Source organism: Oncorhynchus keta, chromosome 33, assembly GCF_023373465.1.
Source record: "Oncorhynchus keta strain PuntledgeMale-10-30-2019 chromosome 33, Oket_V2, whole genome shotgun sequence".
In the NCBI taxonomy this organism is placed as follows: Eukaryota; Metazoa; Chordata; class Actinopteri; order Salmoniformes; family Salmonidae; genus Oncorhynchus; species Oncorhynchus keta.
In genome coordinates, this window is record NC_068453.1 from 21,881,718 (window position 1) to 22,023,740 (window position 142,023).

General features: G+C 43.8%; 2 protein-coding genes across 4 annotated transcripts in view; one reads left to right on the plus strand and one right to left on the minus strand.

Annotated features, from left to right (window-relative positions):
• The first annotated feature begins 39,415 nt into the window (after positions 1–39,415).
• LOC118365991 (muscarinic acetylcholine receptor M2-like) lies at positions 39,416–116,981 on the plus strand. 2 transcript variants are annotated; one of them, XM_035748277.2, is made up of 3 exons: positions 39,416–39,612; positions 43,768–43,918; positions 115,327–116,981. In XM_035748277.2, the coding sequence occupies exon 3, from the start codon at positions 115,391–115,393 to the stop codon at positions 116,906–116,908; it is 1,518 nt and encodes a 505-aa protein (XP_035604170.2). In that variant the 5' UTR covers positions 39,416–39,612; positions 43,768–43,918; positions 115,327–115,390; the 3' UTR covers positions 116,909–116,981. The 2 variants fall into 2 exon arrangements, with proteins under 2 accessions (XP_035604170.2, XP_052348406.1); XM_052492446.1 differs by lacking the exons at positions 39,416–39,612; positions 43,768–43,918 and adding an exon at positions 106,446–106,662.
• Positions 116,982–124,145: 7,164 nt separating this feature from the next.
• The window catches only part of LOC118366386 (pleiotrophin-A), a 68,048-nt gene continuing 50,170 nt past the window's right edge, over positions 124,146–142,023 (minus strand). For both annotated transcript variants that reach the window (XM_052492448.1, XM_052492447.1), the window contains exons 2-5: positions 134,785–134,879; positions 134,286–134,459; positions 131,769–131,930; positions 124,146–124,980 (exon numbers count right to left, since the gene is read on the minus strand). In XM_052492448.1, coding sequence (XP_052348408.1) covers positions 124,925–124,980; positions 131,769–131,930; positions 134,286–134,459; positions 134,785–134,878 — 486 coding nt within the window. In that variant the 5' untranslated portion in view covers position 134,879 and the 3' untranslated portion in view covers positions 124,146–124,924. The remainder of the gene's footprint in view (positions 124,981–131,768; positions 131,931–134,285; positions 134,460–134,784; positions 134,880–142,023) is intronic.

Here is a 142,023-nt window from a genome sequence, read left to right on the forward strand (position 1 = left end):
AGCTACTATTCCAGAAAGAAGCTACTGTTCTAGAAACAAGCTTCTACTTTAGCAACAAGCTTCTACCCTAAAAACAAGCTACTCTAGAAACAAGCTACTACTCTAGAAACAAGCTGCTACTCTAAAAACAAGTTTCTACTTTAGAAACAAGCTACTACCCTAAAAACAAGATACTACTCTAGAAACAAGCTACTATTCTAGAAACAAGGAACCAATCACGTTCACGTTGTCGCATGGTTGGGATCACCCGCAAACACCTCTCGCTCATGGCTTCTTGCATTTCTTAATGAGCAAGCTAAATAGCCAGGCCAAGTCAGTGAGTTCAGCACCTCCTTGATATAATTTCTGTCTCTAACAGCCATCATAGGATTAATTCATCAAATGTATGCTGAAAGCCATCTAATGCTCAGGGGACTACTATTGGCTTTGCTTTGGTAGTGTCATAATAAGAACCTTTTCATGAGTGTTGTGCTGAAGTGAGTAATGCACCTGTAGCTACTCCATCGAGTTGGTGCTGGAGAGCATGACACAATGAAGAGGCTGACCCTGTCATTTAAACCCAGCCACTGCACAACACTCTGTTTGTTTACCTTTCATCTCTGTCCCCTTTCTTTTCCATATTCAGCATCAATGGTGGCTGTTATGGCTGATAGTTGTCGATCATTATCTTTGAACGAGATTAATAGAATTGGCAGTGTGGCCTGCTTTCATGCGGGAAATCGGAGATGTGGACTGCCATCAATTTCATTAGGGGCTGACATGCTTACTCTCAGTTTTTTCAGATTTTTCTTCAGAACTCGCCGCACTCTAAGCTTTGCTTGTCATCATCGCTTTTGACATTTGTCTTGTTTTATATTAATTTGTCTGCAGTAAATAGGAACATCTCTCAATGTTTTCCTTCAATTCCAGAGGTGTCTGATTGTATTATGTCATTTGGCATTTATTTTCTCCCACACTGCTCTCTTAATAGATATTTAGCCCTTGCTGTGGTTTTATTCACAGTATCCAGTGGCGTTGATTGACCGTATGATGTCTTTCCTTCTTAATGTGTTTGAGCCAATCAGGTGTGTTGTGACAAGGTGTGTGTGTGTTGGGGGGGGGGTATATATACAGAAGATAGCCCTATTTGGTAAAAGACCAAGTTAATATTATCGCAAGAACAGCTCAAATAAGCAAAGAGAAACGACAGTCTATCATTACTTTAAGACATGAAAGTCAGTCAAAAACCATGAAGTGCTATGATGAAACTCATGAGGACCACCACAGGAATGGAAGACTCAGAGTTTCCTCTGCTGCAGAACATGTATTCATTTCACTTACCAGCCCCAGAAATTGCAGCCCAAATAAATGCTTCACAGAGTTCAAGTAACAGACACATCTCAACATCAACTGTTCAGAGGAGACTGTGTGAATCAGGCCTTCATGGTTGAATTGCTTCAAAGAAACCACTACTAAAGGACACCAAAAAGAAGAAGAAACTTGCTTGGGCCAAGAAACATGAGCAATGGACATGAGACCAGTGGGAATTTGTCATTGGATCTGGAGTCCAAATTGGAGATGTTTGGTTCCAATCGCTGTGTCTTTGTGAGACGTGGTGTGGGTGAACGGATGATCTCCGCATGTGTATTTCCCACTGTAAAGCATGGAGGAGGAGATGTTATGGTGTGGGGGTGCTTTGCTGGTGACACTGTCTGTGATTTATTTAAAATTCAAGGCACACGTAACCAGCATGACTACCACAGCATTCTGCAGCGTTACGCCATCCCTTCTGGTTTTGGCTTAGTGGAACTATTGTTTGTTTTTCAACAGGACAATGACCCAATACACCTACGCCCGGATTTAATTACTTGTCATGAGAGGGCCATGACAATCTCACCTTTCTGGTAATTTTTAAAAATATATTGATGAGATGTACTGAGGTTTGAAGACACAAGCTAGATATTACAAATATGATGAAAATATGAAATATCACATATGATTAACTTCCTATTCATGAACAATGGGTGAATAGGGCTTGAGTTTTGAGGGGGATAATCTACATACAGTGTCACGCCTTGGTCTTAGTATTTTGTGTTTTCTTTATTTATTTGGTCAGGCCAGGGTGTGACATGGGTTATTGTGGTGTGTTTTTGTCTTAGGGGTTTTGTGGGGTGTCTACGTAGTCTATGGCTGCCTGAGGCGGTTCTCAATCAGAGTCAGGTGATTATCGTTGTCTCTGATTGGGAACCATATTTAGGCAGCCATATTCTGTGAGTGTTTCGTGGGTGATTGTTCCTGTCTCTGTGTTTGTTGTCACAAGATAGGCTGTATAGGTTTTCATGTTCCGTTTGTTGTTTTGTATATTTAGTTATTTCATGTATCGTTTAAATTTTCATTAAAGAACATGAGTAACCACCACTCTGCATTTTGATCCGCTCCTCTTTCAACAGACGAACGCCGTTACATAATCACCCACCACACATGGACCAAGCAACGTGGTAACAGGCAACAGCAGCAGCAGGAGCAGCGCGACAAGAATTTTTGGACTTGGGAGGAAATCCTCGATGGGAGAGGACCCTGGGCTAAACCAGGGGAGTGTAGCCGCACTAAGGTGCAGCGAGAGAAGGACTGGACATGGGAGGTCGAACTGGACGGTGAAGGACCTTGGGCTCAGCCTGGAGAATATCGCCGCCCCAAGGAAGAACTGGAGGCGGCGAAAGCGGAGAGGCGCTGGTATGAGGAGGCAGCACGGCGACGCGGATGGAAGCCTGAGAGTCAGCCCCAAAAATGTCTTGGGGGGGCTCACAGGGAGTATGGCTATGCCAGGTAGGAGACCTGCGCAAACTCCCTGTGCTTACCGGGGGGCTAGAGAGACCGGGCAGGCACCGTGTTATGCTATGGAGCGCACAGTGTTTCCAGTGCGGGTGCATAGCCCGGTGCGGTTCATACCAGCTCTTCGTATTGGCCGGGCTAGAGTGGGCATCGAGCCAGGTAAGGTTGGGCAGGCTTGGTGCTCAAGAGCTCCAGTGCGCCTGCACGGTCCGGTCTATCCAGAGCCACCTCCACACACCAGTCCTCCGGTGGCAGCTCCCCGCACCAGGCTTCTTGTGCGTGTTCTCTATCCAGTTCCACCAGTGCCAGCACCACGCATCAGGCCTACAGTGCGCCTCGCCTCTCAAGCGCTGCCGGAGTCTCCCGCCTGTTCAGCGCTGTCGGAGCCTTTCTCCTCTCCTGCGCTGCCGGAGTCTCCCGCCTGTTTAGCGCAGCCAGAGCCTTCCTTCTCTCCAGCGCTGCCGGAGTCTCCTGCCTGTTCAGCGCAGCCTGAGCTGCCAGTCTGTATGGAGCAGCCTGAGCTGTCAGACTGCATGGAGCAGCCAGAGCTGCCAGTCTGCATGGAGCAGCCAGAGCTGTCTGTCTGCATGGAGCAGCCAGAGCTGCCAGGTTGCATAGAGCAGCCAGAGCTGTCAGTCTGCATGGAGCAGCCAGAGCTGCCAGGTTGCATGGAGCAGCCAGAGCTGCCAGTCTGCATGGAGCAGCCAGAGCAGCTAGATCCGCCAGTCAGTCAGACTCTTCCAGATCTGCCAGTCAGCCAGACTCTTCCAGATCTGCCAGTCAGCCAGACTCTTCCAGATCTGCCAGTCAACCAGACTCTTCCAGATCTGCCAGTAAACCAGACTCTTCCAGATCTGCCAGTCAACCAGATCTGCCAGTCAACCAGACTCTTCCAGATCTGCCAGTCAACCAGACTCTTCCAGATCTGCCAGTCAACCAGACTCTTCCAGATCCGCCAGCCAGCCAGGATCTGCCAGAGCCAACTACCTGCCTGAGCTTCCTCTCAGTGCTGAGCTTCCTCTCAGTGCTGGGCTTTCCCTCAGTGCTGGGCTTTCCCTCAGTGCTGGGCTTCCCCTCAGTGCTGGGCTTCCCCTCAGTGCTGAGCTGCCCCTCAGTCCCGAGCTTCCCCTCAGTCCCGAGCTACCCCTCAGTCCCGAGCTGCCTAAGTCCCGAGCTGCCCCTCAGTCCCGAGCTGCCCCTCAGTGGTCCTTCTGTAGCACAGTTGGTAGAGCATGGCGCTTGTAACGCCAGGGTAGTGGGTTCGATTCCCGGGACCACCCATACGTAGAATGTATGCACACATGACTGTAAGTCGCTTTGGATAAAAGTGTCTGCTAAATGGCATATATATATATATAGTCCCGAGCTGCCCCTCAGTCACGAGCTGCCCCTCAGTCACGAGCTGCCCCTCAGTCCAGTGGGGTTCTGGGTGAGGACTATTAGGCCATGGTCGGCGGCGAGGGTGGATTATCCCAGGACGCGAGGGGGAGGAACTATGACATTAATGGAGTGGGGTCCACGTCCCGAGCCGGAGTCGCCACCATGGACAGACGCCCACCCGGACCCTCCCTATGGTTTTGAGGTGTGTCCGGGAGTCCGCACCTTAGGGGGGGGGGGGGTTCTGTCACGCCTTGGTCTTAGTATTTTGTGTTTTCTTTATGTATTTGGTCAGGCCAGGGTGTGACATGGGTTATTGTGGTGTGTTTTTGTCTAATGGGTTTTGTGGGGTGTCTACGTAGTCTATGGCTGCCTGAGGCAGTTCTCAATCAGAGTCAGGTGATTATCATTGTCTCTGATTGGGAACCATATTTAGGCAGCCATATTCTGTGAGTGTTTCGTGGGTGATTGTTCCTGTCTTTATGTTTGCACCAGATAGGGCTGTTTCGGTTTTTCACTTTTCATTATTTTGTAGTTTCCGCTTGTATTGTTTTTTCCTTCATTAAAATTATATCATGAATCATCATCACGCTGCATTTTGGTCCGATCCTTGTTCTACCTCTTCATCAGAGGAGGAGATAGAAGAGAGCCGTTACATACAGTGCATTTACGATCAACTTTACAAATGACATCCTATAAGATTTCAGCTGCCTTATTACTGTGATAATTCATCATAAAACTAGTAGGTAGGGGAAATGTTCCTTATTTTTGTGGCACAGGTTTCAGTCATTCCTCTTCCTCCCCTTGTGAAACCCACCGTGAGTTGGCTAGCGACTCACAAATTCGTTACGATCTCAGCTTTCATGTCTCATAAAAGTTATACATCTTAAATGAAGATAAAGTTGTTTTATTTCACATCTACAACTAATGTTTTATTTAAAAATAATCTAATGCAATATAAAAACATGTGTGTTTGTTAGGGGCACAACTTTCACTTGCACTAGCATTTTTGTCCCACCCAGTTTTATCATTGGAATGTGATACAAAACGAGGCAACTGTATGCTTTAGGACCATGCGGACGCCTCCAACCAGTCGGGTAGGCTGTTTGGAGTATTTATTGTGTCGCCCACACTTCTAAAAACCAAAGTTGCACCCCTGGTGATTGTCATAGAACGATAGGACTACTTCCTATCGATGTGTGAGACTCGCAGCTTCCCAATGCTATGCAGCTTGTGATTTACCCTTCCACCACAAATTGACAGACAGTCGGACGAGCTAATGAAAATGTAGGCGGGACTTCCTAGCCTCCAATGGCTGTGGATATGTAACCTTAGAGTCTTCAGAACTCAATTGAAACTGGGAAGCGGGGCTATCAGTCAAAACTGTCACAGAGTGAAGTCCTTATGGCCTGTTGCCTCCTAAGTGACCTTTCTGTTACAGTAAATGTAAGGACCGATGCCGGAGATGAGAAGCAGATACGGGGAGTCAACATTTAATAAGGAACAGACATGAAACAGGACAAGCACAGCGTCAGCACACGGGCAAAACAACGACATTCGACAAACAATGCTGAAGCGGGGAACAGACAGATATAGGGGAGGTAATGATACAGGTGATTGAGTCCAGGTGAGTCCAATAATCGCTGATGTGCGTGATGGGGGAAGGAAGGTGTTGGCAAGAGTGTGTAATGCTGGGGAGCCTAGCGCCCTTGAGCACCAGGGGGGAAGAGCGGGAGCAGGCGTGACAGTAAATTTGTTCAATTAGCTACCAAATAAGACCTGTGGAAAAACTGCTACCTCATTCTATACGTGTTATAGTCAAAGCCGATTGAATTGAGTAAGGCACTGCATAAAGAAACTGCATTAAATATGCACTAAACCATCTGTACATGGTGGCATACGAGGAAACACCAGCTGAAAACCAGATCAACTGATTGATATGCAATGAGAACAATACCACTATTTGAAGGCCTAGTTATGTAGAAGCAACAAGTGTAAGTGCAGGGCGCCAAATTCAAAACAACAAATCTCATAATGAAAATTCCTTAAACATACATGTATCTTATATCGTTTTTAAAGGTAATCTTGTTGTTAATCCCACCACAGTGTCCGATTTCAAATAGGCTACAGCGAAAGCACCACAAACCATTTTTCCAGCCAAAGATAGGAGTCACAAAAGGAGTCACAAAAAGCACAAATAGAGATAAAATGAATCACTAACCTTTGATGATCGTCATCAGATGACACTCATAGGACTTCATGTTACACAATACATGTATGTTTTGTTTGATAAAGTTCATATTGATATTTAAAAAATCTGAGTTTACATTGGCGCGTTACGTTCACTAGTTCCAAAAACATCCGGTGATATTGCAGAGAGCCACATCCTTTTACAGAAATACTCATTATAAATTTAGATTAAAATTCAAGTGTTAGACATGGAAATATAGATATACCTCTCCTTAATGCAACTGCTGTGTCAGATTTTAAAAAAATGTAACAGAAAAAGCAAACCATGCAATAATCTGAGACGGCGCTCAGAAAACAAATACAATTTTCCGCCATGTTGGAGTCAACAGAAATCAGAAATGACATTATAAATATTCCCTTACCTTTGATCATCTTCATCAGAATGCACTCCCAGGAATCGCAGTTCCTCAATAAATGCTTGATTTGTTCGATAATGTCCATTATTTATGTCCAAGTAGCTACTTTTGTTAGGGCGGAAGGTACACATGCCTGACCTGCACAAGCGTTTGGATAACGTCGGACAAAAACTTCAAAAAGTTATATTACAGGTCATAGAAAATTTTCAAACTAAGTATAGAATCAATCTTCAGGATGTTTTTATCATAAATCTTCAATAAAGTTCCAACCGGAGAATTGCTTTGTGTGTAGAGAAGCCATGGAAAGCAGGTCGCTATCATGTGAAATGCACGTGACCAGGAAATGGCTCTCGGCCAGTAACCTGACTCATTCAGCTCTTAATCAAAGACGGTTGACATCTAGTGGAAGCCCTAGGAAGTGCAACTTCATCCATATCCCACTGTGAATTCAATAGGGGATGGGTTGAAAATCGACCAACCTCAGATTTCTCACTTCCTGTTTGGATTTCTTCTCAGGTTTCTGCCTGCCATATGAGTTATGTTATACTCACAGACATCATTCCAACAGTTTTAGAAACGTCAGAGTGTTTTCTATCCAATACTAATAATAATATGCATATATTAGCAACTGGGACTGAGGAGCAGGCCGTTTACTCTGGGCACCTCTGGGCACCTTTCATCCAAGCTACTCAATACTGCCCCTGCAGCCATAAGAAGTTAAATATGCACTAAACCCTCTGTACATGGTGGCATATGAGGAAACACCATCTGAAAACCAGATCACCTGATTGATATGCAATGAGAACAATATCACTATTTGAAGGCCTAGTTATGTAAAAGCAACAATATTGCTATTTATGGCCCTAGCATGTTATGTATTTTTCTGACCTACTGACAGCTGCTGAATTACATGACCTTAAAGCTTATAATTTTTGAGACTATGACAATTCTACTTCCTGGTGCGAGAGTGATAGAGACCACCCACAATCCTGTTTCATAATACATGCTTAAATGAGTGAGCTAACCTGGAAGCCTGCCATCCATCTAATGTAGCATGTGGTGCCCTTGTGGGCCACCAAGCTTCAGAGCTACTCTGCCTTGAGCTGATGGAGGTGACTTGTAGTGAGCAGGAATTTCCCTGTGTTCATTCAGGCTTCTTGTATAAATCTAGGCCTACATGACTGGAGCCAGGCCAGGCCTCTAAGTCAACCTCCACTCCGATGCACAGGTAAACACAAGACCATTATGTCTCCATCGAAAATTCATCAGGACATCTGAGTAGTGCTCCCATGTTGCCCCCATTGAATCGGGCGCTTGCATTATTTGATACTCAGCCTGAGTCCCAGACCTATCGAGTGGACCTGGGTGTTCCTGCCGGAGCGATTACAAGTAATCCTGGTGCAGCATTTTCACAGATCAATTTGAGGCGCTTCATATTCTCATACATAATTTGCCACCGAAGTGATCAAGTGAAGTGATCGGAGACGTTATCAGGGACTGAAATTTGAAATCGATCACCTGTATAGGACACACACAAGTAGGTGCGTGGGAGAGTGCACACACACACACACAGACACACACACGCACACACATACACATCAATACAAATTCATACAGAGATGAACACACCCTAACATCATTTACTTCATGAGGACATAATTGAGTATAAAGTGTTTAATTGTCATCAAACATCAACGGGGCAAGATTAGGCCGATCGGTTAAACATTACAATGGACATTACCACATGGCTGTTAGATTAGACGGTCCATTACTGTAAGGTCCTGGGTGTCGTGAGGGTGAAATCAGGCGCAGGAAAGCAGAGAGTTCAATAAAGTGCTTCTTTAATGCACACACGGTGAACCACGGCCACCCCACTTTTGGGTGCTCAAACAAAATGCCCCAGACACAGGAGTTGTGACAATTACAACAATGATATTGCATGTATTCCACATACAGTACTGTGCGAAAACAACACATGCCATCTTTTCCCTCTAAAGCAATCAATAATATTATTGTCTTGCCTTGTGCTCATTTGTTTTCATTATTCTCAACTAATGAGACAAGCATATTCTTTGAGACAAGCATATTCTCCTCTGCAAGGCACCAAGATTACACACCATTAACAGCTATGCTTTAACTGTGTGCGGCTGCCGTCTGGGTTTGTCTGCTACTGTGATAGCAGCTGTCACAATGGAACAATGTTCTTTGGTGCTTTTCCATCAACTCAGACCTCAAACCACACTCTAGTCATGGGGAAGGACCCCTTCCTACTTCAGCATCTTCAATCAGCTTGTCGCTGAGGTCAATACATTAGGCTGCTGAATAAAACTCTGATGTGGAGAGTCATGATTTATGAAATTAGACTGAGGTCAGTGCTTCCCTGAATTTTGTGAGAATAAAGGGGCTCTTAAAAGTCTTAATTGACTGCAGTGCTCTCTGTCTACCCACAAGCCCTTGCTTCTGAAGACGCTGCAGGAAGCCGGTTAGGTTGAGGGCGGCGGGGCCACGGGGGACCCAGTCACAGCTCATTGGTATGCAAACGTACAGTATGTTCCCTCCATTATTTATTGTCCTTCACGGAGAGTTGCCGTGGAACAATTAAATGTGAGACTGCATTAATCTGCTCTTTATTATCCGTCCTCCGACAGGAAACGGAGGAGGGAGAGACACAAACCTGATATTACCATATCGTAATCCAACCGAATGGGTTTAGAGTCATTTGATAATGTATTACACCGTGTGTACACAGGGTTGACTTGGACGCTTGTAAAAAATCCCTGTAATGCTTTGGATCAATGTCAATGCATTCAATGCAGGCAGATTGGTGACCCATTGGATGCTATTGGACAAGGTGAAACTGCACAGGCAAAACAGCAGGAACTGGATCAGCAGCACGACTGGAGACGGGGACAGCCAGGAGTCATCAGGCCAGGTAGTCCTGAGGCATCATTCTAGGGCTCAGAGAGAGATAAGAGAGAGATCAATAAGAGCAAATATTTGCCATTTCCTGACTGTGTGATGTGCCCTGTGTTATCACTTAACCTTAAGGTAGGGAAGCTCTCGAGTGGTCACTTCCTCTTGCATAATAAATACAGCCACGGCAATCGAAGAATGTGTTGTATTAAAAGCCTGGAAAGTGAAGACCAAAGGATTTTTTTATCTGTTCGGGAACACGCTGTCGTTTTCCCATTTTATTCAGCCAAAGAAGCGTTATTGATGTAAAACCAGTAACCCTGGGCTGTAATTACTCCGTGCATTCTTATCGCCGGAAACTAGGAGGGAGGAAAAGACGGGCGAGAATGAGAAAAAAAGTCTTTGGCTGAGGTACTTTTCATCTGGCCTGTCATTCAGGTGGATTGATGCTTCCGGACCACTGTAGTTAACACGTTTTTTACAAGATTAGCTTAAAGAAAAACATATTTCTATGTTTCTTTTTTCATTCATGAGTTAGACAGTTGTTTTGCATCATCTCTTGTTTTGTTGCTTTTCTTTTGTTTGTTTTAAAAGTATCTTAATTCCATATTTAATAGTATACGTATATGTTAGTATTATATATTGTTATTATATATTATTATATACCACCTAACCACTATCAGAAACAACGTTGGTGGGTTTTGACTAGATACAGCTTTTGTCAGATTTGACTTGTTGTAGCAGGTTAGGAGAACTTACGCAGCAGGTTAGGAGAATTAACATAGGAGGTCAGGGGAATTAGGTTAATGTTAGGAAAAGGGTTAGGGTTAGGTAAAATGCAGAAATTTGACAAAATCTGTTATCCTTCTACCCATGAACATGTTGGTGGGGGCAGACAAGTAGTGGTATTCTGCATTAGCAATAATAGCCCAGTTGTCTCATAAAGGATAATGTTCTGTACCAGCAGCAAGAGCTACTGTTGTAGGTTACTATATTTCCTTGATCCCTCTTTCCCTTCAATCCCCAAACAAGTCTAAATGCTACAGTTCTGTAGTGCAGGTCAAATAGAGATCAGAGTGCAAAGCCAGGAGCATTGTAGTGTCATGCTAATGGCTAACTGTTGATCATACAGATAGTCTGCTACAGCAGGAAAATAACCCTGCAGCAACAGGACATTTGAATAGTTATACAGTTTATAATTAATGGAAATCTTTATAGGTGATGATACATTTTTCAAGTTGTACATTTCTAAGTGGAAAATACAAACTTTCAGAAGCCTTTTGAAACCTCAATTACACAACAAGTTTTACATTTCTGGCATTGCAGGGTCAAATCAAATCAAATGTATTTATAAAGCCCTTTTTACATCAGCAGATGTCACAAAGTGCTACACAGAAACCCAGCCTAAAACCTCAAACAGCAAGCAATGCAGGTGTAGAAGCACGGTGGCTAGGAAATACTCCCTAGAAAGGCAGGAACTCAGAGAGAGAGAGAGAGAGAGAGAGAGAGAGAGAGAGAGAGAGAGAGAGAGAGAGAGAGAGAGAGCAAGGTAACACTTCTGGTGAATAGGGCAGGGTTCCATAGCCACAGGCAGAAAAGTTGACGCTGGAGCTACACTACAACAAGGTAGCACGTCTGCAGAACAGGTCAGGGTTCCATAGCCACAGGCAGAAAAGTTGACGCTGGAGCTACACTACAACAAGGTAGCACGTCTGCAGAACAGGTCAGGGTTCCATAGCCACAGGCAGAAAAGTTGACGCTGGAGCTACACTACAACAAGGTAGCACGTCTGCAGAACAGGTCAGGGTTCCATAGCCACAGGCAAAACAGCAGGAACTGGATCAGCAGCACGACTGGGGACGGGGACAGCCAGGAGTCATCTGGCCAGGTAGTCCTGAGTCATCATCCTAGGGCTCAGAGAGAGAATTAGATTTATAGGGAGCATATTTAAGTTCACACAGGACACCAGATAAGACAGGGGAATTTCACTAGATACAACAGACTGACCCTAGCCCCCCGGCAAATAGACTATTTAATCAGGAAAGTTCTCAGGAAATAGGCTGATCAAATTATGATCCTACATCTGTAGCCATTTACTCATTCTGCAATTACATTTACAGACTGTCTTCTATGAGGGCAGAGGGGGATATGGAGAGTGAGTAGACAGAGATGGAGTTCAGATAAGACCTGAAGTTGACTCATGATTTTCCTCACATTCTTATTTTAAGTTTTCTGTTGTCTCTCTATCTCTCTCCTGTTACAGATAGACCTGGTGCAAGCCAAACCAAGCATACTCTAGCCATTACCTAAGCATGCCACAGGAAGAGAACCATAATAAACTAACTGGGTTAATCAGGTAATTGCTCAGAAGACTGGAGGTAGGAGAATGGATCAATGTTCACCATAAGATGTTTATCTTATCTGGTGAAGAGCAGGCTGGGTATTCTCTGCTGTAGCTACATCAACTACCCAGAATCAACGTAAGTGGGGACAATACATTTGTTGACTTCATTTAAATATCCAATATTTGCGTTCATGCAGCAGATTATGAGACTGCAAAAAGGCTCCACTGCATACTGAGCATGATTAGTACCAACTCCTAGTGCTGCTAAGAACTTTATGTTCTGTTCACAAAACAGGATAGAGGAGTTTGCTAGCTAACTTTGGTCAACTCGGGATAACCGTTGACACAAAGGTGGCTCATGTTTTAGCCAGGTACATTTCTATGGCAACAAATCCTAAACTCTAACATGCTTCAGGGAAGGCTAAAGCCATTCAATCCTGAATGAAGTGTCTGAACTGTGAGTTGAGGACCAATGAAATCATATTCCCTCCCCCTAGCAAAGACTGAGTCATCATACGGCAGGGGGCGGCAAGGGTAGCCTAGTGGTTAGAACGTTGGACTAGTAACCGAAAGGTTGCAAGTTCATATCCCTGAGCTGACAAGGTACAAATCTGTCGTTCTACCCCTGAACAGGCAGTTAACCCACTGTTCCTAGGCCGTCATTGAAAATAAGAAATTGTTGCGTAGTTAATTAAAATAAAATGAAACTTTCATTTTATGATTCAAATATTTTATGTGTTAAAAAGAATAATATTAAAATATGTATCACACTGCACACATTTAGTAATAGCGGGACACATTTGCAACTTCACGCGCAGTAACTTCATTTTGACTATAAACAAGGATTTTATCGATAGTAGTGGAAAAAAGGTACATTTCCTTCATTGATAAAACACGCCAAAGACGGCATTAATGATACGCTTAAAGAAAAATATCTCCCACCATAGATTCAATTACTTCTATTTCATTTATTTATTCAAAAATTAAAATGTGTCACTGACTCGCCCATTGATAGCTGTTTCAACATTGTCTCAATGAAGAGTTTGACTTTCCGCTCGTTGGGTAATCCATGTGTGACATGCAACCGCAGTTACAAGCCTGGCTTGAGTTGGCAGCAGGTGCAGGATCAATATCCACCTTCGTAACACAGATGAAGCCTGAGTTAGACAAACAGAGACACACACACAATACACACATGCAGACACACACACACATTTGCACATCCATACACACACGCATGCACACACAGAGTCAGGTTGGGCCATCATTTCTTGGGAGGAATTGAAAGAGTGTAAACTAAACAACAAAGGTGTACATGGAAATCCATACATATGATTTATGACAATCCCACCTTCTCACGTCCCATTCTTTATCTGCTTTCTCAGTTTTCCTATACATCCTTTTACAACATGATGTATACAGTGGGTTTTTCATATTAGTCAACAAACAGTGGTCTAAGGTGTGTTCTGTGTCTACAGTAAACCACAAAAATAGCAATATCTCTTGCACAAATTGGTTGATATTCAGCACTGCGTAGGACAGAAATAGATACCTAAACTGAAGTGCTTCCAACAATTTACTGCCAAACAATTTGTCAGACTCAAATTGTAGATAATACATATTTTGTCAATGCAGTTGACTTAGGTGACAAAACATGCAGTTACGGTCAGCGCATTCAGAGGAGAAAAATGGAAAAGGAATTATATCCTTTGAACCTGAAGGTGAGAAATAGATGTATCAGACTGAGCAGACAGTCTAGACAGTGGTCTACAAGTCAGCTACATTATTTACACCTTTCAGTGTTGACTAATGTACAATGCGAAACCCGACCAGGATTCACACAGTAATATTGATCCAACAGCTCGACGTCCCACATCATTCATAAAATAAAAAACAGTTTCAGATCCTCTCTCTTACCATTGCATCTTCTTCTCACCAAGCGTGAAATTGTTCGTCTTCCGATAGTTGTTCAACTACTCAAAGAATCTCACCGACTTTACTTGTTCATATACACATTTCCTGAAGGAGGTGGGTTTATTCAAGGCTCTGTTATCTGCTCAGGGCCGAGAGCAAACACAGGCCTTATATAACGTTTACGGCCATCTTAAACATTGATGTTAGGGGTCCCCTCATGCCAGTGACTGTCACTATACAAGGACATTAAGAGGCACTGTTGCTGTTTGCGTTTTGCGTTACTGCAGAGTGATTGTTTCCCCCGTCTATAGCCTGCTTCACTACTCCTTTCTCTGTACTGTCGCATCACACATCTACAAGTTATTCTCAAAGTCCAACGGTGAGGTTATACTGTTGTGCCAATCTGAAGGGATCCGCTTCACTCTCAAGCACTCTATCTGAATGTCCTGAGTGCTGGCCAAACTAGTGGGCTAAAGATATTCCTAAACTTGTTGGACGGGGCGGGGGGCAGGGAGGAACCTGGCTGGCTTCCCTTTTTTTCTTTCTTTTTTGTTCACCTTTATGTAACCAGGTAGGCCAGTTGAGAACAAGTTCTCATTTACTGCAACCTGGCCAAGATAAAGCAAAGCAGTGCGACAAAAAACAACAACAGAGTTACACATGGGATAAACAAAAGTCAGTAACACTATAGAACAATCTATATACAGTGTGTGCAAATGGGGAAAGGAGGTAAGGCAATAAATAGGCCATAGTAGCGAAGTAATTACAATTTAGCAAATTAACACTGGAGTGATAGATGTGCAGATGATGATGTGCCAGTAGAAATACTGCTGTGCAAAATAGCAAAAAAATAAATAAAAACAATATGGGGATGAGATATGTAGTTGGATGGGCTATTTACAGATGGGCTATGTACAGCTGCAGTGACCAGTAAGCTGCTCAGATAGCTGATGCTTAAAGTTAGTGAGGGAGATATAAGACTCCAACTTCAGCGATTTCTGCAATTCGTTCTAGTCATTGCAAGGAAAGGCAGCCAAAGGAGGTGTTGGCTTTGGGGATGAACAGTGAGATATACCTGCTGGAGTGCATGCTCCAGGTGGGTGGCGTTATGGTGACCAGTGAGCTGAAATAAGGCGGAGCTTCACCTAGCAAAGACTGATAGATGACCTGGAGCCAGTGGGTCTTGCGACGAATATGTAGCGAGGGCCAGCAGACGAGAGCATACAGGTCGCAGTGGTGGGTAGTATATGGGGCTTTGGTGACAAAACGGATAGCACTGTGATAGACTGCATCCAGTTTGCTGCAGTAGAGTGTTGGAGACTATTTTGAAAATGACATTGCCGGAGTCGAGGATCGGTAGGATAGTCAGTTTTACAATGGTATGTTTGACAGCGTGAGTGAAGGAGGCTTTGTTGCGAAGTAGGAAGCCAATTCTAGATTTAATTTTGGATGGGAGATGCCTAATGTGAGTCTGGAAGGAGACTTTACAGTCTAGCCAGACACCTAGGTGTTTGTAGTTGTCCACGTATCTAAGTCAGAAACGTCCAGAGTAGTGATGCTAGTCAGATGGGTGGGTGCGGGCAGCGATCAGTTGAAGAGCATGCATTTAGTTTTACTAACATTTAAGAGCAGTCCCTTCAGACAGCCCAGAGATCCACCCAATTAGCTGTCAGGAACGGAGGGATCCTGGGACTCATTGGGAATGAGCAATCAGCTATTCACCATGGCCACTATTTGAGATTGTAACGGAGAGAGAGAGAGAGAGAGAGAGAGAGAGAGAGAGAGGGCTCTGTTCACAAACACAAACAGTCCCCACAGAGACCCAGGACAGCAACACAATTAGACCCAACCAAGAGAAAACAAAAAGATAATTACTTGAAACATTGGAAAGAATTTACCAAAAAACAGAGCAGACTGGAATACTATTTGGCCCTAAACGGAGAGTACACAGTGGCAGAATACCTGACCACTTTGACTATGTACAGAATCAGTGAGCATAGCCTTGGTATTGAGAAAGGCCGCTGAAGGCAGACCTGGCTCTTAAGAGAAGACAGGCTAAGTGCACACTACCCACAAAATGAGGTGGAAACTGAGCTGCAATTCCTAACCTCCTGCCAAATGTAGGACCATATTAGAGACACAAATTTCCCTCAGATTACACAGACCCACAACGAATTAAAAAACAAATCCAATTTTGATAAACTCCCACATATATGGGGTGAAATACCACAGTGTACAATCACAGCAGCAAGATTTGTGACCTGTTGCCACAAGAAAAGGGCAACCAGTGAAGAACATACACCATTATAAATAGAACCTATATTTATGCTTATTTACTTTCCCTTTCATACTTTAACTATTTGCATGTCATTACATCACTGTATATATACAGAATATGACATTTGAAATGTCTTTATTATTTTGGAACATTTGGAAGTGTAATGTTTACTGTACATTTTTTATTGTTTATTTCACTTTTGTTTATTATCTATTTCACTTATGTTTCTCATGCCAATAAAGCCCTTAAATTGAATTGAGAGAGAGAGAGAGAACGAGAGAGAGAGGAAGAAGTGTGAAGGAGAGAGAGAAGGAAGAAGTGAAGGAGAGAGGGGAGGGAAAGAGGATGAAAGGGGAGAGAAGATAGGGTGGGGAAGGAGAGGCACGAAGAGATACTGCAGGGACTAGAAATAGTGGTGAAGAAACGGAATCTGGAAATGGGAACTGTACATAAATGTACATAAATCAACAGGTCTAATGTCTGTCTGGTGTACTAAAAGCCTGCATGACGTAATACAATCCTGCATTGTTTGTCTTGTGTCTGGCTATGTCTATGTCTGTGTGTGCATTTCTGCAGTATACACATCTAGCAGCAACTACAGCACGTCTGTCACTCACAATAACATTAAGATGTCATCTGTGTAAAAAAAGAAATACTTTTGAACATATCTTGAGGGATATTGTATGAACCAAGAATGGATGCCGTACATTTACATTTACATTTAAGTCATTTAGCAGACGCTCTTATCCAGAGCGACTTACAAATTGGTGCATTCACCTTATTACATCCAGTGGAACAGCCACTTTACAATAGTGCATCTAAATCTTTTAAGGGGGGTGAGAAGGATTACTTTATCCTATCCTAGGTATTCCTTAAAGAGGTGGGGTTTCAGGTGTCTCCGGAAGGTGGTGATTGACTCCGCTGTCCTGGCGTCGTGAGGGAGTTTGTTCCACCATTGGGGAGCCAGAGCAGCGAACAGTTTTGACTGGGCTGAGCGGGAACTGTACTTCCTCAGTGGTAGGGAGGCGAGCAGGCCAGAGGTGGATGAACGCAGTGCCCTTGTTTGGGTGTAGGGCCTGATCAGAGCCTGGAGGTACTGAGGTGCCGTTCCCCTCACAGCTCCGTAGGCAAGCACCATGGTCTTGTATGCAAGCTTCAACTGGAAGCCAGTGGAGAGAGCGGAGGAGCGGGGTGACGTGAGAGAACTTGGGAAGGTTGAACACCAGACGGGCTGCGGCGTTCTGGATGAGTTGTAGGGGTTTAATGGCACAGGCAGGGAGCCCAGCCAACAGCGAGTTGCAGTAATCCAGACGGGAGATGACAAGTGCATGGATTAGGACCTGCGCCGCTTCCTGTGTGAGGCAGGGTCGTACTCTGCGGATGTTGTAGAGCATGAACCTACAGGAACGGGCCACCGCCTTGATGTTAGTTGAGAACGACAGGGTGTTGTCCAGGATCACGCCAAGGTTCTTAGCGCTCTGGGAGGAGGACACAATGGAGTTGTCAACCGTGATGGCGAGATCATGGAACGGGCAGTCCTTCCCGGGAGGAAGAGCAGCTCCGTCTTGCCGAGGTTCAGCTTGAGGTGGTGATCCGTCATCCACACTGATATGTCTGCCAGACATGCAGAGATGCGATTCGCCACCTGGTCATCAGAAGGGGGAAAGGAGAAGATTAATTGTGTGTCATCTGCATAGCAATGATAGGAGAGACCATGTGAGGTTATGACAGAGCCAAGTGACTTGGTGTATAGCGAGAATAGGAGAGGGCCTAGAACAGAGCCCTGGGGGACACCAGTGGTGAGAGCGCGTGGTGAGGAGACAGATTCTCGCCACGCCACCTGGTAGGAGCGACCTGTCAGGTAGGACGCAACCAAGCGTGGGCCGCGCCGGAGATGCCCAACTCGGAGAGGGTGGAGAGGAGAATCTGATGGTTCACAGTATCGAAGGCAGCCGATAGGTCTAGAAGGATGAGAGCAGAGGAGAGAGAGTTAGCTTTAGCAGTGCGGAGCGCCTCCGTGATACAGAGAAGAGCAGTCTCAGTTGAATGACTAGTCTTGAAACCTGACTGATTTGGATCAAGAAGGTCATTCTGAGAGAGATAGCGGGAGAGCTGGCCAAGGACGGCACGTTCAAGAGTTTTGGAGAGAAAAGAAAGAAGGGATACTGGTCTGTAGTTGTTGACATCGGAGGGATCGAGTGTAGGTTTTTTCAGAAGGGGTGCAACTCTCGCTCTCTTGAAGACGGAAGGGACGTAGCCAGCGGTCAGGGATGAGTTGATGAGCGAGGTGAGGTAAGGGAGAAGGTCTCCGGAAATGGTCTGGAAAAGAGAGGAGGGGATAGGGTCGAGCGGGCAGGTTGTTGGGCGGCCGGCCGTCACAAGACGCGAGATTTCATCTGGAGAGAGAGTATGATGAGTAATGATGGAATTTGTCAGCCTGTGGCAGAAGGATTGAAAGCATTACCATACTTATGAGATTCATGTGAGATGACACCAGAAAACGGTTTGACAAAATGCAGTGCAGTCTCATGACTTTCTGCTGCACAAACGTAGGCTACTTTATACCCAAATGTGACTGATATCTGGCTTTGATTTAAAGTAAACAGACAAGGTACAAATCTAACTGCTCCTAAATGCCAAATTAGATACAGTCCAGACCATGGGAGGCTGGTGACACCCTTAATGGGGGAGGATGGGCTCGTGGTAATGGCTGGAGCGGAATAAGTGGAATGGTATCAAACACATCAAACATGTTTCAATGCCTTTCCATTTACTCCATTCCAGCCATTATTATTGTCACGACTTCTGCCGAAGTCGATGCCTCTCCTTGTTCGGGTGGGGCTCTGTGGTCGACATCACCGGTCTTCTAGCCGTGATGTGAGTTTTCCTCATTAGATCTCCATCCCTCCTCACCCTTGAGATAGCCTGGCCTAGGGCTTGTCAGGACTGCCTAGGAAACTCCTCTGTTCTCCAAGAAGAGGAGAATGGACTGCTAACCTCCGTGATCGTAAACCAAGGGGGTAATAAACGGATGCAAGGGCTGTAGCTAAAAACCTGACCATGAGTAGAAAATGGCAAACTCGACCAACTCCCTGATTTCCAATTAATTGTGATGCATGATTTCCCTTTAGATTCTCTAGACGTGCTTAACATGCTTAATTCTACCACCACTCAAATGTACTGCATCATTAGTGGAATATAAAGGGCCCGGCCGTCCCTCTTGCCTTCTCCAGTGGTTTGTTATTGCCATCATGCCAAGTGATTTAAACTCATGGCCAAGAGCACCATCTCTTTTACACCTCCACGTCCATATGGCTAAACTTTAACAATGGCTGTACACATGCAACACACTTCCCTGTACACGAGCAGTGAGGCACATCATAAAAGGAAATCTCTTTTTTTTTTGCATTGGTGTTGATGTGGTGGCGACAGAAAAAGCCTATTACAGCAATGATTTAGTTTTTTGCTTAATTGATCATGGAAGAATGACAAACCACATCATAAATGGAACACATTACGGAATATTTTGTTCTTTCTAAATTGAGAAATGATCTGTATTGAGTTAGTGAGTATAGATTATAGTCATCCATATTGTTTGTGATGGGAAGCCTGGTTTTGTATTTCAAGCCAGAGAAAGGTGGATAACAATGGGTTTCTAAGGAGATGGTTCCATGGCTCCTGTTCAGTCATGCCTACTGTCAAGACCAGAGCTGGCTGATGAATGTGTCTCTGCCTGTCTGGGAACGACTGCTACATGCACAGGGACTCATTTTTTATTTCCTTATACCGGACTTGCTCCACTTGGCACGATTGATTGTTACTTCTCATTTAGTTTTCAGACAAAGGGACCCCAAGTTGGGCTGAAAGTATTTCATCTATCCCCGCCCGCCTCAGAAATTAAATAAAATTGTATTTGTCACATGCACCGAATATAACAGGTGTAGACGTGTATATACAAGGAGGGTCACGTCCTGACCTTAGTTATCTTTGTTTTCTTTATTATTTTGGTTAGGTCAGGGTGTGACGAGGGTGGTATGTGTAGTTTGTATTGTCTAGTGGTTTTTGTATGTCTAGGGGTTTTTGTATATCTGGGTGTTTATATGTCTATGGTTGCCTAGATTGATTCCCAATCAGAGGCAGCTGTTTATCGTTGTCTCTGATTGGGGACCCATATTTAGTTAGCCATATTCCTTGGGTATTTTGTGGGTTATTTTCTATGTGTAGTTGCATGTCAGCACTAGTTGTTTATTCCTTCACGTTCGTTTTGTTAGTTTATTTAAGTGGTCTTCGTTTGAATAAAATAATAATGTTTTCCAATCACGCTGCGCCTTGGTCTCCTCGTTATGACAAACGTGACAGAATAACCCACCAATCCAGGACCAAGCATCGTGAAAAGGAGGAACAGCGCTTAATGGGGAAATGGACCGTGGAGGAGATATTAGATGGAGCAGGTTCCTGGGGTATCGCCAGGAGTATCGCCGTCCTAAGGAGGAGTTAGAGGCAGTGAAAGTGGAACAGTGATACTACAAGGATAAATACTGGAGAATAGAGGAACAGCGACAATATGAGGGTACACAGCTAGCACGGAAGGAAGCCCGAGAGGCACATGAGGAGATTGGCTGAGTCAGGTAGGAGCCCTGAGCCAACTCCTCGTGCTTACCGTGGGGAGCGTGTAACTGGTCAGGCACCGTGTTATGCAGAGATGCACATGGTGTCTCCAGCGTGCTATTCTAGCCCCGGTGCGCTCTATTCCAGCTCCTCGCATTTGCCGGGCTAGAATGGGCATGTGCTTCGTGTTCCTAGGAAACTATGCAGTTTTTTGTTTTTTTACGTGTTATTTCTTACATTAGTACCCCAGGTCATCTTAGGTTTCATTACATACAGTCGAGAAGAACTACTGAATAAAAGATCAGCGTCAACTCACCATCAGTACGACCAAGAATATGTTTTCCGCGACGCGGATCCTGTGTTCTGCCTTACAAACAGGACAACGGAATGGATCGCATGCAGCGACCCAAGAAAACGACTCCGAAAAAGAGGGAAACGAGGCGGTATTCTGGTCAGACTCCGAAAAAGGGCACATCGCGCACCACTCCCCAGCATTCTTCTTGCCAATGTCCAGTCTCTTGACAACAAGGTTGACGAAATCCGAGCAAGGGTGGCATTCCAGAGGGACATCAGAGACTGCAACGTTCTCTGCTTCACGGAAACATGGCTTACTGGGAAGACGCTATCCGATGCGGTGCAGCCAACGGGTTTCTCCACGCATCGCGCCGACAGAAACAAACATCTTTCTGGTAAGAAGAGTGGCGGGGCGTATGCCTCATGACTAACGAGACATGGTGTGATGAAGGAAACATACAGGAACTCAAATCCTTCTGTTCACCTGATTTAGAATTCCTCACAATCAAATGTAGACCGCATTATCTTCCAAGAGAATTCTCTTCGATTATAATCACAGCCGTATATATTCATTTACATTTACATTTAAGTCATTTAGCAGACGCTCTTATCCAGAGCCCCCAAGCAGACACATTGATGGCTCTGAACGAACTTTATTTAAATCTTTGCAAACTGGAAACCATTTATCCGGAGGCTGCATTCATTGTAGCTGGGGATTTTAACAAAGCTAATCTGAAAACAAGACTCCCTAAATTTTATCAGCATATCGATTGCGCAACCATGGGTGGTAAAACCTTGGATCATTGTTACTCTAACTTCCGCGACGCATATAAGGCCCTGCCCTGCCCCCTTTCGGAAAAGCTGACCACGACTCCATTTTGCTGATCCCTGCCTACAGGCAGAAACTAAAACAAGAGGCTCCCACGCTGAGGTCTGTCCAACGCTGGTCCGACCAAGCTGACTCCACACTCCAAGACTGCTTCCATCACGTGGACTGGGACATGTTTCGTATTGCGTCAGATAAAAATATTGACGAATACGCTGATTCGGTGTGCGAGTTCATTAGAACGTGCGTCGAAGATGTCGTTCCCATAGCAACGATAAAAACATTCCCTAACCAGAAACCGTGGATTGATGGCAGCATCCGCGTGAAACTGAAAGCGCGAACCACTGCTTTTAATCAGGGCAAGGTGTCTGGTAAACATGTCCGAATATAAACAATGCAGCTATTCCCTCCGCAAGGCTATTAAACAAGCTAAGCGTCAGCTAAGCGTCAGTACAGAGACAAAGTGGAATCTCAATTCAATGGCTCAGACACAAGAGGCATGTGGCAGGGTCTACAGTCAATCACGGACTACAAGAAGAAACCCAGCCCAGTCACGGACCAGGATGTCTTGCTCCCAGGCAGACTAAATAACTTTTTTGCCCGCTTTGAGGACAATACAGTGCCACTGACACGGCCTGCAACGAAAACATGCGGTCTCTCCTTCCCTGCAGCCGAGGTGAGTAAGACATTTAAATGTGTTAACCCTCGCAAGGCTGCAGGCCCAGACGGCATCCCCAGCCGCGCCCTCAGAGCATGACATATTCAATCAATCCCTATACCAGTCTGCTGTTCCCACATGCTTCAAGAGGGCCACCATTGTTCCTGTTCCCAAGAAAGCTAAGGTAACTGAGCTAAACGACTACCGCCCCGTAGCACTCACTTCCGTCATCATGAAGTGCTTTGAGAGACTAGTCAAGGACCATATCACCTCCACCCTACCTGACACCCTAGACCCACTCCAATTTGCTTACCGCCCAAATAGGTCCACAGACGATGCAATCTCAACCACACTGCACACTGCCCTAACCCACCTGGACAAGAGGAATACCTATGTGAGAATGCTGTTCATCGACTACAGCTCGGCATTCAACACCATAGTACCCTCCAAGCTCGTCATCAAGCTCGAGACCCTGGGTCTCGACCCCGCCCTGTGCAACTGGGTACTGGACTTCCTGACGGGCCGCCCCAGGTGGTGAGGGTAGGCAACAACATCTCCTCCCCGCTGATCCTCAACACGGGGCCCCACAAGGGTGCGTTCTGAGCCCTCTCCTGTACTCCCTGTTCACCCACGACTGCGTGGCCACGCACGCCTCCAACTCAATCATCAAGTTTGCGGACGACACAACAGTGGTAGGCTTGATTACCAACAACGACGAGACGGCCTACAGGGAGGAGGTGAGGGCCCTCGGAGTGTGGTGTCAGGAAAATAACCTCACACTCAACGTCAACAAAACTAAGGAGATGATTGTGGACTTCAGGAAACAGCAGAGGGAACACCCCCTATCCACATCGATGGAACAGTAGTGGAGAGGGTAGCAAGTTTTAAGTTCCTCGGCATACACATCACAGACAAACTGAATTGGTCCACTCACACTGACAGCGTCGTGAAGAAGGCGCAGCAGCGCCTCTTCAACCTCAAGAGGCTGTAGAAATTCGGCTTGTCACCAAAAGCACTCACAAACTTCTACAGATGCACAATCGAGAGCATCCTGGCGGGCTGTATCACCGCCTGGTACGGCAACTGCTCCGCCCTCAACCGTAAGGCTCTCCAGAGGGTAGTGAGGTCTGCACAACGCATCACCGGGGGCAAACTACCTGCCCTCCAGGACACCTACACCACCCGATGTTACAGGAAGGCCATAAAGATCATCAAGGACATCAACCACCCGAACCACTGCCTGTTCACCCCGCTATCATCCAGAAGGCGAGGTCAGTACAGGTGCATCAAAGCTGGGACCGAGAGACTGAAAAACAGCTTCTATCTCAAGGCCATCAGACTGTTAAACAGCCACCACTAACATTGAGTGGCTGCTGCCAACACACTGTCATTGACACTGACCCAACTCCAGCCACTTTAATAATGGGAATTGATGGGAAATGATGTAAATATATCACTAGCCACTTTAAACAATGCTACCTTATATAATGTTACTTACCCTACATTATTCATCTCATATGCATACGTATATACTGTACTCTACATCATCGACTGCATCCTTATGTAATACATGTATCACTAGCCACTTTAACTATGCCACTTTGTTTACTTTGTCTACATACTCATCTCATATGTATATACTGTACTCGATACCATCTACTGTATGCTGCTCTGTACCATCACTCATTCATATATCCTTATGTACATATTCTTTATCCCCTTACACTGTGTATAAGACAGTAGTTTTGGAATTGTTAGTTAGATTACTTGTTGGTTATCACTGCATTGTCGGAACTAGAAGCACAAGCATTTCGCTACACTCGCATTAACATCTGATAAACATGTGTATGTGACAAATAAAATTGGATTTGATTTGATTTGATCCAGCCAGCTCTATGTTCTGGATCTCCAATGCGACTCCACAGTCCAGTGTATCCTGTGCCTCCTCCCCGCACTCGCCCTGAGGTGCATGTTACCAGCCCAGTACCACCAGTGCCAACACCATGCACCAGGCTTCCTGTGTGCCTCCAGAGCCTAGTACCACGCAACAGGCCTACAGTGTGCCTCGGCAGTCCAGAGCGTCCAGCGAGGGTACCCAGTCCGGGGCCTACGGCGAGGATCCGCAGTCCAGAGCCTCCAACGATGATCCATGGGTCAGTGCTACAAGAGTGGAGTCAGTGTAAAGAAGGGGGGCGGTGTCCAGAACCAGAGCCGCCACCAAGGTTAGATGCCCACCCAGACCCTCCCATATAGGTTTAGGTACGCGGCCGGGAGTCCGCACCTTTGGGGGGGGAGGTTACTGTCATGCCCTGACCTTAGTAATCTTTGTTTTCGTTTATTATTTTGGTTAGGTCAGGGTGTGACGAGGGTGGTATGTGTAGTTTTTGTATTGTCTAGTGGTATTTGTATATCTAGGTGTTTATATGTCTATGGTTGCCTAGATTGGTTCCCAATCAGAGGCAGCTGTTTATTGTTGTCTCTGATTGGGGACCATATTTAGGTAGCCATATTCCTTGGGTATTTTGTGGGTAATTGTCTATGTGTAGTTGCAAGTCAGCACTAGTTGTTTATAGCTTCACGGTCGTTTTGTTGTTTTGTTAGTTTGTTTAAGTGGTCTTCGTTTTAATAAAAGAAGAATGTATTCCAATCACGCTACGCCTTGGTCTCCTCGTTATGACGAACGTGACAAGGAGTACCGATAGCGAGTTATAGTGCAGGGGTAATTGAGGTAATATTCTAGGAAGGGGTAAAAGTGACTATGCAATCAGGATAGATAATAAACAGACTAGCAGAAGAACACTTAGAGAGTGTGACAGTGTGTCTGTGTGTGAGTGTGTGGCGTCAATATGCGTGTGTGTGTTTTGTGTGTGTAGGAGTGTCCGTGTAGTATGTGTGAGTGAGTGGGTAGAGTCCAGTGTGTGCATAGAGCCAGTGCAAGAATGTTCGTGCAAAAAAAAGGGGGTCAATGCAAATAGTCTGGGTAGCCATTTAAAAATACACATCCATCGGATAGGTGATCAACTGTTCAGCAGTCTTATAGAGTGGGGGTAGAATCTGTTCGGGAGCCTTTTGGTCCAAGTCCGTTACCGCTTGCCGACTTGGGTGGCAGGAGTCTTTTTTTAGGTCCTTCCTCTGACAATGTCTGGTATAGAGGTCATCGATGGCAGGGAGCTCGGCCCAAGTGATGTACTGGGCCGTACGCACTACCCTCTGTAGCCCCTTGCGGTCAGATACCAAACACATGCCATAACAAGCGGTGCAGCAGCCTGTCAAGATGCTCTCAATGGTGCAGCTTTAGAACATTTTGAGGATCTGAGGACCCATGACACAACTTTTCAGCCTCCTGAGGGTAAAGAGGCATATTGTCGTGTCTTCTTCACGACTGTGTTGGTGTGTTTGCTCAGTGTGGATGTTGCCTGTAATCCATGGCTTCTAGTTGGCATATGTACAACGTCGTCAATGCACTTATTAATGAAGCCAGTGACAGATGTGATAAATTCCTCAATATCATTGGATGAATCCCAGAACATATTCCAGTCTGTGCAAGCGAAACAGTCCTGTAGCTTAGCATCCACTTCATGTAACCACTTCCGTATTGAGCGCGTCACTGGTACTTCCTGTTTGAGTTTTTGCTTGTAAGCAGGAATCAGGAGGATAAGGTTATGGTCAGATTTGCCAAATGGAGGGCGAGGGAGAGCTTTTTATGAGTCTCTGTGTGTACCAAATGAGATCTAGAGCTTTGTATGAGTCTCTCTGTGTGTAGTAAAGGAGATCTTGAGTTTTGTATTAGTCTCTGTGTGTGTAGTAAAGTAGCTCTAGAGATTTGTATGAGTCTTTGTGTGAGTAGTGAAGGAAATCTTTACTTTTAAGAGTTTTTTCGCCTCTAGTTTCACAGGTGACATGCTGGTAGAAATTAGGTAAAACTGATTTAAGTTTTCCTGCATTAAAATCACTGGCAACTAGGAGAGACGCCGCTGGGTGAGCATTTTGTGGTTTGTTTATGGCCCCATACAGCTTGTTCAGTGCCGTCTTAGTGCCAGCATCGGTTTGTGGAGGTAATTAGACAGCTATATATAGCTGGTTGCCAGGCCTGACAGAGCTCCTTATAGTTTGGGGTTGATTACAACAATATGAACGTTGGTTCCAAATTAAATCCCATCTTCCTAACACTGATATGCACAATTTGGTACAACGGGATAGTGCCCATTCCCATTTCCTGTGAGTTGTTGTCCAAGTGACAATATGAGCGGATGCAGGACAGCATTTCTCATAACAGAACATTTGCATTTTTATGAGTCTGTTATGTGTGTCTGCCGTTTCCTATGAAGTCGGTCAGAGAGAATGTCATCACTGAATGATACATAATCTGTAGCGAGAAACACATGTTTATGAAGCCACTGTCCTTTTGCTGACAGGTACTACTGGCAGATAGTTGTTAACCCCTATCAGTCCTGAGACCCCATTTCTGACACTTGTATTTATCTGCATGTCCAGCCCTCATATTTAGCCTCACAATGAAGTGTTTTACCATTTTCTTTTTAGGACCACCAGGGCTACAAGCAGAATGTAATTTGACATGAACAGTTGCATTTCTAAGTTTTATTGACAAAATTCAAAAACAGAAAATATCAGCCAAAGCAAAAACCTGATAAAAATGCATTTAGATGAATGCTGTAAGAAAATGAAGTGTTTGCTTAGTGGGAAATGAATAACTAGTCAGTGACAACTGTGTGGAGTTTGTGACAGCAACTATGTGAGCTTATTACAGTGTTATAGACACTATGTGCAGGGATTTCCTATGATCTTCTATGTAGAAGAACCTCTTACCTTCTCACAACTCTTGTAAAGCTTGTGAGCATCATAAAGCAAAATAGCTTTTCATAGATAGTTTGCAGCACAAACTATTCTGACTCTACCGACGTTTTTGTAAAAAAGACCTGGCCCCGGGCCCCTTCGGGATCCGCCCTTCTCTCACAAACACGTCTCTAGCTCAGCCACTGTTAATCACACAATGGTTGGTGCAAAATAAATAGTCAAATCCAATGGCACAACCCAGAAGGCTGTAGCTCAAACACACAATGTTTAAAAACGGTAGAAGTCTAGAATCATTTTAATAAGGATATGCTGTGGAGTAAGGAGGTAAGGCAATAAATATGCCATAGTAGCGAAGTAATTACAATTTAGCAAATGAACACTGAAGTGATAGATGTGAAGATGATGATGTGCAAGCAGAAATACTGCTGTGCAAAAGAGCAAAAAAACAAATAAAAACAAAATGGGGATGAGGTAGGTAGTTGGGTGGGCTGTTTACAGATAGGCTATGTACAGCTGCAGCGATCGGAAAGCTGCTCAGATAGCTGATGCTTAAAGTTAGTGAAGGAGATATCAGTCTCCAACTTCAGTGATTTTTGCAGTTCGTTCCAGTCATTGGCAGCAGAGAACTGGAAGGAAAGGCGGAAAAAGTGGGTGTTAGCTTTGGGGATGACCAGTGAAATATACCTGCTGGAACGCGTGCTACGGGTGGGTGTTGTTATGGTGACCAGTGAGCTGAGATAAGGCGGAGCTTTACCTAGCAAAGCATTATAGATGACCTGGATCCAGTGGGTCTAGAGACGAATATGTAGCAAGGGCCAGCCGACTAGAGCATACAGGTCGCAGTGGTGGGTGGCATATGGGGCTTTGATAAAACGGATGGCACTGTGATAGACTGTGATAGAGTGTTGGAGGCAATTTTTTAAATGACATGGCCAAAGTCGGGGATCAGCAGGATAGTCAGTTTTACGAGGGTATGTTTGGCATCGTGAGTGAAGAAGGCTTTGTTGCGAAAGAGGAAGCTGATTCTAGATTTCATTTTGGATGGGAGGTGCTTAATGTGAGTCGGGAAGGAGAGTTTACAGTCTAGCCAGACACCTAGGTATTTGTAGTTGTCCACATATTCTAAGTCAGAACCGTCCAGAGTAGTAATGCCATTAGGATGGGCGGGTGCAGGCAGCAATCGGTTGAAGAGCATGCATTTAGTTTTACTAGCATTTAAGAACAGTTGGAGGCCACGGACGGAGTGTTATGGCATTGAAGCTCGTTTGCAGGTTTGTTAACAGTGTCCAAAGAAGGGCCAGATGTATACAGAATGGTGTCGTCTGCGTAGAAGTGGATCAAGGAATCACCTGCAGCAAGAGCGACATCATTCATTATATACAGAGAAAAGGGTCGGCCCGAGAATTGAACCCTGTGGTACCTCCATATGACAGTCATATGAGGTGAACAGTGACAATAAACAGGCTGATGGTTGTCAATTCTTCTATTCGTCTCACTGACTGCAAGACACCCATTTGTCTCTATTGTGAAAACGAGCCATTTAATAATCGATACAGTAGCTTTGGTATACAGTAAAATGTTCCAGATATGTAGATCTTCCTGACCTCTAGCAATCTCAAACAATAGAATAAATATTTGAAGGCTTCTTTCCTGAGCGGTCACCATTAGCGACAGATCCATGGTTCATCTACTCAGGCAGATTTCAGGGCTTTGTCCAACCTACCATCGCTATCACTTCAATTAATTACTCTCAATTAAGACGCTATAAACCAGCCCTCCATCTAAAGAATTGCTAATAAGCTAATTTAGGGACATTGAAGAATGAAACAGAGATTGTGAATGCAGGATAATGAACCCTAAGCTTGATGTCAGCCCTGTCTGCCGCTCGTCTCCTCACTATGCGACGGGAGGGATTCAATGATTCCACCTGCCCATTACTCTCGGGGTGAAACCCTGAAGTAAGACTGATCGAGACCCCCAGATGTTCCATAAACGCCTTCCAGACCCTAGACGTGAACTGGGGACCTCGATCAGACACTATATCCTCAGGCACCCTGTAGTGCTGGAAGACATGTGTAAACAGGGCCTCCACAGTTTGTAAGGCCGTAGAGAGACCGGGCAAAGGGAGGAGACGACAGGACTTAGAAAAACGATCCACAACGACCAGGATTGTGGGGCTACCCTGTGAGAGTGGAAGATCGGTCAGAAAATGAACCGACAGGTGCGACCAAGGCCGTTGTGGAACGGGTAAGGGGTGTAGCTTACCTTTGAGCAGGTGCCTAGGAGCCCTACACTGGGCACACACTGAGCAGGAGGAAACATAAACCCTCACGTCCTTAGCCAAGATAGGCCAGCAGTACCTCCCGCTCAAACAGCGCACTATCTGACCGATCCCAGGATGACCCGAGGAGGGTGACGTGTGGGCCCAATAGATCAACCGGTCACGAACAGCAGACGGGACGTACAGACGCCCAGCGGGACACTGGACGGGAGCGGGCTCTGCACGTAACGCCTGCTCAATGTCCGTGTCCCGCCCCCCTACTCTACCGGCGCCACTAGGCAGGGAGTATGGGAGTGGGATCCATGGGCCGCTCCTCTGTGTCATACAGCCGAGACAATGCGTCTGCCTTCACGTTCTGGGAGCCTGGTCTGTAGGAAAGGGTAAACACAAAACGAGGGAAAAACATGGCCCACCTTGCCTGGCGAGGGTTCAGTCTCCTCGCCGCCCGGATGTACTCCAGATTATGGTGGTAATCCCCTCAAGCCAATGTCTCCACGCCTTCAATGCCTTGACGACAGCCAACAGCTCCCGGTCCCCCATGTCATAGTTTCGCTCCACCGGGCTGAGCTTCTTTGAGAAGAAGGAGACGGACTGCTGGAAGAACAGGCATTTCTCAGCCTTGACGTACAGGTCATGCTCCAACAGGCGACCAAGCACCCTGCGCACCAGGGACACATGCTTGGCACATGTAGCGGAGTATATCAGAATGTCATCAATATACACCACTACACCCTGCCCGTGCAGGTCCCTGAAAATCTCGTCTACAAAGGCTTGGAAGACTGATGACGCATTCATCAACCCGTATGGCATGAAGAGGTACTCATAGTACCTTGAGGTGGTACTGAAAGCCGTCTTCAACTCCTCTCCCTCCCGGATATGCACCAGGTTGTAAGCGCTCCTGAGATCTAGTTTGGTGAAGAAGCTTGCACCGTGCATTGACTCAATCGCTGTGGCTATGAGTGGTAGAGGGTAGCTATACCTCACCGTGATCTGGTTCAGACCTCGATAGCCAATACATGGGTGCAGACCTCCATCCTTCTTCTTCACAAAAAATAAACTCGAGGAGGAGGGTAAAGTGGAGGACCAAATGTACCCCTGACACAGGGATTAGGAGACATATGTTTCCATAGCCACCGTCTCCACCAGTGACAGAGTGTACACATGACTCCTGGGAAATGCAGCGTCTACCAGGAGATTTATCGCACAATCTTTTGAGTCGCCTTCTTTCTGGAGAAGGTGAGCCAAATCTGCATATTCAGGGGGAATACGCATGGTGGAGACCTGGTCTGGACTCTTCATCATAGTAGCACCAACAGAAACCCCTAAACACCTCCCCGAGCACTCTCGTGACCACCCCGTGAGAGCCCTCTGTGGCCAAGAAAAAGTGGGGTTATGACTAACCAGGGTAGACCTAGCACCACGGGAAACGCAGGAGAGTCAATAAGGAAGAGACTAATTCTCTCCTTGTGACCCTCTTGCGTCACCATGCCCAGAGGAACAGTGACTTCCCTAATCAACCCTGACCCTAATGGTCGACTATCTAAAGCGTGAACGGGGAAGGGCACAGCCACGGGAACAGTGAGGATCCCTAAACTATGGGTGAATGCTCTATCAATAAAATTCCCAGCCACGCCTGAATCGATGAGCGTCTTATGCAGGGAATGTGGGGAAAACTCAGGGAAAGTGACATACACAAACATATGTGCAACATAGGGCTCTGGGTGAGAATGGTGGCGGCTCACCTGGGGTGATGCCAGAGTGCCCTGCCTGCTGCCTCGATACCTAGCGAAACCAACCCGGCACCGACCCGGCAGTGTGACCACAGATGGTGCATGAGCTGGATCCCCCTCCGGACTCCCTGCACCCTGCCCCTCCCAGCTCCATGGGTATTGGAGAGGGGGTGTGTGGGGATGGAACCAACAGACCCTGATCTGAACGCCCATGGGTAGCCAGCAGGTTGTCCAGCCGGTCTGTACGGGGTGCGTACTGGCGGCAGAGAAGTCAGACGCAGGAGAGCAAAAACTGTCTTTCCAACGGCGCAGTTTAATAACAAAACCCACCGGAAAATATAACAATCAACAAATGGGTACAAAACCCGAGGCACACCAGGACAGACGTGCACAAGCACTTACAATAAACAATCACCCACACGGACATGAGGGGGAACAGAGGGTTAAATACACAACATGTAATTGATGGTATTGAAACCAGGTGTGAGGGAAGACAAGACAAAACCAATGGAAAATGAAAGGTGGATCAGCGATGGCTAGAAGGTCGGTGACGTCGACCGCCGAACGCCGCCCGAACTAGGAGAGGGACCGACTTCGGCGGAAGTTGTGACAGATACGAATATGTACAGTATTATTTACTGTAAACACACTATACACTATAGGCATATGCGTCTTATTGCTGTAGCTGAGAGCATGTTAATGGGGCCGTGGGCCCTGGGTGGGAAACCAGACAAAGAACACAAAGGCTGATCAGACAAACATAGCGCAAAGAGTGGCTACCAGGTCACTTGACTGACACCAAAATACACCTATTATGGGTTGATGCTAACGAAACGTTACATACACTCATTACTGTCACCCACCAGTCAGAAATCTGAGTGAGACCATTAGGGAATGGGGGAACTAAAGAACATTGCACCTTATTTCTGAAGAAAGCAATGTTCGCCCATGTTGCAACAGCAATACGTTCATGCTAATATGTGTTGTAATTGCATGATAGTCAGGCCCCATGTGTCAACAAGCTCTGTTCAGCAGAGTGCTTATTAGCTGGCGGGAGACTTCGGGAAATGTGATTGGTCATGCTTCAAGCAGCAAGAGCTGTATAACCAATGGAATTGGATGAATAATTTCAACATCTCATCCCCTTCGCTTTATGCGATGTTTTGCACTTAACTATGTTATATTACATGTTTCATTTGGTTATAAACCAAAACAAATGTCCTTCCTTTTCACTGGTGGGTAAAACCAATGAGTAACCTAACAGAACAAATTGTGTCAGATGCTTGTCCCTGACTTCCATGTAAATGTCTTCCACCTGCCTCTTCATTGATTTGTGCATATTTTGTGAGATGTAGCGTTTCACTCTCTCTCTCTCTTTCTCCCTTCACACCTCTCGTCGCCATGGTCCCAGGTGGATTCAGAGCAGCTCAATTTGTCATTGACTTGTCAGGCCTGAATAAGACAAACTACTCTATGCTCATTTATCTGTTATAACACCATACCCTGAGGATTCTGGGTCAGGGGCTCACTGAGGGGATATGTACGTTACAATGTATTGCTGATGTTACAGGTTCATGTAAAAAGATATGATAGTACCATAATATCATGTGTACTCTCTAGGATGCACTGCCCAACAATAGTGTAGTGCTCTTCACCCCTGCCCCCGATGGTCCACGGTGTGTGTATGGTTATAACACCTGCTTTAGCTGGTCATGGTCTGGATGATCCGTTGAAAAGTAGAAATAGGTGTTTTGGCACTAGGTTGGGTCAAATGGCTGCATACATCGCAGGCCTCCAGGATATGTATTGACACTGGAGCAGGGAAAAGGGAAATCATATGTTACTCTCCTTCCCCAAAGGGATACAGGACTGTGACTCTGACTGAACAGCCCAAGGGCATGGTGTCCAGCGGAAGAGAAAATGACAACATATTCCATATTTCCAGTGACATTCTTGAAACCTTGCTAGAATGTTGCCTACAGCGTTAGTTGAGATGAATCACATTTAGGCCATTATTACTGTCGTTTTTAACTGGTCAATGTGAGACTACAAAGACACATTCGTTAAGTTTTATTTAATTGTGATGAATGATAAAGAAGGCCCAAAGAGTTCCACCTGACATGTAAGTTACACTGCTGTTAAGAAATTGAACTGATTTGTATTGCCTCTCATCTCCTTGAGAGAGCATTGCTTTGGGGTCTCCTGTAAGTGCAACTCCCTCCATTCTCTCTGGGGACATTTATTGACGGCTACATACATATATATATCTTACAGTTTGTTTTACAATCGCTAAGATCCATTTCTCAATACGTAGGTCACTTTTTTAAAACTCTTCACACAGTTCTCCTAACCAACTTTCAGTTTGGCACAGCAGTTAATTTCACATCCAAAATGCACTAAAACTACCATCCTGGGCACTTCATACATGTCGCCTCTGGGAAAACTGGGCTGAGGGCTTCACATGTCTGAGGCTCCGGCAAATGCTCCGGCAGCGGCGCCGGACAACTAATTCTTCATTAACACTAGCAAAGGTTGTCACCCCAACACTTTGTCACTCATAAAACAATAACCTGGGGAGCACTGGAGCTCTGGTGCGCAACCTTGGCAAAAACACTAAGAACCGGTAGCATTACACAATGTTTTCTTTTGTAAAATGTCTTTACAAAACAAGAATGACACCTGCCTCTACTGTTTAGTCATCCAGCATTCATTTGGGGCTGCCTCTCGTACCTGTCGCACTGCCGTGCTGGCTCCTCATATTGCCGGTAGCCTCCAGCTCTGCTTTGGGGTGGTTAGAGTGCTGGACCAGTGATGGTGGCCTCTGTTGTTGACTGTCCTTTACCAATTGTGGTGGGTGATTCTGTTGCTTAGACGGATCAGAGGACCAATACGCGGCGTGGTAATTTTCCATGGTACTTTTTAATGAGGCATGAATAAACTAACAAAACAAGAAAAGGAAAACTCAAAAAATCTACACAGAGACAGGAAACAATCACCCACAAACACACAGTTGTTGATTCTTCAGAGACCTAATGACACTGATTGAGGCCGAAACATAGAATTTCCCAAAACCTAGTTAGAACCCACGCCTGTAACTAAACACAAAACACAGAAAATAAAGGTAGTGCGACGGGTAGCCTAGTGGTTAGAGTGCTGGACCAGTAACTGAAAGGTTGCTAGAGAATAGGTAAAAATCTGTTGTTCTTTCTTAACTGGCTGTCATTGTAAATAAGAATATGTTCTTAACTGACTTGTCTAGTTAAATAAATAAAATATATATAACATTTAAAAACGTGAAAAATTGTGTCCATGTGGGACATTTGATCATGTGGATGGTGGTCATAAACCTTCCACCTCCATGAGGTAAACAATTCCTCTATGGGGTTGAGGAATGGAGAGTAAGGAAGGAGGAAAATAATTCCTCTATGGGGTTGAGGAATGGAGAGTAAGGAAGGAGGAAAATAATTCCTCTATGGGGTTGAGGAATGGAGAGTAAGGAAGGAGGAAAATAATTCCTCTATGGGGTTGAGGAATGGAGAGTAAGGAAGGAGGAAAATAATTCCTCTATGGGGTTGAGGAATGGAGAGTAAGGAAGGAGGAAAATAATTCCTCTATGGGGTTGAGGAATGGAGAGTAAGGTGGAAGGAAAAGTGACACCATCCTGGGATGGGCTGCAAACCACTCTGTGACTGCACCGGAGTGGTGAAATGCCACATTGTCCCATACAATTACAAACGTTGGCTGATTTCGCCTCACTGCAACCCTTTCCTCACCTGGCACAACCTTCCATAGAGGTCATCCAGGAATGAAATGAGATGCTCTGTGTTGTTTGGCCCAATTAGTGGTTTGTGTAACCGCAATTCATCCGAGAATATTGCTGCACACATTGTGATGTTGGCACCCCTCTGGCCCAGGATATCCACTGTGGCTCTTTTCCCAATCACATTCCTTCCTCGCCTCCGTGTTTTGGCCAAGTTAAAACCTCATCCACAAAGATGAATATGTAGAATGTTTGCCTGGCTTCAATCTCCATGACTCTCTAAAATGAATCCACAAGGCAACATAAGAGTTAGGCTATTACAGTAGCTTTCATTATAACTAAAAACATGCCATTGTGTTCTCAAAGGAAGGGGTGTACAACTGCTTCATCCTGACTTGATGTTGTTTCAGGAAACTAGAAATAGTTGTTATTGTTACATTGTGAATATTTCCAAATGTAATGTTGTCTGCCAACACTCTGTCCCGAATCTCTGTGAGTTTCATGCCATTGTTTCTAATGACCATATCAATGATTGCAGTTTCCTGCACAACAGTGAAAATCCTACCTCTCCTGCCTGCGGGAGGCAACCGTTGGGTCCTAAGCAGAAATACAAAAACAATTACACACAAGTGGGTTTGGAGGCTTTGCTCAATTTACTTCTGTAATGTGCAGTTCAGTCAGATGCCCTTGCAGAATGCACATCTTACCTGTTGTTTTGCTGGAAATTTCCCACAATGATTTAAAATAAATTAGCTGCAAATCCACACTAACACAAGGTTATATTAACAGTATTGCACTTTTCATGTAGCCTACTGTCGGCCAGCTAATAGCCTAACTACCGATCAAGCAACATTATAGACAAAAAATGACAATAGTATTGCTGCAGAATTATTTGGCTATCACAATATAGGTCAAATGAAGATCCTCTGAGCCCCAGGATTAATGAGTGTCCAGTAACTCCAACACACTGTGTCAACCAGGGGAGCACTTGAACACGAGTATTTGAAGAGGGCCATGTTGATATCCTGATGTCAATCATGACACGGCTGCAGACAGGGCTCTAGGGTTCCATTGGGACTCCCCACTATACTCCACCTCCCCAAGGCCTGCTCATGGGAGAGAAGAGCATTACTGGGTTATTACACTGGACTGGATTGATGGAAGAAAGTTTTCACTCACATGATCCTCTGTATTTTGCAACACTGTGCTTGAGAACGTACAGTAGGGCTCTGAATACATACATAGTGGAAGAATAGCCCCGTAATTAATCTTTGGGTTCACGTGCGTGTCTTTAACACATCTTAATTTGATGAAAGACAGTCCATTAACAGAAGACACTCTCTCCATCTACCCTCTACTTGAGGCCAACCTTTCAGCTGTCTCTAGTGTGCCACTTCAATATGCTGTTCTTGATCATTCTCTCCTCTTTTAATCCACCTGTTTGAGGTGACACTCTTTACGCACGCGTGTAAGACACTGTGTGTGTGTGTGTGTGTGTGTGTGTGTGTGTGTGTGTGTGTGTGTGTGTGTGTGTGTGTGTGTGTGTGTGTGTGTGTGTGTGTGTGTGTGTGTGTGTGTGTGTGTGTGTGTGTGTGTGTGTGTGTGTGTGTGTGTGTGTGTGTGTGTGTGCAGCATGCATCAGACTGTTGTCCTATGTTTCCTGGTTCTTGTCAGACTTGATTAATAACAAATCTCCCGTTTAACAAGAGCATTACTAACACCGGCTTTTCAGGGTCGTCGTGCACCCCATAAATATGAGGTGGCACAAAGTACAGTGCTTTGGGAAAGTATTCAGGCCCCTTCCTTTTCTCCACATTTTGTTACGTTACAGACTTATTCTAAAATGTATTAAATCTTTTTTTATATAATCAATCTACACACAATACCCCATAATGAGAAAGCTAAAAGTATTTTTTAGAAATGTTTGAAAATGTATTACAAATAAAAAAACAGAAATACCATATTTACATAAGTATTCAGACCCTTTGCTATGAGACTCGAAATTGAGCTCAAGTGCATCCTATTTCCATTGATCATCCTTGAGATGTTTCTACAACTTGATTGGAGTCCACCTGTGGTAAATTCAATTGATTGGTCATGATTTGGAAGGGCATACAGTACACCTGTCTATATAAGGTCCCACAGTTGACAGTGCATGTCAGCAAAAACCAAGCCATGAAGTTGAATGCATTGTCAGTAGAACTCCAAGCCAGGATTGTGTCGAGATACAGATCTGGAGAAGGGCCTTAGTCTGGGAGGTGACCAAGAACCCGATGTTCACTCTGACAGAGCTCTAGAGTTCCTTTGTGGGGATGGGAGAACCTTCCAGAAGGGCAACCATCTCTGCAGCACGCCACCAATCAGGCCTTTATGGTGGAGTGGCCAGACAGAAACAAGATTCTCTGGTCTGATGAAACCAACATTTTATTATTTTGCCTGAATGCCAAGCGTCACGTCTGGAGGAAACCTGGGACCATCCCTACAGTGAAGCATGGTGGTGGCAGCATCATACTGTGGAGATGTTTTTTAGCGGCAGGGACTAGGAGACTAGTGGTCCTTCTGTAGCTCAGTTGGTAGAGCATGGCGCTTGTAACGCCAGGGTAGTGGGTTCGATTCCCGGGACCACCCATACGTAGAATGTATGCACACATGACTGTAAGTCGCTTTGGATAAAAGCGTCCGCTAAATGGCATATATTATTATTATTTATTATTAGTCAGGATCGAGGGAAAGATGAATGGAGCAAAGTACAGAGAGATCCTTGAAGAAAACCTGCTCGAGAGCACTCAGGACCTCAGACTGGGACGAAGGTTCACCTTCCAACAGGACAACGACCCTAAGCACACAGCCAAGACAAACAAAGGAGTGGCATCGGGACAAGTTTTGAATGTCCTTGAGTGACCTAGCCAGAGCCTGAACTTGAACCCGATCTAACATCTCTGGAGAGACCTGAAAATATTTGTGCAGCAACACTCCCCATCCAACCTGACAGAGCTTGAGAGGATCTGCAGAGAAGAATGGGAGAAACTCCCCAAATAAAGGTTTGCTAAGCTTGTAGCGTCATACCTAAAGGTACTGAGTAAAGGCTCTGAATACATCTAAAAACCTGTTTTTGCTTTGTCATTATGGGGTATTATGTGAAGATTGATGAGGGTCGAAAAACAATTTCATACATTTTAGAAAAGGCTGTAACATAACAAAATGTGGAACAATTCAAGGGGTCTGAATACACTCCGAATGCACTGTACATGAGGGTGGCTGGGTGCTGGTTGGAGCATTTAGCATTTTTCAAACACCTGAAACACCTGACCCATAATCATTATGTTTCAGTATATGCATGTCTAAACATACCTCTTGAGCTGTCTGTATATGCTTCTAATATGCTTCTCTGCTAAAATCTGGGTAAAAGATTTATATGAATGTGAGTCTTGTTCAGTACATTTTGTAATTGCTTGCATTTCTAAAGTGTACCAACCCTGTCAGAAATCATGCCAGTTAAGATAGTTAGAGACAAGCTAGCTACTCTAACTTGATTGATGGCCTGTAAGCCATCAAAATGGCTTGGTAGCTAGTAGTATGAAACAGGACAAATCTGAGGACGCCCATGTGCTCCCTATGGTCTTGACGGCTCTGTGCGCAGTCAATGCTGCGCTCATAGAGCATGAGGAGGCATTGTTCTGGGGTAGGTTAAATCGTTATAACCAGCGGCTAAACAAGTCTCATATCACTGAGAGTGCTGTGCAGTTCAGCACGTACGGGCAAATGGCTAAACTCCTTTAAATCCTCCTCTGCAGAGGTGTGTTTTGAAGACGATCAGCCAGCAGCTTTGCCTTTTTATTGACTTTCTCCACCAGTTTTCTTGCTCAGGCGTCGTGTGCGCTCTCCATGGTGCTGAAAGGCATTCACGTAATCCGCTCAAACGAACAGCCTTGGCTACCCAGACGACATTTCACAAGTAATTCAAATCAAGTTTTGGAACATACAGTGCACAAACAATGCAACCATGATAGGACATATATCATTTGTGTAGTATACAATATAATTATCACGCAGTTTGCAACTCTGCATACAATCAGTGTATAACATCACCGTCGGTTTTGTTCGTCAAAAAGCAAGACAGGTACGCAGTGGATTTCACCCGCAACAAACATTCTATGAAATTCTGCACTGTGCACCGCCCCCCTCTAACTCTCCCGCTCTCTCTATCTGTCTCTCACATACGCCACTCTCCTCCCTCGCCACTTTCTCCATCCAAGAAGCTATCTTTGCCTCCCCAGCTTTACTCTACAAGCATGTCCTCAGACTTGCAGCCGTGTGATGAAGCGAACCAACTGACTTCCAGAGAGCACCGGATGAAGGAAACCCGCTGCACGAGTAGCAGAAAAGCCTGAGAGCAGGTAATTAACTCAACAACATATGTCCCGCAAAACTTAATGATGTTTGGTTAGAGAATGGAGAGAAATGCACACGATAAAAATTCGCTCAGTCAGTGTACCGGCGCATAACATTCGTGTGTAATGTAATTGTGCAATCTTTATAGTAGTCTGTACCTTTGGAAGTTTTTATATCAATTTACTTGGGATACATGCATAATGTATCAGCATCAGTCGTGGCAGGATAGTGACAGAACTTTGTGCGCAACAAGCAAAGTTCGACTTGACCTATGGTATATGAGGGTCTTTCTTGGGCATTCACCACATTATACTGAATCAACCGATGCTGTACAATAGACAATGTCGTATAGGAGTCATATTTCCTATCGGGGGATGTAATAAACGTGTTTATCAGTGACATGGGAGTGGAGATGGTTTGCGCTTTAGACGTGGGTATCTGTATATTGTGCCATGCCATGATGCGGAATGGAATTGTCACATTGCGCAATGAAATTCAGTTTAGCAAATAAATACATGATCATAGTGCTATGGATATTGTTTTCTATTACCTGCTGTTGTCGTCAATATTGGAATGATTCTCTTTTATTTTGGAGAAGTAAAAACTATTTTATTCTTATATGATCCATATCTTCTTTTCAGTGGATTGTTTCTGCATCCAACACAAATGAAACGATATATACAAAGGTGGTATACAATGTTACGATAATACATATTTAATTAGTTGCCTTAATAATTACAATGATCATAAATGGAATATTACATTTTCCACCATTTGTATGTCTGTTGCCGATCCATCCATGGAGCGGTTCCTTTCTCTATAGGAATGGTATTGCGCATCCCGGTGCCAGGCACTTCTCCAGCAAGACAGAAAGCATTTCGTGAGAGTTGGCAAATTGTTTTTCTAAGCAAGTTCAACAGTATCGAATTTCCCGCTTGGGCTAGTACAACCGTATTGCGTTACGATGTTATTCTATTGTGCGACACAAAGAGGGTATACCATTTAAATATGCCATTGATTTGTGTTTTGTATATGTTAATGTGTTTATATATTTAAATACAAAATATAAAATAATCGTAGTCATTTTGCAGTGAAGTATGAAGCATCCGGAAGTTGACGCATGATTTTGACTCGATGTCCTTGATTTGGAGACCTTCATACCTCGTGCAAATACGATTCTGTCCATACAGAATGGTATTGCTGTGTCCCCTACCCCACAAAGGAAGACAGGGAATAGTTTGTCGATTTCGTCGTCAGACTACATTAATGTATGCATCCCACCATCATAACGATAAATGGACAGCACGCTGCATGAACATACATGCTGGGATATGTTCAAGAGAGGATTTTCAATTATTTCACCCAATGCGCAATGAGTTTACTCACGGTTGTTTTGCAGTGGTGATGGGAGAAGGGGATCGATTTAATGACAAACAACAGGGTTTGTTCGACTGTGATGAAGCTCACGTCTCACTGAATGTGCGCGTAAAAGCGCGCTTGGCACTGCGCGAGCAAACCCCAAAGGATGAGTTTGGAATATGGCTGGTGCGTTTTGACACAGATTAGCAGATTGTATGATTGTACAACTGACAGCATTAACAGGAATGAAATCAGTGAGCGATTCCAGATTTCTCAACAGATCAAATAAGGGGTCTTGCCCCATTATCTAGGTTGCATGACGTGTTCCGAAATTGCGTCAAAATCAAGTTTTGAAATGAGCCACTGCTTTTGTGTTTTGAGGTCGCTGGAAGCTGGTGCAATTCTTCACGATAACGTCACAGTCGTGTCAAGCCTTTTGAGGTTGGAAAATAAAACATGTGCTTTGCATCGATTACCATCCCCATGTGAAGTATGGGTTCCTGTGATCTCCAATAAAACTCTGGTCACACTGCGGGAGAATAAATGTGCCTGGCTATTCATAAATAGCCCCATAGACTCACATAAGGATATGCATTTATCAGATCGGGTTAAAGACACACTGTCTCGACTGTCCCACCTGTAACCTGTGAGATATGATTGTTTTTGATCGAGTTGATAGGTGATGAGAAAAAAAAACATTTATTTCATAGGTGAAGAATCTGTTCTTGCATTACTTATTGGTCTCCCAATTCTAAATGACGTTGGCCATTTAACAGATTGGATAGGGGGCGAACCCTTTGAAGGCGGATGCAAATGTACCTCTTGTTAATGTGTCTGGTGTGTTTTATTAATTAGTGCACTTGATGCATTTGAGGTCCAGGTGCAGGTTGAAAAGCGTGGTCATCATTTATAACATAAAGGCACGGACTCTGCACTCTCTCTTTTACTTGCGTAAGTGCACTGGTAATTATTAGGAACAATGTTACCCTGAATTCATTGTTGAAATTAATTGGTTTTGTGAGATAAAGACTGGGCAGACAACACTAGACCAATTGAATACTGAATAATTGTTGGTAGTGGTTTGGTTCTTGCAAAGTGTATTTAGTTCTGGTACAGCTTGGCTGATAGGGTGCATTCTGGCGCTCACAATTAAGAGCCTTTAACAGAATGGTTATTTGTATTGCCTTTGAGCAATATTCGCAAAATACCATGCACGAGTAACCTAAATTCAGCAAAAAAAAGAAACGTGCCTTTTTCAGGACCCTGTCTTTCAAAGATAATTCGTAAAAATACAAATAACTTCACAGATCTTCATTGTAAAGGGTGTAAACACTGTTTTCCATGCTTGTTCAATGTCCCATAAACAATGAATGAACATGTACCTGTGGAATGGTCATTAAGACACTAATAGCTTACAGATGGTAGGCAATTAAGGTCACAGTTATAAAAACTTAGGACACTAAAGAGGCCTTTCTACTGACTCTGAAAAACACCAAAAGAAAGATGCCCAGGGTCCCGGCTCATCTGCATGAACGTGCCTTAGGCATACTGCAAGGAGGTATAAGGACTGCAGATGTGGCCAGGCCAATAAATTGCAATGTCCGTACTGTGAGACGCCTAAGACAGCGCTATAGGGAGACAGGATGGAAAGCTGTCCTCGCAGTAGCAGACCACGTGTAACAACACCTGCACAGGATCGTACATCTGAACATCACACCTGCGGGACAGGAACAGAATGGCACCAACAACTGCCCGAGTTACACCAGGAAAGCACAATCCATCAGTGCTCAGACGGTCCGCAATAGGCTGAGAGAGGCTGGACTGAGGGCTTGTAGGCCTGTTGTAAGGCAGACATCACCGGCAACAACATTGCCTATGGGCACAAACCCACCGTCGCTGGACCAGACAGGACTAGCCAAAGTGTTCTTCACTGACGAGTCACGGTTTTGTCTCACCAGGGGTAATGGTCAGATTCACGTTTATCGTCAAAGGAATGAGAGTTACACAGAGACCTGTACTCTGGAGCGGGGTCGATTTGGAGGTGGAGGGTCAGTCATGGTCTGGGGCGATGTGTCATAGCATCGTCGGACTGAGCTTGTTGTCATTCTAGGCAATCTCAATGCTGTGCATTACAGAGAAGACATTCTCCTCCCTCATGTGGTATCCTTCCTACAGGCTCATCTTGACATGACTCTCCAGCATGACAATGCCACCAGCCATACCAGCGAAGAGCCCGGATCTCAATCCCATTGAGCACATCTGGGACCTGTTGGATCAGACTGTCAATATATTCCCATCATTATACATGATCAATATCACATTAGAGACGCAACCACTAAGAGTAAGCATCATTTCCCTGTGCCATTGTGGTTTATGACCATGATTATCTCATACTGTACTGTAAAGGCATATACTAACCCTTAGGGTAAGACGCTGTATAGGGCTCATAACCTATATTCTATAGACTTGGAGATTTGTATCAGTGTGAATATGTTATGTTGCATATTGGCTGCTCTGCATAACATGCTTGCTTACTAACCATGTGAGTAAAGAGGAAGAATGGGATTTGAGTTTGTGTGTAGGGAGCTATTGATTTATTCATTTTTACCTATGAGGTCGTTTTTTATACTTGTTCATTTTTGTTTTACACTCATTCTCCAACGTATCTACACCAACCATGAGATAGATGTGGAGTTTGTTCAAAGTCATCCCCCTAAAGGTGGGACATATTGATGGGCTATGTTTATTTGGCAGAGAGAGTTACCATTCAGTGAGATGCTATTTGTGTGTTTTCTCTATAGGGGCACCCCAAGTTGACCCCATCCGGAGACTTCTTCCTGGGCTGAACACAATGGAGACTGTTTGACAGTGGAAGTGGAGGTTTACTGTACAGTAGCTCAGCTGGAGTTCCTCACCCCTTCATGACATGCAGTGAGCCGATGCCACCAGCAGGTATGGTGGACAATTGTAATTAAGATTAATGACCTACTGTGATTTTTAAGTTGTTGCTGCTCCAGAACCTATTAGGTAGTTTAACTTTTCATAAATAGATTTAATGTTTTGCATATTAGCCATCTATAGAGTTATGGTCTGTTAGGAGAGCAGCAAGTATCTGCTTGAGAGGGGCCACTTGAACAGCTCTTGAAGTCCTACAGGTTTCCTGCCTCACTTGATAGAGCAGCTGTTAAGGAGCAGAGCAAACTAAGGTAGCAGGCATAAAATAAACACCTGAGCGGGGTCGCCACATTCTGTTTTCAGGGGGAAAGCAAGCTAGTTTGAAAATACTGTATCCCTGAAAATAGGATGTCACTTGATTAGTCACTTGTTTAATACAATTGCAAAGTTAACACATAATGCACTCCGAGCTTTGCCTATACATTTCCACCATGTACGCACCATGTATGCTCACTTTTAAATGAACCCAGGCTCTAATGGAAAGTTCGAGAGGCTGGCACCAGGGGTGCATTTGATATAGCAGCGAGGAGCAAAGGTGTATTTTTAAAAGTTGACATTTAGTCGGTTATGTGTTTGAATCAACGGACATAGGCCTTTAGAGCAGTAACCCAGCGGTGGTGATCGAGCAGTGGTGCAGTGGTGATCGAGCAGTTTGATCGAGCAGTGGTGCGGTGGACATCAGTGGAGCTGAGAGATGGCACCAGTTGAAAAATGCCTGATTATCACGCTTTCAATCACAGCAGGCTGTCACATTTACACTGAGCTGCTGGTCTTAAATCACACTTTTTTATTATATTGTTATGCAATTAAAATGTTATTTCTTGCTTTGTATGGATAATCTGAGGCAGCAGCGATGGAGGCTTGTTAAGGAAGAGGATGTAATTAAGCTAAAATGGGAGAATGGAATAAGAGCATGTGCAAACCTTCCACTCTAACGTGTTGAGCACAATGGAGTGGTAAGGAAGTCCTCTCCAGACGGTTTCTTGAGCAGCTACATTGACCATGCTAGTCACCACCACTCAGAACACGGAGATGTGTCGAGATACAGCATGCCCATCTCCGCTCCAAATGAGTACTTACGTTGCACGTTGCATGATTTCCTGATACAACTCTGTAGCCTATATCCTGTAACAATAGGGTTCTCGCAAGCCTGCGATTCAGCTCAAGCAACATCGAAAAAATCGGACAATCAAACCTGTCACGGCAAATACAATCCAGCTGAATTGTGCTGTCATAACAGCAGTCATTACACCTGGTGCATGTGATGGGTTATTTATCTGACGTTGAAGGAGTCAGAACTTATATGGGGTGTACCGGAGGAACTCCACAGCACTGAGTGATGCTCCTCCAGATCTTTGTCTAGCACTGTGAAGTATGGATCAAATAAAATAGTGTCATTGCATTTCCTACAAAGACTATAGGAGGTCGTTGAACTAAGCGGTATGTCGTATTTCTTATTCTGTGCATAACAAATGCTGAAGAGATGTAGTGACCCTGTAATTGGTTGTAAAACCCAAGCTTGCCGTTTAGTATTTCAGGGCTCTCTAGTTAATACGGTGGTGAATTACACTACCTCAGATGAACCCAGTGATGATTGTAGTGTAAAAGCTTGATAGAATACATCAGAAGCCATTACTCTTCAAAATTGGTTCTAGGTAATCTGTTTAGTGTCCCACAGGGGGAGACCTGAATACTTTAAATCATGCAGGTTGGCATTTATTGGGATGACTCATGTACTGGAGGAAGCACTGCAGGGTAGTCACTAGCTGGCACTGCCACAAAGTCATACAATCAGATTTTAAACGCAACGATAACCGTAATCTTAACCCTTACCGAAACTCTAACCTGTACTACACTGCTAACCTTATGCCTAACCCTAACCTTAAATTCAGACCAAAAAGCACATTTTGGTTTTCATGGTTTCTTAACAATATATAGCCAATTTTGACTTTGCCGCTGGCCCGTCTAGTGGAAATCGCTCAGCTCCACCTCCAGGACAAGATTCATTCCAATAAATGTCAACATGCTTTAATCATGGCCGGAGAAACTGTAAGATCTGTTGATATCATTGTAATGAATCATCCACAATGTATCTCTCTCTCTCTCTAAGTCTCTTTCCTGGTCCCCTCCCTCTGAAATAGGCAGGCCTCTAAAAGGTTGCAGTGTTTTTGTGGTGCGCCGTGACGCTGTTCCATTCTAATCAAGAGGGTTCACTGCATTTACCCTTGGGCTAGCAGCTAGCCTATAAACTATTGTTGGGACACAGCTTAGAGATGGAAGAAAGAGCTTCCCCGCCCGCTGCTGTCTGTAAACAGTGCCGAATCCTTTGTTGTACCATAACAGAGAACCAAGACTGCTTAGTAATAGTAGACTACTAAGTAGTAGTACCATCGATATCACAAGATATTTCTCTGCCTGTTTTCGGTTCTCAGACACAGCTGAGGAAGCCTCAGGTGTTCCTAAGTCCTGCCACTCATCCAGTAATAATTCCGGCTGCCATTCCCGGTGCTTAATTGCACTAAGCCTCGGCACCGGATAAATCCGTCCATGCTCTTCTAGCTCCATTATTATTGGCTCCATAAAACATTCAGCAGTCCCCGCTCCCGTTGGAACCATGGCGGAGCAGTGACATTGTAATTTTCCAGCCAGATCTAATTCCTCCATGATGTAGGATTGGAAGATTGGATGACAGAACGACATGGAGAGATGGAGAGATGGTTTTCCCTCCCTGATTTCTGACCTCTCACACACAGGTTGGCTATTGGAGTTACATTTCATGGCGAGGGTCACAGAGAATGAGTGCAAGAGAGGAAAGTACTGTATTAAGGGGTGATTATTTTTCCCAATCCCCCCCTAGACTCAGTAGGTAGATAATGATACAGCCAGCCTGGCTCATCTGGCTGTTATTGTTATCAACTCTGCCCAGACAGAATATACTGCTCTATAGGGACGTTTTCCACTACAGTGCTACTGCTGTTGCTGCTGCTGACCCTGTGGATGTTTGTGAGTGAGCCATGTAACAATTTCTCCTCTTTCGGGTCATGAACACTAACGAGCAATTAGACAGGAAGAGGGACGATGATACGAGGCTGAAAAATGTCTCCCTAAAGTCCTGGTGAGTTTGAGCTCTTTCAGGCAGAGTCTGACAGGACTGGGCCTTTAATCATTCACAGTCACTAACAGGACCAGTGAGACTGTCTGAATGGGTTTGTGTTATGTCAGAAAGAACTATAGCATCTCAAACATTTGACATACACACTCCAGGAAGCACGGACAGATACACACACACTTACACTCATAGTCACACCACACACACACACACACACACACACACACACACACACACACACACACACACACACACACACACACACACACACACACACACACACACACACACACACACACACTCGCGCGCACACGCACACACACACACACACACACACACACACACACACACACACACACACACACACACACACACACACACACACACACACACACACACACACACACACACACACACACACACACACCCGTCCTTTGCCGGTCCTTTTCTCTTCATTCACCATTCCCTGGATCACCGTCATCATCTGGTGCTATCTAGAACCTAATAGTGTTCTTCAGCTGTGCCCATAGGAGAACCCTTTGAAGAACCCTTGTTGGTTCCAGGTATAACCCGTTTGGGTTCCATGTGAAAACTTTTCCATAGAGGGCTCTACATGGAACCCAAAAGAGTTCCACCTGCAACCAAAAAGGGTTCTCCTATGGGGACTGCTGAAGACTCCTTTTAGAACCCTTTTTTCTAAGAGTGTACCTTACAATGATGACATTTTTATCCTGGATACTGGGCTCCCCACAAAGGTTGACATGTCTACCAAGGTGATAGGTTAATCATGTGTATTTCTTGAATTAATTCTGCATTTCCCCTGCCCTAGTGGATCTGTTGTTTTCCCATCCTCAGCCATTCACTTTCAAGAACTAAGTGTTTTCAGCCCCTATGTAAAGGACTAACATGGTTTTAAAGGTCATTCTCACACTTTAAATTCATTTGTCTTCCTAAAAGGCCTAAACATCTTAATTACAAATCCTATCATTGTAAACCTCTGTGATTCTGTCACCTTTGCCCTGGTCCTGTCATCCGTCCATTAAGGAACCCTAAATGCCCCCCACTCTCGTCAAAACTAGAACGCTTTATTTAGTTCTCTGTTCAGTAGATACTGCCAAAACGTACCATTGAAAGGAAGTGGCACGAAATTACAGCATCAATCCATGTTTCCATTTAGTCCTGTTGCGAGCCTCTTGCAACATAAATACTGTACTTTTTTTTAGGGAATATTCAGAACTGCAGAATGTGCCAAAGAAGCAAGTCTGTAAATTGCCCATGCAATTTTACAAAGCAATTGTGCTTCTCCTATCCCAGTGTCAGAGGAGAAAAAAAGGCAATCTGTGAAATTAAACTTCAATTAGAGTAGTGGAGAGACTACTGCTTCACACAAAAGCTCCATTTTGTACAGGCCCACAAGCTCTCACCAGCTAAACACAGGCTCTGAAGATAATGATGGAATCATAGCAGAGAGAAATGCTCCTGTCCAAGACGCTGGCTAAATTTAAGGAGCAGAAAGGGAAAGGGGGATACCTAGTCAGTTGTACAACTGAATGCATTCAATTGAAATGTGTCGTCTGCATTTTCTGTTGTTGTCAGCTCTGGGATTCGATCCAGCAACCTTTCGGTTACTGGCCCAACATTCCTACCCCAGAAGTGGTGGATCATGTTGAACACGTGTTAAAACCGAGTAATACTAATGATGCAGGCAATGATCATTTGAGGTTACAGATTCAGCAGTGCCTCGGTTGATTCTTGTGCATTTGTGAGTGCAGACCTGTTTATACTGTAGCTTCAGGTATAACTCATCTCACCTTTTGTTTCTTTATCCACTATGTTGTGTAGTAAAGCCCAGTTCTTTTATGTGCTCAGCTGGTTAGATTTACTGCGGCTGTCCATTCTGTCTAACTATACGTAAATGCAAGACAAAGTCCAGATAATGGTTGTAAAAACGTCTGTTTTGTTCGTCCTGGGTGGCATTTCGTAGATGTCTGTTATTTTCTTGTTATTTCACAGAAAGAGGAAAGATGTGTGTCTAGCTGTACCCGGGGGGACAGTGGAGAGAAATCACTGGAGGATGTAGATATATCCCAAGGAGGAAGCGAGACTGGGACGAAGAGGAAACAGGGTCATGATATACTTCCACGATCAAAACAAGACCAGGACGACTCCAGGCATGAGATTTCAGAGACTAAGCCATAAGCACAACATGTCCGGATCATCCAATACCTAGATATCTAGCTAACTTTCTCAACCTCAGGCTGTCAGTGAGAGAAACAACCAGCCATTTGGCCTATAGACCTGCTGCACCCAGATCCATGACTCGACCCGACATTCATGAAGAAACCATTGTGGACAAAACTCTTTCCAGGTGGCTGAATTGACATTTGGAATAAATGCCATGGAGAAAGAGTGTATTTCAGCCATTTGTGTGCATTTTAGGAACTGTGCACGGGCTTACCCCCGCTGATTCAATGTGGCATTTATATGCGAGTTCTGTGGGTTTATGAAAGGATTTATTATGTCCGTTATTATCTTTAGACTCCCCGTTGAGTCAGCTGGCCGTGTCAAACTGAACGGCCCCGTCTGATATGCTGTTACTTGAGTTGACAGAGACAAGGTTGCCGAGGGAGCCCAGAGAATACAGTGTGTCAGGAATATATTCTCGGTGTCGTTCCGCACCCCGTAATTCACACCCTCTGACAGACCTCTCCAGAAAGAGTCAGTACGCTGAAGAAAAAGAACAAGCACAACCAGAGAGAAACTCTGGGCTTGTCAGGCCAGGTGATACGAAGACGAGTAGAGAACAGTGAACAGGCAAGCGAGCGATAAAAAAGGAATTCAAGGACAAATTCAGAGGGGCTTCAGCTCAGAGTCAAGAGATAAATGGGAGCTGTAAGAATGCAGGAGACCATTTTAATGTGTTCCGTGAACGTGGAGGCAGAACGTATTTGGGTATTGTCCTACTGGTCTACCTCATCAGTCAGGATGGTATATCATCCTAGATATATCAGACCAGATGCCGTGTGAGGAGTGTGTCTGTGACGTATTGGCGTACTGAGGTGGCGGTAGGTACAGACAAAATCCAATGTCCTTTTTAGAAAATCATGTTTTGCAGTTTTTACTAGTCAGTTCCCATCCTTAAATACCCCTGGCTTTCATTAGAGAAAAGCCTGCAGCTCGTTTCAAAAAGCAAATCCCGCTGTGAGAATAAACAGCAGCCTGCAATGCTGTCTTTGTTGTAGTTAAACGGCACTCCAGGGAAAAGGGAGGGATTGGTTGCCAAAGAGTAACTACTTTCTTCTGTAAATAACAGAAAGTCCGTGGATATATAGCAATAGGCTTGTATAAAGATTAATACATGCAGAAAAAAGTTGAATGCGAAATCTGCTCTTCTTTATTCCATCAGACAAACACTGTGTAGATGTAGTAGGCTAAACGTAAGTGCATTCAATGCATTCTTTACTCCACAGACAAACACTGTGTAGATGTAGTAGGCTAAACGTAAGTGCATTCAATGCATTCTTTACTCCACAGACAAACACTGTGTAGATGTAGTAGGCTAAACGTAAGTGCATTCAATGCATTCTTTACTCCACAGACGTTGGTTCTGAATTGGCTGGTGTTGGCTGAGTGGTGCTGTTGACCCAACTGCCTCATTTTGCCTTTAAGGTCACTCAGATCCTTCTCATTATTATGTGCATGGTGAGGGAACATTTCTGCGAGCCAGTGGTGACTCACCATGGTCTTGCTTATTGACTGAAGTCTGGAGGCGTGTGACAGCTTCCACAGTTTTGAGCAGTGGAATGACAAACTGCACTCAAACTCTGCTCAGAGATAATGTCAGGAGAGAGCATTAAGCCTAGGTGGCATGAATGAGAATCATTTATTTATTAAACAATGAATAACATTTGAACCTGTGTGAACAGGATGACAGTGGCTTAAACTTTGAGGATCAAACACAACCACTTTTTGTCTATGATGGAAAGGTCTCCAGAGTACAGTAGTAACACTATTACTCTGCAACAGCCTTCCTAGTTGACTTATACCTTATTTGGAATACATCTCCATAGATCCAAACCAATATGGCCTCCTGTCTCCTAGTGTGTTGACAGTGACTCCCCGGTGGGCGGTATCAACCTGTGAGCAAAATGATGTTAAACAGGCTGGATAGAATCATTATGTCTCCCATCACATCAGGCATCACATACCTTGGTTAATCCCAAGGGAACCGGATTCTTAACCCGAGTTAATTGAGAATTAAGCTGTGTAGTTTCGTGGCTCTGGAAAGAGATCCCTAGGGGACGTCTTTCCGGTGATCTATTAACTTGTGATTTATTGGTTCAGTTGTTCTCCTTTCCATTTCAATCTGACTTCTTTCCTCCTCTGTTTCTGTTCATTATTCTCCCTCTCCTCTCCTCACAGTCGCCTCATATTTCATGTCTGTCTCTATCTCCCTCCCTCCCCTCGTGTGTTCTCTCTAGCTCTGCTTCTCGCCTTAGCGCAGTGATGGGCTTTTCCCATGCAGCTGGTTCTTAATGGAGGCCCTGCTCCAGAAAGCTGATGTTAATGTTGACTGGGATCACCGACTCTCCTCCGAGGCACAGAGTGGTGAGAAATGACTGTGCTACCTCCAGCCGGCCTGGCCCAATAACTTCTCATATATGGATCCGGAGGCCTGAACGGGGGAAAAGCTTACTGTTAGGGTTTAGAGGAGGGGGAGTGGGGAGGGGGTGAGGAGGGGGCGAGGAGTAGGGTGTTTATGATAGGATGTGTATACTGATGTCTTAAGATGTCTTAAGAAATGAAGGTGGATGATAGCACGTCATGAAGGATGATGAAGGAGGGTTAGTACATTTGGGAGACATCCATGCCTAACAGGACAGTGTGTTAACGAAACAGGGAAAGTGGGCCCGTTGCTCCCTCAAGTATTGGTTCGTCCATCTTGCTGTCAACAGCATTGACAGTCAGCCTGCTCTGCCGCGCCAACCTCCCTTAACCTCACAACCCTGTCTGACAGCCCTGGAGATGTGCTCTGTTCTGAGAAAGAGGTGTGTGTGTGTGTGTGTGTGTGTGTGTGTGTGTGTGTGTGTGTGTGTGTGTGTGTGTGTGTGTGTGTGTGTGTGTGTGTGTGTGTGTGTGTGTGTGTGTGTGTGTGTGTGTGTGTGTGTGTCCAGACGGTGCGGTTAGCCTCATTTACATCAGAGGATTGGTCATGACAGTGACCCTCGCTGACGAACGTAAGCAGACAGAGATTCCCCCGTCTGTTTTCTTCACGTTCTGCCATCAGTCCCCGGCTCAGAGTCTGTAAAGCAGCCATCCATGCCACAGCCTCGGTGACAGCACAGGGAAAAGCACGTCATCACTCCACACACCGTCTCCTCACATTCCCCCGGATGCGTATCCTGCCAGCCTTGCTATGATCTCCACAAACCAGACCAGGCATCCATTTTACATTGAACGGGGGTGGGGGCTGGTTCCATCCTGATTGGGTGACGTTCTAGTGTCTGTGTTATTTGTGACTGCTGGAATGCCATGGTGTGCGAGACCCAGATACGCATAGCGACTCATTCCCCAGTGCTTAGAGCCAGGAAAGCCCCATCCGTCATGCAAAGATCACCCTTGTCCTGTCTCTTTGAAGTGATGGTTGGATTTGGTGAGGCAGGACACAGTGCCTCCGGTGTGAAAACTTTCTACTACCGTGGGGCGACTCGTTCAAAACGTATGTATGAGACCAGGTGTGTAGCCAGGAACCCAGCCAAGTCAATCAACGTCCAATTCACCCGTGGTTGGGAGTAATCCAGTATGTAAGTGGCTTTTTAAATATTTTCTTAGGAAGGTGTGGTAACCCTTGCTCTCATATAAACCCACAGGGAGCAACATTAATCAAAAGAACACAGAAGGGGTTTGATGATTTGAATTTCCCCTTAAATATGACGTTTTTATTCATTTCATCTGTGGGTTTAAATCAGGGGAACGTCCGTTCCAACGGTGCCCGGCCCTCTAAATTGCATTCAGGACTCAAAACGGGAGATTTATCGTCTTCCTCCACTGGCCTGCATGAATGATTTATTAGTCAATGTCTCTCACACAAACCCCAACAGCTCTTTAATCCACACTGATATTAGCCTGCCTGACTGTATATTGGTGGACTGAGAGACATATAAAACCAAACTGCTGCGACAACACCTCTCTCTCTCTCTCTCTCTCTCTTTCTCTCTTTCTCTTTCTTTCTCTCTCTCTCTCTCTTTCTCTCTTCTCTCTCTCTCTCTCTCTCTCTATCTCTCTCTCTCTCTATCTCTCTCTATCTCTCTCTATCTCTCTCTCTCTCTCTCTTTCTCTCTCTCTTTGTCTCTCTCCAGTTTATCATGCAACTTTGAAAAACTTTTTATCTCAATGCTTTGCCCGGTTGATCCAATCAGGCGTTGTGCAGGCAGTGTGAAGAATGAAGAGGTACATGGTCTTAGATTGTCCTTTGAATTACCTGTTTCTGTGAATGTAAGATTGGGAAGGAGAAAGAGAGGCTGGCAGACTGGGGGGATTAGGAGGGGCTGATACCCAGAGTAAAGGCTGTCAATTTGTTCACTGTGAGGAGATGTGTTTGAGCATGTCTCTGGCTACTTGGACCACAGCCCTGCGTCTCCCCAGTACAGGGATTGATTGAGTCGTACCTGCATAGGGTTCCGTTGGCCCTGCACCCGTCCACGGGCCACGTTCCCTCTCCCTGCCCAGTCTGTCAGCCCCTGAAGTTATGACATCATGAGCCCCCTCATAAGGCACCTCCATTGTTTTGAAATGAAGGGACATCAATTTCCCAGACTCCACTGCCCAGCGGATGATTTGTGAGTGCTATTATCCTCAGAAATCATCCCGGAAAATGGAGAGAGTTTGGGAGGGGTGGTTTGATGCATGGAAATGGTGTCTAAGCCACCTGTTTTGGCCAGTTCCAATAGTGGTATTTCACACTTTTGGGGTCAAAACCCCACCTACACATAGACCTACTCAGATTACAGAGTTCATGATTATTAAGCTATTATTTTTGCCCTGAAAGTGGCATTTATAGAAAAATATGACTTTGTAGATAGGATTGCCAGCTAAGAGAGTGAGAGATGGAAATAAATAGCGAGACAGAGGCAAAAAATTACCAATCACCGGGATGTCAATGGAGCATTTACAGAACTTTCTCTCTTGCCGCTTGCAAAAGCAGCAGACCTGGGTGCCATCCAGTTGACAGCCAAGGTTTTCATATCGAGGCTTGACTAATTCATTAGAAAGCCACCTGAGTCCCAGAACTTTCCATTTTTAGAACCTGAGTCTGAGAAATAAACTGCTGACTATTCGAAACATGCCGTCCAAACTTGATCACAATGGATAGGTAATGCATTATGCATTCCGATTTCATTATGAATTCATTTTTTTTGTACGGAAAGCGTGTGTGAAATTGTTTTTATTTCCTTGAAGAGTACCTAAACATGGCAACAAAATATGGAAATTTAAAGATAAAATCGCATTGAAATCACATTTCAAGTCTGCCCTAATTCAATCTCATCTGTTTCCTTTTCAAAACTTTTGTCCGCATTTGAATCTATTTAGCGTCCTTTCGGGAAGAAGCAACTTACAGTACTTTTGCTTTCAGGAGCCACTCGGCTCGACACAATACGTGGTCAAATGCAGAAAGTTATCAGTGCCGTGCAGGAGCGTAACGTCCTCTTCACCACTCACCGAAGAATTCAATTCTCCCACATGGACATGACAGCAGAGGGCTATTCTGCACGGGCAAGATAAACATTACAGTGGAAAACAGTGAAATAAGAAATGCTGAAGGAATATGTTGGGATATTTATCTGAAGGGCCTGAAGATAGGGCCGAGGTGGGGAGAGGACTGAGGACAAATTTGTTTTTGCCATTGGCAGATTGTGACCAGACCTTCTGAATACTAAACATTCTAGTTCCTTTTGTTTTCTGATAATCCATCCCAGTGCGTTGTTCACTGCAGATGACAACACAATGTCCTGGTCTTAGCCCGTGGGAGTGTCACTGATGTTGGAGATGGGATGTCCTGACCTCATTAATTAACAAGCTAAATACATTTACTAGGTTCAGTAGTTATTCCCATACTTTCTCTCGTAGACAACAGCATTTGCATTTAGTATGGCCATTGCTATGGCAGGAAATTAGAAAACAAAAAGTCCATTTTAAAATAAGTGTTTTATCCATTAAACACAAACCAATTCTCAATGGAAACGGAACCAAACAATGCAAAATAGCAATATCTAATAAGAGCCAATGAGATGCCATCGGTATTGCAGCAATTGCAACGTCAAACATACAAACTGTACATGTTCTCACAGAGTACAAATCGACAGCATAAACAATGCATTCATTCACACAAAAAAGCTGTATATTCCTATATGTTCCTGCCAGGAGTTCTCAGGAAAGCTATGAGAATTGCATCGTGTAAACTTCAAAGGGAACAGAATAGCCTAAATCTCTGTCACTGTAGTAACCTCTGACCTCAGATAGTATTACATCAGAGTTGAGAGAGAAGATGTCCTCTCCATCCTGTAAACTTTGTTTAACCCAGATATCCTCGCCTGCTTTTCCAGGAATATCCCCTGCTATTCCTCTTGCAGAGGGAAATTTAATTTTAAAAGGACTCCCCGCCGGAATTCTTTCTAGTTGTGAATGTAATTCTATTATCTCAGAGAAAACCCCTCCTCCGTTCTTTTCCCATCAGCTACTAAACCTCTGGGAGTGCCACCGTTGATTCACTCTACTGCCTGATGATGAGTTCATACAGCGCTTCACACGCACCGTTCCTATTTCTCACAGCCTTCAGATGTTTAGGTCTGATTTACATAGATTTAATAATGGTAGGTTTGAAAGGAAAGTCCAGTATTGCCATCAAGATTAGCCTTATCAAAGAGGGGTCGTAGTTCAATCAAACCTCACTGTGCTGGATTGTGAAAGACAGTGGTTGGCCATAATGTGTGAGCTAACCTTTATGACTTGGATTGAATATTTATTTACTTCTTATAAGCCCTCCTGTGGCTGGCTAACCCTCGCACCATTCAGGCTCTCCCCTGAACTTAAGGCAGAAATCTTTTTATCCCAGTGTAAAGTCAGAGCTCAGCAGAATAGACTGCTTTCCTCCAAACGATGATGAACACTGTAAAAGCCCACTTTTCAATAGCAGGGATTTCTAGGGGGATGAGATGAGGTTGAATAAATATGCAGAGGCTGCATGGTTTTGTCCGAGAGCACAGAGTGAACAGACCTGCTTATCAAGTTTTAGATAATATGTGGGGGAAAAAAACAAATCCCCTGACCTCCGAATGTCATTATCGGGGCGGTTTACTAGCCTGTAGTATTCACTGCCTGCTTCCTTTAGCCATTAACATGGGGGGTCCATTCTCCAACTGGCTGTTTTAGTAGTCAGACGGCAGCCAGGGGGGACAACTCATATCTTTGATATTCATCTGGCATTGAGCTAATTGTCCAGTTGTTGGGCTGTTTACGCATAAATCTGAAATTGCCTCATAAACAGATTACATGGGAAACGTACAAAAGCGTTTGAAACGTTGCAATAGAAGACTGGTTGAATGGAGGTTTTATGACTGTGAACAATTATATACGCTAGAGAAAGATTCAGAAAGCAATCACCCTTCTTGTCAATGTCTTCCACCAACATAAATGAATCCTTCAGTCCATTTGGCTAGTTTCTGTATGGATGTCATGCTTGATGATTGCCAGTCATCTCCAGTGTTATGTACAGAGCCAAATTCGTTGTTGTTCAGTTGATGAGAGAAGAGTCTCGAAATCAAATCAAGAATATTAGAAGTCCAAAATAGAACACAATGCATTTTCCAAACAGCACAACGCAAGATCAACAGCTGTTTCAACATAATCTTCCTCCCGCATGCTAAATTAATCACACACAAAAAAAAGAGTTGATGTAGTCAGTCAGGAAAACATGGAATACCATTCTGTAATTCATGGTATCCGTGTAGGGACTGCTCACTTGGCCAGCTTCATCTGAACCTGTATTAGTCACAGGTATGACAACTCTATGAGTGACAAGGTCTAGGACAACAAGTGCCAGCCACGTTTTCTACCTGCGACAGGGTCAACTACTAAGATGTTTGCATTGTCATTCTCTGTCATTCTCTAAATCACCTCGCTGGCGTCGTGACGGGAAAGGCCTTCCGCCTCCTCGTTCTCCTTAATGAGCGCAGTTAACACTAAGCAGGAATATACTGGGACATACTGAGTGGGAGAGAAAAACAGAAAGCAATGCTAATGGCTAAGTAAACAAACTAATAACTGGAGCGCTCAGCCCTGGGGTTAAACAACAGACCCCTCTAATCACTCTCTTTGATTCAGTTGCATTGGTATTCATACAGGGAGCAGCCAAGAAGATGTGTTGTCTGAACACAGTCTACTCCAGCCCCCGGTGTCTGAGCCGGTACGTCGGAATAAACAAGCTGCTGCAGACATATTCACCCATGGAGAAAAACACAAAAACACATGTGTACGGTATGTGCCTGTAAAATAGCATGCACCACTTTCTTAGACAACAGCAAGCAACTCATCTGTGATGGATGAAAGGTTGCCGAGAGCATTTGAGGTTGATCAATATCTAGGGAAGGCAGTCTGAGAATAACAATTCAAGTAAACACAAAGATATCCATCATTTTAACAAACATACAGAGATGTGGAATAGAGAGCAGTGAGAGCTCTGCATTGCAGAGATGTAGCCTATCGTCACACACCAGCAGAGGCTGATTGACTAGCAGCTTTTCCAAATGGTATAATCAAGACGTTATAGAAGGCAGTGAGCAGAGACAAGCACTACAGCTGGGAGGAAGGAACAAAGTAGACAACAGGGAGAGCTGGTTAAGACGTCTGCTAAATCGGTGATGCTCATTGACGAACATTTAAGAATAGACCCTAAGATCTATAACAGCCCCAGAACCCTGAGAGGCAAGCCTCATCATACTGAACCGTGATAGAGCAGCAGCCCATTCTTGGAACAGGCCCTGGCAGTTGGCGCTGAGGGACGCCAAATACTAGAACATTGCATTGTGGGTGCTCCATCCCGAGAATTTCAAAATGGAAACACTGGCAGGTCTGTTTAATGGGTTATGCTTTCTATGAGGTATTTTCAAAGCACTTAACATAGTTCATAGCGGTGCAAGCATATTTTTCTGTAACAGGAGAATTAAACTAGTCTCTAAGGGGTATCAAATGGAAATGCTAGAGTCTTTGGACATAAAACATCAATTTCACCAGGGAGTGTGTGAGGGGAAATTGCAATGACTCTAAAAACATAATATAAATGGGTTCAATCCCCCATTGTTCATGATGCAAACTATTCTACCTGGGGGGTTTCCAACGCACCACCTGGGTAGAATAGCAATGAAACCATTTGCATGGTTATACCGGAGACAATTTGAAGTATAACATCATGTCTCCTATTTGCCGCGTATTAACATCTCTCTTGAGTTTATTGTTCTCTGCACAATGTCATAGCAAGCTGTTGTACAACGTTAACTCACAGTAAGCCAGTGCATATGGAAACAGCCTATTTAGACACCCATGGAGGTCTGCTATACTGTGTGAGCATGCTCCGCACCTATCTGCAGTCTGCACCCCTCTTCAGGGAGGACTGAGCTGATTTCCCAGATAAATGGTTCTGTCACCCAGTCAGGACGCAGTAGAGGCATGTCAGAGAGACAGAGGGCCTCATTAAGACGTCTTATAGCCAGCGCAGCATCGCAGCTCCCCTGGCCCTTCTGGAGCTGTACTGACCCAGGAGGGGTGATGATGGCAGGCATCCTCTCAGTACAGAGAGCCCTCTGGGCCTTCCTACTTCACCACCTGTACTCTACCTACCGGCAGGGGAGAGAGAGGAGCCGCTGCCATATTTATAAGGGTGATTCTGAGAGAGTAAAGGAGTAGGGTGTAGTTTCTCCGTTATATCTGCTACCCGAAAGCAGCTTTTTTACAAGGTTGAATGGGGTAACTTAAACTAACAGATTAAATTTACAGGCACTGGTGGTAGAAATAGCATAAGCTTACTTTTATGTAATATCTTAAATCTGCCTAATCAGAATCAATTTATTTACTGTTTACCTCAAAAGCTTCTGTTTGCCACTAAAATCACAGGGGGGTAAAGTCTAGATTGTAATTAGTTTCAGATGTTTTGCAGCTAAACCCTAGTAGATTCAATTCAATCTTGAGTTGCGTATTCTCAGCTACAAAGTGTAATAGAGTATATACAAGTGATAGCCTATAATCTAAACCTTGCCTCAACCACCAGATGACCTCTAACCTACTACAGTAGTTCAGATCATTATGTTCAACACCCAACACAAGGACACCAGCTCTGACCTCACAAACCCACTCAGTCACATAATCGTACACACACTTTCATTTTTACACATGACCCTCCTGTACACACACACACACACACACACACACACACACACACACACACACACACACACACACACACACACACACACACACACACACACACACACACACACACACACACACACACACACACACACACACACACAAAGGCGATGTACCAGCCAGGCCCAGAGTAAATCAGCGATCACACTCTGTAGGGACAGGCAGGCAGCTTTATTAAATCGAAGCCCCCTCCCCAGAGGGCAGGGTAATTTATGAGGGAAGATTAAGGTGATGGAGTATGGACAAAGACAGCAGCCACAGCCAGACAGGATCCAGGGAGAACCAAAGACCACACTTCACAGCCCTGATGGGCATTCTCACTGACACACAGATAACTCTCCAACCAGGACAGATACAGCTTGCGCCACAGACAGAGAAGAAGAACTCAACTTTATTGGAACTCAGCAGAAGCTGCCTCCTTATGTCTTTCATCACCATATCTGTACTTTACAAGCTGCCTCACTTGTATGTTTAGTCAGCTAGCAATCTGCATCAGGAACTAACCAGATGTTGAGAAATATAGCTTGTGTTCAAAATAGCGAGGATGTGCAAAACACTAATGTAAGGCCTTGAATGGTTTCTAATATTCCCATCAGCAAAATGGGCAAAATGTAAAAATGTCATGTAATCTCAATGAATTTCCAGTATCGTCATCATGTGACCGTCACTGTCAGAATTGAGGTGTTCCCTGAAGAGCCAGAAAGACCTTAACCAGAGGAATAAGAACTTCTCACAGTGATGCAAATTCCTCCAACCCGTTCCACATGATCAGCTCCCACCAGAGTGTACTTTCCTTTATGTGTGTCTGATCGAACTAACAACGTCTCCTATTAGACTATTTTAATGAATTATAGCCACAGAAACAAAGATCATTAAGCACATTTTCACCAGGGGACAAATCATTTGGACAATGTGAAGTGAAACGATCTGGTTCTACATATGGACTCTACGTTATCTGCATTGAAGAGAAAATGACGTCCATCACTCCTACCACGCCTCAAATGTGCCATTTCATCTCTGACGCACACACCCGCGTCCCATAAACAGAACACGATATCATATTTGAATCTGCTCTGGGATGACAGTGTACAAAACACGACCGTAGCCACAGGACTTATGTCTCATCTAATAACTGTTGTCTTTTTTATTCCTTATTTGAATACCTTGTGTTCTTTAGAAGCCTGCGGTTCGGTTCACAAGCAGGTGTTACATTCATTCTCCACTTAAGGTAGAGTCCCAGGAGTGTTTTTAACAGGCATGTGGCGGCTGGTGAAGAGCTTTCAGAAGTCTTCTGATTTCTGCAAGGTGCTGCGACACAAAATTAGCATTTAAACATCAGGCTGCCTGTTAGCGCCACATAGGGAAGTATGGGTAACGGAGTGCTCGGGGGAAATGCTCTCAAAGTGGCACGGTTTTTATAGATGTGGCATGTTGAACTTATACCGTGCTCATTTACATGTGAGACGGCCAAAGCCACTTTTGCGTATCATAATTAGCTTAGTCTAGTGGAGTGTATGTATTATGTAAATCATGGTTGACAGGTGCTTTAGGGTCGGAGAAGGAGACTATAATTCAAGCAGTAGGGCTGAGAGAGCAAATCCCATGGCAGTTACATGTTCCACCCTTGAACAAAGTCCCTGGCCTTCATACACAACCATTATCAGTACTACTATTTCAGCAACAATCACCTCCCTTTCACCACTCCTTCTCTCTTAAAATATCTTGAAACTCTTCACAACTAATGTTTGGTATGTGAAGTTGGCTCTACTGTTAGCATTGGCCCCTGCTCCATTAATCTCACTTGTGCTTTATATAACAAGGACACCCAGAACGTGACGACAAACAAAGTGCTGGATCATGACTGCACGCTAATGGCTCCTCACTCCAAATGGACTTTCACATCTGACCCAAGGAAACCTGTCCATTTTGTCTTCGAATGAGAAAGACTTTTGGTCAAATATATTGGAAATGGAGCTTCAAAAGTGTGCATGCTCGCATTTGAAGTTCTTTGTCAAGCAAAGTTACATATTGCCTATGATCCAGTTTTTATTCATCGCAAATAGAGAAGATTATCTGTTTGCCAAAGCTCACACCCTCAAGCTTGAGCCATTAACATCCGTCCTGTATCTGAGCTAAGCAGATATTTAATGCATGAGCTCTGTGTATTTTCATGTGTGAAATTGCGCAGCCTTAGGTTGGCTTAAAAATGTGCACAGCCACGGGTCGTATTTAAATCTCAACCAATGAGTTACAGCAACTTAAGGGAGACCCTAAATCCTAAGTCCTTTATTTGGCTACACAGAACTAGTTAACTTCTAACTGACAGTGAGGCATACACCCTGCTGTGTCGTTATGGATTTGAAATGTACATACCTTAATGTTTATTTGAAAAGTCATATGTCTGGCCTGGTATATTGCATGTCGTTTACTTAGATCGTCTTTATTAATTTTTATCGGAAATAAAATCTTATAGACTTCACGGTTGGTAGATCATTATCGTCCTCCTCAACAGGCTGGCAGGTTGTATTTCATTATCTGAAATATGTGTGTGATATACAGTGGGGAGAACAAGTATTTGAAACACTGCCGATTTTTGCAGGTTTTCCTACTTACAAAGCAGGTCTGTAATTTTTATCATAGGTACACTTCAACTGTGAGAGACGGAATCTAAAACAAAAATCCAGAAAATCACATTGTATGATTTTTAAGTAATTAATTTGACATAAGTATTTGAATACCTACCAACCAGAATTCCGGCTCTCACAGACCTGTTAGTTTTTCTTTAAGAATTCCTCCTGTTCTCCACTCATTACCTGTATTAACAAATACATTTATAGTCAGTTTTTTACAATTCCTGACATTTAATGAGAGCAAAAATTCCCTGTCTTAGGCCAGTTAGTCACTACTTTATTTTAAGAATGTGAAATATCAGAATAATAATAGAGAGAATGATTTATTTCAGCTTTCATTTCTTTCATCACATTCCCAGTGGGTCAGAAGTTTACATACACTCAATTAGTTTTTGGTAGCATTGCCTTTAAATTGTTTAACTTTGGTCAAACGTTTCGGGTAGCCTCCCACAAGCTTCCCACAATAAGTTGGGTGAATTTTGGCCCATTCCTCCTGACAGAGCTGGTGTAACTGAGTCAGGTTTGTAGGATTCCTTGCTTATACAAGCTTTTTCAGTTCTGCCCACAAATGTTCTATGGGATTGAGGTCAGGGCGTTGTGATGGCCACTCCAATACCTTGACTTTGTTGTCCTTAAGCCATTTTGCCACAACATTGGAAGTATGTTTGGGGTCATAGCCCATTTGGAAGAGCCATTTGCGACTCATCTTTAACTTCCTGACTGATGTCTTGAGATGTTGCATCAATATATCCACATAAATTTCCTCCACATGATGCCATCTATTTTGTGAAGTGCACCAGTCCCTCCTGCAGCAAAGCACCCCACAATATGATGCTGCCACCCCCGTGCTTCACGGTTGGAATGGTGTTCTTCGGCTTGCAAGCCACCCCCTTTCTCCTCCAAACATAACAATGATCATTATGGCCAAACAGTTCTATTTTTGTTTCATCAGACCAGTGAACATTTTGCAAACTGTAGTCTGGCTTTTTTATGGCGGTTTTGAAGCCGTGGCTTCTTCCTTGCTGAGCGGCCTTTCAGGTTATGTCGATAAAGGACACGTTTTACTGTGGATATAGATACGTTGTACCTGTTTCCTCCAGCATCTTTACAAGGACATTTGCTGTTGTTCTGGGATTGCACTTTCGCACCAAAGTACATTCATCTCTAGAAGACAGAACGCGTCTGCTTCCTAAGCGGTATGACGGCTGCGTGGTCCCATGGTGTTTATACTTGCGTACTATTGTTTGTACAGATGAACGTGGTGCCTTCAGGTGTTTGGAAATGTATTTTGAATATCCCATGATGTCAAGCAAAGAGGCACTGAGTTTGAAGGTAGCCTTGAAATACATCCACAGGTTACACCTCCAATTGACTCAAATGATGTCAATTTGCCTATCAGAAGCTTCTAAAGCCATGACATCATTTTCTGGAATTTTCCAAGCTGTTTAAAGCCACAGTCAACTTAGTGTATGTAAACGTCTTACCCAATGGAATTGTGATTCAGTGAATTCTAAGTGAAATAATCAGTCTGTAAACAATTGTTGGAAAAATGACTTGTGCCATGCACAAAGTAGATGTCTTAACCGACATGCCAAAACTATAGTTTGTTAACAAGAAATTTTTGGGGTGGTTGAAAAATGAGTTTTAATGACTCCAACCTAGTGTATGTAAACTTCCAACTTCAGCTGTAAATGGATGCTCTCCAATTTTCAGAGAGCAGTTCTCATAACACTAAAAAATTACCTTTGAAACAAAAGAGTGAATGTGTGAAGCAATTAGTTAGGCTAGTGCTTCATATAAATAACAGCAATGTGTTAGCGTAGTGCTCCATATGAACGACACTGATATGTTAACGTAGTGCTTCATATCAACAACAGCAATGTGTTAGCATAGTGCTTCATATCAGCAACAGCAATGTGTTAGCGTAGTGCTCCATATGAACGACACTGATATGTTAGCATAGTGCTTCATATCAGCAACAGCAATGTGTTAGCGTAGTGCTCCATATGAACGACACTGATATGTTAATGTAGTGCTTCATATTAACAACAGCAATGTGTTAACGTAGTGCTTCATATCAGCAACAGCAATGTGTTAGCATAGTGCTCCATATGAACGACAGCAATGTGTTAGCATAGTGCTCCATATGAACGACACTGATATGTTAACGTAGTGCTTCATATTAATAAGAGCAATGTGTTAGCATAGTGCTTCATATCAACAACAGCAATGTGTTAGCATAGTGCTTCATATCAACAACAGCAATGTGTTAGCGTAGTGCTCCATATGAACAACACTGATATGTTAATGTAGTGCTTCATATCAACAACAGCAATGTGTTAGCATAGTGCTCCATATCAGCAACAGCAATGTGTTAGCATAGTGCTTCATATCAGCAACAGCAATGTGTTAGCATAGTGCTCCATATGAACGACACTGATATATTAGCATAGTGCTTCATATTAACAAGAGCAATGTGTTAGCATAGTGCTTCATATCAGCAACAGCAATGTGTTTGCATAGTGATTCATAAAAACAAGAGCAATGTGTTAGCATAGTGCTTCATATCAGCAACAGCAATGTGTTAGCGTAGTGCTTCATATCAACAACAGCAATGTGTTAGCATAGTGCTTCATATCAGCAACAGCAATGTGTTAGCGTAGTGCTTCATATCAACAACAGCAATGTGTTAGCATAGTGCTTCATATCAGCAACAGCAATGTGTTAGCATAGTGCTCCATATGAACGACACTGATATATTAGCATGGTGCTTCATATTAACAAGAGCAATGTGTTAGCATAGTGCTTCATATCAGCAACAGCAATGTGTTTGCATAGTGATTCATAAAAACAAGAGCAATGTGTTAGCATAGTGCTTCATATCAGCAACAGCAATGTGTTAGCGTAGTGATTCATAATAACAAGAGCAATGTGTTAGCATAGTGCTTCATATCAACAACAGCAATGTGTTAGCATAGTGCTTCATATCAGCAACAGCAATGTGTTTGCATAGTGATTCATAATCACAAGAGCAATGTGTTAGCATAGTGCTTCATATCAGCAACAGCAATGTGTTAGCGTAGTGATTCATAATAACAACAGCAATGTGTTAGCATAGTGCTTCATATTAACAAGAGCAATGTGTTAGCATAGTGCTTCATATCAACAGAGGACACAGTATCAGTCCACCCTGCCAGTCACACATTCCCTCTCAGTTCAAAGCTCTTCTGCATCTCTGATGGAGATAGAGGTCTATGTGTAAATGGTGCTGCAGTGGCAGTGTTTTCCTCTCGACAGTTGTGTTGTCGGTGGAGCTGCAGCATCAAAGCGGTGGTTTGTTTGCCGTGTGAGATGGAGCACTTCCCAGAGGACTGTCAGGTCAGTGTGGTGCTGTGCTCGTCGGCTCCCTGGCAGGGATTGACAGGAGAGGGCAGCGCAAGTGCTGACTGAGAGCTCAGTGGGAGTGCCCTTCCAATTAGCAACCAGTAGCCTTCCAACCCTGCCCTGCTTTCAGCCCGGCTCCAAGGCAAGACAGGGATGCACACGTAAACCGGGCACACACACACAGACACACAGATCTATTTACAGTGTTGATGAAAACTCATTCCAAGGATCAGGCAGAGCTCATGATCAAGTTAATACAAGTTTATTCAAGCAATTGCAAGGGAGATCACACTCAGGATAAACCGGGGAGGAAATGAAAAGTTACAGAATCACATAGTCATGATTTACTTCTTCTACACGAAGAGCTGCTTGCCTCTCCTAGGGGAAGGCAAGTTTACATGAGAGATAAGGGGGACTTGGCTCCACTTCGTTAATGCATTGAACAAACAAGAACAGGTTCTCACAGCCTGCGTGTCTTAGAGAGGGGAGTGATGAGTTCTGTAAAGCCTATTCAGATAGAAGAAGAATTTGGCCTCTAGTATCTGAAGCGATAAGGAGCCAGCAGCAACTCACTCCTTTGTGCGGTGTGTGAAGAGGGTACTGGACAGTTACCAGTTGATACAGTACATATAGTACTATTCAACTCAAGTGTTTACATAGCAGGACCATTTTCCCCCAACACCATCCACACATGTGGAATCCTTAAGGCAAACAACGAACACTAATCTGTAGACCCAAAAACCCTGCACCTATACCTCTCCCCCAACAGGAGGCTGAACTGTTCATGAAGATGAATCTCCATTACTGGTCCAAGGCTCACTTCATTCCATCTCATTGGAGTGGAGCACTCTACAACCCACTGACCGCTCATTGATCAACACCACGAAGATGTGTCATAAGACTATTCACCTATTAGGAAGAGGGGTGACCCATAAAACTAATTGTTCAAATTATGTGATGTCCCTCCCAAAAAAGTAGTCGTTTCCCACTCTATATAAAACTCTTTGGCCATTTTGTGTTATTCGTAAGGCAGTGTTTTGTAGCGTTATGTGAATTATGCAATATGCTGCACTTTTTAGATGGCCACTCTTGTATGTCATTTCTATGGGCAAAGATATATATTTTTTTACAAAAAGGCTTTGACAATGAAAAATATAACATTTTCAAGACTAGGCTTGCAAGTATGCTATTTACAGTTATTTACTGAATTAATTTCATTACATTCTAATGCTGAAGAGGAACCTCTACGGTGTCCAAAGGCTAGTTGGTAAACGCCAGCATTTTATTTGTTGTCAAGCTCAACCTTCATGAAGCATTTCATTCAGCCAAGGCATTCTTAGTTTGTTTTTGCTGTGTTTCTCCCTCAGCAGACTGTATTGATTGTTATGTTGTATCCACTGGGAGAGAAGCAGAGGAGAGCTGGTGTCCAATTGCATTCAGTCGGAGGGAAAGTCGCATTGATCGCGCTTAAAGTGACAAGATTGAGGAGGCCCATATTGATGCGTTATTGTCCCTGTAGAAATAGAGCGTTGGACAAAGGGACACGGTGCGGATGGTTCCCCGAATGTGAATGGGTTGAAAGCAATTAATCAATCCTGGTATGACTTATAGTAAATCTAACAGTACATCACACCTTCATACTTCTGGACTAGTGTATCCAATGACAGGCAGACATGGTGATTTAAAGAGACAAGAAAACACCATGGAAATAAATAAGGCCTGTGCACATGCAGGGTGAGAGGTCCTCCGTGCTTCTTGTAATAACATACTGTTGAGCACATGCACTGACTGAAAGGGTATTTCTTCTCAAAGGCAGGTGTTGGAGAGGCTGGGTTTTCATGGGATTTGCTCTGCATAATTCAACACTGAGTAATTTCGGGGATTCCGCCTCTTCTCGTCCTATGATCATCCATCAGGTGAAATTGCTTTCTCCCAACTAAAGCTGTCAGGCTGAAAATAACAGATGAAGACTGGCAGAGAAACACATGATTACTGGGTAAAACTGCTCTGCCGTGCAGGGGCCTGTGACCTCCTTCAGAGGGGCTCAGTGGAGGGAGAGAGTATTCCAGGACTAGCCCATTTGTACATGGTTATACGGCAACGTCGCCTTTGTATTACTCCTTATAAGTGTGTTTTTAAAATGGATTCCTGTGTCATTTGGCCCCGGTAATCTTAAGGGCCACACTTTGCTGAAATGAGCAAGCCTACTCAGTGAAGGTCCAAGTCTATATGTGCATGATTGAAGCCGCTTGTTGCTGCATAATCCAGGTCTCTGGAAGTCTCCATGAGAGGCATCCAACGCCTCTCCCACCTAGCTACCCCCTCCCCTTATGTTCAGCTGATGCCTAGGCTGGCTGTCCATCGCTGGAATCTTAATGACACAATGAGAAAATTCTCAGCTGGCTAATTGTGCCATGACGTAAAGAGGTTGAGTATGGGGTCTGGAATCTGAGACAGAATCAGGATGGGGGAGTGGCAGATGTGGACATGTCTCAAGAGGGATATTTTGACTTATGTGAAATAGACGGACGGAGGGGGCAGAATTAAGATGTGAGGTGAGAGGAAGATGGAGAGTTGAGTGTTTAGAAGTAGAAGAAACAGGTAGAAGGAAAAGAGAGCAGCACCTTTAAATAACTGTCTGCCAGGAGCCGGAGATCCTTGCTTCAGTGATTCCTGTTTAGTTTAATCCCGCTTTAGCCTCTCATCTACAGTGTCCACAGGTTTCTGCTTCTGTCAATGTGTGTGCCGCATAGCCAATTAGGCATGAAAATGGGAGAATTAAAGCAGGTTGCATACTTAAACGCTGATGTTAAACGCAGATTTGGCATATTTCAATGTGCAAGGTTAGAATGCTGTGGAATTGTACGCCACCATATATCTCAGCAGCCTGAGATAACAATGGCTGGAATTCAGTTTGGATTCCGGACCTGGCAACGTCTGTATGTCACCTACCTTTCTATCAATGGAAAATAACTAAATGACGAAATTGCTGCTTTTCAATATGAGGACACCAGAAGCATGCTGAAAGCGCGAACCACTGCTTTTAATCAGGGCAAGGTGTCTGGCAACATGACCGAATACAAACAGTGCAGCTATTCCCTCCGCAAGGCTATTAAACAAGCTAAGCTTCAGTACAGCGACAAAGTGGAATCTCAATTCAATGGCTCAGACACAAGAGGCATGTGGCAGGGTCTACAGTCAATCACGGACTACAAGAAGAAACCCAGCCCAGTCACGGACCAGGATGTCTTGCTCCCAGGCAGACTAAATAACTTTTTTGCCCGCTTTGAGGACAATACAGTGCCACTGACACGGCCTGCAACGAAAACATGCGGTCTCTCCTTCACTGCAGCCGAGGTGAGTAGGACATTTAAACGTGTTAACCCTCGCAAGGCTGCAGGCCCAGACGGCATCCCCAGCCGCGCCCTCAGAGCGCAGACCAGCTGGCCGGTGTGTTTACGGACATATTCAATCAATCCCTATACCAGTCTGCTGTTCCCACATGCTTCAAGAGGGCCACCATTGTTCCTGTTCCCAAGAAAGCTAAGGTAACTGAGCTAAACGACTACCGCCCCGTAGCACTCACTTCCGTCATCATGAAGTGCTTTGAGAGACTAGTCAAGGACCATATCACCTCCACCCTACCTGACACCCTAGACCCACTCCAATTTGCTTACCGCCCAAATAGGTCCACAGACGATGCAATCTCAACCACACTGCACACTGCCCTAACCCACCTGGACAAGAGGAATACCTATGTGAGAATGCTGTTCATCGACTACAGCTCGGCATTCAACACCATAGTACCCTCCAAGCTCGTCATCAAGCTCGAGACCCTGGGTCTCGACCCCGCCCTGTGCAGCTGGGTACTGGACTTCCTGACGGGCCGCCCCCAGGTGGTGAGGGTAGGCAACAACATCTCCTCCCCGCTGATCCTCAACACAGGGGCCCCACAAGGGTGCGTTCTGAGCCCTCTCCTGTACTCCCTGTTCACCCACGACTGCGTGGCCACGCACGCCTCCAACTCAATCATCAAGTTTGCGGACGACACAACAGTGGTAGGCTTGATTACCAACAACGACGAGACGGCCTACAGGGAGGAGGTGAGGGCCCTCGGAGTGTGGTGTCAGGAAAATAACCTCACACTCAACGTCAACAAAACTAAGGAGATGATTGTGGACTTCAGGAAACAGCAGAGGGAACACCCCCCTATCCACATCGATGGAACAGTAGTGGAGAGGGTAGCAAGTTTTAAGTTCCTCGGCATACACATCACAGACAAACTGAATTGGTCCACTCACACTGACAGCGTCGTGAAGAAGGTGCAGCAGCACCTCTTCAACCTCAGGAGGCTGAAGAAATTCGGCTTGTCACCAAAAGCACTCACAAACTTCTACAGATGCACAATCGAGAGCATCCTGGTGGGCTGTATCACCGCCTGGTACGGCAACTGCTCCGCCCTCAACCGTAAGGCTCTCCAGAGGGTAGTGAGGTCTGCACAACGCATCACCGGGGGCAAACTACCTGCCCTCCAGGACACCTACACCACCCGATGTTACAGGAAGGCCATAAAGATCATCAAGGACATCAACCACCCGAACCACTGCCTGTTCACCCCGCTATCATCCAGAAGGCGAGGTCAGTACAGGTGCATCAAAGCTGGGACCGAGAGACTGAAAAACAGCTTCTATCTCAAGGCCATCAGACTGTTAAACAGCCACCACTAACATTGAGTGGCTGCTGCCAACACACTGTCATTGACACTGACCCAACTCCAGCCACTTTAATAATGGGAATTGATGGGAAATGATGTAAATATATCACTAGCCACTTTAAACAATGCTACCTTATATAATGTTACTTACCCTACATTATTCATCTCATATGCATACGTATATACTGTACTCTACATCATTGACTGCATGTAATACATGCATGTAATCCTTATGTAATACATGTATCACTAGCCACTTTAACTATGCCACTTTGTTTACTTTGTCTACATACTCATCTCATATGTATATACTGTACTCGATACCATCTACTGTATGCTGCTCTGTACCATCACTCATTCATATATCCTTATGCACATATTCTTTATCTCCTTACACTGTGTATAAGACAGTAGTTTTGGAATTGTTAGTTAGATTACTTATTGGTTATCACTGCATTGTCGGAACTAGAAGCACAAGCATTTCTCTACACTCGCATTAACATCTGCTAACCATGTGTATGTGACAAATAAAATGAGATTTTATTTGATTTGATGCTAGCTGAGCTCATTACTGCAAGTGGTTATTGATTCATCTATAGTTACAGACACTTTTGACTTACCCATTGTCTGTCTACTACTTTGTGAAGTATTCAAACCAGCTCCCTTTTCTAAATAGAGATGGTGCAGTAATATTTACCGGGAAAATATTCTACTGAGCCCTGGCTTTTGTTTCGCTTGATGTACTGTATATTGAATATGTCCCAACAGCAGTCTCTACATGCACAAATATGACATGGCGGTGTATCATTAGAGGAGTGTGGGGGCGGCAAACGGAAATGTCTGCTGCTGTCCTCAATCTTGTTCTTTTTTAGGTGCACTGTACTTACAGAGAACATTTTAATGAATGGAGCACAGGAAAGAAACAGCATTGGCAGTCACTATGGGATGACGAACAATGTCTCTCATGTCATCTTATTTGATAGGCCTTGAATTGGAAGGCCATACCACACAGCACCCTGAGAATATTCGGAGAAACAGGGGGTGGGGATGTTAGGGTAGTGGAGATTATTGAATGGTAACTATTTCCTTATTATACTGTAAATCTCTACTCCAGGCCACAGAGCATTAGGACTTGTTTCCATAGTCTATTTATACCCTCTCATACCAATATCAGCTTACAGAGTTCTATACAGAACACCCTACCATGAAGAAATGGAAATCAATATCAAACTATTATTTCTATACAACTAGCTCTATGTGGCCTTATCAGGTCTGTTGCATAAAGGGCCAGCCACCACTCGGCCGATGGGTTTATGTCCACTGAAGCCTGCTTATTTGTGATTGAAACAAGTGGCCGTGAGGCATTCTCTCACTAGATAAATCAGATGTGACAAACTCATCTCTATTGCCCTACCGTGCTTGTGTGTGTGTGTGTGTGTGTGTGTGTGTGTGTGTGTGTGTGTGTGTGTGTGTGTGTGTGTGTGTGTGTGTGTGTGTGTGTGTGTGTGTGTGTGTGTGTGTGTGTGTGTGTGTGTGTGCCTGTGTGTGCCTGTGTGTGCGTGTGCCTGTGTGTGTGTGTGTGTGCCTGTGTGTGTCCTGTGTTTGTGTGTGTGTGTGTGTGTGTGTGTGTGTGTGTGTGTGTGTGTGTGTGTGTGTGTGTGTGTGTGTGTGTGTGTGTGTGTGTGTGCCTGTGTGTGTGTGTGTGTGTGTGTGTGTGTGTGTGTGTGTGTGTGTGTGTGTGTGTGTGTGTGTGTGTGTGTGTGTGTGTGTGTGTGTGTGTGTGTGTGTGAGTGTGTGAGTGTGAGTGTGTGAGTGTGAGTGTGAGTGTGAGTGTGTGTGTGTGTGTGTGTGTGTGTGTGTGTGTGTGTGTGTGTGTGTGTGTGTGTGTGTGTGTGTGTGTGTGTGTGTGTGTGTGTGTGTGTGCGTGCCTGTGTGCGCATGTGTGTGTGTTTGTAATAAGTGGTTGACCCGTGCTTGGGTCATTTCCCTCCTCTCTTTTAATAAGGTTCTAAATGTCAAGATATGAATCCCTCTGCTGTTTGAACCGCTATGTGTGAGCAATTTGCTGTGGCTCAGTCTGCCAAAGAACTATTGTTCATCTTTTGTTTCTGGTCGACCCGGTGGACAATTATAAAGAGATTCTAAATGGACACAACGGCAAAGAGAGAAGAGAGAGGACAGATGTGTGGGAGGGTGATTGAAAAGCTTCTGCCTTAGGCAGCTTTGATCTCTGACCTCTATTCCTTCTGTGTACAATACCACCGTTGCAGGATATATGTACCATAGAAACTACCCAATTAATGTCACATTTCCTCCACATGAAGACTATTGCATGGTTTAATTAAAGCTGGGAGAATAATGAGCCAAGGTAAACAGTAATTACAGGAACCAAGTCATTGATTACAGTCAGGTATGCGAGTGGCCCGGTGGGGATTTCTTCACAGGGCAATGTCTCAGAATATCTGCTTGATTGGGCTATGCCGCTAAACACAATTACAGGCTTACACGAATGCTGGAAATAGTCCTAATTTGTAATGCGGAATTCAGTATCACCATAATTGTGAACAGTGTATCAACACATAATATGGGTTACTATAATATTATTTTGTATTTTACCCCCTTTTTCTCCCCAATTTTTGTGATATCCAATTGCGATCCAATTACGATCTTGTCTCGTCGCTGCAACTCCCTCACAGGCTCGGGAGAGGCGAAGGTCGAGTCATCCGTCCTCCGAAACATGACCCGCCAAACCGCGCTTATTAACACCCGCCCGCTTAACCCGGAAGCCAGCCGCACCAATATGTTGGAGGAAACACTGTTCAACTGACCACCGAAGTCAGCCTGCAAGCACCCGGGCCACAAGAAAGAGTCGCTAGAGTGCAATGAGCCAAGTAAAGCCCCCCTGGCCAAACCCTCCCTTAACACGGATGACGCTGGGCCGATTGTGAGCCACCTCATGAAGGTCACGGCTGGTTGTGACAGAACCTGGGATCGAACCCGGGTCTGTAGTGACGCCTCAAGCACTACGATATAGTGCCTTAGAACACTGCACCAAAAGGCAGAATATTATACTAATCTACATTACATTAATATACAGTATATTAAATGAATGTCTCCCACCTCCATTGGACTGTTATAGAGGCATAGGATTTATGAGAGTTCCTATCAACTCAACATGTGACCAATCAAACATTGCCATCTATTCCCTTTGTGGGGATGAATATATTCCCAGAGTTCAGATACGCTCAGTGAATTATGCATGTCCTATAGATTTGGCCTCCACACGGTGAGAAGATGAAGACATGATTGGACGAGCATCTAACACATTAAGGAAGTTTCCACATGGGCATATAAATAGCCAAAAAGCCCACTTGTATTAATGAAAAAGGTTATTGCATCATCAGTGGATTGATCGGGGTCACTGTCGGGTAATAAGAGGCTAGTTGCTGAGGGAACAGTGATAGCTGTCCAATAAAAGTTAGATCAGGTATGAGATTGGCTCATCCCACCAACACCTGAGGTGTACAGTACAGTCACACAGCAGACGATCTGTTTCAGAGTGCTCCACGGCACTGGTAAAGAGTAGCCCAACAGGACTGTCCCAAAATATGCATCTGTAACACCGAAAGAGAGTGACTGGATCTGCTACGACCTGTAACACCCAACAAGAGTGACTGGATGTGCTACGACCTGTAACACCCAATGAGAGTGACTGGTGTGCTACAACCTGTAACACCCAAAGAGAGTGACTGGATCTGCTACGACCTGTAACACCCAACAAGAGTGACTGGATGTGCTACGACCTGTAACACCCAATGAGAGTGACTGGTGTGCTACAACCTGTAACACCCAAAGAGAGTGACTGGTGTGCTACGACCTGTAACACCCAAAGAGAGTGACTGGATGTGCTACGACCTGTAACACCCAACAAGAGTGACTGGTGTTCTACAACCTGTAACACCCAAAGAGAGTGACTGGATCTGCTACGACCTGTAACACCCAACAAGAGTGACTGGATGTGCTACGACCTGTAACACCCAATGAGAGTGACTGGTGTGCTACAACCTGTAACACCCAACGAGAGTGACTGGTGTTCTACAACCTGTAACACCCAAAGAGAGTGACTGGTGTGCTACAACCTGTAACACCCAAAGAGAGTGACTGGTGTGCTACAACCTGTAACACCCAACGAGAGTGACTGGTGTGCTACAACCTGTAACACCCAAAGAGAGTGACTGGTGTGCTACAACCTGTAACACCCAAAGAGAGTGACTGGTGTGCTACAACCTGTAACACCCAAAGAGAGTGACTGGTGTGCTACAACCTGTAACACCCAAAGAGAGTGACTGGTGTGCTACGACCTGTAACACCCAAAGAGAGTGACTGGTGTGCTACAACCTGTAACACCCAAAGAGAGTGACTGGTGTGCTACGACCTGTAACACCCAAAGAGAGTGACTGGTGTGCTACAACCTGTAACACCCAAAGAGAGTGACTGGTGTGCTACGACCTGTAACACCCAAAGAGAGTGACTGGTGTGCTACAACCTGTAACACCCAACGAGAGTGACTGGTGTGCTACAACCTGTAACACCCAACGAGAGTGACTGGATATACTACAACCTGTAACACCCAAAGAGAGTGACTGTATATGCCACGTCTACTCTTCCTCCAGCTATTTCTTATTCAAGTTTAGTGTAGAAAAGAAGCCCAAAATCCGCCTTGGAAAGACATTAGCTTTGAGTCAATCTAAATGGGCCCCTAGCTGTACATTAATAAGAAAACGTATTGAATTATCTATCCAGGCTGTTTGTCTTCTGAGACAGGAGTGTGCAGCCATAAAGGGACTCCAACAAGAGTCTGTTAGCAAGAGCATTAGCAGGGGGAACACGATAAGGCCATACACTTGTGGGTCATTACCATTTATCACCACTATTATAATTACAATGCCACAATCATAATGGCCCAAGAACAAATATTGCGTCTGTGTTCAACACCAATTGTATGTATACATAATCTTCCATTACAAGCCTTTAGCTTTCCTTCCGAGTTAGTTAAGAAATGTAAAGGAGTCACGCACAATACAATTTGCACGTGACAGCCAGTGAGTGTGTAACTTGTAAAAATGTAATTTTCTGGGTGACTTCCCCACTTTCCCACTTCACCCATTTTCTGGGTGACTACACTTAGAGATGTCGAAGCCGACGCTGGAAGACCAGCCAGGAGGTTTATCGAGACACTTGGCCCTCAGAGCGGAGACTCTCGGAAGAGTCTGATCTTGGCGAAGTGCAACGCAGACATTTTGGGTTATAGTGAAAATGTACATTGTGAACCCGAGTGACATGCAGCCTCGGAGGCCCTGCAGCGCTATAATGGATTCACCCACTCTCCCTGCCTCTTCCTCATAGAAAGAATTTCAGTTGAACAAATGGGGCATCCAAAACATCCGCTCTCTGGTGCTGATGGACAGGGATACAGAGAGAGAGAGGGGGAGAGAGCAGAAGTATGTGTGGCAGGGTGGGTCACAGCTGGCTCTCTGCCTTGCATTCCCAGAGATATATCCATTTTAAATCATTTACTTCCTCCAGTATTAAAGGGGTCCAGAAAAATGTGAGTCCAAATAACTATCTGCTCATTTACATAGAGCTACAAAAGGTACAACATTGGGTTGATGTTAAATTAATGACAACCGTTCCTGTCATAAACGATCTAGTTCAGCATATCAAAGGAACAACTGTCGTGGTAATTTATAGATGGCAGAAAGTGAGTGATCAGCAGGGAGTCTAAAAATAAGAGACAGCACCCTACCCTTCCCCCGAAACTCTCATCTCCTCATTCCACTGCATTCTGAATGAAAGTGGGTGGTTTCAGGCAGGGTATAGTGCATATGCAGCAGTCCTTTAGATGTGCAGGTTGTTATGGTGAAGGAGGAGGAACAACAACAAGCTTTTTCCCAGCTCATTCATAATCACTGGTAACAACTGGAAATCAAAGGGAAGTTATGCACGCTGATATTTCAGGAGAAAAACATGGACGTTTTGGTGACTTCTGGTTTTTACTAATGAATTGGGGATTCGAAATGTTCACCTTCAATACAGGATTAACACTACAGAGATCAGTAGGAATCACAAGAAACTGAGTGGTGAGAGTACCTCAACTTTCTCTCATATCATTATTTAATCCAAGGTTAGATTAAGGTCATCAAATTGTATTTACATGAATAAGTAAAACAAAAAAAATGACTGCCAATGCAATTATTAACTAAACTCATGAAAAAAAGAAAAGTTCCTATTTCAGGATCCTGTCTTTCAAAGATAATTCGTAAAAATCCAAATAATCTCACAGATCTTCAAACACTGTTTCCCATGCTTGTTCAATGACCCATAAACAATGAATGAACATGTACCTGTGGAACGGTCGTTAAGACACTAACAGCTTACAGACGGTAGGTAATTAAGGTCACAGTTAAGAAAACGTATAACACTAAAGAGGCCTTTCTAGTGACTCTGAAAAACACCAAAAGAAAGATGCCCAGGGTCCCTGCTCATCTGCGTGAACATGCCTTAGGCATGCTGCAAGGAGGCATGAGGACTGCAGATGTGGCCAGGGCAAGAAATTGCAATGTTCGTACTGTGAGATGTCCAAGACAGCGTTACAGGGAGACAGGACAGACAGCTGATCGTCCTCACAGCAACAGACCACGTGTAACAACACCTGCACAGGATCGGTACATCCGTACATCACACCTGCGGTACGTGTACAGAATGGCAACAACAACTGCCTGAGTTACACCAGGAACGCACAATCCCTCCATCAGTGGTCAGACTGTCCGCAATAGGCTGAGAGAGGCTGGACTGAGGGCTTGTAGGCCTGTTGTAAGGCAGGTCCTCACCAGACATCACCGGCAACAATGTCGCCTATGGGCACAAATCCACCGTCGCTGGACCAGACAGGACTGGCAAAAAGTGCTCGTCACTGACAAGTCACGGTTTTGTCTCACCAGGGGTGATGGTCGGATTCGTGTTTATCGTCAAAGGAATGAGCGTTACACCGAGGCTTGAACTCTGGAGCGGGATCGATTTGGAGGTGGAGGGTCCGTCATGGTCTGGGGCGGTGTGTCACAGCATCATCGGACTGAGCTTGTTGTCATTGCAGGCAATCTCAATGCTGTGCGTTACAGGGAAGACATCCTCCTCCCTCATGTGGTAACCTTCCTGCAGACTCATACTGACATAACCCTCCAGCATGACAGTGCCACCAGCCACACTGCTCATTCTGTATGTGATTTCCTGCAAGACAGGAATGTCAGTGTTCTGCCATGGCCAGCGAAGAGCCCAGATCTCAATCCCATTGAGCATGTCGGAGGGTGAGGGCTAGGGCCATTCCCCTAGAAATGTCCGGGAACTGGCCTTGGTGGAAGAGTGGGGTAACATCTCACAGCAATAACTGACAAATCTGGTGCAGTCCTTGAGGAGGAGAAGCACTGCAGTACTTAATGCAGCTGGTGGCCACACCAGATACTGACTGTTTTGAATTTGACCCCCGCTTTGTTCAGGGACACATTATTCCATTTCTGTTAGTCACACATCAGTCCAACTTGTTCTGTTTATGTCTCAGTTGTTTCAATCTTGTTATGTTCATACAAATATTTACACATGTTAAGTTTGCTGAAAATAAATGCAGTTGACAGTGAGAGGACAATTGTTTTTTGGCTGAGTTTACATACAGTGACCTCTCTAGTGACAAAACCCAAGTCACAACTCACAAGTTTACATGTCCTTCAACATGCTCCATAATGCTTCAAGATGCTCCAACATGCTCCAACATGCTCCAACATCCTTAAAAATGCTCCATAGTGCTCAAACATTTTTCAACATGCTCCAACATGCTCCAACATGCTTGAACATGCTCCAACATGCTCCAACATGCTCCAGCATGCTCCAGCATGCTCCAACATGCTACAACATGCTTCAACATTTTTCAACATGCTCCAGCATTCTTCAATATCCTTAAACATGCTCCAACATGCTCCAACATGCTTCAAAATGCTCTAATATGCTTAAACTTTCTTCAACATCCTTAAAAATGTTCCATAGTGCTCCAACATTTTTCAACATGCTCCAACATGCTCCAACATGCTTGAACATGCTTGAACAAGCTCCAACATGCTCCAACATGCTCCAACATGCTACAACATGCTCCAACATGCTCCAACATGCTACAACATGCTTCAACATGTTTCAACATGCTCCAACATTCTTTAATATCCTTAAACATGCTTCAACATGCTCTAATATGCTTAAACTTGCTCCAACATTCTTCAACATGCTCTGACATGCTCCAACATGCTTCAACATGCTCCAACATCCTTAGAAATGCTCCATAATGTTCCAACATTTTTCAACATGCTCCAACATGCTACAACATGCTCCAACATGATACAACATGCTACAACATGCTACAACATTCTCCAGCATGCTCCAACATTCTTCAGTATCCTTCAACATGCTTCAACATGCTCTAATATTCTTCAACATGCTTTGACATTCTTTGACATGCTCCAACATGCTTCAACATGCTCCGACATGCTCCAACATGCTTCAACATGCAAGGTACTCATATTTATAGTGGTTAAAGTGGTTCTCAGAGACACCGCAGGGACAGCCAGCTCTGGGAATGGAGAAAGGGCACCCGTCTAAGTTCGGAATGTGAGGTGTCATCATTTGATTCATGCCTGACATCATTGTGTGTTTCTATTTGAGCAGCCTGATAAACTGACATCATCATATGTGTTTTGACTTTTGGCAGCCTGATAAACTGACATCATAGTGTATGTTACGACTTGGGCATCCTGATAAACTGACATCATCGTGTGTGTTTTGACTTGGGCAACCTGAGAAAATGACATCATCGTGTGTGTTTCGACTTGAGCAACCTGATAAACTGACATCATAGTGTATGTTTCGACTTGGGCATCCTGATAAACTGACATCATCATGTGTGTTTCGACTTGGGCATCCTGATAAACTGACATCATAGTGTGTGTTTTGACTTGGGCAACCTGAGAAAATGACATCATCGTGTGTGTTTCGACTTGAGCAACCTGATAAACTGACATCATAGTGTGTGTTTCGACTTGGGCAACCTGAGAAAATGACATCATCGTGTGTGTTTCGACTTGAGCAATCTGATAAACTGACATCATAGTGTGTGTTTCGACTTGGGCATCCTGATAAACTGACATCATCGTGTGTGTTTCGACTTGGGCATCCTGATGAACTGACATCATCGTGTGTGTTTCGACTTGGGCAACCTGAGAAAATTAGAAAAATCGCTGATGGATATCCAACTGCTTTGGCGATAGGCCTCATGTCTCTCCTTGTTATAAGTGATATATAGAAAGACTGGATTCTTCTTCTTTTTTGTAAATTTGGACACGATTTCCTGTTCCTCCGTTATATACTCATTGTCTGCCTTCCTTCTCACCCTCCCCCAATAAACAATGATTGGCAGTGGTTGGATGACGTTAAGATGCAGGCTGCAGTCACATAGAGATAGATACATCATTAATTTATTGCAGGTAAACCAGATTATATAGTACCAGATGATGCGGTGGCATACTCTTCTGAGAGCCCCGACCTGCATTGTGAACCACTGTCCCTGTGGTGTCATATGCAGACCTAAACGTTTAATTAACTCAGATGTACCCAAATATAATATGTGAGAACAATGTGGCCCTGTATACAAGCACATTGGTGTGACTGTTTGTCCCCCTGGGATGGGTTTGAGATAGTTCAAATCTACTGTCCTTTAGGCCAATAGGATACAAACAAAATGTTATTTCAAACTCGACTGATAAGTTGATGTTTAATTTAACACTTAAACATGACCCTTTTCTCTGTTATTCTTAAATTCCAATGTAAGCAACAAGCGTAGCATGCCACCAACACACAAGACTACTAAGCCATTCACAGCCTCCTCTGTCCCAAACCAAAGAAAACAACTACTATAGCCGCCCGGACATTAAGCTCCTTTATTGCAAAGTGAAGGAACTGAAGCAATGCTACTTCACACAAATTGCAAGCGATGTCTCCCAATTCAAATGAGCTGCCAACCGCTTGACTCAACATAAAGCTTAAAGGCACACTTGAAGAAAAATGTCGAACTGGGAAAGTAATTACGTGTTCTGAAGGAAGTGCTTAAGGGAGGAAAAGACCAAACTAAAAAAACAAGGTGTTGAATGTTTCTCTACATTGGCCAGCCATGTGCGTGCTAAACATAAACTTGCTTCACATAGAGTCCCTGTAGTGATACGCTACTGGCACCGTATGGGTCGTGACCTCTCCATCTTACTGTCAACACATGACACCTTAACAGACGGTCATCAGTACTTATTTAGAAAAGCAATATAGTATTGATATCTTGCTCATTACTTTAATGGAGGGTACAGGGCAGTTTAGCTGCTGGCCTTATGATATATTGCTTAGATATGTAGTTAAAATGGTTAAACAATCTCAGAGACAGGCAACCATTTAATTACTTCTCCCATCCAATCCATTTAGTGGAGAAGCAACATGATAGTGCTCATATCACCGAGCAAATTCATCTGCATAATTACAAATCAAATGTTCATCCGTGTATCATTAAGAAGGTCTCAACCTCCCAGAGTTCATTTTCATCAATGAAACTCAAGACATGTAACCGTATCCACAGGAGGGCCTTCGCTAGCAAATGAAATGGCAATGCCCATATGACGGGAGAGAATGAATACCATTCCTCATATGAAAGACATCTAGCCAGGGAGTAACAGGGTGAATGGGGTGGTTGACTAACTGGGGTGGTTGACTAACTGTCATGACTAACTGTCATGGTTTGTCAAGGCCGAACTTCCCTTCAGGTAAAATAATCTGGTCGTGTCAGATCTGGGTCAAACCAGCTATAGCCTACTATGATTACCATCATCAATCATTTCAGAGTTATGTTGAAGAATGTAGACTATCAAAGGTACTTAACCATTCCAGAGCAGCATAGGACACAGTGTGATCCTTGTAAGGAGACAAAACATCTACCTGTCGAGAAGCTCTTTGTTTCTATAAACGCACTCTTCCTGAACCTTTAGTGAAAGTGGTTCGTATTTAAAGTATCGTGTCCCTTTGAGACACTGCAGTTCACCTTTCCTAATCTCTGTCAAACACCTTCCTCGTCTCGCGGCTGTAATTACGTGGCTCTGTTCACCACGGCTGATTTGGCGGCCCTGGTAATCGCATTAAGTAATCCCTGCCTCTGAATGGATGCAACAGGATGGACATTGTCAAGGAACTTTTCCCCCGACGCTTAGAGGGTGGAAGAGTGCCAGAGATGACTCTATTCCCCCTCTTTAATTGTCTCGTTCTGTTGTTATATTGGAGCTGGTTAACCTTCAGCTGACAGGTGTTTATTATCCTGCATTGGCCATCTTACTTTGCCCTGTACTGTGCAGTGTGATGGAGTAGTGGTTCCTTCCACTGGCACTGGATTTTGTAATGGAATATAGTAGAAAGGATGGTTCTTTATAGTCTTGGTGCCTCCAGGGAGTCTTCAGGGGCTGATCATCAATCTGTGTATTTAATGAGTAAGCCAACCTGTCATAAATAACAAATTAACAGAATGACGAAATGAATGAATATGTGGACAGATGAGTGACTTTGAGGTAGAGGGAAACGGGGGTAGTCTTGATGAGAATAAGATGAGCTGGGTAGCCTCCGAGGCCTCTGTCTATCCAGGGCAGGCCAGGTAGGCAGGCTAGGCAGGGCAGGCAGGCCAGGCAGGGAGGCAGGCAGGCCAGGCAGGCCAGGCAGGCCAGGCAGGCCAGGCAGGCCATGCAGGCAGGGGGAGTGGAGAGGCTGACTTAATTGGATGTGATCAACGTTTCACATATGTGGTCATTTCTCAGATGCCCTCTCTTTGACTTAGGCATAATGGAAAATTGCTATCCTCTCACGAGCCATTACCCTGGGCCCCCAATCATCTCAGCCAATCAGTGGGTCTGATGAGAGAAAACCCCAATGTCCGGCCAATCCATTAAGAGAAGTGCAATTAGGAATAGAATATATAGGCCTAGCTCAAGGCATATGAAAATTAGTTGTATGGATTTTTTTTGCACAATATTGTGGAGGACTTGGTTGACGGCTGTGAAACCATATAAGATTTGAGTTTATCAAAATATATTAAAGGCTATATTGAAATGACGATGGGCAAGGCGCATCGAGCAATTTAGGGATTCAATATCAGTGGCCAAATGTAGCTGCATTTCTCTGAGCATTACTCAACCCCATTAGCATCACAACACCTAGTCATATTCAGGCTAATAAACTGTGTTAGTGTTCTGACACAACGCCAACGAGAGGGACAGTATGTATTTTTATCTATCCACGTCTACGGCAGTTCAAGAACAATATTCCCTAGTGTCATCCAATAGGACTGTCTGAATCTCCTTCTTTGTGGCTTTGGCATAGCTATCTGCATAGCATAGCTATCTGAGTGTCCTTCAAAAAGACATGCTTGATGGTCTGATGAATCGTTCTCCGAGCTCACTGGCTGCCCAACAGAGGGCTGTAGGCACAGACTGAATCCTAACATCGTAATCTACCAGATAATTAACTAATCGCAGTGTGGAATGTGATCTTGTTGATATAGGTGCCAAAGGAAAAAGCAACTCGTTTTTCGCTTATTTCCCCATTTTAAATGTGTTTTTGACAGGTAGGTAGAAATGGAAAGCGCTTTGGTCAGCGCTGGGAACATTGTCTGCTCATGAAACTGATGTATATTACTGTCATGTCTATCCCCGCTGCCCCACTCCGGCGCTCGACGTCGCCGGGTTCACTAACCACCGGTCCTGGCAACCCATCATTACACAAACCTGGCAACCCTCATTACGAACACCTACGCCCTATCATGAGGCACACCTGGACTCCATCACTACCCTGATTACTCCCCCTTTATTTGTCACTCCCTAGCATCACTCTTCAGGCAGTATTAGTACTGTGTTCATGTCCAGATGTGGCTCTTGTTTTGTATCACTCGATGATGATGATGATGATGATGATGATGATGATGATGATGATGATGATGATGATGATGATGATGATGATGATGATGATGATGATTAATAATAAACTCACCACTTGCTTCCTGACTCCCAGAGTCATCATAACAATTACAGCTGCCTTATATGCAAAAGATACGCTGGAGGCGCTCCTATCTGGTCACCAGCTTTCATTCCCACATGAAAAATAAATAAAAATAAAACGTTTGGTATATCAATCTATGACCTGTACGACAAGAGATCTGCCTAATGCTTCTAGATTCACGGGTGACCTATACATACAGCACTTCCATCCCTCTAAGTTAACAGAGAACATGGGTAGACAACCTATCTCAGGTATCAATGTTAAACTGGTATCAGTATGGGGCAGTCCGGTACCAGGAGCCAACTGTCAATCAGATTATCTGCAACATCCGCTGAGTGCAGAGTCTCCCATCTACACGAGCATGTAGAATACACTATCATATGTCCACACGGATTCCAGATGTCAACATTGATGGAATCATCACCATGCACCTCATTGTTACACCCGAACACTCACACGTGTCATTCCATTTTCTGATTGCTTGGATTATTAGGCTGAGAGATAAATACTTCTAAAGTATTTCTAAAATGTAACCCTGGGGCCTATGCCATCCATCAATAGGCATTTCTAAAGCTTTTAAAACATTTCATCACAAAACCCAAATAGTTTTTCCCAACAAAAAATAAACAAGGTATATTTCAAACCCACTGAATATGAAGTATAAATTACCCCGCACATTTGCTGTAACTTGACAGATTTTCACTTTGAAACTTTTTGTAATTACTCCAGTGAAAATTGCGGTGAGAGAAAACTGTCCCCGTGTGAAGGCAGCAGGAGGGGAAAAAAGATTTGAAAAGAACTGTGCTAAGAGCGTGCAGTGAATCCTGGCCCCTTTGCCTGTAGTGAACCATCACTGAAGCCTGTGCTTTTATTACTGCAGGGGTCACTGATAATGATCCTTTCATGACTCTGTCTCAGAATAGAGAGGGCTGCCCACTAACCCTGCTACTCAGCTATACACAGGCAGACGAGAGAGAGAGAGAGAGAGAGAGAGAGAGAGAGAGAGAGAGAGAGAGAGAGAGAGAGAGAGAGAGAGAGAGAGAGAGAGAGAGAGAGAGAGAGAGAGAGAGAGAGAGAGAGAGAGAGAGAGAGAGAGAGAGAGAGAGAATCAATGCCCTGATATAATATATATATATATATATATATATATATATATATATATATATATATATATATATATATATTGCGGTTCATTTCCTGTACACTGCAGATTTGGGCCTGTGACCCAAGACAATACTCCAATCTAAGTGTAAAACATGCATATTGAAAATCTGGGTAATATGTTAAGGGAATTTTTATCAATAATGACTAATTATGTATACATTTCAATCAGGGCTGACTAATCAGAATACTATTATGTTACTGTATATGTACAAATTTTATTTTTAATCCTAGTACTGAATATAATGTGTATAAATATAATCAAGAATTAGAACAATGACTGTCTGTTCCTTGGTAGAAATGAATGAACTATATCGCCAGACTGGCTAGAATGCTTATCTACACAGGTGGGCCTTGGCTCGGTCGTAAATTATCTAAATTAGGATAGACGATGTGGGAAGGCTTGAGAACTATACAGCCTTTGTACCAGTGTCAAGAAGAGACGGGACAGTTCGAAAACTAATGATGTCATTTTCAGTTTATAACCTGTGGTAAACTGTATCATTTTCAGTACTCTCGAGAATAAACGCTGCTGGTTGATTTTTGAGACTGGTCTCTGTCCATTTTATGCAAATAAGAGTCTTACAAATTCTTAGGAATTGACAGAGTGTTTCATTTTAATTGGGTATTAAAACATAGAGGAATATAATTCCTGTAACAGTAATACATTTGACCTTTTCCTTTTAGATAACACAATGGTTGTAAAATGCAATAGTTTCATGTAAAACGTGTATACTGGCTTGATATCCATTCTTTTTCCCTTTCCAACCCAGTCACATATGATAAGGAAGCAGTGTACCAATGCCAAACTTGGGGCAGGGAACTGTCCAGCTGGACAGTTGCCTGGTAGAGGCCAACTCCCTCTCTCCCATTTCCCACGCATAGCACCGAGCTCTTAGCACCAGTTTATCAAACCAACCACAGCATGAAAGTGTGACGACGGGACACTGGCAGATTAAAACCACACTCCGCTCCATCACTGCCAGAATAAATGAATAACTGAGTATAATAATATATATGATAATACTCATAACACCGGGTCACAGCCAGATGGAATAATCAAATTTCCTTACCTCACCCAAACAAACAATATTTCTTCCCCCGACACTGCCCTTCTAATTTCTAATTTTTGTCCCATTTTGTCCCAGCCAAGGTGCGCCCAGTGTGTTAGACCATGATATTATCCATTTGTAACACTAACATTATGCCAGATCTGAAAGACTGCACTCACCCCGATTCCTGACACTTGATAAGCATTTGTATTGGCTGGCTCCTGTCAACAATCTACTATTGAATGTTTCTCATACCTCTGTCATCTACGCCTGATGAGCCTAAACTCACCTCCCTTCACGGCCAAAACACCCCCCACAATTACTGTTTGCTGTCAAGCCAATACAGCAATTGCTTTCATCCTTAAGATAAGAGGGGAATGTGAAATCAACGGCAGCCAAGACGAACCCCCACCTTTAACCTGCGCTTTGTTAGCCGTCTTCATTTGGAAATGATCAGATCAATAGGCCACCTAAGAGTTGGCTGCTCAGCCTTCCTCATCACATCGGTGCTGAACAGATTCAACACAGTCAGTCTCTTACACTAGGCCCAATCATACAGCTACAGCCTGATGCTAATCTGCTAATGGGGACGAAGGCTCAGAGAGAGAGAGAGAGCCCTTATTAGGCTGATTAATCAGACCTCAAATGGGATTTCCTAATCAGATTATGAGAAAGCACAGTTAGCTAACCGGGGAGACGGATCGGCTAAAAGAGAGGGAGAGTGAAAAAAAGTGCGGGGTTTATAAATTATTTATTTATTTGGACTTTTTTTTAACTTTGATTTAACTATAAAGTCAGTTAAGAACAAATTTTCATTTACAATGACAGCTGTCGTGGAAATTTCCTTTATTTACCAAATCATGGGAGCAAACCACACACACAAGTCAGAGTTAGTTATCAAAGTCCATCTTTAATTATATGAGCTCTATCACAATCCTGTGACTCTCAGGTAATTCAGTGTCTCTCAGTGAATTCTCTGAGAGCCCCTTCTGCATTGCAACTGCGATCCTTTAATAGCAAAGAACACACATAGTCAGACAGCATAGACATAATAAATCGTTCAGCTTTGTCTCCTTACTCAAACCCTAGAACCATAAACCAATCCTCCATATCAACAGGCATATATCAAATTGTAATTTAGATACAACCAATTCTAAATACAACCAATCCTGGACAAACTAACGGAGAGGAGAATGATTGCTATAGGTTAAGATAGGGACAACATTAGAGGGAGCATAGAATGATTCCAGACACTGCCACCCTCCTTTCCCTGCTGGGAAAAGTAGGGTGTGACTCCACACAGACACAGTGGAGCAAAATATATGTTTACACATGATGACACTTTGACCTCTCCCCTCTCTGCGGCCCATGCAACTTCGTCTTGACATAGAACAGATAACTGCAACCTCGCCACAGTATTATACAAAAATACCATTCTGATGAGAAGTAACTTACAAACATATGATGAATATAAAACATGTTACATATGTTACCAACAAATTCTGATTATTTCCACAACACGGCCTACAACGAGGTAAAATGCTTCCTGCGGGGACGGGGGCTGGGATAAAAAATAACACAAGACAACAACACAGCATGGGTGCAACACAACATGAAAACAACACAGTAGCAACACAACATGGTAGCAGCACACAACATGGTACAAACATTATTGGGCACAGACAACAGCACAAAGGGCAAGAAGGTAGATACAACAAGACATCACGCGAAGCAGCCACAGCTGTCAGTAAAAGTGTCCATGATTGAGTCTTAGAATGTAGAGGTGGAGATAAAACTGTCCAGTTTGAGTGTTTTTTGCAGCTTGTTCCAGTCGCTAGGTGGAGCGAACTGAAAAGACGAGCGACCCAGGGATGTCAAATCAAAAGCACATTACATACATAGGAGAGGTTAGAGTTTTTACCAGGACTTATCATACATAGGAGAGGTTAGAGTTTTTACCAGGACTTATCATACATAGGAGAGGCTAGGGTTTTTACCAGGACTTATCATACATAGGAGAGGTTAGGGTTTTTACCAGGACTTATCATACATAGGAGAGGTTAGGGTTTTTACCAGGACTTATCATACATAGGAGAGGTTAGGGTTTTTACCAGGACTTATCATACATAGGAGAGGTTAGAGTTTTTACCAGGACTTATCATACATAGGAGAGGTTAGGGTTTTTACCAGGACTTATCATACATAGGAGAGGTTAGGGTTTTTACCAGGACTTATCATACATAGGAGAGGTTAGAGTTTTTACCAGGACTTATCATACATAGGAGAGGTTAGAGTTTTTACCAGGACGTATCATACATAGGAGAGGTTAGGGTTTTTACCAGGACTTATCATACATAGGAGAGGTTAGAGTTTTTACCAGGACTTATCATACATAGGAGAGGTTAGAGTTTTTACCAGGACTTATCATACATAGGAGAGGTTAGGGTTTTTACCAGGACTTATCATACATAGGAGAGGTTAGAGTTTTTACCAGGACTTATCATACATAGGAGAGGTTAGGGTTTTTACCAGGACTTATCATACATAGGAGAGGTTAGAGTTTTTACCAGGACTTATCATACATAGGAGAGGTTAGAGTTTTTACCAGGACTTATCATACATAGGAGAGGTTAGAGTTTTTACCAGGACTTATCATACATAGGAGAGGTTAGGGTTTTTACCAGGACTTATCATACATAGGAGAGGTTAGGGTTTTTACCAGGACTTATCATACATAGGAGAGGTTAGAGTTTTTACCAGGACTTATCATACATAGGAGAGGTTAGAGTTTTTACCAGGACTTATCATACATAGGAGAGGTTAGGGTTTTTACCAGGACTTATCATACATAGGAGAGGTTAGAGTTTTTACCAGGACTTATCATACATAGGAGAGGTTAGAGTTTTTACCAGGACTTATCATACATAGGAGAGGTTAGAGTTTTTACCAGGACTTATCATACATAGGAGATGATTAATTGCTGAATTGAGGCACTGTGCTGATGAGCAAGATCTCTCTTGCTGGACAACCTCCTCATACGTATATCCAGTACATGGGGAAATTTATGGTGCAGCAGGTAGCCTAGTGGTTAGCGTGTTGGACTAGTAACCGAAAGGTTGCAAGATCAAATCCTTGAGCTGACAAGGTAAAAATCTGTCGTCCTGTGGCAGTTAACCCACTGTTCCTAGGCCGTCATTGAAAATAAGAATTTATTCTTAACTGACTTGCCAGGTCAAATGAACAAATCTTGTCATTTTTCACAGGCAATGCTGACAGCACCCGTGTCTAACTGGGCTTAATTCTACTATCAGCATGTTTCTACACCTCACAGTCCCTCAGGGGGCTATGATGACTAGGGAACGGACCGGAGTCATACATGTAGATGTACATGGCTGTCGACACCATACACTTTATATGTACATAGTTAACCTTACCTCATAGTTTCACATTGAGTGGAACACATTACAAGAGAGGAGTTTGAGGCCTAACTCCTAAAATGTTGCAGCTGCCAAGCATTCATAATGCATAAACAAACAGAAATCCATGTTTCCCTCTGCGAGGGGATCTGCATTGAGTAAAAACCAAACTTCCTGGAAATAAGTAGCTGGTGGCAGAAGCTACACTTCATTTGGCACAGCTCAACAGGGGACAAGGAGAAATCACGCTGAGACATGATGAGAGAATAAACAAACCAATCAAAAGCTCTAAAGCAAACCAACACAACCAAGGGAGCATTTTAAAGAATGCTAAATATCCATTACTCACATCAAAATAAATATCTGTACTTGTTTAATCTGCTCTTTTTTATTGGGGAGACATTTAATTCTTGGAGATGAGCAGGAATACCTGGAGTGCTGTGGTTGAAACCGGTGAATCTAAAAGTTGAAGATAAGCAGGAATACCTGGAGTGCTGTGGTTGAAACCGGTGAATCTAAAAGTTGAAGATAAGCAGGAATACCTGGAGTGCTGTGATTGAAACCGGTGAATCTAAAAGTTGGAGATGAGCAGGAATACCTGGAGTGCTGTGGTTGAAACCGGTGAATCTAAAAGTTGAAGATAAGCAGGAATACCTGGAGTGCTGTGGTTGAAACCGGTGAATCTAAAAGTTGAAGATAAGCAGGAATACCTGGAGTGCTGTGGTTGAAACCGGTGAATCTAAAAGTTGAAGATAAGCAGGAATACCTGGAGTGCTGTGGTTGAAACCGGTGAATCTAAAAGTTGGAGATGAGCAGGAATACCTGGAGTGCTGTGGTTGAAACCGGTGAATCTAAAAGTTGAAGATAAGCAGGAATACCTGGAGTGCTGTGGTTGAAACCGGTGAATCTAAAAGTTGGAGATGAGCAGGAATACCTGGAGTGCTGTGGTTGAAACCCGTGAATCTAAAAGTTGAAGATAAGCAGGAATACCTGGAGTGCTGTGATTGAAACCAGTGAATCTAAAAGTTGAAGATAAGCAGGAATACCTGGAGTGCTGTGGTTGAAACCGGTGAATCTAAAAGTTGAAGATAAGCAGGAATACCTGGAGTGCTGTGGTTGAAACCGGTGAATCTAAAAGTTGAAGATAAGCAGGAATACCTGGAGTGCTGTGATTGAAACCAGTGAATCTAAAAGTTGAAGATAAGCAGGAATACCTGGAGTGCTGTGGTTGAAACCGGTGAATCTAAAAGTTGAAGATAAGCAGGAATACCTGGAGTGCTGTGGTTGAAACCGGTGAATCTAAAAGTTGAAGATAAGCAGGAATACCTGGAGTGCTGTGGTTGAAACCGGTGAATCTAAAAGTTGAAGGATTTCAACAGGTGCCTTAGTTTAGCATTGAGGTAAACAGGAAGCAATGAATCTCACAACTGCCCAGAATAGAGAGCAGTGTGTTTCCCCTTTGGCCCATTGAGGTTCTCAGCAGGAGTCATTCCTAGTGTAATGTGTGACTTTTAGCTTAAACGATGAACACACATTGTTAAAATGGTGGCGCAGGGGTTACGGGCGCTGTACTGCAGCGCCAGCTTTGCCACCAGAGACTATGGGTTTGCGCCCAAGCTCTGTCTGTGGAGCGATGCACAATTGTCCTAGCGTCGTCCGGGTTAGGGAGGGTTTGGCCGGTAGGGAAATCCTTGTCTCATCGTGAATCAGTGACTCCTGTGGCGGGCCGGGTGCAGTGGACGCTAACCAAGGTTGCCAGGTGCACTGTGTTTACTCTGACACGTTGTTGCGGCTGGCTTCCGGGTTGGATGGTGCTGTGTTAAGAAGCAGTGCGGCTTGGTTGGGTTGTGTATCGGAGGACGCATGACTTTCAACCTTCGTCTCTCCCGAGCCCGTACGGGAGTTGTAGCGATGAGATGAGATAGTAGCTACTAAAAACAATTAGATATCATGAAATTGGGGTAAAATAAAAATGGTGCTGGAACTGACCCTGTGTATAGGATGCTTACTTACTTTATTGGGTTCTTATTTCTTATTTGTATATCTTGTGTTTTTGTTCTACCTTGTTATTTTTAGTATTACATTGTTATTGACTACTGCATTGTTGAGTTTAGAGCAGTGGTCACTAACCTTTTCTGAGTCAAGATCACTTTCTGAGTCAAAATGCAAGCATATGCAACATTAAACAATTAAAAACAGTTCTGGAGCAATGAGGTTTGTGCAGTACATTATCACTGCATATTGGCTAAGCTTGGATTACCCTGCCAATATTGTTCTTCTCAGACCATTTTGAAACTGTATTTCAAAACTGTAGGTATATGATCACCCTGGTAATAGAGTGTGTGTGGTATTACTTGTGAGGCACAGCTGAGTGAGCATAACAATGTGCTTCTTTTTTTACTGGACTGATGGCCTGCATCTGATGGGTCCATCTGAGGAATGGAGGGAGCAGCAGTGAGGCTGCCTCTCACCAGACTTACCGTCCCTCCTCTCTCCCGCCCTCCCCTGAGAGAAGGGGACACAGTCTTCCAGCTGATGACGAAACTTAAGTCACACTATTACTTCTGCTTCATGCACCAATTCATGTTGTTACTCCTATGACCAGAGAAAGTGAACTGTTCTTCGTATGTAAAAAGACTCAAGGCACTAATAATAACAACCCGAGCTTATCGAAACACTTTGCTACTCATTCATTACAGCTGCAGTCATGGTTGTAGTGTGAGTGGAAGTAGGGAGAATGCCCATTTTATGGCTTATAAAAGTGCTGAACAAAATGTTGACAGTGCTGAATAACAACTTCAACATGAACCTACTCATAAAAATAGCAGTTCCTTTTCTGTATTCGTTGAGTCGCTCTCTAGTAATTGTTTTAAACGTTTTGAAGTCTCACATTATCAACTTAGCTGCCTTCCAGGCATCTTTTTACAGTCTATGGCTCGAGGAAACTGTGCAGACAAGGTGATATGAGCTATCTGATTGGCAAGTGGTAGGCCTATAGGTGCACTTGATTTGCTCAGTGGGCCTGCCGGGAAGGCGGAGTTCTACCTCCAGACACATGAAATGGTTGAAAATGGGAACACTTTGCCTTCCTGGAACTAGGGCTGCTGAATCAAATGCACCTACCATCAACACTGTGAATAGAATAAAACCAATAGGAATGCAAGGCTTTATCATTGGGTTTTTTACAGAAATATTTGGTGATCGACTGGTTGGTGACCACTGGGTTAGAGCTAGCAAAGAAAGGCATTTCACTGTACTTGTGCATGTGTCATTAAAACTTTAAACTTGAATGATGCATGTAATTTCTGATGTGTGACGCCTGTGTCGTTACGAGATATATACAGTGTACAGTATACACACAGCTATACCATATCAAATCCCCTACACTAAAAGTTCCAACTCATTTACCCGCACATGGTTCCAGTCTTTTTTGCTCCTTCCCTTTCAAACTAATCTGACCCGGTGAATGGTGGTGCCCTATAGCAGCATTGCAGAGCTATCTTTAGGTATACCCGCAAACACAGCTGCTTCTGTTAGGATGACATTTCAACTTGATAGAAGTGAAAAGGTTACTTACTTGGAAATCAAGGTTGCAGACTTCTTTCAGGCAAATGGCAGAGTTGGAACATTTTCTTCACTCCATTGATGGTCTAAGAAAGATAGAACTGTTAGTTGGGATATATTACAAGCACAAAAGCGCAAAATTGTGTTCCAAGAAGTACAGTGAGTAGGTGAACACTTCGAAATGCTTATAAAGTGCCTTTGAATTGCCCAGACAGTCTGACTGAAAAAAAATACACGTATTGCATTTCTTTGTTCCTTTTGAAGCTTTCCCGGTAACACTGTAACATGTTGCATTGCCGTGTTCCTTTTGAAGCTTTCCCGGTAACACTGTAACATGTTGCATTGCCGTGTTCCTTTTGATGCTTTCCCGGTAACACTGGAACATGTTGCATTGCCGTGTTCCTTTTGATGCTTTCGGTAACACTGGAACATGTTGCATTGCCGTGTTCCTTTTGATGCTTTCCGGTAACACTGGAACATGTTGCATTGCCGTGTTCCTTGGAACATGTTGCATTGCCGTGTTCCTTTTGATGCTTTCCCGGTAACACTGGAACATGTTGCATTGCCGTGTTCCTTTTGAAGCTTTCCCGGTAACACTGGAACATGTTGCATTGCCGTGTTCCTTTTGATGCTTTCCCGGTAACACTGGAACATGTTGCATTGCCGTGTTCCTTTTGAAGCTTTCCCGGTAACACTGGAACATGTTGCATTGCCGTGTTCCTTTTGATGCTTTCCGGTAACACTGGAACATGTTGCATTGCCGTGTTCCTTTTGATGCTTTCCCGGTAACACTGGAACATGTTGCATTGCCGTGTTCCTTTTGAAGCTTTCCCGGTAACACTGTAACATGTTGCATTGCCGTGTTCCTTTTGATGCTTTGCATTGCCCCGGTAACACTGGAACATGTTGCATTGCCGTGTTCCTTTTGAAGCTGTCCCGGTAACACTGGAACATGTTGCATTGCCGTGTTCCTTTTGAAGCTTTCCCGGTAACACTGGAACATGTTGCATTGCCGTGTTCCTTTTGAAGCTTTCCCGGTAACACTGGAACATGTTGCATTGCCGTGTTCCTTTTGAAGCTTTCCCGGTAACACTGTAACATGTTGCATTGCCGTGTTCCTTTTGATGCTTTCCCGGTAACACTGTAACATGTTGCATTGCCGTGTTCCTTTTGATGCTTTCCCGGTAACACTGGAACATGTTGCATTGCCGTGTTCCTTTTGATGCTTTCCCGGTAACACTGTAACATGTTGCATTGCCGTGTTCCTTTTGAAGCTTTCCCGGTAACACTGGAACATGTTGCATTGCCGTGTTCCTTTTGAAGCTTTCCCGGTAACACTGGAACATGTTGCATTGCCGTGTTCCTTTTGAAGCTTTCCCGGTAACACTGGAACATGTTGCATTGCCGTGTTCCTTTTGATGCTTTCCCGGTAACACTGGAACATGTTGCATTGCCGTGTTCCTTTTGATGCTTTCCCGGTAACACTGGAACATGTTGCATTGCCGTGTTCCTTTTGAAGCTTTCCCGGTAACACTGGAACATGTTGCATTGCCGTGTTCCTTTTGATGCTTTCCCGGTAACACTGGAACATGTTGCATTGCCGTGTTCCTTTTGATGCTTTCCTTTTGAAGCCGGTAACACTGGAACATGTTGCATTGCCGTGTTCCTTTTGAAGCTTTCCCGGTAACACTGGAACATGTTGCATTGCCGTGTTCCTTTTGATGCTTTCCCGGTAACACTGGAACATGTTGCATTGCCGTGTTCCTTTTGAAGCTTTCCCGGTAACACTGGAACATGTTGCATTGCCGTGTTCCTTTTGATGCTTTCCCGGTAACACTGGAACATGTTGCATTGCCGTGTTCCTTTTGATGCTTTCCCGGTAACACTGGAACATGTTGCATTGCCGTGTTCCTTTTGAAGCTTTCCCGGTAACACTGGAACATGTTGCATTGCCGTGTTCCTTTTGAAGCTTTCCCGGTAACACTGTAACATGTTGCATTGCCGTGTTCCTTTTGATGCTTTCCCGGTAACACTGGAACATGTTGCATTGCCGTGTTCCTTTTGAAGCTTTCCCGGTAACACTGTAACATGTTGCATTGCCGTGTTCCTTTTGAAGCTTTCCCGGTAACACTGTAACATGTTGCATTGCCGTGTTCCTTTTGATGCTTTCCCGGTAACACTGGAACATGTTGCATTGCCGTGTTCCTTTTGAAGCTTTCCCGGTAACACTGGAACATGTTGCATTGCCGTGTTCCTTTTGAAGCTTTCCCGGTAACACTGGAACATGTTGCATTGCCGTGTTCCTTTTGAAGCTTTCCCGGTAACACTGTAACATGTTGCATTGCCGTGTTCCTTTTGATGCTTTCCCGGTAACACTGGAACATGTTGCATTGCCGTGTTCCTTTTGATGCTTTCCCGGTAACACTGGAACATGTTGCATTGCCGTGTTCCTTTTGAAGCTTTCCCGGTAACACTGGAACATGTTGCATTGCCGTGTTCCTTTTGAAGCTTTCCGGTAACACTGGAACATGTTGCATTGCCGTGTTCCTTTTGATGCTTTCCGGTAACACTGGAACATGTTGCATTGCCGTGTTCCTTTGATGCTTTCCGGTAACACTGTAACATGTTGCATTGCCGTGTTCCTTTTGAAGCTGTCCCGGTAACACTGGAACATGTTGCATTGCCGTGTTCCTTTTGAAGCTTTCCCGGTAACACTGTAACATGTTGCATTGCCGTGTTCCTTTTGAAGCTTTCCCGGTAACACTGGAACATGTTGCATTGCCGTGTTCCTTTTGATGCTTTCCCGGTAACACTGGAACATGTTGCATTGCCGTGTTCCTTTTGAAGCTTTCCCGGTAACACTGTAACATGTTGCATTGCCGTGTTCCTTTTGAAGCTTTCCCGGTAACACTGTAACATGTTGCATTGCCGTGTTCCTTTTGAAGCTTTCCCGGTAACACTGTAACATGTTGCATTGCCGTGTTCCTTTTGATGCTTTCCCGGTAACACTGGAACATGTTGCATTGCCGTGTTCCTTTTGAAGCTTTCCGGTAACACTGTAACATGTTGCATTGCCGTGTTCCTTTTGAAGCTTTCCCGGTAACACTGTAACATGTTGCATTGCCGTGTTCCTTTGATGCTTTCCCGGTAACACTGTAACATGTTGCATTGCCGTGTTCCTTTTGATGCTTTCCCGGTAACACTGGAACATGTTGCATTGCCGTGTTCCTTTTGATGCTTTCCCGGTAACACTGGAACATGTTGCATTGCCGTGTTCCTTTTGAAGCTTTCCCGGTAACACTGTAACATGTTGCATTGCCGTGTTCCTTTTGAAGCTTTCCCGGTAACACTGGAACATGTTGCATTGCCGTGTTCCTTTTGAAGCTTTCCCGGTAACACTGTAACATGTTGCATTGCCGTGTTCCTTTTGATGCTTTCCCGGTAACACTGGAACATGTTGCATTGCCGTGTTCCTTTTGATGCTTTCCCGGTAACACTGGAACATGTTGCATTGCCGTGTTCCTTTTGATGCTTTCCCGGTAACACTGGAACATGTTGCATTGCCGTGTTCCTTTTGATGCTTTCCCGGTAACACTGGAACATGTTGCATTGCCGTGTTCCTTTTGATGCTTTCCCGGTAACACTGTAACATGTTGCATTGCCGTGTTCCTTTTGATGCTTTCCCGGTAACACTGGAACATGTTGCATTGCCGTGTTCCTTTTGATGCTTTCCCAGTAAACACTGTAACATGTTGCATTGCCGTGTTCCTTTTGATGCTTTCCCGGTAACACTGGAACATGTTGCATTGCCGTGTTCCTTTTGATGCTTTCCCGGTAACACTGGAACATGTTGCATTGCCGTGTTCCTTTTGAAGCTTTCCCAGTAACACTGTAACATGTTGCATTGCCGTGTTCCTTTTGATGCTTTCCCGGTAACACTGGAACATGTTGCATTGCCGTGTTCCTTTTGAAGCTTTCGGTAACACTGGAACATGTTGCATTGCCGTGTTCCTTTTGATGCTTTCCCAGTAACACTGGAACATGTTGCATTGCCGTGTTCCTTTTGATGCTTTCCCAGTAACACTGGAACATGTTGCATTGCCGTGTTCCTTTTGATGCTTTCCCAGTAACACTGGAACATGTTGCATTGCCGTGTTCCTTTTGATGCTTTCCCAGTAACACTGGAACATGTTGCATTGCCGTGTTCCTTTTGAAGCTTTCCCAGTAAACACTGTAACATATTGCATGGCTTTGTTCCTTTTGATGCTTTCCCAGTAAACTCTGGAACATCTAACAGCTAGCGTTCCTGGGGAGAGCACATGTTACTAACATAAAGGAAACAAGATGAACTCATTTTTAAAAGGGTCATTTTCATATTTTTTGCATGTGAAGGAAGTGCTGCTATACTGTAAACACTTATATACATTACCGAATGTATTGTACAATAATAGATCATCTACCATCATACTATGTAAGAAAACTACTAAAATCATGTTTTTTCTAACAGACATATTAGGGATGTTAGACTACAGATAAAATGGAAGTACCTCACAGTTTAGCTTGTCAACTTTTCTCTGTGTTTGACTGATTCACCATCATTACACTGGTCAGTTGGCCTTGCCACCAATGGCTGAGACAGAAGTGAATTTAATCTCAAGAGACAAGGCCTTTTTCATTCTGGTCAATTATCATTTTTCAAAACCACAGCAATTTCTCTGTGAAGGATGGATCCTCATCTGGCTTTTGCAGAAAGGGCTGCATGCATTTGAATTAATCCGAATCTATTATCTCCCCACCGGAGTAATAGGTCAATTGTGTTCAAAGCTTAAAAGTTAGAGAAAGAGAATTCTGCCTCTCATTTTTCATCACTTGTGTTACCATGTTCAAAAGGGGCTACTGGCCTTTGTGAGGCTATGAGGTACTTCTATTGTCACATAAAACAGCTTTTAACGTCTATCATTTATAGGTCTCTACCGATCACGTACTGTAGCCGCAGTTGAGACTGACTAATACGACAATGCAGCCTCCATTTTCCTCAGAGCTCATTTAGCTTGGAAAATGCCACATCATTTTCACAGCTCCATCTCAGAAAACAAGATCCAGCTCTTCTCCCCCCGTGGATCCACCATTTCTCTTAATGTCCAACCTTTTGCTTGCACTGTCTCGTTTCTTAGACTTTGATCAATATCAGTTTGTAATGTCTGTTGTTTACCCTATCTTGACTGGATGTTTGCCAATGAATCCCCCCCCCCCTCTCTCTCTTCTGCTCATCCTCTTACAAAGGACAATTGGCAGAAGCATTACAGACTAACAGTGAAAGATAGAGAGAGCAAGAGAGCTGAGGGAGGCTAACTTTGCGGCCGAGACCTTGTGTCTTCAAATTGCCAAAGCGCTGCATCATAAGTTCTTGTTGCGTCCACATTCCTAATGAATGAGGCTGATTTTGTTCTGGCTTCACGGCTTATTGGTTTGTCCGTCCCTGTTGAAGAACTGTTTGCTTGTGGTCCCATGAAAACCTAAGACAAGACTATATCGACTTCATAAATACAGAGGCTGATCTTCCTCAGCCGAAAGTCCCTTGATCGTACTGCTTACCTGACTCAATTATAGGATTTGCTCATACATCTCTGTTGCACTTCTTCCCCTGTGGCCGTTCATGTTTGAAAAGCAAACTATGTGATCATTGTCTAAGAAATCGGTCACTATTAGTAAACTCTGTGAACATCATTTAACGAAGCAGTAACCGTTTTGGACAGCTATTCCTGCATTCCTCTCTGTAATGCAAATGAGTTGAGCGAAAAGTGGGAAACTTAAGTGCTTAATATACAGCATGATTCATTTATGACAGTGCCTGTGAAATATATAGCGGGGCTTTCGAGACTGAGAGCTAATTGGAGTTTGTTTTTGAGCAATTTTGAGAGGCTTGTTCTGACATTGTCAATGAGTATTAGGACATTCATATCCATCTTTTTGAGAGGACTTGATCAAGAATACCTGGTATTGGTGAAAATATGTAACCATTGTCTAAAGTGTAATAATGTTGGGTCCAATAGAGCAAAAGTAATAAACAATGTTGAGTGACTGGTGGAAGCTGATTTAACACACTATGCAGGCGTGTTTAAGGTCAGGAGAGCAGACAATGTGAGAAATCCCAGGCTCTGAGCTACCGTGTGAATTCCATCTTCTTTTTGACTCTGTGCTAATAGCAGCATGCGTGGTGGGGTTATATACAACCTGTCATGTATTCATCTATACTGAGGCTTTTGCATTGGGAGGGGAATGAGAGGTAATGACAGTAAGATGAAGCAGAGATAAGACCTACCTAAGTGATTTCTGTCACGATCACCCTTCTCTGCTCCCACCTGTCCTGACATCGCCTCTCAAAGTCTTAGTGTCTGTTTGCTGTGCATTGAGAATCTGATGCTTGGATCAAGGTTGTATTCCATGGATTAGCAACCGTCAGCCTGTTTCATTTCCAGTCACACATCACAGGGCTTTGGGCTGGAGATTACTGCAAGGGAATGTTGTCACCCACTTGTCTGGCATGTTGCACATTTTGTTCCTCCCTTATCTGACACAGTTGAAGTTGTCTCTTTACAAGTGTTAGACAGATTCTACTGCAGGTTAATGACCACAGAGAACCTTCATACATCAATGATTCTTGAACCGCAATTCCCACAAGCCACTGAGGAAGCTAGACAAGTTGCAAGTATGTGTCCTGGATTGTACCTGGCGGTAACAAAATGAGTCAAGCTACAGAACAAAAGGTGGGGTTCAGAGACAGCTTGACACTGCTGAAAAACAGCCAAGTAATGTGAACAGGGTGGTATGGTTCTAGGTGTTCCCTTTAACTATAGCACATTTCCCCTAGACCTATTCCTATGTGTTATACATCTATTCTATCTGACCTGTGCAAACGGGAGCGGCCAGGAAAGCAGGCAAGAACATTCAGGTGAATGGAACAACCTGCTCAAGGACGATGTAGCTTGGCTTCGTCATCAAGCTCTGCGTCAAAGGAGAAAGGTAGAGGAAGAGGCTGAAAATACAAAAACAATGAAGTGGAACAAATCCAACAGGCCCATGTTTTATCTCCTTCCTTTCGTCTGCCTTTCCTTCCACTCCCACTATCTTCCTCCATCTTAATGAGCAGCAGAACTTTCCATCTACGGAGAGTGCAGGAGCAATACATCACAAGCAGGACACAGAGGGGGGACGGGGAGAGGACGGGAGCGTGGTGACGGCGATGCTGGCAGAACACTATACAGGGCAATTAAGATTGAGTAGACAGCCACGCTGATTCACAGAGAAGGAGTGAGAGTGACATCATGGCAAGGAGAATGACACAGGCGTCCTGTGTTCTCTTTGAAGAGGAAGCCTATATTTGAGAAAAAAGTTTTAATGATTTATATCTATGGTGTGAATTTAAATGATTGCTGTTACTCTATTCAGCTTACAAGGTTAAGATTCCATGTGTGATTGAAGTAGGATAAACTCCATTATACTGATTATGTACGGTGCATTCAGAAAGTATTCAGACCCCTTGGCTTTTCCCACATTTTGTTACGTTACAGCCTTATTCTAAAATGGGTAAAATTGTCTTTTCCCTCATCAATCTACACACAATACCACAAAAACTGGATTTCAGAAATGTTTGCAAATGTATTAAACATAAAAACTGAAATATCACATTTACATAACAATTGAGACCCTTAACTCAGTACTTTCTGAAGCATCTTTGGCAGTGATTACAGCCTTGAGTCTTCTTGGGTATGACGCTACAAGCTTGGCACAACAGTATTTCGGGAGTTTCTCCCATTCTTCTCTACAGAATTCTCAATCTCTGTCAGGTTGGATGGGGAGAGTTGCTGCACAGCTATTTTCAGGTCTCTCCAGAGATGTTAGATCGGATTCAAGTCCGCGGTCTGGCTGGGCCACTCAAGGACATTCAGAGACTTGTCACAAAGCCACTCCTGTGTTGTCTTGGCTGTGTGCTTAGGGTCGTTGTCCTGTTGGATGATGAACCTTCGCCCCAGTCTGAGGTCTTGAGTCCTCTAGAGCAGGTTTCTATCGAGGATCTCTCTATACTTTGCTCCGTTCATCTTTCCCTCAATCCTGACTAGTCTCCCAGTACATGCTGCTGAAAAACATCCCCACAACATGATGCTGCCACCACCATGCTTCACCGTAGAGATCGTGCCAGGTTTCCTCCAGATGTGACGCTTGGCATTCAGGCCAAAGAGTTCAACCTTGGTTTCATCAGACCAGAGAATCGTGGTTCTCATGGTGTGAGAGTCCTTTAGGTGCCTTTTGTCAAACTCCAAGAGGGCTGTCAAGTTGCCTTTAACCGAGGAGTGACTTCCGTCTGGCCACTCTACCATAAAGGCCTGATTTGGTGGAGGGCTGCAGAGATGGTTATCCTCCTGGAAGGTTCTCCCATCTCCACAGAGGAACTTTGGAGCTCCATCCGGTTCTTGGTTACCTCCTTGAACGAGGCCCTTCTCCCCCGATTGCTCAGCTTGGCCGGCGGCCAACGCTAGGAAGGGTCTTGGTGGTTCCAAACTTCTTCCATTTAAGAATGGAAAGGAAAGTTAGTCAGTTGTATAACTGAATGCATTCAACTGAAATGTGTCTTCCTCATTTAACCCAACCCCTCTGAATCAGAGAGGTGCGGGGGGCTGCCTTAATCGACATCCACGTCTTCCTCATTTAACCCAACCCCTCTGAATCAGAGAGGTGCGGGGGTCTGCCTTAATCGACATCCACGTCTTCCTCATTTAACCCAACCCCTCTGAATCAGAGAGGTGCGGGGGGCTGCCTTAATCGACATCCACGTCTTCCTCATTTAACCCAACCCCTCTGAATCAGAGAGGTGCGGGGGGCTGCCTTAATCGACATCCACGTCTTCCTCATTTAACCCAACCCCTCTGAATCAGAGAGTTGCGGGGGGCTGCCTTAATCGACATCCACGTCTTCCTCATTTAACCCAACCCCTCTGAATCAGAGAGGTGCGGGGGGCTGCCATAATCGACATCCACGTCTTCCTCATTTAACCCAACCCCTCTGAATCAGAGAGTTGCGGGGGGCTGCCATAATCGACATCCACGTCTTCCTCATTTAACCCAACCCCTCTGAATCAGAGAGGTGCGGGGGGGCTGCCATAATCGACATCCACGTCTTCCTCATTTAACCCAACCCCTCTGAATCAGAGAGGTGTGGGGGGGCTGCCTTAATCGACATCCACGTCTTCGACGCCCGGGGATGATGGAGGCCTTTGTGTTCTTGGGGACCTTCAATGCTGCAGAAATGTGTGCCTCGACACAATCCTGTCTCTGAGCTCTATGGACAATTCCTTCAACCTCATGGCTTGGTTTTTGCTCTGACATGCACTGTCAATTGTGGGACCTTATATACGTGTGTGTGCCTTTCCAAATCTACAATCATGTTTCAACAGTCAAGTTGTAGAAACATCTCTAGGAGGATCAATGGAAACAGGATGCACCTGAGCTCAATTTCGAGTCTCATAGCAAAGGGTCTGAAAACATTTATGTTTTGAAAAACCTGTTTTAACTTTGCCATTATGGGGTGTTGTGTGTAGATTGATGAAGAAAAACATGTATTTAATCATTTTTAGAATAAGGCTGTGACGTACATATGATTTCTTTTAAGTCTGAATACTTTCAGAATGCACTGTATGTGTGAGAGGACTCTTGTGCTGTATGACAGTTAAATCATAGTACCTACCAGAAAGTTAACATCTAATTACACATTCTGGGAAAGACTGTGTCCCCTGAGTAACATGCTGAATCCGGTGTGCAATTCACTGTGCATTCTCAAATAACACTTGACTCATCCAATCACCGAGATGTCCTGGCAGTTCATATTTGCATAAACCTTAAAGTACTCCACGAGTCATGACTTTGGTATTTTGGTGCTGAGAGTAAAACCACTCAGACGAGGCATTTCGAATGGCCATAATCTACCAAAGGAAGCATTCCATCTTGACCTGAATGCATATCTCTTGTCCTTGTCTCTCCCATAAAGTCGATTGTGCATTGAGTCCTCCACATCCCACACATTATGGGACTGAACCATGCACTGTACAACAACTGACTGCACTTGTACGATAAGGGCTCATTACCCAAAGTCAATTGATGTCCTCAATGTAACACATTCAGAGAGAGAGAGAAAGAGATGAGCTAATGCAGTGAAAAGACAATGCACAGAATGAGACTGGAGTCGTTATAGATCCTCAAAACCACCATACTAACGATATCATACCAGTATTATCAACATTCAGCGACCAATATAAATACACATTTTGTTCACTCTTCCATTTCGCCAAATCATCACATCACAAAGTCCTTACGTACACTACATGACCAAAGGTATGCGGACACATACTCGTCGAACGTATCGTTCAAATATCATGGCCATTAATATATGATGATTCCCCCTTTGCTGTCACAACAGCCTCCACTCTTCTGGGAAGGCTTTCCACATTGTCTGCGGGGACTTGCTTCCATTCAGTCACAGGAGCATTAGTGATGTCGGGCACTGATGTTTGGCGATTAGGCCTGGCTCGCAGTCAGTGTTCCAATTCATCCCAAAGGTGTTTGAAGGGGTTAAGGTCAGGGCTCTGTGCAGGCCAGTCAAGTTCTTTCACACCAATCTCAACAAACCATTTCTGTATGGACGTCGCTTTGTGCACAGGGGCATTAAACAAGAAAAGGCCTTCTCCAAACTGTTGCCACAAATATTGGAAGCACAGAATCATCTAGAATGTCATTGTATGCTGTAGCGTTAAGATTTCCCTTCACTGGAACAGGGCAGAGTCACCTTTCCAACAAGTGACTTGTTGGAAAGGTGACATCTTATGACGGTGCCACGTTGAAAACGCTGAACTCTTCAGTGGCCATTCTACTGACAATGTTTGTCTATGGAGATTGCATTGCTGTGTGCTCGATTTTATACACCTTTCAGCAAAGGGTGTGGCTGAAATAGGCAACATACTTGTGTATATATAGTGTACTGTAGATCGCTCTATTCATAATCACTGAAGACATTGTCCATCGGATTGGAGGATGTGCTCCTTCACACCAGGTGTGATTCATTTCCATAATCTTATTACTGGACCAAATTGTTTCCATTAATTCCCTAATTCCATGTTGCTGTGGACAGCAGGAGAGTCCCCAAGCAGTATGGAACCAAAAAAAAGAAAACAAGGATAGCCACAGTGCCTGAAAAACCACAATGAGCCAGCGGCAGGCCCACTCATTGCCATGCATAGTATTGGACAGCAGGAGAGTCCCCCCTTGAACTTTGTGTCCCACTTGTTGTTGATTCTTCACAAAAAAATACAGTTTTATATCTTTTATGTTTGAAGCCTGAAATGTGGTAAAAGGTTGCAAAGTTCAAGGGGGCCGAATACTTTCGCAAGGCACTGTATTGTCATTCTCTACGGGAGCGTAGTACCTGGGAGATACGTTCAGCTGATGACAGTGGCCATGTAGAGCGTCACATTACCAAGTGTAACCCTGTAGTGATTCTGTTTTCCAGGAAACCTCGGTCTTCTCCAATGAGGCTGAACCCAGAAGAAATCCCTTACACTGAACCCAGCACTATATCTTGCTACGTGCCACAGCAGGATTTAGTTATCTTTCGATTCAAAAACGAATATCCTTTTTTTTGCCAGTCGTTAGCACTGCCGGGAAGAATACTGTAAATATAGTGACAAGCTGATGGGAAGTGTCTGTTTTTAGAGTGTTAGCCCATCAAGGTGTACCAGTGACAGTTACTATTGTGCACATTCTTTCCGTGCCATTACCCCCTCCCAAACATGATGCCTGTCCTGGCAGTTGTCGCCTACGGCACTCCAGCAGAGTGATGACCTGGCTGCCAGATGTTGCCGTTAATATGTCTGCCTGTTGATAATGAGCTATTTCAGGGGTGCCGCTACTGTCCTTTTAGCCCAGTGGAAAAAATGGCACATCTTTCTGCCAACAATGACACCTGGGACATTTTCCACAGAGGATGAGCCAAAACAAGATTTAACTAGAGGTAATAACTCTTACTTTCTGCCGTGTCAGAAGTCTTGCTGTGTTATGAAGTCTGAACATAGGCCTAATTTGACTGAAGTATCCCTGTTTGTACAGGTCTGTATTCTTTCAGTGCATAAACAATGGTTGTCCTAACCCCAAAAACATGGTATCTAGTTTAGATTTTATATGATCGCAAGATGACTGAAAATGCACCGAACTTCACCAATAAACAAAGAATGAAAAGACCGCTAATTACTGCTCATCTAACACAGGAAACGTCCAGCGTTTTTCAGTTGCAGGTAAATTATGAATGCAGTAACGATTAGTGAAAGGCAATATTGGTAGCATTTGGGTAAGTAGCGTGATTGTGTTTGTCTAGTGGCGGCAGTCACACGGGGACACTCAATGTGACTGGAGGAAATTGACTCATCTGCTTGAGGACTTAGTTTTTTTGTGTCATTAGAATTTGGGCTGTGTGCATCTTGGTTTTTCATAGCAATTTAGGCTAAGGGAATAGATTATATTTCTCTTGCCCTTCATCTGACAAAAACAACATTGCATATTCATACTGTCATACTGTGGTGATTTGCATAACTGGGTTAGGAAGGACAACATTAGTTAGTCCTATAGTTAGCTAATGCTTCATCTTCAGGAATGACCTATGAGTTGAACCTTTGAATTACATTGTCCAATATCTATTTTGTGACTTGCTATGTTGTTCCTGTATAAAGAGCTCCTCCTCTAATGCTATAAATCAGCACAGCCCTATTGGTGGTGTGGTCTGACAAGATGACAGAGGTCGTACATGACACTGTCATTTTTCACAGATGGCGTTGGAGACTGCTGTAGAAAACTAGCCAGAATATCAATAGGCAAATCTATGTGCATTCTCAGAGAGCCGTGCAGACAGGGGAGAGAAATAGAGGGCACCTTAAACTGACAGACCTGGTATAGGGGAAGTATCATTTGTGGTAAATCAGGATGAATGTAATTTCTAGGAAGTGGCATGTAAAGGTCAGATTGTGGGCTCTTCATCTTCTAAGGAATAGAGAGGGTTTATCTAAAGCAGGGGGTCAAACTCAACCCATAGAGAGCCTAGCGTCTGCTGGTTTTTGTTCTTTCCTTTCAATGAAGACCTAGACAACCAGGTGATGTAAGTTCCGTACTAATAGGTGACCTTAATTCATCAATCACGTCCAAGGTAGGAGCGGAACACTCGGCCCTCTGTGGAATGAGTTTGACACGTGATCTAAAGCAATGGAAGCAATGGAGGGAGAGCAGAGGTGTTTTTATGATTCGGTTAACCCTCAATGTGGGGACTGACCCAAGCTGATGAGGAGGTGTTCTCTGGAGAGGAGAGCAGACAGTGTTTGCACACCCCAGAGTGTTTTTCCACAGGCTTGAATGTCATTTACTGCTTGTCAACTCTCCATTAACCCCTCGTGCTTTGTGTCCACTCTGCCACTTCAGCGGCGCCTGTGAACTGTATGCTTTGTCACACCTGCTCAGACATTTCCATGCTGAGGAAACATGGCGCCGGAGGGGATGGCTGCCGTTTTACAGGCTCCTAAACAGCTGTGCTTTTTAGTTTGTTTCTTCATATTGTTTGTAACTAATTTTGTACATAATGTTGCTGCTACCGTCTCTTATAACCAAATAGAGCTTCTGGATATCAGAACAGCGATTACTCACTGTGTACTGGATGAAGATGTTTTCTGACGCGAAGGATATACGGCCCAAATTTCCGTAATCAGCTTGAAGAAAAGATGGAGGAAAAGGGGGAGGAGGGCGGGGTGCCTTGTAAGAATTTGCCGATGAGTAGGTTAACCACCACTTCCCTTCTTATTATTGGCTGACGTGCAATCATTGGAAAACAAACTGGATGATCTACGATTAAGACAGTCCTACCAACGGGACATTAAAAACTGTAATATCTTATGTTTCACCGAGACGTGGCTGAACAACGCCACAGATAATACAGAGCTGGCTGGCTTCTCCATGTAGCGGCAGGACAGAGCAGCTACGTCTGGTAAGACGATGGGCGGGGGGGTGTCTATTTGTCAATAACTGCTGGTGCGCAATGTTAAATATTAAAGAAGTCTCGAGGTATTGCTTGCCTGAGTTAGAATAACTCACGATAAGCTGTAGACCACACTGTCTACCAAGAGAGTTCTCATCTATATTATTCGTAGCCGTCTATTTACCACCACAAACCGATGCTGGTACAAAGACACTCAACGAGCTGTATAAGGCCATAAGCAAATAAGAAAATGCTCATCCAGAAGTGTGCTCCAGATGGCCGGGGACTTTAATGCAGGCAAACTTAAATTAATTTGACCTCATTTCTACAAGCATGTCACATGTGCAACCAGAGAGGGAAAAAAGCTCTAGAACACCTTTACTGCCCACAGAGACGCATACAAAGCTCTCCCTCGCCCTCTGACCATTTCTTTGAGCTAACATTTTTGAGGCCGTTCCCTTGGCGGCAGAGATGTGTTTTAAAGCTTATTTCCTGCAATTCTATACATTTTGCCACGGCTTCTGTCATGTTCTTATGCAGAGTGACTCAAACATTATAACAAAATGAATGGGGTTCTCCTTGACTTTAATTTAGGAGATTGTTAGTTCTCATGATCTGTTTTTCTACCTACTTTATATCTGATTTTAGTCAATTAAGTGTGCATTGAAAACGTTTTATTATCCCGAAAATAATCTCCGGCTGTGGTGCAGCGAGGAAGGCCTGTGTATTCCAGGCATGCCTCGCCACAAACAGCGCAGTAAACAAAGGCCTTAACCCTGTGTATTCCCATGGAGAGCAGGCAATAAAAACGCATCTAATCATCTGAAACAGGGGGTAACTGCCCTGGGCTTTACCTTGAATCAGTGCTCGGAGATGGGAATGAGAATCTGTACCCTGGGGAGTCAGCATAATGCATCACTTTAAGTGCAGCTAAATAACCCACACATCTGTAATCACATTCCCTTGCATGTTTTATACAGAATCAAGATGAAATTATGTGTGTGTGTCTCCCAAGACATAGGTGAAGTCAGAATATCTCTTGTGAATCTAACAAATGTGACCTGGAAAGTTTTAAAAAAACATATTGGTCAAAACGATCAGTTTGATTTATTAGTTTCTTTCTTTTCGTTTTGCATACTGGTGATCTGACTTGTTAGACAGTGAAGAGAAAGGGAAGGATACCCACACAAATGCAGAAAAGGGGAGAAGTTGGCCCTCCCTGCCTCCCAAAGGGGCACAGGCAATTTTCAGCTCTAGTGATCCAGCTCCAGGAGCAGTAAAGTCCAATGGTGGAACAATACTCAACCCATGTATTCACACATCCACCCCACAGTGGCATCTGACTCTCCTTGGCATTTAAAAAACATACTAAACATGGGGAAATGGGGACAGTGGAAATCAATGACATGGGAGATGGGACTACACCAGAAATCACAGGATGGCAATACAAATATAGATATATTCATAAGATAATCTAACATTAAAACATATGTTTTAGCCAAGGAGAAAACGGTGTACATGACAGGGCAATAGAAAAGAAAGTCAACAACTGCAAGGGAGATGTCATTATCCACCTCACAGGCTGGGATGGCACCATTATCTCCCTGTCACGTTTTGTGCCTCAGCACCAATCACTGGGGGATATAAAGTGAGTTCAGAAATGATTAACAGCCTTGATAAAGATGAGCAATAAAGACTGTATAAAATAAAGAATTCAAATACTGAGCTATATTGTATGCTGAAAACAATGGAGAAATTAATCGTGAATAATGATGAGTGAAAAAGTTACACAGGGTCAAAGGTCATACCCCCAAGACATACTAACCTCCCCTGTTATTGGTAATGGTGAGAGGTGAGCATGTGCCGTGACTCGGGAGTTGGATGTAACTCTCACTCCTGCTGAGCTACAGCTAATTCTGGGTCGGAGGGAGCAAAAGGCCATAAAGGCGACAATTCATCGTGAAAAACAGAAAAACAGAAAGGAGAGGGCCAAGCAGCTCCGCCCGCGGTCAGCCAGGGATTGCAGCATCAGCAGGCTTACTTCCATCGTCAGCACCTTCACCTTCAGCCAAAAGTGGAGCCCAGGGAATTACCAGAACAGGGGGGTGTGCAGTGAAACGTGAACCTCCACTAACCCCCTTCTTTGACATCCTTCTGGAAGGAGACGTCAAAGAATAACAACGAGGACTGGGGGTTTGGGGAGGGGCAGTCCATTATGGACCAGATGTTACCAGTTTTAAGGGCGTGATTGAATGAGCGGAAATTACAGTATTGTATGAATTTGATGTAACCGGTTTGTGGGGAGGAGTGTGTAATGGAGGCATGATTATATGTCTTTGCAGGTTAGAAGGGGTCTGCTTTGTTTCAGAGCCTATTTTTTGGACCTCTCTCTTTTTGGGGATTTTTTTTGCCATTGATTTACTGTTTTTGTTCTTCACTTTTCGGGAACACTGTTGTTGGGGGCCGAGCCTCTTTCTGAATTCTTCTAAGACGTCAGTTAGAGGTAAGCCTCCATTCTTTTACCCACACGGGCAGGGTCATATAATTAGGATGTTTCTTTAGGAGGAACAGGATTGGGTTGGGTACCCTAGGATTGACTAAGGTATCCATAGGACAAGTAGACTGATTGTAAATGGCTTTGCTTAAATAAAAACAGGGAGTGGATTTCCTCTTGCGGGGCCACTGTCCGAAATAAAACAGAGGGTTCCTCTCTTTGTTACCGTGTGGGCCCATGCTTGGGGTGTGTATAGCAATGTCTAGGAGGATGTTAGGCTAAGGCATGACATGGTGACTATACCATTTAGTCTCGTGGGAGTAAGGCATGACACGGTCACTATAAGACTCCCCTGGTCTTATGGTTTCCCTTGTCTTATAGCTCCCCCTGTCTTATAGCTCCCCTGGACTTATAGTTTCCCTGGTCTTATTTTTCCCCTGGTCTTATGGTTTAACTTGTCTTATAGCTCCCCTGGACTTATTGTTTCCCTGGTCTTATTTTCCCCTGGTCTTATAGTTTCCCTGGTGTTATAGCTCCCCTGGACTTATAGTTTCCCTGGTCTTATAGCTCCCCTGGACTTATAGTTTCCCTGGTCTTATAGTTTCCCTGGTCTTATTTTTCCCCTGGTCTTTATAAGCATGCCACGTTCAAAACATGCAGAACTAAGAACAGAAGTAGCCCTTGGTTCACTCCAGACCTGACTGCCCTTGACCAGCACAAAAACATCCTGTGGCGGACTGCAATAGCATCGAATAGTCCCCACGATATACAACTGTTCAGGGAAGTCAGGAACCAATACACACAGTCAGCTTTTTCAATCAGAAATTTGCATCCTGTAGCTCTAACTCCAAAAAATGTTGGGACACTGTAACGTCCATGGAGAACAAGAGCACCTCCTCCCAGCTGCCCACTGCACTGAGGCTAGGTAACACGGTCACCACTGATAAATCCATGATAATCGAATATTTCAATAAGCATTTCTCAACGGCTGGCCATGCCTTTCTCCTGGCGACTCCAACCTCGGCCAACAGCACCGCCTCCCCCCGCAGCTACTCACCCAAGCCTCCCCAGCTTCTCCTTCACCCAAATCCAGACAGCAGATGTTCTGAAAGAGCTGCAAAACTTGGACCCGTACAAATCAGCTGGGCTAAACAATCTGAACCCACTCTTTCTAAAACTATCCGCCGCATTGTTGCAACCCCTATTACCAGCCTGTTTGGAAAGCTGCCGCGGTCATCCCCCTCTTCAAAGGGGCACCCTAGACCCAATCTGTTCCAGACCTATATCCATCCTGCCTTGCCTATCTAAAGTCTTTGAAAGCCAAGTTAATAAACAGATCACTGACCATTTTGAATCCCACCATACCTTCTCCGCTGTGCAATCCGGCTTCCGAGCCAGTCAAGGGTGCACCTCAGCCACGCTCAAGGTACTAAACGATATCATAACCGCCATCAATAAAAGACAGTACTGTGCAGCCGTTTTCATCGAACTGGCCAAGGGCATGTTGTCTGGACCTCTGGCAGTCTCTATGGGGGTACCACAGGGTTCAATTCTCGGGCCGACTCTTTTCTCTGTATATATCAATGATTATCGCTCTTGCTGCGGGCAATCCCCTGATCCACCTCTACGCAGATGACACCATTCTGTATACTTCTGGACCTTCCTTGGACACTGTGCTAACTAACCTCCAAACGAACTTCAATGCCATACAACACTCCTTCCGTGGCCTCCAACTGCTCTTAAACTCTAATAAAACCAAATGCATGCTTTTCAACCTTTCGCTGTCCACACCCGCCCGCCCGACTAGCATTTGCCACCCTGGACGGTTCCGACCTAGAATACGTGGACAACTATAAATACCTAGGTGTCTGGCTAGACTGTAAACTCTCCTTCCAGACTAATTTTAAACATCTCCAATCAAAAATCAAATCTAGAATCGGCTTTCTATTTCGCAACAAAGCCTCCTTCACTCACGCCGCCAAACTTACCCTAGTAAAACTGACTATCCTACCGATCCTCGACTTCGGCGATGTCATCTACAAAATAGCTTCCAACACTCTACTCAGCAAACTGGATGCAGTCTATCACAGTGCCATCCGTTTAGTTACCAAATCACCTTATACCACCCACCACTGCGACCTGTATGCTCTAGTCGGCTGGCCCTCACTACATATTCGTCGCCGGACCCACTGGCTCCAGGTTATCTATAAGTCTATGCTAGGTAAAGCTCCGCCTTATCTCAGTTCACTGGTCATGATAACAACACCCACCCGTAGCACACGTTCCAGCAGGTATATCTCACTGATCATCTCCAAAAAAAACACGCCATTTGGCCACCTTTCCTTCCAGTTCTCTGCTGCCAGTGACTGGAACTAATTGCAAAAATTGCTGAAGTTGGAGACGTTTATTTCCCTTACCAACCTTACCCTTATCAACTACTAAGCAGCTAACCGATCAGCCCACCCAATCTACCTCCCTCATCCCCATACTGTTTTTATTTTATTTACTTTTCTGCTCTTTTGCACACCAGTATCTCTACTTGCATCTGCTAAATTGTAACTATTCGCTCCTATGGCCTATTTATTGCCTACCTCCTCATGCCTTTTGCACACACTGTATATAGACTTTATTTTTTCTACTGTGTCATTGATTTGTTTATTGTGTTATTGGCTTGTTTATTGTTTACTCCATGTGTAACTCTGTGTTGTTGTCTGAGTCACACTGCTTTGCTTTATCTTGGCCAGGTCACAGTTGCAAATGAGAACTTGTTCTCAACTAGCCTACCTGGTTAAATAAAGGTGAAATTAACTATTTAAAAGCTTCCCCTGGTCTAATTGTTTCCCTGGTCTTACAGATTCCCTGATATTATGGTTCTCCTAGTCTTATAGTTTCCCTGGTCTTATAGTTTCCCTGGTCGTATAGTTTCCCTGGTCTTATAGTTTCCCTGGTCTTGTAGTCCTGGGAGAGCCTGATGAACTATGGGTCGCCCTGCCCCTGAGCTGGACACCCCACTGAGTGGTTTTTAATAAAAAGTTTTCTTCCACTCCAGCTGTCGGCCGCCGAGCTCTACGCCACTGGTATCAGTGGGATGCTGGGATCGGGACTGGGCTGGAAGGGCAATGCCCGTGGGTAATAGGCCTGAAGCAGGGATAACCTAGGCCAGCTCATTAAGCTCAAGGGGAGGTGTGAGTTGGGCAAGACACATGTCTTGGGGGTGTGATCTTTGACACTGTAACTTTCTCACTCATCATTATTCACAGGATTATCCGTAATTATGGTAGCAACATGACACAATACATTATTTACCATTCATTTCTATTGGGCACAAAATAATCTGAAACACAACCAAAACAAACTGCAAAGGTATCCAACAAGTTTGTAGTCACAAGGTTGATGTCGTCATTACGTGCTATGAACATGGGACGAAAAACTAAACTTTTGACTACTTTATTTATAAGGAGGGGGGGTCAATGATTTGGACCCCTAGCTTTTAGAGAGAACATAAATATTACTTGTTGAACTCCATCTAGGTCACATTTTATTTGGATAGTCTGGATACTTTACAGATGGTCATACTATCAACACATTTTCTGTTGATAAGCAACTGCCTGCTAAGGTTAGGGTTAGGGTTAAGGTAAGGCTTAAGTTTAGGGTTAGGATAAGGGTTATGGTTAGGGTTAGGGTTAGTAGATATTTAGTTGAAATGTTACTGATAGTCTGTAGAGCATCTATAAATAAAGTGTTACCCATTTAGTCAAATGAGCAGCCAGACTGCAGCCCCGGGTCAGGCATGAGGCATCTGTGTCCCATCCTCTCAAGGGAAATGTCAAATACTGACTGGCTGGGCTCCCTAGAGTGTGAATGCAATGTCCTCAGCAGGGTGATGTCACCATGACAAGGTGAGGAGACATTTAGAAGAAGACTTTCTCTAGAGGCCCTTAAGCAACATTTATGTGCCATGGTAATACAGAGAGGGGATTTGTGAAGGTCTCTATTTGATTCCGGAAGGGCAAAGCTTTGTTCTGTTATGGCAGAGATTTCAGGTGTGGGACGAGGCTTATGTTAGCTGGAGGTGGACAAAGATGTGCCGAGGGACATACTCACTCCCCCATCCTCACTGAATCATCCACTTCCTTTAGTGAACCACACGTGTGTCCTGTTTGTATTGTTTGATGTTTTAACATATAAATAGGTGGACTTACACATTTGATGGGGATTAGTCCAGCTTAGCTCTGTGCCTAATGCAATGATTAGGGATTTCTGCCAGAGCAGATAAGTCAATTACTGTATCGCTAGTTATTCAGAGGCTGTGTTCAACTGTTAAAGGGGCATAAGCCTAAAAGCAGGACCTAAGATAGAAGGAGCTGTTCAGTGTCAGTTAATGAGCTGTCAGCCAATACCTCCTCATTAAGTCCCATTCACATCAACCAATTGTGCATTGTGACAGTCAAACAGGTCCCTGAACCATCCAGTATCACAAAACAACTACTCAAAGTGACAAATTACTCAGAGACAATCTGAGTAACTCAGTCAGATGCTGTACACCAAATGAGATCGCCCTGCCCATCAGCTGAACCACTATTGGATGTAGCAAACGTGCAGAGCCTCCCTCTGAGAGCATGTTCCCTCCAAACACTTTACCGTGAGACTGGTTGTGAAGGTTTTCCTCCTCCTCTTCTGAGGAGGAGTAGCGAGAAGGATCGGAGGACCAATGCGCAGCGTGGTACGTGTCCATATTGTTTAATAAAACATAAACTGAACACTCAATGAATACAAAACATTAAACGTGAACAAAACCGAACCAGTACTGTGTGGCGAACAATCACAGACACGGAAACAATCACCCACAAAACAACAGTGAAACCCAGGCTACCTAAGTATGATTCTCAATCAGAGACAACTAACGACACCTGCATCTGATTGAGAACCATACTAGGCCGAACACAGAAAACCAACCTAGAAACACAAAACATAGAATGTCCACCCAATTCACGTCCTGATCAACTAAAACAAACAAATAACACAAGAACTAGGGTCAGAACGTGACACTGGCAGCTTTGTCCGATTCAGGCGAACAGGATAGTCTACAGGCCACGAAACAAGGTAAAATACTAGGGGCCTGAAAACACATGGATCAATTTGTCTTTTCTTTGAGCTGCAGAGCCCGTCCCCCAAACAGCTGGATATAATACTACCAGCTCTTACCTGCCTGAAACACAGCTGGATATAATACTACCAGCTCTTACCTGCCTGAAACACATCTGGATATAATACTACCAGCTCTTACCTGCCTGAAACACATCTGGATATAATACTACCAGCTCTTACCTGCCTGAAACACATCTGGATATAATACTACCAGCTCTTACCTGAAACACCTGAAACACATCTGGATATAATACTACCAGCTCTTACCTGCCCTGAAACACAGCTGGATATACCATACCTGCCTGAAACACATCCAGCTCTTACCTGAAACACCTGAAACACATCTGGATATAATACTACCAGCTCTTACCTGCCTGAAACACAGCTGGATATAATACTACCAGCTCTTACCTGCCTGAAACACATCTGGATATAATACTACCAGCTCTTACCTGCCTGAAACACAGCTGGATATAATACTTCCAGCTCTTACCTGCCTGAAACACACGTAGCTTATCGGGTACAGGGTGAAAGCATCAAGTGAAATGGTGGAAGGAACAGCATAGTGAGAGAGTGTATTGGTACTCTAGATGAGGGGAGCTCCTGCTAGCTCCGCATAGCCCTGTTAAGCCAACACTTAATCACTGCCTACCAGTAATAGATTTCATTTCATGAAGGATAACCTAACACAAGAGAAAAATGTATTGGTCTGTCAATTCAATAGTTTTTGTTTACCAGGCCTGTTTTCAACAGCAGTATACCACCAGCAAGTTGTTGAATGTCTTGTTTTAACTTGACAATCTCATTAGTCCTCATCGTTGTTTGTAAACAACTTTGTTTTCATAGCACATCTCCGCTAATCACCTTGTCGCACACATTCATTATTATTAAATAAAGATACATGTTAATGATGTTATATGTGTGGAAGTAGCCCTATAGTTTTCAGTAGTTTCCCCAAATTAGAATTTTGATGGATGCATGTAGGATAGTTAATTATCTAATCCATTATTTTCCTATGTTTCCCTCCATAGGTGCAAAGGCGATTCAACGCCTGAACTCCAACTGAATAGAAGAACATCCCCAAGACCAGATGCAATGGAGATGTTCAATTTCACCAACTTCACCTACTGGAATGCCTCAGAAGGCAATGACGCAGGGCCTGTCATTGAACCAGAAAGCCCATACAAGACTGTGGAGGTGGTGTTCATCGTATTGGTGGCTGGGTCCCTCAGCCTGGTCACCGTTATTGGAAATATCCTGGTCATGCTTTCCATTAAGGTCAATAGGAACCTACAGACTGTCAACAACTACTTTTTATTCAGCCTTGCATGTGCTGACCTAATCATCGGGCTGTGTTCCATGAACTTGTATACAGTATACATAGTGATTGGCTACTGGCCCTTAGGGCCTGTGGTGTGTGATCTGTGGCTAGCCTTGGACTATGTAGTGAGTAACGCATCTGTCATGAACCTACTCATCATCAGTTTTGACAGATACTTCTGTGTCACAAAGCCCCTCAGCTACCCTGTCAAAAGGACCACCAAGATGGCAGGGATGATGATTGCTGCTGCCTGGGTCCTGTCCTTCATTCTGTGGGCCCCGGCCATCCTTTTCTGGCAGTTCATCGTGGGCGGGCGGACAGTGCCTGAAAGAGAGTGTTACATTCAGTTCTTCTCTAATGCAGCAGTCACCTTCGGCACGGCCATCGCAGCCTTCTACCTGCCCGTTATCATCATGGTCATTCTCTACATACAGATCTCTATAGCCAGTAAAAGCCGGGTGAAGAAAGAGACCAGGAAGCCGTCAGGGCCCAACCCAGAGGCCGTGTCCCACGAGCAGGCAAGGGCCAGTAATACTGCCAAGCCCATCAACAACAACCTGACAGCAGAGGACACAGAGCAGGGCACGACCCAAGCCACAGATGACGTGGCGAACCAGCACGAAGGTAAACTGCAGAACGGCAAGGGCCCGTCCACCACGGGTGGAGAGGGGGAGATGGAGGGTGAAGATGGGGGAAGGGATAACTGTGCCCACGGAGAGGAGAAAGAGAGCTCCAACGACTCGACATCTGGCAGTGCAGCGGCGTCCAACCACAAAGAAGAAGAAGCGGTGCCATCCAGAGCAAACTGCAACACCGAGCTCGTTCAGCAACCAACCCGCCACCGGGCCAAGGCAGGCGGCTCCAAACTCACCTGCATCAAGATTAAGACCAAGTCTCCCAAGGGGGACTGCTACACGCCCTCCAACGCCACGGTGGAGATCGTCCCCGGCACGGAGAAGCAGAACCATGTGGCGCGGAAAATCGTGAAGATGACCAAGCAGCCGCCCAAGAAGAAGAAAGCACCACAGTCTCGGGAGAAGAAGGTGACCCGTACCATCATGGCCATCCTGGTGGCCTTTGTGGCCACCTGGACACCTTACAATGTCATGGTGCTCATCAACACCTTCTGCTCCAGCTGCATCCCCAGCACAGTCTGGACTATCGGCTACTGGCTGTGCTACATCAACAGCACCATCAACCCCGCCTGCTATGCCCTCTGCAATGTCACTTTCAAAAAGACATTCAAACATCTCCTACTCTGCCAATACAAAAACATTAGGTCAGCTAGATGAATATAGATGCGAGTGTGCGTGTGTGTGCGTGTGTGTGTGCGTGTGTGTGCGTGTGTGTGCGTGTGTGTGTGTGTGTGTGTGCAGAGAGGAGAGAGAGAGAGAGAGAGAGAGAGAGAGAGAGAGAGAGAGAGAGAGAGAGAGAGAGAGAGAGAGAGAGAGAGAGAGAGAGAGAGAGAGAGAGAGAGAGAGAGAGAGAGAGAGAGACGTGTTTATGATGTGGTCCCTTTCCTTTGTTTTTACTCTACAAGAGAACTTGTATCCTGCAGCCATGTTGGGTTTGGCTCTGATGAATGAGATTTGTGATGCAACGGTTGAGACATAAGACCTACAAAGAAGCGCACAGCCAGGAGAACAAATAGACTGAACATGAAAAGGACAGTTGGATAGAGAGCTCTGCACTGCACAAGACAAAATTCTAAGGGAAAATAGGGCTGACTGAATTCACAAACTTCCCGTTTGAAATTCAGTGTAAAAAAAGAAACCTGTATATATCAATGTATACGCAAAATCTAAATGTGTGTGTGTGTGTGTGTGTGTGTGTGTGTGTGTGTGTGTGTGTGTGTGTGTGTGTGTGTGTGTGTGTGTGTGTGTGTGTGTGTGTGTGTGTGTGTGTGTGTGTGTGTGTGTGTGTGTGTGTGTGTGTGTGTGTGTGTGTATGTGTGTGTGTGCGTGTGTGTGTGTGTGCATCAGTCTGAGCGTGACAGAATGATCCATCACACAGTTTCAGATGTCCGCCAGTAGAGACAGCACAAGGACATACAGAACATACTACAAACTGTTATCTGTATGCCGGTGGCACTCTGTGTTGGCGGCACACAAAGCAGAGCAGCTTGTCTAAACTGCCTCTCTGACATGTTCATATACGACTGAGTAACATGGCTGGGAGCCTTCCTATCTCCAGGGATGGACCATAAGTGGCCCCTGAAGGGCATAGCAGGACAGAGACCAGGCCTGGCCAGGGTCACCTCTCATCACAACGCAGGACTGAGGTTAGGAAACTTGTTTGAAAAAGTAGATTCTTCCCACCAAAGAAAAGGGTGGAAAATGGTCATGAATAAACAAATAAATAGATCATGTAAAAATACATCCCAAAAGGCATTGTTCAATGACATTATTTAGCTTGCTATTCGTTTTCCACATAATTTTAGATGATCAGCGATTTGATCTCTAACAATTCATTTCATGATGAATTTGATGTTTATTTGATTGTATAATAAGATGTTTGTTTTGTCAGATAGTCTAAACTCTTAGAAAACAAGGTGCTAACTAGAACCAAAAAGGGTTATTTGGCTGTCACCATTGGAGAACCCTGTGAGAACCCCTTTTGGTTCCAGGTAGAACCCTTTTGGATCCAGTAGAATCCTTTTGCGTTCCATGTAGAACCCTTTCCACCCAGAGTTCAACATGGACAACAAAAAGGGTTCTCCTATGGGGACAGCTTCAGAACCCTTAATGAACCTGTTTTCTAAAAGTGTGTTGATGCTTGGAGCTTGTAAATATATTCAGAGGGGGCAGTTGGCAGGGGCTTGGAGCCAAAGCTTATTCAATTATACAGGAAGGGATCTTGTGCTTTTCCAGGGGTGAGTTGGATATTCCTCTGAGATTGGATTTTCAACATAATTTGATCCCGCTGTGTTGCAGATGTTACCGCCTGTGACAAGAGCCTGTTGTATGTCAGTCCTGACTGATAATGAAGAGAAAGATTGAAGAGGATTATATTTGGTCTCGCTGTCATCAGAGGTGGTTTGTATTCGTTAGGTAGGGGTTACCAAGGTTGTAGAGTGATTGATAGAGTGTCATACCGTGGAGATTTAGAGGTTATTTCAGTGCATGTTTCTGTTGTTACCCCAGGATGGGGTTATATACCAATAGTCACAGGCCATGGCCTTGTGAATTATAAGGGCTACTCGATGTTAGATGTACTAATTCATCTACATCTGTGTGTGTGTGTGTGTGTGTGTGTGTGTGTGTGTGTGTGTGTGTGTGTGTGTGTGTGTGTGTGTGTGTGTGTGTGTGTGTGTGTGTGTGTGTGTGTGTGTGTGTGTGTGTGTGTGTGTGTGTGTGTGTGTGTGTGTGTGTGTGTGTGTGTGTGTGTGTGTGTGTGTGTGTGTGTGTGTGTGTGTGTGTGTGTGTTTCATCAAATGAATATAGATGAAGTCATATGTACTGTTTATGTATGTGTTTTTGAGATCACAGTCTAATGATGTTAGAAATAATACGACACTAGAATTCCCATGGTTTTGTGCCATATGTGTCGTCCACACCGTATGCCGATCTCCAACACAGTCCATTTATCTCTAACATGCTAATGTATTCCAATTTAAGTAATGAATATAAAGCAGCCACGGGATGGTCGCCACGTTGGTTGCTAGGGGGGCTTAACAGAAAATGACACCCGCATTGAGCAGCCCCTTAAGGCAGTCTCCTTAAAGAGAGATATGGGACAGGCCTTTAATGGAAACTCACCATGAGCCTGATCAGATTATAAAATGATGTGGAACACCTACTGGAGATTAAAGATTGGCTATTACGTGCTCGGTTTACACAGCCCCTCCCGTCCCACTTAGTGTCCCACTTGCTCCTGATCCCGTTATGCGTGACTGTGACGTCCACTATATCAGGCATTGTTTAAAGGCCCGTGAAACATAAGGAACATCATATTTGCATTTTTCTATCTATCTATCTATCTATCTATCTATCTATCTATCTATCTATCTCTCTCTCTCTCTCTCTCTCTCTCTCTCTCTCTCTCTCTCTCTCTCTCTATCTCTCTCTCTCTCTCTCTCTCTCTCTCTCTCTCTGACATTGTCCCCCAGTGTCTCCTCCCCCTTAATGACATTGTTATGACTAACATCGCCCCCAATATTGGAAAGATAAAAGACAAAGCAACCTACTGCAAATTCACTAGAGGCGTCAAAATAACACATAATTTAGGTCATGGGTAATTATTAATAAATTCTGCTTTTAATGGAAATAGTGATGGCAAAGGAAGTGGAAGAGGATGAAGATCATCTGAATCCTTGCAATCTTCCTTATTTAAATGCAGGTTGTCCTCTGGAAGCCTGGCAGGTATAATTCAGTCAATCTGTTCGACTGCACGAGCCCAGCAATGTGTGAGAGGCATCCATCCAAGTTCACAATCCAGCCATCCGTCAGGTTGATAAGTGGACCCATGTCTGGGTGTCATCTGTCACACGTCTCAGTGGTTGGTGTTGCTAAGAGCCTCCTAGCTTCCCAGAACGGAACGTCTGATTCAGCTCAGGCTAAGCTGTTGTTTGAGTGATACCAGCAGGAAAGGAAGGGCTCTCTCTTTTTAGAGAACAGTTATCCGGGTGTTTGACGGAAAGTGACAGCCATTTATCACCAATGGAGGGACAGGGTTCACCGCCCCCAGACAAGATGGCTGTCACTCACTGTGTCTCAGCGGAATGCTCTTTCTGGTGCTTTCAGACACAGTGCAAAGCTCACACCCCTTTAGCACTCCTCACCTGTCAACAGCATATCGTTTGACTAACAGGACAAAAGAAACCCTGCACTGTCCACTTTGTACGGTCTGATAAGTCTGCAACAGGCTCTCACATCTTAGGTACCATGTTTGGATACTGTCAGCCATTTCAGACAGGGTCAACCAAAGGTTTCCACAAAATAAATGGGGGGGGGTATTTCTCATTGAGTGGATTCACTTGTCCACGTACGAAAAGCCTTATTCCACTGTTATATTTCCCCTTCATCACATAAACATTGTCTCCATGGCGTCAACAGATCATCATGTCTCGTCTGAGCTAGCTGGGCTCCTCTTCACAAGGCTTGTTTCAAAGGGCTAAACCTTTTTAGGGAGATTTATTTCTCCCTAAATGTATGATTGTGGTTGATTCGATTTTGGGGGATTGTTTTGGTTTAGTAGTTCGTTAGTTAGAATTGTGATGTTTTGATAGTGTACTTCACAAATGTGTGAAAGAGTATTTATTTAGATTGTTACTGTGTTGTTTGGGGCTGTTCTTGAGCAGAGGGTTTAGTACCCATTGAGATGGGAGCATCCTGAGTCTCTGTTTCCAGTTGAGATATTTGGGCTGCTTCTGCCTCTTATAGCCATGTTTCCAAGGCGATGTGGTATGTGAAGTGTATCTGAACAGACAAATATATCGCCACATTGTATACTGAGCAATTTGAAGTGCCTTATTACTTATTACCCATTCTTATAATTGCTCATTGATGTTTAAATTGATGTTTTATATTTTCAGTAGATTACATTTTTGTTAGCTGGTGGTGCAATTTAAGGTGACAGTCATAGATGTAGAAAAGCACAAGATCTTCTAAAGTGTAAAATGTTTATTTTCTCCTTCGTTGTGGTCGTAGAAGGCATAGGTTTTGTAAAAGGGGGAAAACATGTCATTTAATCTATTTCATCACTGGAGGTTTGGAGGGTATTTTAACATGTGTGTGTGTGTGTGTGTGTGTGTGTGTGTGTGTGTGTGTGTGTGTGTGTGTGTGTGTGTGTGTGTGTGTGTGTGTGTGTGTGTGTGTGTGTGTGTGTGTGTGTGTGTGTGTGTGTGTGTGTGTGTGTGTGTGTGTGTGTGTGTGTGTGCAGGGGTGTTATGCACCCCAAAAATCTATGTGAAGGTGGCTGGGGGGGTGGTCCTGAGGGGGGATAATTTGGCATTTTTCAAACACCTGAAACAGCTTTTTTTCTGCAATCTAGACCCATAATCATTATGTTTAATTATATGTCCAAATGTGTCTATTTTTCTGCATATCTAAACATACCTCTTGAGCTGTCTGTATCCTCCTGAAAGGTGGTTCTTTTTTTAAACAAACTAAATATGCTTCTCTGCATCTCTGCTAAAAATCTGGATAAAAGATTGAAACGAATGTGAGTCTTATTCAGTACATTTAGTTAATGCTTGCTTTTCTAAAGTCTACCAACCTTGCCAGCAGGCATGCCAGCTAAGATGGTTAGACAAGCTAGCTACTCTAACTTGATAGCTTGAAATGGCTTCATGGTATTTATTTATGAGGTTGGGAGATTGGGAACCTATCTGGGCTAAAATCCAACTTTATAGAATTGTTAGGTGGCTAGTAGTATTACAGAGAAAACAACAACAACCACACACACACACACACACACACACACATACATATATATATATATATATTAATTAAACAGGCCAAATCTGATGGGGCACATGCCCCTATGGGCATGATGTGTCTGTGTGTGTGTCTGTCTGTGTACAATAGAGAGAGAGAGAGTGTGTGTGTGTGTGTGTGTGTGTGTGTGTGTGTGTGTGTGTGTGTGTGTGTGTGTGTGTGTGTGTGTGTGTGTGTGTGTGTGTGTGTGTGTGTGTGTGCGTGCGTGCGTGCGTGCGTGCGTGCGTGTGTGTGTGTGTGTGCTTTGCTCTATAAGAGACCCTTAGCATGTCAAAGCACCAAGTGGCATCTGTGAATAAAGACAACCCCATAGAAACACAAACCACACATTGCATTCAGGGGGGTAAGAAACAATAAAGGATTCAACAAACAATGTTGCTTCTGTCCTCACCTCACATTCCCTGTTTGAAAAGTGTCTCAAAAGCAAGTGGCTTCCAAAGACACACTCTGAAAGATAAAGATTTACAAGACAAACATTTATTTTTTCCTAAACACGTGTAAACACAAGATGATCATCATACTGTACATTTTGTATCACGTTTTATAAAGCTATATCTATTATATTGTTGTACAAAATCTAGAATTGAACAGTGTATCAGTATGTGTTAGATGAGACTGCATCCAGACTGAACATGTGTTTATTGAAGGGACAATATTATGGCGGGAAACAAAGAAACATTGTTAAGTAAATGAGAAAACAAATGCAATTCTGAGAGAACGGACCACTGCCGTGTGACATTTAAAACGGAACTAAAGTACACTCAACTGTCCCACTTTTTTTTTTACTCTGTTGCATGTTTGGGCTTTGTGAGACTGACGATCAGCCGAAGAGGAGAATCAAGTAGTAACCTGCTGAATCTGTAGAGAAACAAATCCATTACTGACAAACAATGAAGTGCTGATGTGTGTTCAGCATCCATTTTGTCTCAACTTGTAAATGAGTGATGAGTGGAAAGGGACACAGACTGACCGTAGGGAGAAACTGTGAGACCAGCTGCTACAACATGCAGTGTAGTATTGGAAACATCTGGACCTCTTGCAGATATCTGGGGGAATTGTTATTGAAACATATTCAAGTCTCGAGGGAATGAACCATTTTGAACCATTGTAGGTGTGACTTCACTGAAATATCTCTTCAAATGGACAAACAGAATACAAACGATAAAAACCTATTTTGTGGAAAATATATATACAGCAATGTACACTCTTCCAAAAGGTTCTTCAGCTGTCCCAATAGGAGAACCATTTTTGGTTCCAGGGAGAACCCTTTTTGGTTCCACGTAGAACCCTGTGTGGAAAGGGTTTTACATGAAACCCAAAAGAGCCCTATCTGGAACCAATGGGTTCTACCTGGAACCAAAAATAGTTATTTGAAAGGGTTCTCCTTTCGGGACAGCCGAAGAACCCTTTAAGGTTCTAGATAGCACCTTTTTTTCCTTACGAGTGTACAGGGTGTTCATTTTTCAGTTGCGTCAGTATGTAAATCGAATCATTATGCTCTCATCCGCTGTGCCTCATGGCTCCTAATACGGTCGATATATTGTCTGTTAAAAACGTATTATTTTAATTGTATATATCTCTATAGTATACATTATATGTCATTTGGATGAGGTACAGTTGGAATGTACATAAGTCTACACGTGTTTAATAGCTATCTGAATGTTCCCTTCCCTTCTCACCCTCCCTTGTCCTAATATGATACTCTCTCACCCCTAATGTACAGTAATAATGTTAATGATTTCCTTTGCGCCATTAGTTGATTGTTTAATAGTTCTGGACAGCGAAGCTGAGTGTTAATATCACTGGCCACTCACTTATGAAGCTGTAAAATATGAACCATATTCAGTGGATTTATGGAGGCATATTCATTTTTTAAATCAATTCAAATAAAATGTATGAAAAATGTTTCATGGCATTTTGTGTCCAGATTATTGAAATGGTAGTGGTGTGGAGAAATGTATCACTTGTTAGGTCGGAATTGGAAATAGCACACATTAGGTTTATATTTAGCTTTCATATTAAGCCTCCATAACTTCATCTGAACATGGAATTACTTCAATCAAGGTGAGTAAACAACACACATATTTGGACATCATTTCAAACTTTATTTTTTTTTTTAAAATGTAATCGATAATTAGGACAGGTCAACTCAAGTTGTAAACTACAATAACAGTTTTGCTCAGAGTTCAACTGGAGAGCGTGGGAACTACAAAGTGAGTTATAATAGCAGGAAGACCAGAACTAATACTGGACACAACCTCTTACACACTAACAACTGTACAGTACAGTAGCTAATGTATACAGTCATCTGATAAAAGTTTACATCTTTCACTGTAGATAACATTACAAAAGGAATTTCCTTTACATCAATGAGTACTTATGTTTCTTATTAATGTATGCCCTAAAAAACTGTTAGAAAAGTTGTTAGCAATTTTGCTGTTGAGGGTACCAGCAAAATAACCTTTAAAACCCCAGTAATTGCACAAGGTTTTAACTTGATGCTGCTTTAAATGAAGACATGCAATAAATTATTTTTGATTTGAGTGAGAATAATTTTGTCACCTCAAACAAAAAGGATGTTATGTAATATTACCAAAAATCCAATATATTTTGTTTTTCCAACAATGACCCTGAAAAATTTTAAGCTAAGCATTTTAGTAAGAAATGCTTCATTTGTATTATTCACACAGAGTATTAAATCCCCAACAAGATTTTCCTATGAGAAATTAGGAAAGAAATACATGTTATCACTACTATCCAACTCTTTGTTGTGTAGCTGCTACAGGCCCCTATAAACCTACAGGACAAACAAATAGGAACCATGCTGAGATAGAGCATCAACTTCCACTTCCTGCTTCCTATGATGCACCACTAATCCATCGGGGTGCGCTCCCTCTTCTTCCCCTCCCGCTTCGGCTTCTTGGCATCTGCAAAAACAGGTGGGCATCAGGTTAGAATCTACATGCATACTGTCACCTACCCTGCGGTCAGGTTTTTGAAGATCATAACCTGCCTTTCAGACAGTCTTCCATGAAAAGTGAATTTGCCAGTTTTCTAGATATCATGAACCATTTGGGTTTTAGTAGAACTTGTCATTGGTCATCAAACAGGGAATATCTTTTGCTATTTTTATTTAGGCCTTAACTGGCACTCCACTTCAAGATCCTGTCTCACTCATTCATTCCCTGGATGTGTTGTTAATCCTACCACAGGTTTACTGTGCATGTGGACAAACATGAAAAGTGCTTTATCATCGTCCCAGAGTGGCTTTAGTACCTGGCAGCCGTGACAGGAACCACAGTCCATACCCCAGTCTCTGGTCTGATGAACAGGAGCAACATACCCCAGTCAGTCAGTCAGTCAGTCAGTCAGTCAGTCAGTCAGTCAGTCAGTCAGTCAGTCAGTCAGTCAGTCAGTCAGTCAGTCAGTCAGTCAGTCTGTCTGTCTGTCTGTCTGTCTGTCTGTCTGTCTGTCTGTCTGTCTGTCTGTCTGTCTGTCTGTCTGTCTGTCTGTCTGTCTGTCTGTCTGTCTGTCTGTGTGTGTGTGTGTGTGTGTGTGTGTGTGTGTGTGTGTGTGTGTGTGTGTGTGTGTGTGTGTGTGTGTGTGTGTGTGTGTGTGTGTGTGTGTGTGTGTGTGTGTGTGTGTTTAGAAGAGCGTGAGGGGGAAAGTAAACAACAAGGAAAAGGCAGGACTCATCTATAGTCTGTTTCCCCCAGGAGCTCCTATCATTGTAGATTACAGGGTGGGATGTTGTTGGTGGGCGGTAACAGACGAGGATGTCAACTGGCTAATCAACACCTGTTTGTTTTGTACCTGATCTAAAGCAAGTTCCCACCTGCCACTAATTTAAGATCCTCCCACGTCAGTTTGTTGATGAAAGCCTTGCCACCCTCTCCAGCTAATCTGAGAAAAAGGTCCTCAACATAAACAAACACTCCATCAATACTACTGTACGTTGCTGCTCCACTGCAACATATTAGAACAATTCAAACTGTATTTAAATTTACAGCACATGAATCGATCTATTCACCACCAATGCAGCATTAGCCAATATACTGTACCAAGCCAAGTATTGTGCAGTACAATAAGCCATCAGCATTAAACAGTAACAAAGTCATGAAAACATTGAGGAATCATTTGCTTATCCTTCACATGCCCTTTAATAATCTATGTGAAACATCCGATCAGCGGTGGAGCATTAATGTGAAGAATGTGATGATAATCAGCATATAAAGTATTGTAAATCATCCCGATGCTAATCGTTCATCCCTGATAAACAAACAATGCAATCCATCGGTAAATACAGAAGTAATGATTCCTTGCTTGTATATCATTTGCAAATCATTAATAAGTGGGTATAAATGAACCCGTTGTAAGGGTCGATATGCATCAGGCCAATGTACAGACCTAGAGATGACTCACAAGTGTCAGACTGATTGATGATAGCCTACCAGATGTTGCCTGTGCTACTAACTTGCATAATGTGTGTGCAATCACTCGAATCCTCCTCAAATATAATGCTGACGTCAATGCCCCAGGGACCTGCTATCTAATCTATACATTTCTCATAAGCATACGTGTTGCGGACAAGCCTAGAGAGTTCTGTGAGTTTGGAGATTGGGACGTGGGTGTTTATACAAATCCACTGAAAATTGCTCCTCGCTCCATTTGTTTGGCCGTTTTTAATTTGTTTAACTGTGTTTTTGCCTGTGCCTTTGTAAGCACATTTGTCTCCCTAGGGAGACAGAGAGGATCACATTCCCTCTGCGAGCCCCGTCTGTGAGATTGGAGCTCTCACCATGCCGGAGTGCTTTCTGCTGCATAGGCACATTACTGTGTACTCTCTCCGCTCTCATTTCTGCCACCGCACTTTTGACACAGACTCATAATAATCAGAGCGGCTCGGAGAGAATGTGTTTTGAACCGGGATGCCGTGAAACAGGCCGAGTGCAATAAGACTGAATTCTGTGTCTGAATGGGCTGTCTTGTACACAGAGACACAACAGCACAGCCCTTCTCAGGGGAATGATAAACCGTAAAACAACTCCTTGACGTCAGCCGCAGGGTTTTCATCACTATAAAGCCTTTTGTTTCCCCCTAAATCATCTCTGACATTCTCCGCTCCCCACTGTGGCTCCCCTGCTCATTCTTCTGGGTAAGGAGGGAGGAGAATAGGAGAATTCTACAGGTATTCATAATGTTTCATTTCTGCTTCATTTCTGTCACTCTCTGTTTTCCTGCCTTTCCGTTTCATTCCGTGGGGCCCGTCTCTTCCTGAGGTTAGACAAGGGAGAAGACATTGAATCTCAGATCGCTCCCTCGCTGCCTCGCAGCATTGTCTCCTCAAGACTATGGGCCTGACAGATGTTTTCTCCATCGCTCCTGGCAGCAGCAGACAAGGTGGCTGTTTAGAATTGTAAATATGACTGGGTGGATATAGTGGCCCCAGCCGGAAGTGAGATAGTCCCTCGCTCTGGAGCCCGGGTTCATTACAAGTCCTCTGATCCCTCCTCTGTGACTCTGCCTGGCCTGGAATCCCCTTCCAACACACACACAAACACATACAGAGGCAAGCGCGCACACACACACACACACACACACACACACACACACACACACACACACACACACACACAGGCAAGCACGCACACACACACACACACAGAGGCAAGCGCGCACACACATACACACACACACACACACAAACACCGTCAGCCTCTGTTTCCCAGTAACCCTTTAGCTTACCAGGGCTTATCTGTCAAATGGCAGACATGGGAAATCATACTCTCAGATAGCAGGTCTTTCTTTTCAACTCTCTCCATTCTTCTTCTCCACCGTCATCTCTCCCTCCTTTCACACTGTGGTTCTCACCCTCCCCAGGGAAGTAGGCCCGACTTAAAACAGGACTGGCCTCCATCAAACAGGATTCATTTGGGAGTATGTGATAATTCATACAGGTACAGTGCTATACAGTCTTGCTCATGTGCTTGCGCACACGCGCACACACACACACACACACTGTACAGAGATTACCATTAAATGTTATTCACTGCAGAAATAATGTTAATTCTGTGTGTCACCTTGCTATTTCTGTCACTGAAATACATGTGCACCGAAAAAATACACCAACACAAATATGCTTTTAATTTGGATCAGATTCCTTGCACGTGACATCCTAAATAGGCTTTGCTCAGCTTATGTGTAAAGATATTGTAATTTTTTCGAGAACCATTACCCAAGCCAGGGGTTCCACTCCACTGTCAATCTGACATGTTTTTTTCCGTCACAGTGAGAGTCTTACAGTCTTACCAGCTTTTTAGCCTTTTGATTTCCCTAACTCCCAGGTTATTAGGAGGCGAGGGAAACTTGAATTGAACCCAAAATCACAATCAGATTGACAGGAGTGTTTTTCTCTGTCCTCAAGCAGGAAAAACTGTCTTACCTGTAAGCAGCCTGCCTGAAACACAATGAGGCTCTGGTCCAGTCGCTCCTGGAGAGTCTGTTCTGTTCTGGCACACCCTCTCATACAGCAGATTACTGTCAGGGCTGCTGCCAAATCTCCCCTTATTCCAGTTTCACACTCTCAACATATCACCACAGTAGCCGACTTCTCAAAATGCAGTCAGATTGGACACAATGTACACACTAGCCCCATGAGTCCTTTACTGGCAACATCATGGAGCATTCATTATATTTTTAAACAACTTCTGCTCTCACATGATTGGTTTTAACAGTGGGAGTCATCAGCTAAATAACAGACAAGTGGGAGTCGTTAATAAAGCCTTTATGTGGGAAAATAGATGAAAATCTGTGTGTTGTCTTCTACATGTTGGAAACATTCTGTCACTGTATTAATGATGGAGCATTGAACTAAAGTATTCATCTGGTTTACATTTTGTCATGTTTGGACATGAGGTCTTATAACAAACTGAATGGCAAAGAATGTCTTATGTTAAACACGGTTTGATGAATGTTGAATGGCAATGTTCATCAGCGCATTGAATGAAGTAGTTAGACAAACAGGGCTAACTGTGGCTGACCTAAATATTGAATATGCAATTTAATTGATATCAAAATATCATTATTCTATTAAGATACTCATCTAGTTCATTGTATCAGACAGGTGAAATGAACCAAGACTAAATACATTAGGAATCTATAATGTCTGTTGGGTGAAATGCCAACTAAAACCATCATCTGCAATCCTCCATGTCATGTCCTGTGATCAGTAGTTCTGTTTGGACCATCTCAGTCTCACTGCTTTCCATAATTGAAAGAGAAAAATCGATGTTTCTTGACGTCTCCTATTGTCTTCTTTAAATGGGTGAGTCTAGACGTCTACTGGCAGTTACTGAGAGAATGCAGCATTACATTTTCATACTTGTACTGCTCAATACTTGTATTTACCTTAGTTCACCCGAGTTGAAGACTTATAGAAATCACTCCCACTGAACATTTTAGGATCAGTGAAGGGGCTAATCCCACCATAGTGGAGCTGGATTAAACATGAATCTCTGACAAGTCCAGCACTATCGCAGAATGAATCATTCAGAGGATGTGGAGTCTTCAGCAGGATGTCATCGGTGTGAGCTGTGAAAGTACTGCCAAATAATATGCTAATAAATATACGTTAGCAAGGTTAAATGGTGAAAAAAGTTGACTGAAAGTGGCAACGTGCTTTAAATATGAAGCATAAAAGGAGCAGGTGAAAATGGTCCTTTTCTGACGGTTGAATTACCTGAAAGTAATATCATCTTCCAGCGCTTCCGCACATTTATGGAGATTCACTCTCCAATGTATTGACTATTGTGTTTAAAATGGATCCTTTAACTTTGTGTTTTGTCCTCTCCAACCATGTACAGTACCAGTCAAAAGTGTGGACACCTACTCATTCAAGGGTTTTTCTTCATTTGGACTATTTTCCACATTGTAGAATAATAGTGAAGCCATTAAAACTATGAAATAATACATATGGAATCATGTAGTAACCAAAAAAAGTGTTGAACAAATCAAAATATATTTTATATTTGTGATTCTTCAAAGTAGCCACCCTTTGCCTTGATGACAGCTTTGCATTCTCTCAACCAGCTTCATGAGGTAGTCACCTGGAATGCATTTCAATTAACAAGTGTGCCTTGTTAAAAGTTAATTTGTTGAAATTCTTTCCTTCTTAATGCATTTGAGCCAATCTGTTGTGCTGAGACAAGGTAAGGGTGGTATACAGAAGATAGAACTATTTGGTAAAAGACCAAGTCCATATTATGGCAAAACAACACAAATAAGCAAAGAGAAACTAAAGTCCATCATTACTTCAGTCAGTCAATACGGAACATTTCAAGACTTTGAAAGTTTCTTTAAGCACATTCGCAAAAACCATCAAGCGCTATGATAAAACTCTCTCTCATGAGGACAGGAAAGGAAAGGAAGACCCAGTTACCTCTGCTGCAGTGGATAAGGGCTCCCGAGTGGCACAGAGTCTAAGGCACTGCATCTCAGTGTAAGAGGCGTCATTATATACCCTGGTTTGATCCCGGGCTGTATCACAACCGGCCGTGATCGGGACTCCCATAGGGCGGCACCCAGCATTATCCAGGTTAAGGGAGGGTTTGGCCAGGGTAGGCCATCATTGTAAAATAAGAATTTGTTGTTAACTGACTTGCCTAGCTAAATAAAGGTTCAATTAAAAAATACAAAAACAATAATAATACGTTAATTAGAGTTACCAGCCTCAGAAATTGCAACCCAAATAAATGCAGACACATCTCAACATCAGACACAACAGACAGACACACAAGTAACAGACACATCTCAGCATCAACTGTTCAGAGGAGACTGCTTGAATCAGGCCTTCATGGTTGAATTGCTGCAAAGATACCATTTCTAAAGGACCCAAATAAAATAATAAGAAGAGACATGCTTGGGCCAAGAAACACGAGCAATGGACATTAGACCAGTGGGAATCTGTCCTTTGGTCTGATGCATTCTGCAGCGACACGCCATCCCATCTGGTTTGGGCTTAGTGGGACTATCATTTTTTTTCAATAGGACAATGACCTAACACACCTTCAGGCTGTGTAAGGTCTATTTGACCAAGAAGGAGAGTGATGGAGTGCTGCATCAGATGACCTGGCCTCCACAATCACCTGACCTCAACCCAATTGAGATGGTTTGGGATGAGTTGGACCGCAGAGTGAAGGAAAAGCAGCCAACAAAAGCAGCTCAGTATATGTGGGAACTCCATCAAGACTGTTGGAAAAGCATTCCAAGTGAAGCTGGTTAAGAGAATGCATGTGCAAAGCTGCCATCAAGCCAAAGTGTAGCTACTTTGAAGAATCTAAAATATAACAAATATTTTGATTTGTTTAACACCATTTAAGATTATTCCATGTGTTATTTCATAGTGTTTATGTCTTCACTATTATTGTACAATGTAGAAAATAGTCAAAATAAAGAAAAACCCTTGAATGAGTAGGTGTGTCCAAACTTTTGACTGGTACTGTATATATATTTTTAGCCTAGTGATATATTGACTGGTACCTACACTATTTCCTGGTATTGTAAGTTAAACATTCACTAAACATGTGTTCCCATTGCAGTGGTTTATCTTACCATTCAAACCCCTCAGGATATACACTACTGGTAAAGACATATATGTATCATATATGTAAATCTATGGCTTTGCTGGTATGCTCTCCCACACTCCCCCTCAGCCTACCTTGCAGCTTGGTCTTAGGGATCTTGCCACAGGGCTTGGTGGCGCTCACTGTGTTAGGACAGGTGGCATCCATGAGAGCTCGTTTCAGCACCCCTGACCGGTTCTTCTTCCCCGTCACCATGTCACACTCTCCCCAGGCCTGGAAGTCATACTTGCATTCACCTACAGAAAGATGGTTACAACAGACATACATGTACAATGCAAAACACACATTTTACAGGATTGTTACAGACATACCTACTGTATATACACTACCGTTCAAAAGCTTGAGGTCACTTGCCCTTGTTTTTAACGAAAAGCACATTATTTGTCCATTAAAATAACATTAATAAATCTTCTTTGGGATCGGTGTCCCTTCCACGGGACAGTTGAGCTAACGTAGATTAATGCAATTTGCATGAGGTTGTAAGTAACAAGAACATTTCTCAGGACATAGACATATCTGATATTGTCAGAAAGCTTAAATTATTGTTAATCTAACTGCACTGTCCAATATACAGTAGCTATTACAGTGAAATAATGCCATGCTATTGTTTGAGGAATGTGCACAATTTTGAACATGAAAAGTTATTAATAAACCAATTAGGCACATTTAGGCAGTCTTGATACAACATTTTGAACAGAAATGCAATGTTTCATTGGATCAGTCTACACATTCTAAACTTTGCACATACACTGATGTCATCTAGTGGCCAAAATCTAAATTGCACCTGGGCTGGAATAATACATTATGGCCTTTCTCTTGCATTTCAAAGATGATGGTACAGAGAAAATACAAAATAATGGTTGTTTTTTTCTTTGCCATTGTCTTTTACCAGATCTATTGTGTGATATTCGACTACATTCCTTTCACATTTCCTTAAACTTCAACGTTTTTCCTTTCAAATGGTATCAAGAATATGCATATCCTTGCTTCAGGGCCTGAGCTACAGGCAGTTAGATTTGGGTATGTCATTTTAGGCGAAAATTGAAAAAAGGGGGCTAATCCTTGATCAGAAATACAGTGTCATTTGAAAATAAAGTGAAATGTACGCATACCACGCTGCACCTTGGTCTCCTTCTAACGACGGACGTAACAACAAATGAATACATACCATATCATACTAATTTGAGTGTCCCAGATTTGTAATTACTATGTTACGTTTACCCCTAAATCCAGGTTGCTTGTATTATGGTGATTGTAGCACCCAGAAGACATCCCATAGATTTAATACAGCTGATCAAGCAGAAAATTACATGTAATTACATTTTTCGGCCTAGAATCAGCAATTAAGACCTGGACCCTCAAGCTCAGAGAGCTGCTGTTCAGGAACATGCTTTCTTTTACTGGAAATTTTTTATTTATTTTTTGTAATCTATTAAATAATCTGATCTTCTACTCAAAAACACCAGAACTGGTCATATTTGAAAAAATATTTACATTCCAACGATTCTCAGCCCCAGGACTTTCTTTATCAACCACCAACTGGTGCACCGTGTTATTAGCCAATGTTTGGCTTTCCTGCCAAGACCGGATTGTCTCCTTTATGCTCCATTTTGCCCAGTTTCTCCACTGAAGATTCCATCTGTCTTTCCCATACACAGATAGTCTGGCATTCTCTGCCTTTCAAAGATGGCCTCCACTCCCTCACTTGATATTTTATTCTCTTTATGGAAGGAAAACATTTAAGCAGTCTACAGGTTGGATTTCATTAAGGATCTTATTTTACATTATATTCAGTCCTCCTTAAACTCCTCCCCCAAGGATGTAGGGCTGTTCCAGGAAAGGTTAGCCATGCCCCGTTCTTGTGTGTAAGAATGTGTCCGCATTCGTGTGTGTGTGTGCGTGTTTGTGTGTCTGTTTGTGTGTCTGTCATCCCTCCATCTCTCCCTTCCTTTTGTTGGACTCTGGCGTAGCTCCCTCTTGGCTGTGACACTCGTTTCCCTACTCCTCAGGACCATTGTTCTGGGAATTCTACAGGGATCTTCAAAACAGAGTGCTCTAAAAGCGTGTGCCTCTGTACCTATAATTTGGCAGTGAACACTTGTAGCATATGGGCATGTGTGAACCTTACTCCTCAGCCTGAAGTGTCCCCACTAGCGCCAGAGAATAGCTAGCTTTTCATGTGGTGCCGACTGGTAAGACGCTTCAGGTGGGCGGTCACGTGTGCTAGCAAAGCACACGTGACTGCCTGAGTGTGAGCTGAATCAGGAGTAAGTGGTGCTCTATAAGCAAGTAGGGAAAGTAGCAGGAAGCCCATGCTCTGTTTGAAGATGACACACATCCCTGCTGTATACACCCAGGCTGTAATTTCCTGAACCAGGCCATCATTCTCTGGGGATGTCCATACATGAAAAGTGAATTGGAAGCTAAACTGAAATCCTACTCCATTGAGTAGCAGAATGTTTTCCCCTTTAATGGACATGGATACACAACAAAAAATATGACCAAAAAAGCATGACATAAAATCCCTAGACCAGTCATGTTCGTGCTGAATTGTAAATGTGAGTCCGCTCCCCATGACCACACTCACACACCTCCAAACTGCTTCTTCCAGTTACAGGGGATCTTGCAGCGCTGGGTCTTGATGGTCTGCTTGCAGTCGGTGCCAGTGCGTGTGCCCTCCCTGGTGCCCAGGCCGCAGTCACCCTCGTTGGCCACACACACACTCCACTGCCACTCCCCACAGTCCGACTTACGCTCCTTCTTCCCTGCAGGGTCGCACACACACACCAACCTTATACTGCAGTTATGTCTGGAATACAATTATGTGGGCTGTAATTAGGCCCGTCTAGAGCTATACTACCACTGTGAAAGGTCAAAGCATTCAAATGTATAAAGCACCGAGATGTGCGTCTGTCATTGTGATTCTGCAGTGAGCCCCCCTGCTTAAAGTATATTTATGCACAAATCTGACCTGATTTGAGCTTTACATCAAATTACCATTCATACCTTGTAGCAGGTACTGTAATAGGAGATCCCCCTCCATCCACATATCAACTGTCTGACTGCTACCAATCTGCCGGTGTTTCTCACCTTGTTTCTCAGCTTTCCCCCCCTCGCCTGCTGTCACTGTGAGGACCAGGAGGGCCATGACGGCCAGAAGCGTCCACTGCTGCTGTCCTGACATGCTAGGAGAGAGGGAGAACAGGCACTGAGGAATAACAAGTACAGCAACCTATGTAACACCACCCTCTCATTTCTTCAGACGAAGGGGCAGACCTGACAAAGAACCACAGCATGCCCCTACTTACATGTATGGTTCACAGTTACAGGTGAAGGCAAGCTCAGGCTATTTGTGGAATAAATGGTTGTTATTTGCTCCAATGGCCTGCTGTGTGCTGCACTGTGCTCGTGTCTACAGACGTGTATGATGACATGGGGAAATTATCGGCTGTCAGACAATGATACAGATGATTTGGAAATAGAAATAAACATGTTTTTGCATGTTCTTTATGAATAGACTAATTGTTTTCCCTCCAGGCGCTCTCCGGCCTCCGAGCGGCCAAATAAAGAGAAGCACCATTCTAATCGCGGGTGCTGCTGTGCTCGGGAACTCTGGGTGGTGGAATTAGCGCATTCATTCCCTCTTTTCACTTTCCCCCTGTTTATTTTGGAGATACCCTAAAACCCACAGAAGGGGAATCAGCGTGAGATTTAAGCAATTACAGAACATCTTGGATGCCAAAATACTCTACTGTGCCCAGATGACTGCAAAAGGTACAGCCTGGCGGGGAAATCATTTACATTCGTCAATTTTAATTAATCATGAGCTGACATGGCTCTTACCGCCGCCCTGACGCACTTGGCCCTGTATTTTTAGTCCTCTCCAGTTTGAGACTTTGCAGAAGTTGATGCTCCCGACGTCTATTAGCCATGTAGGCAAGGTGATAATCAATTTTTAAAAATGGCATTCAAACTCTCTCCTTTACTGTATTATTAACCATTATTAATAGAGTGTTCACTGGTTGAATTCACTTCTGCTCTCCGTGCATCTATATATAATGAGTCTACTCTGAGTTGAACTCATCTGAACCCTTACAGTACAGGGCTTGAACCCTCAACAGTGGAAGCATACAGCATACCCACTTTAACTCAGAGGCAGAATAACATTTGATTTGATTTGAGAACCCCTTTAGACAGACTGTTTTCTTGCCAGAAGCAGTTTGGTGTCAGTCAAACTGTTCAGCCAATGGTCCATTCTTCTCTCTATTCCAAGAAAAATCTTGTTAGTCCAACAGCTTTGATCGTTTCTGTAAATAGACAACCCCGCGAAACCTAAAGTGTTTTCTGAGAAATTCCCCAATCGTACTCCAGGTTTGCGACCACACCATTTTGGAAGCTACAACATTGTGACTTCTCGAAGGAGAAGTCTTTCCCCTTAATGATTAATAAGCAGTCTGCAGATGAGTTCCAGTCCAGGTGTAGTTGAGGAGGGCTACAGGTTAAAGGGGGATATCAACCTCCTGCAGTGTTCAGTACAGTATGTTCAGACAGAATAGTTTGCTGAGGGGTAGACTACAGGGTTTCCCTCATTGCAATGGAATCAAGTGTTCCTCCTTTCACTCACTGGTGCTGTGCATGAAATATTTACACCCAATCCCTTTCTGTCTCTCAGAGCATGACAACACTTTCCATAATGGATGAATGGATTGATTCAGTACACTTGACTTTTAGATAATACATATGCATCTCCATTGTAAACTATTACAAAAAAAATAAGGATGTTTTTATTGTCACATACACCAGATAGGTGCAGTGAAATGTGTTGTTTTACAGGGTCAGCCATAGTAGTACAACGCCTCTGGAGCAAATTAGGCTTAAGTGCCTTGATCAAGGGCACATCGATTTTCCACCTTGTTGGCTCGGATATTCAAACTATCAACCTTTTGGTTACTGGCCCAACACTCTAGCTGCTGCGTCACCTGCCACCCGGCTACTATAGAGTCCAATCAATAATACCTGAGTTCTCAGATACTGTACACACCTTGCATACTGTACCATACCCAGGATATCGTATGATATTTAACTTGTATTTGGGGATAAAGTTAGGATTTTTTGCGGCCCTGAACCCTGTGAAAAGTAATGTGGGTTTGACTTCCTAAGGTGCTACTTCACCCGCATTGGCCCATAGTGAGATCCTAACTGGGGTAAATCATCTGACAGAGTAACAGTCAGGAAACATTGAGCCAGAAGAAAAAAAATATCAACGCACCATTGATTCTTGATTCAATCCCTGTTCTGTCCACTGCTCAGGGAAAAAAAAAATCTCACTATCCCTCCCAACACCCATAGATAATTTCAAATTGTGGGATTCATATCTTCTCATATCACAACCAGACACCCTATAACAGTGGGATTCAAAGTTGGGGTCGTGAACCTCAAGTTGAGTGCCAAAATGGGACATTTTTATAGATATTTAAAATTAAATTAAAATTAAAATACCAAACAACGCAGAGTACAGATTATTGTATTGGACAATATACAAACATTTTGATAAAGATTATTTGAAAAATACAATTTTATTGAGTGAATATATTTGTGACTATTGTCCAATGTCCTCTGTCACATAAGCCAAAGTCTTCCCTGATTATGTATGTCCTGATTATGTATTATGTGTCGATTAACACCCGTTTTTTGTGAAAAGCACATTTATTGATTGTTATTGATGTGGGGATATTTATCATGTGGAATATATTACCTGAATGTGTATGTACCTTTTTCATACCTTTATTGAAGTTGACTGTCAATTAGGTAATTGATAGGGTTTGTGGTGCATTCTGGGTAATAGGTATTGCTACAAGAAGATTATAATTTCTTTGCTTGTTAGACAAGCCATCCAGGTAACAGGTTGGCTTGCTGCCAGTTAGTGCTGAGCGATTTATCAACATATCTGTTATTGTCTGTTTTTTAAACAACTAATTGACAGTGAGCTCAATAGTGAAATTGCACAGAATCTCCATGGATGAATCAGATCCAGCCTGAACTGTGCAATATAGTAGGGAGTTGTAGTTTCAAGCAGACCAATATTCTGCATAGTTTAGCGCGTACAACATGGTAATTAACTACAATGACCATAATCTAACTGTCCGGTCTGTGTTTCCAAAGACAGTACAGTTTGAAACTATGTATGTTTCTTTACGCCTGCTACGGAGGAGACAAGAATGCTGTATCGCGAGGGGATGTAGAGATCAGCTGTTGCTTGGCAAGGTATCTCTACCTGAAAATAGATGATCAAAGGAATTGATGGTTGGTATTCAGGTGTCATAAAAGCATGCATTATTTACTTTGAAGAACTACAAAATAGTGATTTTTGTCAGACAGCATAGGCAGTAGCTCTATAGCGATTAGATGATGACTTGGAATGAATTAAGTGTCACGCCCTGGCCTTAGTATTTTGTGTTTTCTTTACTATTTTGGTCAGGCCAGGGTGTGACATGGGTGATTTATGTGTCTTGTCTTGTCTAGGGGTTTATTAGATTTATTGGGTTGTGTTTAGTAGAGTTGTCTAGGAAAGTCTATGGTTGCCTGGAGTGGTTCTCAATCAGAGGCAGGTGATTATCGTTGTCTCTGATTGGGAACCATATTTAGGCAGCCATATTCTTTGGGTATTTCATGGGTGATTGTTCCTGTCTCTGTGTTTGTTGCACAAGATAGGGCTGTTTCGGTTTTTCACGTTTCTTGTTTTGTATATTGTTCATTTTTCATCTTTCATTAAAGATGTATAAAGATAGCCACGCCGCATTTTGGTCCTCCTCTCTTTCACCAGAAGAAAACCGTAACATTAAAAAAGTAATCAAATAAATCTAATATAATATACACAAGAATTGAATTATTTTATTAAAGTAAACTAATGTGAATAAATTATGGTTAATAAGTGATAAGCAATAATTGGCAGTCACTACCATCATGGGACTTTTCATTGTATTCATTGTTTTATTCTGTGTTGTTACAGCATTCAACACTAATAATCGAAACCGAAATCGAAAACCTTTCATTTTTAATGTAACCGAAACCGACCGCAAAATGCACTAATGGTTCAGCACTCCTGCCAAGTTTACAGGAATGATTGAAGCCTGTGTTTTCTTTGGTTAGAGATTTATTTGATTCCCGTCTGTAGATCTGCGTTGTTGCAAAAACAAAATCCATGATCAACTTCACAGTATTTATTGGTTACTTTTCATTTCAATTAGAATTGAAGGTTATTTGTTGAAGTAAAAAAATGTAAATGTACCGCTTTTAAGGTTGTCATTAGATTTGAGGTGGGGTGAGGTCGTGAGAAATGATTGTGAAAAAAAGTAGGGTCCCCAGAAATTCTGGTGGGGAAATGGGGTCCAAGCTGAAAAAGTTTGAATACCACTGGAAGCCAAATGAGAAGACCTAATACGATGAGTCATCACTCCTATCTGTCACAATGAAGTGGGATTCTTTCCTGTGGCGCAGCAGGGAAGATCACAGTGTGGAGTGCTGGGTAGGCGTGTGAGGCTCAACCCCACCCACTCCGTTAGAGGAGGACGACATGGCTTAGGGACCACAGGAGAACATGCGTTCACCAGCTGCCAAGCAGGCGGGTGCACCTCAGTCCTCCTCAGCCCTCGACAGAAACACTGTGGCAGACAGTCCATGAGCCAGGCAGAATTAGTCCTGTCAAACACTCCATTTCCCCATTGATCTGTGAACAGCGGTGGCGGCGCTCAGATAGAGAAGCAATGGAGGATAGCTAGCTAGACGCTGGGCCTGAAATCGATGGGCCCTCAATGAAGCGCTCCAGGGCTATGCACAAAAGGCTGTGCCACTCAGAGGCCAAGACGAGCCCTGGAACTCACCACAAACTCCTTCACCTCCACTCCCGCTCCACTCCCTCTCTCATTGATACTGCTTCCATAGTTATAAAGCCTCTATTCATATTATCTATTCATATTATCTGATCCTTTCAGTAGCATTTCAGCCAAAGGAACGGAGGCAATAAAGTGTTTAGCCGTGGAAGAAAAGAGCCGTTAAAATGAATAAATTAAAAGACGGTAGAAAGAGAAATGACTGGAGGTTATTAGCTTTCTAAAGTTACATGCAAAATATTGGACCACAGTCATCCTGCAAAGAACGAAAATGTACACTTGATCTTTTTTTCATGTTTTAATATTTTGAACGGAATAGATGATATGGTAATCCAACCATTGCAAGTCTCTACTGGTATGATAGAGGGAAATATCCTAACAAATGAGGGGGATAAAGAAAATAAAACATGCATTGAATTCTATCCTCCTAAAGGCTCAGAGGCAAATCCCCATTTTCTTAAACCAGCAAGAATTAAATTATACATAGAGCGTATTTAGAGATAAGTGTAGCCTTTCAAAGCAGGTTAGGTTCAAATAAACCTTCCGCTGTTCATCCAACCTCAGCCGCTCACAGATTAGGAAAAAAAATAGGCCTAACAGGGAGCAGTAACTCCCTCCCTTCCCTGTCCTATGCCTAGTATTGTTGTTGCAAAATGTAATGCTACATGACAATACTCTGTTATCTTAGTGAGAAGGTGACCGACAATAACACTGCAACGGTGTTTATGTAGGCTAGAGATGTCTATCAATGCCACTAAACCAGGGTGTAAAACCTAGTTCTGGAAGTGACATTTGTCAGATTACAGCGTCCTGTGACTGGCTGGTCACCTGGCGGGTTTCTATACTCCTTAAGACGGTGTGATATCTTATTACTTAGCAATATAAAAGGTACAACAACCACTCATGCCTGGTACAGGGCTATGAGAGGGCCAGAAGTCTTTCCTGACTTTGTGAGAAACTCCAGGCCTTAGTAAGATCAGGTCATCACATCATTCTCGATGTTGGCCCCTAGTTTAAAACGTGATGCCAGACTATCTCAAAAGATCACGATTCACTTGTTGGTTTAGCTATTACTTTCTGTTGACTCTTATTGAAAGGGAAAATGTTTGAGTATTTTTCTATTTGTCCTTGGGGAAAGTAGCATGGATATACACCTTTGAGGTGTTTTAGGTCTATTTTAGAGAAGCAGAAAAAGGCTTCATCCAGACACACAGTACATTACAAGGATGTGTTTCTTGTTGAGTGTTTGCCTGTTTGTGTTTCATCATCACACCTTAAGATACATTTCTAAACAGAGGAAAAACATCTTGACTACGGAGTGCAGTGAAAGACTGGTTGCAAACACAGCTACCAGGTATACAGTATGACCGGAACAACAGTATGACCGGAAAAACATAACAAAGTTCACAAAACCCCAGGAAAACAGATATTACTGTATTGCTAGATATTGCTGCACTGTTGGAGCTAGAAACACAAGCCTTTCGCTGCATCCGCGATAACATCTGCAAAACTGTGTACGTGACCAATAAACTTTGATTTGATTTGATAGAAAAAGCCTCCTACCCCAAACCTCCACCAGCCTGAGGAAGAGCGTCAAAGTCATGGTAAACAAACCTCCACCAGCCTGAGGAAGAGAGTCAAAGTCATGGTAAACAAACCTCCACCAGCCTGAGGAAGAGAGTCAAAGTCATGGTAAACAAACCTCCACCAGCCTGAGGAAGAGAGTCAAAGTCATGGTAAACAAACCTCCACCAGCCAGAGGAAGAGAGTCAAAGTCGTGGTAAACAAACCTCCACCAGCCAGAGGAAGAGAGTCAAAGTCATGGTAAACAAACCTCCACCAGCCTGAGGAAGAGAGTCAAAGTCATGGTAAACAAACCTCCACCAGCCAGAGGAAGAGAGTCAAAGTCATGGTAAACAAACCTCCACCAGCCTGAGGAAGAGAGTCAAAGTCATGGTAAACAAACCTCCACCAGCCTGAGGAAGAGAGTCAAAGTCATGGTAAACAAACCTCCACCAGCCAGAGGAAGAGAGTCAAAGTCATGGTAAACAAACCTCCACCAGCCAGAGGAAGAGAGTCAAAGTCATGGTAAACAAACCTCCACCAGCCAGAGGAAGAGAGTCAAAGTCATGGTAAACAAACCTCCACCAGCCAGAGGAAGAGAGTCAAAGTCATGGTAAACAAACCTCCACCAGCCAGAGGAAGAGAGTCAAAGTCATGATAAACAAACCTCCACCAGTCAGAGGAAGAGAGTCAAAGTCATGGTAAACAAACCTCCACCAGCCTGAGGAAGAGAGTCAAAGTCATGGTAAACAAACCTCCACCAGTCAGAGGAAGAGAGTCAAAGTCATGGTAAACAAACCTCCACCAGCCAGAGGAAGAGAGTCAAAGTCATGGTAAACAAACCTTCACCAGCCAGAGGAAGAGAGTCAAAGTCATG

Bases quoted from the DNA above. Each gene is read 5' to 3' on its own strand.
- LOC118365991 (XM_035748277.2), top strand. From the start codon at position 115,391: ATGGAGATGTTCAATTTCACCAACTTCACCTACTGGAATGCCTCAGAA.